This window comes from Neovison vison, chromosome 3, assembly GCF_020171115.1.
Source record: "Neovison vison isolate M4711 chromosome 3, ASM_NN_V1, whole genome shotgun sequence".
Taxonomy (NCBI): Eukaryota; Metazoa; Chordata; class Mammalia; order Carnivora; family Mustelidae; genus Neogale; species Neogale vison.
The window spans coordinates 46,277,046-46,421,224 of NC_058093.1; the positions used below are offsets into that span (position 1 = coordinate 46,277,046).

The following is a 144,179-nucleotide window of genomic DNA, read 5'->3' on the forward strand; positions in this document are numbered from 1 at the left end:
TTCCTTGATGTGTTTCCCTAAGAAATGCTCCCACAGCTCCGCAAGGAGACATGTGTCCCCCACCGAGGATGGAGTCAGTAAGTATCCTCCCAGTGGACAGGGTCCGTGGGTGTCCCCAGGGGGACGGAGTCAGTGGGTGTCCCCAGTGGACAGAGTCAGTCGGTGTCCACTAGATAGGGCAGGACCTGCACGTCTGCAGGAGTCCCCTTGGGGTCCCCAAGCCTCACAGGGCTCTGCAATAGTTCCAAAGCAGTGACAGACTGGAATCCAGTGAATTGGAGCGTGTTGTGCAGACATAGCAGGAGTTAATGTGGAAACACAGTAGAGTCCACAGTGGGGGGCCGGCCCTGCCGTGGAGGTGGTCTACGTGTCCACATGGCAGAGGGCATGAGTCACACAAGACACTGTCGGGGACCCCACGGAGCAGCTGGACACAACCCACTAGCTGCCCCGGCCTCATGAACGGCGTCAAGAAGAAAAACACAGGGAGTAGAGGGCAGCATGGGGCCCATGGAGTTCCGGTGAGAAGTCAGCCGACCTGCAGGGTGGCTGCCTGCCGTGGGCGTGAGCACGGATGGCACGCGGAACACCTCGGCTGACACACGAGCAAGGGGTAAGCACAGCCTGGCTCTGACCGCGCACCAAGACCTCGGGGCCCCGTGACCTTGCCCCACCCTCCCCGCTGTGACCTTGCCCCCTCCTGTGACCTCGTGCCTACACATAGAGACCCCCGCTCGTCCAAGCAGCAACAACGGGGGTGGGGGAGGTTTCAGGAGCGAGTTTCTCTCTTCAGAAAAACCGCAACACAAGAGAACATCACCTCAGTCTCCACCGTCCATGTAGGGATGACAGGACACTTCTGTGAGTGTTCAAGTGGGGTCAAGGCTAGGCCTTACACAGATGCTCCTTCACGCTCTGTTTAATGTCACCTAACGTCAGGACGCGCAGGGGAAGCTGGGGGTTTTCCCAGCTTGAATGATCTTGGCACAACAGTCTGTACCTTTCATCTGAAAATCCCGACATGAAACAAGAGACCAACACTGACAGATCCCGTCACATATATACATGTGCACAGACCACACGTACGCGCACACGCTTCCGCACAGGCACATCCCACCCCACCCGGAAGCACTGCCTCGACGACACCCAGCCCCTTTCTGCTGAGGTCACCTGGGGGTAGTGACTTCCCCGAGCCACCAGTCGTACAGGGATTTTCTGATAGGCTCCACCGTGTTCCCGAGCAAGCAATCAAAACCCCACGCCTGGGCTGGGCTCCCATTGGGGCTCCCGGACACCAAGGCCTCCGGGCAGCTGTCCAGGGACTCGATAGCTCCAGGAAAAGGCCTTGGGATGTCCCTGCGCTCACGTCCCCTCCTGTTACCACCTGCAGGCCCCTTGCCCAGACCCTGGCACACCTTCCCCAGCCCCTTCCCTCCATATGTGCTCGTGGAGATACCTGAGATTGCTGAGGTCCTCGGGTGCAGAGCGTTGGTCCTGGGGCCAGACTTCGGCTGGGCTTCCATGCAGCGCATGCACCCTAAACCCAGCCCAGCCTGGAGTGATTTTCTTCATTGGGTGCTCCGGCTGCTCAGACAGGTTCTGGAAGCCTCTGTCATGGAGGGAACAGCTGTGGGAGACAAGAGGTGAGCTCGGCTGTCACCCTACTGCCTCCGACCTCTCTGAACAGGCTGCCTCAGAGCTGGTGATCCTACAGCGAAGCTCCCGGGGACCCAGCCTAGCACGGGGTGGACACAGGAGCCGCCCTCCTACAGCCAGACCCTGGCTCCTACAAGAAGGTAGGACAGCGCTGCCAGGCAGAGCAGCCCCCCTGCAAGGAGTCCTGATCCCAGACAGAAAGGCCCATGCACGCCTGGAACAAGGCCCCTGCCTGGCAGTTCCCCAGGGCCCCTGAAGCACAGTCCCTAAGGACAGAGGTTCCCCGAGTACGGAGGCCCCCAAGGATGGAGGCTCTGGAGGACAGAGGCTCCCCAGACACCGCAGGCCTGGTGGCCCCTGCCTGTCATGCTTGAATATCCGGCCTCCCCAAGTGGGGCACACAGGCCTGTGCTGGCAGGGGCCCCAGGAGGCGGGCTGCCTCTCTGTGTTGTTTCTGTGGGGCCTGGACCAGCTGGCAGGTGCCATCTCCATCACACTCATTTGGGCTGTTTCAGGAGTCTCTTCGCCAGAATTGGCTGCTGGGATCAAGACCGATAATTTACAATCTAACAAAGTCCGAGGTCACCTAGCAGCCCAGGGTCAGGTCGGTCCAGGGCTGAGCTCTGTCCGACTGTCGGTCTGTCCATCTGTCTGTCTGGGGCTGCTGCGCTCCTCACAACTGCAGGCCGCTCCCCATGCCCGAGGCCACACTGACTGAGGGACGCGTCCCCAAGCTGGGGTTGGCTGCTGCTATGGGCTTAGAGCGAACAGATGGGTCACGCAGCCCCATTGCAGCATCTCAGACCTCATGCCTCCTCACCGTGTGTCCCTGGACACACTGTACAACTCTGAACCTCAGGGTTCGCAGGAGTGCAAAGGAGCCTGGACGAAGGGCCAGGTACCATGCAGGATGAAGGAGCCCGAGCCACAGCTCAGGTGGCCTCTCTGCCCCAACAAACACTGCCCAGAGGGTTTAGGGTGAGAACGGGATACAGATACTCACCGCAGCCTCCTGCTGTCCTGGCCGAGAGCAGGGGTGCTGTGTGGGGCCTCCGTGCTCATATGCAGGAATGGGTCCGCACAACCTGACCACATGAAGCAGGTAGGAGGCCCAAAGGGAAGAATCTGTCACGTGTGCGGGGTCCCGATGTCCCTGGGCGCCCTCTCCCCCTGCAGCCCGCCGACCCTTCCTGCCCCAGTCCAGGTGGCCGGCTCTGACTAGTGCTGGGGCTGTTGGGAGGAATTGGGGGGTTGCTAGTGTCAGGGGCTCTCCTCTGCGGCATGAGGGGTGCTCCGATGCTGGCTGCGCCAGGTGCAGGCAGGGCGCTGGCTTTTCCTTCATGTCCCTTCTGAGACGGAGCAGCCTGACATCACTCCCTCCCCAGCGGGGACGCACAGCACAGGCTCTGCACCTGCATGGAGAACCCCTCAGGAGCCAAGGCAGGAGAGGGCAGGGCCACCCCCGTATCTCCCTACAGTGTCTTGTGGGCCTGTAGCACATGGACAGCCCCCGACGAGGCACTGACGGCAGGACTGGGGCCTTCGTGACCTGAGGTGGCACAAGAGACCTCGCAGGTGTGAGGAAAGATCTTGGGGTGGAAACAGTCCTGCCGCTGTGCAGGGCTGATGTCACCCTGCATCCTCAGGAGATAGTCGGAGGAGGACGTGTGAGGACAGAAGCCATGCTCAGCTGGGGTCTGGGGGTCTGAGAGCCCAGGGGCTGAGGCTAGGAAGAATCCATCTGGCGGCACTGCTGTGTCAGGCTCCCAACGTCCGTGACAGCACAGGCTCTGGGCAGCGGGGCCACGCCATCTGGGAGCTCGCAGGCCTCACCACATCCCACGGGGAGGTGTGTGCAGATGGCCCCAGGGTCAGCTTGGGGAGGGCCAGAGGCTGAAGCACTCGTGGGGCTCGGGCCATCACAGCCACGTTTCGGAGCCAACACGACAGCCTGGCCGGTCTTGGAGACACCCTCCCCGAGCACCCACGGCCCCACACAAACCCCCTCCACGCTCTCTGCTTCCAGAAAGCCACGAGTGGGGCAAACCGCCTTTTGAGTGGGGCAGGGGGGTGGTGCTTAGCCACATCCACAGGCACACAGCCAGCCACCAGCTCCCACTCTGAGGAACTTCAGTCTGAGCATGCTGGGCTGTGGCGATGGACACGCAGGAGGCGGCCTGGAGAGCCATCTTCTCTGGGTCTCCCCACGTGCACCTCACTGTCTCCCGCAGGGCTCGCGGACTAGCAGCTCTCAGGCCAGAAGGCACTGGGGGCCCGAACCGATTTGCAGGAGGGCCCCAGGGACCTCACAGGTGCCCACCACATGAGCAGACACATTTGCTGGAGGAGAGAAAGGGGCTAACTTAAAAAAAGAAAAAAAGGTCTGGGATCTCTGAAGGTAATTATTCTCCTTGGGTTTCTTTTTTGTGCTCACAGCAAGCGCAGACCTGCCCTCAGGCTGCACTGGCACTGGGAGGCAGGATTACCAACCTCCAGACCACCAAGAGCCCTGCAGGGGGAGGCCCAAGCGCCTCCCGGACTGTGCCACCCCTCTGCTCCTCCTGCCAGGGACAGCAACGCAGCCGTAGACAAATGGTTTGCTCTGCCAGCTCCTTGCGGTGGGATTTCCAGCAGTTGGAGTTCTTTCTGCAGCTAACATACATCCTCTCAGCAAGGCTGGTTCCCCCTTTGCAGGACGGGCTCATTTTAATTTCAGCTTTGGCCGGTGTAGAGCGAGCATCTCTTGCTTTTCACGTCAGCAGCAAGGAGGTTATTCCGCGGATCCACCGAGAAGCCAAGCTTCACGTTAAGTCCACAAATACTAGAGACAGTATATACGCGGAAAGCCATCCTGAGAACTGAGGGTCTAAGCAAGCTGCACACCCGGGCGGCTGGACGGGCAGGACCCCAGGTTCCTTCTGCACAGCATGAAGGGCAGACAAAGACAGCAGGGTCCCGAGCATCCGGCTCAGCGGAACCAAGTGCCAGTGTAGGTGCCTGAGGCCTCAGGGTGGCGGAGAGGTCACGTCGACACGACCAGAAGTTCACTGTCCCATGGCCAGCATGAAGACGGAGCACTGTCCTGAACGCGGGGCTCTGTGGTGTTCCCCATGGTCCAGCCCCAGGTCCTCTTCCCAAGGGGCTCAGGGGAACAGTGGCTGTGACATGGAGGGTAGAGGAGGGCCTTATGGGTCTATTCAGGACCCAGGCCTCACCCTGCTTGGGGCTTCAGGGGACATCTGAGGCTGGGGGGAGCTGGGCATGGGGCCAGGGGATGGGGTTCTTAGGGAGGGGTCAGCCGCGGCTCTGAATCAAGGGCCAGATAAACAGACTCTGGCTTTGGACACCACTAACCCTCTGCCCTGTGGACAGTGTGAGTCCCTGACCCCAGTGAAGGGTGGGAGGTGAGTGGGAGGCAGAATCCGGGGGCTGACACTGCAGGGACTCTGGTGGCTGGACAGCTGTCCAGGCATGGGGACAGGAGAGACTGGATCTCCAATCAGGGTCTGCAGCTCCCTCGTGGAGGGGCACACCCTGGTCAGTGGCCCCCCACACCCAGACTGGTCCTGCGGACCAGTGCTGCGGACGCACGGCCCCCTGAGCCCCAGGGGACCCCTGACCACACTGGAGGGGGATGCTGGTTGTGCTGCCCACCTCCGGGGGGCACGGTCACAGCTACAGACACCTACACCCCCAGACTCTACAAAGCCTCGGCCAAAGGCACCACGTTTCTCCAAACATTGCAGTGTCGAGTACAGGACTTGGACCCTTCTGAAAAAAGCAGGGGGCTCCAGGATTGTTTCAGTCTTCACATTGTAGACACGAGGTGAAGCCAGGGGCCCCAGCCCTTGCACTGGGCGTACAGGGGTGTAAGGATGGGCACCTGGGGAATGCAGTGGGGCCCTAGGCTCACCCCTGGGGTGTGAATTCCCTGCTGGCCTGCACCTTTCCTGGTTTGTAGGTGCTGAGAAAGGCTCTGTGTCCCTTCCAAGTGCTTCACCTGGCCTTCTCTCCAGAGGGAGACCCGGAGGGTTTGGTGGACACCCATGTCGGATCTCCTGGCTTCAGAGTAGCTGTGACTGATATTCAAATCAGCGCTGCACGTGGCCAGGCCTCCAGCTCACGGACTCTCACTATAGAGAAGCTGCCGCCACACATGATGGACACGCCAGTGTCTCTGAGTGTTGTACCCCTCACACACAATGCTGTGGGTGAGGCATCCAGCCTCTGAGCGTGGTCAGGAGTCCCCTGGAGCTCAGAGGGCTGTGCGTCCGCAGCTGGGCCCCAGGACCAGTCTGGGTGTGGGGGGCCACTGCTTCGTCTCTGCCGCAGCCCAGCACCAGCATCACCAGAGTCTGTGGCCACACCTGTCCCGTGAGGGGTGTGACAGGTGTGAGGGGGCGGCCTCCTTACCCGAGGCTCTGGCCATGCACCTTGTGTGCAGAGAGGGGTTGGCGGAGTGAGGTGGCTACAGAGAGGGCGCCCGGCGGCCGGAGTACCCAGTGAGGCCCGCTTGTGAGGGGGATGTGAGCCACTGACTCCCTCTGAAAACACATGACCATGCCAACACCGCTCCTGGTCCTCAAAGCGCTGAACGTTCCAAAATGGAGTATTTAAATACATGTGGGGTTATTTTAGCTCCGGGGCTTTGAGGGGTTGTAGCATTTTTGTGAAACTGGATCATGGCTGCTCTCAAGTCAGGAGATCTGACACAGGCATCCACCCAACCCTCCGGGTCCCCAGCTGCAGAGAAGGCCGGATCACTGTTCATTCACTCTTCTCTGCCCGGCACTCACAGGAGAAGCACCGAGAAGTGACACAGCCTTTCTCGGCACCTACGAGCCACCACGTGAGTGGCCAGCAGGGAGTGTGCACCCCAGCGCTGACATTCGGCCTCCACCATGTCCCCTGGGTGCAGTGCACACAGGCTGGGAGGGATGAGTCTGCCTGCACAGTGAGCCGGCTCCCACCCACGTGTCCTGACCACACGGCAGACCTGCCACCCGTGGGGGATGCTGCCGCGGACAAAGAGCTCATTATGGCTGGGACATCAGGGACAGCCAGGATAATTAAAGATGTTTTTCTTTTCCTTCCTCCTCTCCTTAATGGTTTGTGAGGCACTTAGTCCAAAAGACACTCCACAGCTGGCCAGGTGCCAAGTGCACTCCCAGGTCCTGATGAAAGCAGGGTATCCAACTTAGTCGCTGCTGGGAAACTTTCAACTGTTAAACAGCCCCTCCCCAAAAAGGAAGGAGGGAAGAGGAAAGGAAGACAAGACAAGAAGGGTGGGAGGGGAGGGAGAGGAGTGGGGCAAACAGGAGCCGAAGAGGAGCGCAGGGGGAGGACAACGCATGGGAGGAGAGCAAAGGGAGGGAGGGGAAGTCAGCAGAGAGAAAAGAGGGGAGCGGGGGGTGGAGGAGGGAAGTGGAGAAGGAAGGGAAGAAAACAAGAAAAAAAGGAGGGGAGCAGGGGAGGGGATGGCAGGGAGGGGAGAGGAAGGGATGGGAAGGAGAGTAGGGAAGCTGGGAAAGGGGAGGGAGTAGAGAGCGGTCTGGGCCTCCTTCGCACTGGGCACTACTGGGATGCCATGAACCATCCCAGTGAGCCCAGAGTCTGGGAGCAGGTGCGGGAGCAGGAGCCTGAGCGGCAGCCAGTGCACCTGTGTGGCCGAGGAACTGACCTCTATGCGACACTGAACTTCAAGCAACCAAATCTCAACAGGGACAGGTGTCCAGGGGTCTGCACATGGCCAGGGGCACAGCTCTGGGGGAGAGCTCTCCCATTCAACAGGGTAGGCCACGGAAATGCTCAACGAGCAGGCAAGTTTTCTTTTTGCTTTCTATGTAAGGAAATGTGATTCTCCCTCTCCATACAGAAACCCTCTGAGTCCTGGCCTCTGTCTCAATAAACCAGACCCACCACAGCACACGGTCAGTGACGCATGAGCAAACACGTGTGCACACGTGGTGGGTGCGGGTGTGGACGGATGATGGAGGGAAACGCTGTGGAATCGGCTTTATTTCTGGAAGTCTAAAGAAACCAAGTATCAACTCAGCACGACACAGAACACAACTGGAAAGAAATTCTACTCACGTCTGGTCTTTAATAGCAGATTTTTCTTCCCCGTGATAACTATGGATCATTGCCCAACAGAGCCAGCAGGCCGCGAAACCTCCTAAAGCAAGAGGCCCATCCTGTGCCCAGACACTCCTCAGGGAAGCCTGCTCCTGGCCAGGACGTTTCTCCCCTGGTGACATTTTCAGGTCATTTACCATCCACCCCCCTCCCCCTGCCCACTCTAAAGCCACATGGAGTCCATAGGAGCGGGTCAGACTGGAAACCTCTTCGTTGTCGCAGTGTAGAGCGTGGAGGATGACCCGTCACTTCAGCCAGATCCACTTGTCGCCCACGTCTGCATTGTATCCAGGGCAGTACCTGCGGCCCGGCAGCTGTGGGAGGGAAGGCCACAGTCACAAGGGTTCACAGGCCCACGAGCCCCAGCTCGCTGCAGCTGCTCCACGGGAATAGAGCCCCGACAGCCCCTGTGTGCCCATAGCATGCAGGCACAGGGGGTGGCCTCTGGCCTGGGAAGCAGCATGTCTGTTCTCAGGCTCTGAGGGTGATCATTCAAACAACCCACCCCAGAGGGCACTGCTTTGGCCGGCACTCTGGCTGGAACAGCACAGTCTCGGGAGCACTCAGGTGAGCTTACCACGGGCCCTCCGCCCTTTACCATCTACAGGGCAGGTTAGGGAAGCGGACAAAGGGGGGTGTCAAATATCGGGCCCCACCTCAGTGGCAGCTCCCAGGAGCAGGGGGAGGAAGCAGACTGGACTAGACATGGGAGGGCTGTCTGTCGGGGCAGCAATGAGACTGAGAGGGCAGAGGTCTCCTGCCAGCCCTCATGGCATCCAGAGAGACCACACCATGTGGCCACAAGCCCACTCCCTCGGGCAAAGGAATCTGCAGCAAGAGTCAGGGGCCGTGGGTTCCAGGTGGCTATGGAAGGCAGTGCCGCACAGCGCAGGGTGGGCCTGCAACGGAGCCACACCTGGCCAGGGAAACACTGGAGCACACTAGGTTTGCCAAGTTACATATGTGGGAACAAAACATTGCATTTACTTTCTCATATTTACAAGTCAATGTGGATAAACAGATTCATACATACTACATAAAAAAACCTTCATTTTGCCCTTAAGTATTAAAGTATTTGAAAAAATTAATCAGTTTCCCTCTCCTCATCATCAGCACCAGGCATCCAACCTCAGCCACAGCAATGGGAGCCACTATGGGGGCTCCAAAGGCCACTGCCGAGCCAAACAGAGCTGACGGCAGGTGTGCTCTGAGGCCCTGCTCCCACGCTGTCGCCTGTGCGGGTCACGCGGGTTTGCAGGGGTTCTGCAGTCTGCAGAGGCGCTTGTGTTGCTGGGGACTGCCGGGAGGACGCGAGGGAGGGCTGAGCCCATGCATTTCGGAGCAGGAGACCAGCACAGGCTGGCTCTGCTTTTTAGGCCTGGGGTACCCCATTAACAGAGCCACTCATGTGCCAAGAGCGTTCGGGGAATCCAAAAGGAAAACAAAAGGCAAGACCCAGCTTCCCGGAAGTACAGAATCTAGGGAAAAAACTAGCAAGGGAGAGCGTATCACACTCCTACAGGCCACAGGAGCACCATAGGGGAGCCTGGGGGTGGGTTTGAGTGTGTAGTTGCCAGTGGAGAGGGGACACTCCGGGGAAGCTCAGCACCCAGGCAGCCGCACAGGCTATGGGACACGGTGAGCATTAGGAACACATCACGTATTCTGCTCTCTGATTCCCATGAGCGCTTCGACATAAGGTAGGTGCAGGGATTAACATCCCTGTCTGGCTTCCTCAGGGCTCGGGAAGCTCTGCATGACAGAGGAACGGGGGGAGGGCAGGGAAGGTAAGCGACTAGCCCAGCCGTGGACACTGTGTGGAGCTGAGGGGCAGTGGGAAAGTTGGGTCTAAGGCTACAGAGACAAGCTGTGCTGGGGACCTGTGGGTATGCGGCCACCGCCCAGCAGCTGGGGCAGAGGAGACACTACCTGAACTGATGAGGGTGCCTGGGGAAGAGCGCAGAGAAGACGTCTGGAAACACTGACCTGTACACAAAGGTGGTCCGGGCAGGGACGGGGAAGCTCGGGGAAGCTGGGACTGATGACGATGACGACTAACAGCACATGTCCCCATATGGCAGAGTCCCCACACCAAGGTGGGGGACGGTGTCAGGCAAACAACGCCCCCAACCCCCAGACCCTGTGCCTTCGAGACCTCACACAGCACAGGGGGTTCTGCAGCTCAGCCGGATTGTCCACGCACACCCGGGGTTGGCACAGGGGACGAGAAGGTCAGACCAGAGGAGGAGGGGAGACCATGGAAGCAGAGGCCAGGAAAAGAGGCCGCAAGCCACAGGGCGTAAGCGTCTCGAGAAGCTGGAAGCAGGCAGAAACAGAGCCTCCTCTGGAGCGCCCACAAGTAACACAGCCGACCCGCATCCTCACCTCCTCCTCCTGACCTCTGAGCCACAAGACCACACAGGTGAGTGGCTCCCCAGGACACACACAGGAATGCTCTGCCCGCAGTGAGAAAGATGCTGGGGTGTGTCTGTGCACACCAGGGGGCATGCTGATGGAGGCCCTGGCCTTAGGAGACACCAGATGACCAGCTGAGAACAGGATGAGGAGGGCAGGCCAGAGGCCCTGGGCTGGCCCCCCGCCAGGGCCCGCATCTGGGAACACCCAGTAGAGGGCCACGAAGGCACAACAGTCCCAGCAGGAAAGAGAAGTGTGACTTTGCAGTATCCCAACAGTGGGCCCACCAGAACAGGACTTCTCTTCCTGGAGGACCACCCCCAGCACTGTGTTCAGGGAAGAGAGAGCTGACCGGTCATGGAAAGAGCTCGGGAAGGCACTCAAATGTCCCCCATGCCTACGGCGAGCTGCTCTGTCAGCAGTGTCGCCAGGGCTCTGAAGGCATGGTGTCCCTGAACGCTGGTAGCCCTGTAAGGAAGGGCTGGTGTGCGGCAGCAACGCACCTCTGCTTACGTCCTCGCACACCGGATTTTAAGGCCCAGAGCAAATAACAGCTGGCAGACCATTGGCGGTGACGCATGGCTCAAAAACCTGCCCCTGGATTGCTCCGGTCCGCTATCCCTCTGATTTCTGGAACCTCGGGGTCCCTTTCCAGCACATTTAAGCCAATGGGGTCTCTGGGAAGGGTTTCCAATTGGAACATTCCACACTGAGGGGACGCAAAATAAGCTTTTTCTTTTCCATTTCTTCCTATCTGCATCTGCTCATTTAAAAAAACCTGTAGGGACGCCTGGGTGGCTCAGTTGGTTAAGCAGCTACCTTCGGCTCAGGTCATGATCCCAGCATTCTGGGATTGAGTCCCATATCGGGCTCCTGCTCCGCAGGGAGCCTGCTTCTCCCTCTGACTCTGCCTGCCACTCTGTCTGCCTGTGCTCGCTCTCACGCTCTCTCTGACAAATAAATAAATAAATAACAAAAACAAAAACCTGCAAATTACCAAAACCCAGTTCACAACTGTCCCATGAGAAAACACCTGCAGTGTTCTGAGAAGAGTGTGTATCGTGCAGGGAGCATAGCTCGGGGACCGACACTGACATGCGAGCCTGGGCCCGGCCATCCCTTACTGCACACCTGCCTGCAGGTGTGCACCTGGGGAAAGGGCCGTCAGCCCTGCCTGTGCCTCCTCTTCTTCTTCTTTCCCTCCACCTGCGTCCTGGAACATGGGTGCCAGCCCATCTACGGAGAGAGGGGCCAGCCCTTAGGGAACAGGACATCAGTAGGGAGAACTCCGTGGGACAGAGCTGCTGAGTGCCTCCCATGCACAAATCTCTGGCCTTGTGCAGGAGACACAGCCACTGAGCTTAACCAAGACACAGGTGTTCTAGATCTTCTGTTTGGTTCCCTCAGCCGAACTTACTCCCAATCTTAATGTGTTCCTTACACAAGAAAATATTTCTGAAAAATTCTGACTAGTGGATGGCCCCCTCTTCACTACCTGCATGGTTTCATTCAAAAACTCTGTGAAGATATGACGTGAACTGTTACTCATGAAATGTTTAGACACAGAGGGAAGTGGGGAAGGGGCAGGAGGGAGGACAGGGGAGGAGGGAGAGAGGGAGGAGGGAGAGGAGGAGGACGGATGCACACACTGAACTGGCCTGGCGTGGCTGTAGGGACACAGGGCAAGGGAGGAAGCAAGATGACCAAGGCTGTCTAGCCCATCAGTGCTCCCTAGCTGAAATCCCACAGTGCACAGCACCCAAGGACAATGTCACATGTGCCAGACATCTGGATTGGCGGCACGGTGCCCAGTCTAATACTTGCAGGAGCCTGTCTTCCCACCTTCCCCATTTCCACTAAAGTCAAAGAGTGAGTTTACTAAAGAGAAAAACCCTGCAAACCACAAAGACACAAACTTAAAGCCCTCCTCTTCCAGGGGTGCGCCCCAGCTGCCCTGTGCCCGAAATGCTGGAGAGCTGGCCCACCTGGGGCTCTCCATGTTGTGGGCCCCATGCCCCTGTAAGCTCTCTGGGCTGGGGGGGCCACCCAAAGAGGCCGTGGCTCTTCCCCCAAAGGGCTCGCCCTTGCAGCTCCCCTCAGGGCTGTGGGGGAGGCATGCAGCTCCACAGCTTCCTCCCCAGAGGCCCAGGTCTCCTCCCACTGGAACCATCCTGATGGGCCTGGGACAGATGTAGTCAGGGCACCACAGCCTTCGCAAAATCATTCCCAGTTTCCCCAGATCACTTAAACTGCATAAAATCTGTGTCAAAGGTCATGCCTAATTGTAACTAACATTTACAACAGTGGGAAACATAATGGTTCTGACCCTCCTGGTAAGGAGCACAGGACAGCCTCCTGTGAAACCCCCAGCCACACACACACACGCACGCACACACACACACACACACACGCACACACACTGCTGGCACACTACCCCGGGGATGGTACGTGCAGAACAAACTTCTCGCAGGGCTGCCTCTCAGGGGCCCAGGAGAAGGGGGCAAGGAAGGTTAGTCAGTGCTAACTGCACACTCTTCATACATTCTGTATTTTCTGGCACACACACTGCTATTCTGTTTTGTCTTTTTTCCTCAAAGAAAGGCTCAGGAGCTTGTCTACGGAGCTAGACTCCAAGCCCATGTCCTCTGGCTCGGTCTGCCCCCACTACAAGGCAGCCAGCCCCTCTGGCCCCTGGGCCTATCACCACCACCCCTGCCCCCAGGCGGCCAGCCCCTGCTCTGTGGAGCGTTCCTGGTGAGAAACGACCCTTCGACGTGCCCTTCCAGACTTCTGTGCTTGATGTGAAATTCTCCACGTGGAACTGCTTACTGCAGGAAAAAATAAACAGATGCTGACACAAGCAACCAGAACGGGTTCTCGCTTAATGCGCACAAGACTCTGGTCCAGATGACGACGCTCTGTTCACACCATGTGGGGGAGTCAGGGCTCCCAGGTCCCTGTGTGAATTTATGGCCTTGTGTAGGATTGGCAAACTATGGCCTGCAGGCCAAACCTGGCTGATGACTGTCCTGTAAGAAACAAGGTTCATGGGTGCTCAGTCCCATGGCAGAAATGAGTCCTGGGGACAGCAGGAGCAGGCCCTACAGAGCTCAACTGTTTACTCTCTGGCTTGTCTCAAAAAAACTGCTACCCGCTGCCCTAAAAGAAAGTGAACAAGGTGATGATGGGATCAAGGGATGAGGGAGCCGGGTAGCTCAAGGAGAGGCTCCAGAGGTGGCCGAGACAGGTACGTTTTGTTTGCAAGGTGATGCTACAGAGTGGAACTACAGGTGAGTCTGACTCCAGGGAATGTCACCCGTCATGAAACGCCACAAGCCAGGCTGGGATTTGTGCCGAGAGGTGGCTGATGAGGTCAGAGGTCGCACAGGGAGACCTTTCCCAGCTGCTTCCCTCAGAACTCAGCTGAGAGCAGTTACCTTTATTCACTCATTCTCCTGGGAAAAATCTCAATTACCTCTGCATATAAAGCACACTGTGTCCTAGTGTCCTGAGTGGCATGAATAAATCCCATTTTCTCTAACCTCATGAAATACACAGAACATGTACAGCTTGTCAGAATGGAGGTGCCTGAGGATGGAGGAACCAGGTCTGACACACGGGATCGGAGGCTTCAGGAACAGACGGGACCTGGTCGGCGGACAGGAGGAAACAACTTCGGGAGCAGGCCAGGCAGCAACCAGACAGTGCAAGGCATGGCCCACGGGAGCAGCCACAGTGGCCACAGTCCACCTGGACCCCTGCAGCCTTGGCCGCAGCTCTGCTGCTCGGGACGAACCATGTGAAGACACCAGACCAACCCATGCCTCCTGATGGCCACAGCTTCCCCCACCATCTGGACACCGGACACAGAGGTCGGGCTGGTTAGCATCTGCAGGTGGAGAGCTAGAGGGGAGGGCCATGGGCAGAAAAGAAGGCCTGACATACTGATGGGGACGGACCTGGTTTGCGGCTGCGCCATGTCCCTGCACATGTGGGGTGACGCTCCCAGGGGCTGGCAGAAGCCCCCGGGGGGAAGGGCACTCCAGTGGGCTGCCGAGTGCTTCCCTGGGGCTGAGGGACTGAGCTCCCAGCACCCGGGGCTTACCACACACCTGGCTACCAGGCTAACCCTCCCCTATGAGCCAGGCTGCTCAAGACTGACCACAAAGCTAAGACATCAAACCCCAGAAGCTTAAGCTGATTTGCAAGTGTGTCAACTGCCTGCTGGGTACACATTCAAACACTCCTCAAGGGATGAAACAAGATCAAGGACTCATAAGCAGAGATCTCACAATGGATGTTGAACGTGGAAAAGTCTCTAGCCCTGAAAAGGGAAGATGTAACCCATATCCAGGGGAGAACAGATCAAGCCAACTCTGAGGTAACAAAGATGGGAAATCAGAAAAGACGACCACTGAAACAGCTATTATAAAAATACTCAGTATGCTCAAGGAATTAAGTGAGAAGTGAAAGTAATGAGAAAACCGGAAAACATAAAAAGAAATAAATAAACTTCTAGGGTTAAAAAAAAGGATATCTGAAATAAAATTCCACTGGTGTGAGTGTGCTGCTCCAATGTGCTCACAGCATCTACCACCACAGTCACACTGGGCCATGTCCCCACAGAAGGTGCCCACTCAGCCTGGCCGGGAGCGGCAGAGGCTCTAAGCCCTCCTATTTCTTCAGGACATGGGACTCTGCTGACAGGTATCGCTGGCCCCGGGCCACCCTATCAACCTGGCCAGATACACCTCACTGTTGATACGCCTCCCTCCCTCTCCTGTCCCAGGCGTCACATGACACCAAGGACTAAGGGCTTCCCTGCACCTTACATCTTCTCTCCCCTTGACCCTTCATAGGTGTTTCCCCAAAACTCTCATCAATATCTACCTGATCCTATCTTGGCTGTTGCTCCTTGGAGAACCCAAACTAGCACAATGGAATTAATAGCATATTATATAAACATGAGAAAACCCCTGTGAACTTGAAGACAGGACAACACAAACTATCCAAGATGAGGCACTGAGAAAAAGGCCAAAAACAACTGGACAGAGCCTCAGCAACCTATGGGTCATGAACTGTCAAGAGTCCCCAGAAGAGAATAAGAAACGTCCAGAGAAATCATGACTAAACGTGTTACAAATGATATGGAAACAATGAACTGCTCATACCCGAGATGCTCCATGAACCCCAGGCAGGATAAACACAAAGAAAATCACCCGGAAGCACACGGTCACCAGGTGGCGGGAAGTAGTGATAAAGAGATGAAAAGAGGGTCTCAGAAGCAGCCAGAGAGAACAGGTCCCTCAGGTATGGGATGGCACACGGCAAGACTTCAGACTTATCCACAGAAGCCGAGTGGCCAGGGGTCCAGGGGGCAGTCTCAGGGTGTCAGAGGAAACCAGCGGCCAATGCAGAAGTCTGTGCTGAGTGCCGCCATCTATAAAAATGAAACGCAAGTGCGGGTGACTTTTTTGAGCAAGAGCTAACGACTCATTGCCAACAGACCTGGGTGGTGGGAACAGTGAAGGTAGGAGGGGACTGGGGCTATGGAGAGGTGTCACACAGAGGCCGGGGCCTGCACAGAGCGCACTGGACAGCATAGCTAGTAGCCAGGGTGAAAGGTCATGAGAACAGCTTCCTCTAAAGATAACTGACCATGGCAGAGGCCAGGGGAGGTGGACAGAAGTCAGCTTGCTGTGTGTGGGCTGGCAGGATTTGACCAGCCATGTGTGAACAGATGCTGGTGAGGGACAGATATGCACTAGAACAACCCAGAGTGTTCATGAATGTGAAACCAGACGGTGTAGTTGATGAGTCAGCAGAAGAAATAAAACAGAAGAGGAAGATGGTTGACCAAGCCAAAAGAAGCCAGGAAAATAGAAAAGTAAGATACAAACTCTGAATCTCACTTGCTAGGGGACTGAAGTGTCCCCCGCTTGAGGGGACCTCGCCTCTACCCAGCCCCTCTCCCAAGGCCAGAGGGCAGCGGTTGAGTCATTTGCTCCCACAGGGCCCCGGGGGCCGGTGCTCCGGTTCTGGCCAAGAAGGCTGCCGGCTCTCAGCCTTGCTCATCAGCCGGCGCTGTCCTCCTCAAGCACCACCTCTCCTGGAGACGTGCGGCAAAAACCGCTGCCTTGTGAGGAATCACACCTCTGGGAGGAGCGTCCGGAGGCTCCATGACAGGGTGGCAGGAGGCCCCCAGAAGGAAGCCAGCCCTAGCTCTGGCACACGCACGTCCTGATCCGGTGAGTGTTGGGTTCTCAGGCATTCCCAAGTGGCCCTCCATGAGCAAGCAGGTGACCGGCTATCCCGGCCTCTGCCTTGTCTTCGTCCTTTCCCACAACTAGCTCTTCTTGCCCAGCTCCTGCCCCTTCCTCCAGGAGCAACCTGACGCAGACAGGGTGACTGTGTCCTCTCTTCCCCTGTCTCTCCTCTTGGTGTCCAGGGCAGTCACTCACCTGCTTGATGCAAGCAGGCAGTCACTGAATTCCAAAACCAGCACTGTCTCACGCACTCTGATGCCATTAGGGGCAGGTGGGTGCCATCTCTCCTCAGAAAGCCGTCAAGTGACCTGCCCAAGCCACCTGACTGCAGGCGGCAGGCTGGACCCTCAAGTCTCAAGTCCAGGAATATCTTCCACGACCCGTGTAAGAATCCATTAAGTTAAACTGCAACTCCTAGCATGCGCTAACTTTGGGAAATGATGCAACAGCTTTGTCTGTCTCACCCGTGTGCTGCCTTCGTTTTTACTGAATTCCATTCCCTCCCTCCAGTGCTCTGTTCGCCCTCCATTCGGTATGGGTGGAGCTCTGCTGCTCCGGTTTCTAGCTGTGCCAGGCCTGGGCATGCATCAGCGCCCGGCCCCTATCTACGTTGGCCTAGGGGTGGGGTGTGTTCTCAGGGTTTCTCCACCCCCTTTCAGGTTTACTGCAAGTCCTGTTGGGGAACTTCTGGCTCTAGGCAGGCGTGTCAGGGGCGCTCACAGATGCTCACAGCTCCTCAGCTGAGTCCTCCCAGAGAGCTAAACTAGATGTGTTAATATTGGCACCAGGTCCTTCGTTGTGGGACTGTAAAAAGGATAATTTTTTAAAAAGGATCAGATGAAGCCCTGCCTGGGATGGGAAGTGGGCTGTAAGAGGTATGATGGATTCTGCTTTTTCTAGACACTCTGAGGAGCTCAAACGGCTAAGAAAGTCTGCAGTGACTTGGGGATTTCAATGTTCCAACTTCTGTTATCAATTATTACATATAAATGCTAATGAGCTCCAAGAATAAAAATGTTTTATTAATTTTAAAGAAGAACGTTATGGAAATTATTTAGTAAAGTGACTTCTTTGATATACAACGTCCCCAATTTTTCTTTATTGCTAAGCATAAATTCAGCCTAAAAACACTGAAATCAATCCCCTAAAATCTTATTTTACCAAAGACAATTTTCAGAAGCCATCTCTTTAAGAATAAGTGTCTTCTATTTTTAGCACAAACACCACAGCCTGTTACAAACACATCCGTATTTAGCTGCCAAACCCGCTGCCCTAAGTATCACAGCACCATGCACTTTGCATGACTCATGTTAGCTGTGAGTGGGAAAGCTCTGACTCAAACTCCTGTTTAAAGACCTGAAAACAATATTCTTGCTAGAAATTCTCCAACAGCAGAACAGAGGGCACACACGGCAACATCCGGGCACCTGTGGTCTGCCAGGCTGTATGCGAGGACGTCACCCTGTGACCCGGCGCCAGCAGAGCCCAGAGAGCATGTGGTCATCTGCAATCACACTCAACCTGAAGCACCGGTGAGAAGTTCATGTCTGACACGAACTGCCCTGCCCCAGGGACGCAGGTCATCTTCCACATGCGGGAACCTAAGCCCCGGGGCATGCGGATGGACAAGGCGTATCAGCCCCGCGTTAGCGTGTCCTCCAGCCTGCAAGCAAGGGGCAACTGGAGACACCATGCACTCACTCTCACTCAGCGGAACAATTTCTAAACAGAGAATCTGCAGTTTAACACAAAAACCAGGTACCAAGCTAAGTTCTGAGGCCCAAGTGTCGAGCAGAGTCTAGTAAGCTTTCTCCGTCAGCTCGCTGAGGCCAACGACTCCAAGGCTCTCCCATTACTGCGAGTGTGGCCTTACCCAAGAAAGCCCCGCGGAGGCAAGACCGCACGGTGTTGACATAGTCCAGAGACAAAGTCCCACTCTTCTAGACAATGCTAACTTGGGACTGAGACAAAAACAACTTGAGATAGTAAAGAAATAAAAATAGCAGGAGAGAAAGCAGAAGACTCTGTCGTCCTGGCAACTGTCTCGGACATGATCAGATTTGTGGAGGGAGCTCCGTATCTTAATAGCATCTGGCCTCCCTAAATTGAAAAGACACCGAACCAGTAAAGCGGAAACCAATTCACAGCTTTTCTGCCCCAAGGAAGGACTGCACAGAAATAAGAAGTAACCCAGTATAGGGTTTGAAAAATGACTTTAAAAAATCAGTAGCCTGCTATGCATACATCGGCACTCACATGAGTGTTCACAGGTTGTGCCAACAACAGAATGGGGGCTGAATGAACGGGAAATATATGGATAAATAAACTCAGACTCCAGACACTCATGTCCCTCTGCATACATCACCTCGGGAGAAAACTGAGACTGCCCAGGCAGTCACCTGGAGTATGATGGGATGGGTGCCCGAAAACCACCCTGACTCCAGCCAGAGCAATGAGAGAGCTGAACTAACACCCGCGTCAGAGGATCAACAACACAAAACCAAAATTTAAAATTCCTATTCATATGGAATCTTAGCAACTTTCTGTTCTCAACAGGTCTGTCTTCACTAGTCTGCACCCCTAGGCCACCAATACAGCCAACCAGGAAATGCTCACAACACCCCCCCCCCAACCCAGGGACCCCAAGCTCAGCTGTGCATGGCATCCTCCCCAGCATTCCCCCAGCCTGCTGTGCACAGGGACTCAGTGTGACGGGATGGAGCCCGGTCTGTGCCCTGCAGGAAACCTTCCAGCCTCCGTCTCAGACAGCCTCTCTGCGGCCCATTCACACTTGGGAAGAGTAACAACCTGCCCTCCCAGACAGCAGCTAGGGGCCGAACGCAGCTACTCAAAATTAGCTGTCCTTGTGCATGGCTTCCCAGTCAGGCCGGCCTCTCTACTCTCACCCCTGCCCCAGGTCCCCTTGACCCATACACCCCACCTTCATCCTAGCCAGCCTTCTAGAAGGCCTCTTCTTCTTACTGCCAATAAGCACGAGGGCATCAAGGCCCTACAAGAATCTGGCCCATGTTGCATACCTGCCACTTGCTACCAGAATGCATTAGCCAGCCAGGACAGCATCTTCTGAACCATCACCCTGAACTTCTGTCCTCCACATCTTCCCACATTAGGGAGCTGCCCTGAGCTAACCAACCTCCGAGCCCCACTGTCTCCCTAGCTCTGAAATTCACAGCAGAGAGCTTCTTGTAGTCAATGAGTAATCCCAAATAAAGCCCACAGACCACCTTCAATTTTGAACTGATAAAAGTCCTTTCTACCTCTTTTTATTTCACATAATACATGACCCATCACCCTGCCTCTAGCCTTCACAAAGCTGTTCCTTCTCCCCCCAAATTGGGGAGGGCCCTCGTCTACTTGGCAAACCATCATCCTTATAATCTTGAGATTCTTGACACCTGACACTTGAACCCCCACCATGAGCCCAGGAACTACACCATGTGCTATGCTCATGCGTGTGGTGCCCAGTGGTCAGCAAGCCTGTGGGGCACAGGGACCGGGTCCGTCCCCGCATCCTCTGCATGGTGTCTGGGTGGGCTGTGCAGTGAAAGGGCACCAGCTGACACTGGCAGAGGATAGCTCCAAGGAAGAGGCAGTTCTGCAGTGACAAACTCCATCCTTGGTGCAGAGCCTGAAACTGAGCCCCTGACTCCAGGTCATCAGAGCAAAAAGGAAACACAGAGCCGAACCCTTAGCCCATCGGCTCCCAAGACACAGGCCACTTCTGAGGTACAAGACTGCTGTGCCCCAGGACAAATGGTAGCTCAAATCCTACAAGGACAAGCAGAAGTAAAAATCACAACGTTGCAGGAAGCAAAATGAGCCACTTGAACCCCGTGACCTGGACGCACGCCACCCAGATTTGGGCCCCGGTGCCATGGAGCCTGCCCAGCCACGGGAGGACGTGGAATCTTCACCCCAAGGGTGTCCCTCAGCTAAGGCAGGCAGCGAGGCTCCAGCTGGGGGACCCTAGCCAGGCAGCCGGACACAGCAGCGGGGTCCCTGGCTTTGGGCCACCAAAGCCGGCTTTCCTTCAGGCTGACCCTCTGGACCCACTGAGGCAGGCCAGCTAAGGGGCAGGGGTCCAGAGTCCATGAGGGCTCACCTCCACAGCCTACATTGCCACTGTGTGTGTGGGTGAGCACTGGCCTCCCATCATCCCCACTGATTGGCTTCCAAGAGAAGCCACAAAGGCAACAGGATCTACAGAGACACACCACTACCATGCAAATGTAACACCAGGAACATTCCGTAGCTACAGAGTTTGACCTGTCCAGACCTCTTCTGGGAACCTCTACTCCTGCCCCCAGACTCGTTAGCCATCAAAGCACCTGTGGACACCATGCTACACACAAAAACCTTTCTCTTATGCAAACGTAAATGCAGGAAGTCTAACACTTACACTCTACCCTCTGAGCCTGGGCTGGAAGGGGCTCCAGCGAGGTTAACTCAGGAACATGAGGCTTTTGAGGCAGCAGCCTGCGTACAGGCTGGTGTGCATGCCCCGCACTGACCTGAGCATGCTAAGCCCCACACCTCCCCACAGGTAGCTTCTCTCGCTGGCCAACCGGCCCTCCCGCAGCCGTGTCTCTGGTGCAACAAGAGCCGGTCTGCCTGGGTGCTATGGAGCAGAGCTCCACTCTCCCTCAGGGTGGCTCCTCCCGCAGAAGCGGGGCGGGCTCTGTGGAAAGACTGTCCAAGTCCTCCGAGTCTTCCAGGAGCAGCCATACTTGCCTGCAAGCCAGGATCCCTTTCGCACCTCTGCAACCTCCGGCTGCACTGTGCCCTCTCCCTCCCTCCCTACATATTCTCGCTCCTTAGCCCAGCAATAGACTGAGCCTGTCTCAACCTTTAGAAATAAAACAACATGCCAACAAAATATGGGAAAGCCTACTTCTACCCTTCTATCCAAACTCTCCTCCTGAGGTCCAGCAGCCTGCCCTGCCCCGCTGGTAGCAGTGACAGGGGTACATGTGAGGGTGGGGTACAGGGGTTGGTTGGGGGTAGCGGGGGCAGGGAGTGGGGGCAGGGAGGAGGGGAGAGCAGCGGTGGAAGGAGGAGCAGTGGAGGTGGGGAGCAGTGCGGGGGTGGCATCCCACTTTCCCAGGCCCCAGGTCAGCACACTATCTGGGGAGGAAGAGGCAGGTCCTCTGCATGGAATGGGTCACAGCTCTGCCAATGGCACCTGTCACTGTCACTGCAGAATCTACTTAAGTGTCATGAAAACATTGAAGTCTGAGTCTGACAAGGAGGCCCAGGCTGCAATCCTCCCAGTAAGGGAGCAACTGTAAAAGGCTGGGGGGTACCCTGTGTTTCCAGCAGTCCTCATGCTCTTCAAGCTTGGGACAGCTGCTGCCACGAGTGCCCCTGACAAGGAGGATGTGGCTGACACGCGGGTTGGACCACAGCACCACTCCAGTGTGCAGACAGGGCACACAGGCATCTGGGGTGACAGGCTGTCCCCTGGAAAGAGCTCCAGTGAGCCACCCTTTCTGGGTTCATCCAGTTCATCAGCAAATTCAGTGAGCATCAGGCTAACAGGTGTCCACGACTAAGCGTGCCTGTGGCCCCATGAACAAAGTCACCGTTCTGACAAACAGCTTCTGCTCTCACAAACCCTGTGACCCATCAGCTCAACTCGCCCCTCATGATCCAGCCACTTCAGGGGACAGGTCCTAGTATGCCTGCACTTGCTCCCAGCATCGCACCCACCCCAGGGTTAGAAGGAAAGTAGGGAGACAAACAGCACACCCACCCCCGCACTGCATCCCTCCCTCAAGCACCCCCCTGTTGGAACCCTTCCACAATAGCTTATTTAGCTATAAACCTGACACATATGAACAGATCCAACTCCTGGGAAAGGGCAAGCCCATCATTGCAAACAGGGCCTCTCGGGTAACAGAATGTAGCTCACCCCGGGAGTCACAGCCATGTCCCCCTTGTCTCTCACCAAGACTCCCCAAACACCCCCCGCTTCTCTGCCCCCACCCTAGAACCCAACATGGCAAGCACATAATCTCTGCACATAATTCAGACCCGATCACTCTCAAAACAGCACACTGGCTTACAGTCTCACGAAAATGTCACCCCAGGCTTCACAGCATTGCCTACAGCCCCCATCCCCAATCATGCCCTGCTAACTTCCACGTTCACCTCCAGCCCTGCCTACACCCCCACACCCCCATTTCACCACAGCAGGCCCAGCCTGCCTCCACCTCCAAAGCCCTGCCCGGAGGTGCGGCTCGGTCACCCCTCTCTGTAGCACACCTCTGCCCAAGATCAACTTATTCCTGCCCCATCCCACTTGAATGCCCTGTTACGTGTAAGCTTATTGGCCAGACCTCCTTCCCCAACCAGGATGCAAGCTCCTTGAGAACAACACTGTTTTAGTCCCCAATGTGGCCCTGATGCTGACAACAGTGCCTGGAACAACAGACTTGCCAAGGGACAGGGGAGTAAATGCAAAATGGGGAGGTGACAGTTCTGTGGGGTGGCAGCAGTGTTAAGTTACCAGCAAGTGTTCAGGGTAGACTGTCACTCCCGGAAATAATTTAGTGCCCACACAACGTCTGAGAATATGTCTTCTAGACAGGACTCTCTGATGCTAACAGGTGACAGAAAGTCTTTCATCAGTCAGCTCTCCTTTCTTGCCTTGAGAGTCGGAGATTTAATGAATTCTCTGTCCCAGGGGCTCACCAAGCAAACACCTGTTGAGCCCAGAGAGACAGAGCTTCCAACTCAGACCCTCACTAATGCGGCTACAGGCAGACCCAGCACCCAAACCAGCTTGCAGAGCATGGAGAACATCACAGTGGCTTTCTGTTTCCAGACAAACAACAGCCCCAGAGCCCTGAAAGAGCTCTTGATATAAAACATCTAGAAATGCTTTTAAATGCATTGCTGAGCTCTGCAAGAAATCACAAAGGTTAGAAATGAAGAGCAGGGTGAAAACCAGCGTGGCAAGCTGAAGCCTCAGTGGCCCTGGGGACATGAGAAGAGCCAGAAGGCAGAGCTGCCGTCAGGGTGAGGTGGGGCCCAGGGAGGGGAGTCCTTACTGAAGCACAGCTCTGGAGGGTAGCAGCCCCCGTGGAAGGCAGAACAGGAGAGAGCCCGGGCCCTGCAGAGACCTCCGCTGCCATCTGGGGAATTTACAGCCACAATCTGTCCTCACACGGGTCTGAGGGTTCCAGCTGCACTACCTCAGGGGCCTGGAGCCCCTGCTGGTCCTGAGTCTGGGGGCTGGCAGCAGCAATCAGTCCTTACAGGATCAGGACAGCCAGAGCTAGTGAACAGCGTCAGATGCCCCAGTTCCTGAAACGTCTGGGACACACTCACCCCAAAAGAGCATCGTCATTTCTTCAAATTCAAATTTAACTGGGGATCCTGTATTTAGGAGGGACTCTCATTACGTGTCCATGGATAGAGGTCCACAAGGCATGAACTTAGTGTCACAGTTTCCAAAACACAGAAGGGAAAAAACCACCCCTATAGGTAAGATCAGAGGAAACGATAAATGATAAAGTCTGGATGATCCTCCAAACCTGGTATTACCAGACAAAGAAGAGAAAAAACTGTATTTGAGATGCTTAAAGAAAGAGAAGCTATTGAAAACAAGAAATTAATATCCCATCCACAAGAGTAAAAAAGTGCTGGTATAAGTAAAAAACAAATTTATACCCCGACCCAAAATAGCAAAGACAGAAGGAGCAGAAAGATCCTAGAAGAGAAAGGGAGACTGTGACGTTTAATTAAAAACAAAAGGTCCACGCTCTGCTCCCGCTTCCAAGATGGCACTTCAGAAGAGCCATCCAGTAACTCCTAACCGCAAGTACCAGCAAGTTCAGGATCCACCATAAAATATGCATCATAAGTAATGGATGTATTACCCCATGCAGAGCCCACCCTCCTGCTTCCCAGTGTCTCCACAAGCATGCTGCAGATACATTTTAAGTTCCTCGTGAAATCATGAGGTGCAACTGTAGTAATTTCATTACCTTTATTAAATGTGCCAGGTTTACAGAAACTTCTCATGCTGTTGGTGGAGCGTGGCTAAAACACATTTTCAACATTAAAAACACTTTTTTTCCCCTAGAAAATGAATAACAGCCTAGCAGGAAAGTCATCTTCCAAGGGTCTCTGTCAAAAGGGCACCCACCACCCCACGCGTTCCAGGAAACAAGTAGCCAGAGAATGTGCTCTGCTCCAGCATCAAACAATTCCTCCTCTTGCAGAAACAATTCTTTGAAACATCCCCACGCTGCTCACTTGTCTCCCAGCAGCAAACCCACGAGTGCATCCGGTGTCTCGGAGGCAGGCCACCTATGCCCGTTGCTCCCTCGAGCATCTCTAGATGAAAGCTCTGCAGCCTGGCCAGGGACCCCTTTCTGGGAGCAGATCTCCCCAGGTCTCCCCAACAGCTGCATGTGAGATCGACACAAAGCCTTCATCACTCATCCCTACACCTCCCACTACAGGCTCTCTGGGGGACACTTGGTAACAACGGACATCCAAACAGAATACTCTGTGAATGAGGACAATTGGTCACTACGATTTACATTCTATCTAATTCCAATTTACCTTTTTTTTTATTTTTAAATATCAAGTAACTGAGTTTCCTTTAAAAACACTGGCACTCTTCTAAAGGTTCACACAATTCTCACTCAGCGGGCACCTGCAAAGCCTATGGAGTGCATGGTCACTTCCTGCAAAGGGAACGGCACCTACATGGCTGCAGCCAGGGCGTCAAGGCCGACACAAGCAGGGACGTGGTGTGTGTGTGTGTGTGGCCCGCGATGTGGTGGGAACAGAGCTTCACCTCTTGGCAAACACAAACCTGGGCTAATCCTGAGAAAAACATCAGACAAACCCCACCTGAGGAACAGTCTATAAAATCCTGACCATCTTCCTTACAACTATCCTAAGGACCAAACACAAGGAAATGAGATAGTCATGGCCAAATGGAGTTTCTGGAGACGTGACAACTCAGTGTCATGTGGTTCCTGGATGGTCCATGGATAGCCCCTGGATGGGGTCCTGGAACAGAAACAGAGCACTAGGGAGACTCAGGACATCAAACATGGTATGGACTCAGTGAACAGTACTGCACAGACGCCGGTCTGTCCCCTGCTACAGTATATCACACCCACGTAAGACGTCAGCAAGGGAAGTGGGGTGTGGGGCACATGAGAACACTCCAGCAGCTGCACAACTTTCCTGCAAATCTAACACTGTTCTAAAAGTGCTGCAAATCTAACGCTGCAAAAAAAAGTCCTGCAAATCTAACACTGTTCTAAAACTGCCAAATTCCCCCAGCATGTCTGTGATTCAAATGGCTAACATACTCAGCTTCTGGGGGACCGGTGCAGACAACAACGTCCCTCCTGAGCCACCAGGAGCGACGGGGAAAACATCTGCGCAAAGGCAAGAAGGCAGGGAGGTTCCAGGTCCCCAGGAGGAAAGCAGAAGAGGCAAGCTGCTAGTGTGCCTGCAAAAATGCCTCCCCAGGGCCTGCCTACCCCCGCAGGGGTAGCTGCGAGCCCAAGAAGCCGCAGGGGAGGGGTCGGCAGAGACAGAAGGAAAGGTCAGAACCCATTGCACAGCAAGCCCCACTGAGCGTGCCCTCCTCAGGAAGGGCAAAGGGCAAGTAAAGCAGGCCTCACAATCCTACACTGGGCATCTGGTGCTGGGTCTGTGGATGGGCTCCGGTGACCCGCTGGAAGTTCATGCCTGCCAGAGACAGCACCTGCCTCCTCTCAAGGTAAGAAAATGCCATCCAGAGTGTCCAGCTATCTTTACGGTAACTGGCGCTTAAAGGAAAGAAAAAGAAAGCACACAGGAAAACAGGACTGAATGATCAACCATGGAAGGACTGGGAGAGAGCCGGGCAATTTAAATGGATCGAAAAGAGGTAACTTTGTGATGAGTGTGTTCAAGTAATGAGGGGACAAAATAATTTCAGCAGGTCACCTGACATAATAAAAAATGGAAATTCTAGAAACAAACAGGACTAGGATTACAATTAAACATGGAAACAAGGACCGGCAGGTCTAGGAGCCAATGAGAAAGAGCTGGGAAGATGAGCACCTTGGAAGCCCCACAAGAAGAACATGCCCGGCTGAGGGTCATGGAGAAACAGGATGGAAACAACAGAAGAGCATTGGGGCACAGAATGTGCTCGAAGGTCCCCATGGCTGACTGGGGCCCAAGAATGGGAGTACTCGGAGAGGGGTGCAGGGCACACCTAGCAAGAGGTCCTAGTAAGTCTTCCGAAACTGGGACAAATGTTAGCCAAAGAACATTAGGAACCCAAGCAGAGACAAAAGTACAGACGCATGTGCGGGACACACATGTTCACTGAGACATATGAGCGTGGTGTGAAACGGGTCACGTGTCAGCTACCCCAGGAAGCACGTACCCCAAGGCCATGGATGCCAGGCCCCTCACCATATGAGAAGCCTACGAGTCGGGGACAAGGAGGCCAGACCCTATCGTGCCACCCCGGGACTGAAGGACTGCCATGAGCTTGGAGTTGCTGGCCCACGAGAGGCAGAGGTAAATACAGGCGTGTGGGTGAAGGATAGGAGCCTGGGGGTCCATGGCCACACGGCCAAGTAAGTGAACGTGCAGGGAGGAGAGAAAGCACTGGCTTCCAGTGGGGTAAGAAACAGCACTGGGGGGGCAGTGACAGAGCTAGGAAGGCAAAGTCTGGCGACCGTTACATTAATATCCGAGCCACTGAGTGCAAGCCCACTGAGGAGATGGACAGTCCTCCCCACACCTGAAATATTGCTACATTACAAGGACTAAAAGAGCAACTGCCAGTGAAGACAGCCCCTCTGCCAAGTGATCAGAGTCAGCACAGTCTGAGCACAGGCCCACAGATGCCCTGGGCTGAGCTGACACGCTGGATTCCAGGAGATTCAGAAAGGCAGGCATCTGAAGCCTGGTCCCGGCAAACAGCAAACACCACCAAACGGAGGGCCATTTGAACACAGCCTGTCCTGTCCTCCTCCGAAGTGCCAAGGAAAGCCGGAGGGACAGGTCAGGCTCAGAGACCAGCCACACGCAGGCCGCTCTCCTACATCTGGTCTTCCTGCTCTCCAGAGCAGCTCTGGGACGGTGGGGGACCTCGAAGGGTCTATAGATTAGAGGTAGGAACATAGGAATACTTCCTGGCCTTGACAGCTGTGCTGTGGGTGGGAAGAGAATGCCTTAAAGCCACAGTTCTCTCCTTAAACCAGATTCTGGGCCCCATCCCTAGGAGGTCTGTGCCGGAGAACTGGCATGGGGCCTGAGAGCCTACGTCCCCACAGGGCCAGGTGGGGCTGCTGCAGGGGCCCACTGAGAACCACCTCTGCACTGCCTGTGGCTAAGAGGGCATCTGGAGAGCTCACAATGGCTCGGCAGATGGTATGTTCTACTCTCGTTCAGTCTGTAAATTTGAAGCATTCCAAAATAAAAAAAAACAGATAAAACAAGGATCCTAGAGACCATTTTTAAACTTAAGAATTCTTATTTTTTGTCAGCCAGGATTCTTCAGGCTGTAGAGTGAGAGCATGGAGAGCGAAGGGGACAGGGCGCAGGGGAGCCTGGGGCAAAGCTGCAGGGGCATGGACCACAGACAACGATGAACACTGTTGTCTCTAGGGCCCACAGTGCTTGGAGAAGTGATACAAATGACAAAACAGCACAAAAGACAGGAGCTGGGCAAATGAGGAGAAAGCCCCAAGACCCCTGTTCTGGAACTAGAGACCTAGCGCACCGTGGACAGCAATACATCGAGGATGGATATTTAACTACCTGACTGGCTACTACACACTACTAAGAGAATGAGAGCTAGGAAGTGAACAGAGGAAGGAAGCAGAATGAAAATAAACAAAAAACACCTTAATGCAAAAGAGGGCCAGAAAGGAAAAAAACAGAGCAGGTAAGAAACACACAAAACATGGAGTAGGAGGAGCTCCTGAGACAGGAGTGCAACAGCAGCTGCACTGAGTGTGAAGAGGGAGACAGTCTCAAAATGCAGATGGGACGAAAGGCGAGGCACAACCATCTCAGGGAGCACAGCGCCCGCCGGCAACACTGACATGTGGAAAGGCCACCGGCAGAAGACGGCATAAGACGCCACAAAGCTAGTGAAGAAAGCAAACTTTGGGGACAAGAGCCACCCACGAGGGAGGCTTCAGGGCACACACACCCAACGACACGGCCTTGGCATGTGCAAAGCACAACGGCAGAGAACCATGGGAAGGAACCAATCCACCAACAGTGGCGGACTTGCACATGTTCCACCCAGCAGACCCATGGGGACCCAGACCAGCCCGGGGGAAGGTGATGTGAGTCACGCCCCCACAGATGTCACCTCAAGACTCCAGCAGGACGCCACACACAGCATAAGCGGAAGGGGTGCTCTCCTCCAAGACCACAAAATGTCACCAAATTGACCAAATGCTGAGTCTCAATCACACGCAAGGATTGAAATTATACAAATTATGTTTCTGATTAGAGCAGAATTAAGCCAGAAACCAGTAACAAAAAGATAATTAGAAAGATCCCAACTGCTTTTAAATTATCCAGTATAATTCAAATTAGCATACTGGTCAAAACAGAAATCAGATTGAAACTAGAAAATATTCTGAGTTGACTAAGGAAAACCCAACATCAAGACTTAGGAGATCAAGACAGACCTGAAGGGCAATGTGTCTAGCCTTAAATGCGTCTATTCAAGAGCAAGATCAAAAATCAATGATGTCTCTATTCATCTTAAGAAGATGGAAAAATAGCAAATAAAAAGAAAAAATAAAGAGCAGTCACCAGTGAGCCAGAACGTGCAAGAATGTGTACCACATGACACCAGTCAGGTCCTTGAATGACAAGCTCCCTCCAGAGCAGAGGAGGACGCAGACCCCAAACTCAGCACAAGTAACCACCTGATCAAAACCTCTTCGTGGTTATCACGAACATCTCAAACATGACTGACAAATTCCGCACCCCTCTCCGAAACCTGTGTCTCTATGTCTTGCAACACCTGCTAGTTCCAACTCCAGTTCTGGTTGCCGAGGCCAAAATCCAGCAAACAGCTTACTTGCTTCTCTCTTCCAGTACGAAGTTTTAACAGACTCTGTTGTTTGTACTCATCATCTGACCATCTCTTGAACCTTGGTCCAAGTTCATACTGCCCTTTGGCTGATATTCCTATTAGGCCTCCTAACTGGCCTCCTTGCCTCTGTTCATGCCCCTATTCCACCCAGTGTCGGGTTAGAAACCAGAATGTTCCCACTACAAAGCACATCACACACATTGTCCCTCCACTCCTGTAGAGCCCTCAACTGGCCCAGGAGGCGTCCTCCCTGTGTCTATGCTGATAATGCCATGCCTCACCTCTGTCGCTGCCCATCTCCCTGCCTGGGTCTTTCTGCCCCACACTCCACCTGCTCCCTTCACCTCCCGCAGCTCTTCAGGTGGCTCTGGAAGCACGACTCCAGCTTTTCAAATCCAGCCCCTGCCTTGCCAGGCTTTGCCCTGCCCTCTTCTGGGGACTGAATTTTCTCCACAGCACCTGTCGCCATCGTCTGACACATTCTGTTTTACTGCTTCCTTGCACTCTGACATACACACCATGAGGGCAGCCACGCCTCCAGTGTCTAGGACAAGCACGGTCCCTGGCACACACTTGGAAAGCATTCAGTGGAAAGAGTGACTGAACTGATGGAACAAAGGCAGTGAGCGGGTGGGAGGACCAGATGAAAAGGCCTGAGGCCCGCTGAACCGTCAGTGAGCAGAGCTCAGCCACTCAACTCATGTGAGGCCCCCTCCCCACTTGGGGTGACAGCTGCATAAACCCCCTGCTTACATTTGGAAAAACCAAATACATTTAGAGGAAACCTCGCATGAGGGACAAGCAGAAAGCCAGAGCCGCTCATCATAAACGAGAGAGAGCCTTAGAAAAGTTACTCATCAGCCCCACACATCAGTGACTCCAAAGTCTCTGAGATGCCGCCTACTGTTTCCTTGTTTAAAAGTGAGGTGGTCAAAAGTAAGAGACGTTAAAGACCTATCATGAGTAAATCAACACACTAATATAATCAGATGAATTTTTTAAAAATTTGAAAGGGCAAAAATTTCTCACTAGGTAATAGAGTATTTATGTTTTCAAGCCCCCCACAGCACCGCGCTCCAGCCTAGCAAACTGCATCGGGGAGACGGTGGCGGATGCCCTCGTGGCTATGGTGGAGAAGAGGCTCCGTGCAAGCCAGAGCACCCATGTCCCAGGGCCCGGCCAGGGCTCAGCAGACACAGCAGCGGCAAGGCCGGAAGGGCAGGCCACGGGTTTTGCATGCTTGCACGTGGGACACAGGGGAGACAGAAGAAGCCACAGCACCATGGTGGCTGCCTGGACAGAGGTGGGAGTCCTGATGACACAGAACAAAATGAGGTCACTTGTGTACTGAGCTCAGCAGGACACTGGTGCAAATAAGGCATCGGCAGCAGGGAGGAGCCAGCCCAGCCCCTAGATAGCACCATCCCGCCGAGCACCACACATGTACATGCTAACAGTGGTCAGAAAGGAGACGCGCACATACACTATCTGTGGGTACTGCTGAGGGACGGCCTCAGAGTTCTGTGTACTTCCCCACGTTCCTACAATGAATCCAATCACTTCCAAAACAACCAGAAGAACTCCTGTTAAAGAAAATGCCGAGTTATCTCCAGTAAGATAGCATGTAGTGGGATATACTTGTGGACACCCAGTTAGTGCTTGAAGCAACTTGCAAGCATCAGAGAGTCACGGTAATGCAACAATATTTAAGGCTGAAACTTATCTAAATGCTGGCTGCTCAGCTTGGTGATCTAATCTAAGTGTGATCCTTCCACACATTTGCCAGTAACAAGCCCCACCCATGGCTGGTGTAGAAATGGATCGTGCCCTTAGCCTTCCACTGACGGCAGGACTCCCAGAGAAGTCTCTCCTTCATCTGCGGGCTTTTACTACACAACTTATATGTGCCCTCGAAGTTCATGGAATTCTGCCTGAAATGACTATCCACAAACAATTCAGAAAACAAGCAATTCACAAAAATGTATGGAAATCAGAGAAGACCAGTAACACATTCGGAGCCTGCTGAGCTCCACCTCCCCTGACCTGGCTCCACACCCCAGCCCTGTGCTTTCCCCCGCCACAGATGCACGGCTTCATTCCCTGTGGACACAGGTACCATAAGGAGTCAAGCAACACCCCAAGTACGCTCTGCAGACAAGAGCTAGACAACAGACAGTGTGTCCCCATCAAGATAATACGCTGGGGCATGCGGCCCTGCAGAGAGAGGAGCTGCACGAGCGACAGGATGGGGAGGTGAAGAAGGGAGAATTACTTAAATGAAAAGGAAGCTCTTTCACTAAAACAAATAGGCAAAAAACAACAAAAACCTTTTCAGGGATGTGACCTTGGGGCCAGATGCAGGGTTCATAGCAGATAGCTCACCTGGTTTCCAAATCTCACCTTTGTGAATTTCTGGAAGAGACGGTCACTCTGGTGAGCTCCAATCGTGACTTCCGGGAGGTAGATGGGAATGGTTGTATAATTCAGCACCTCCAGCTTATTCTGAACCCTACAAAATAAGATAAACAGAGACCACGCTAAACCACTGAAACAACAAAATAAGCTGTAAGACTGATTTTCTAAACAGTACATACATCCAAATAAATGCCATTCATTCCCAGACATCCTCTGGATGCAAACCTTTACCCCAAAGACCATGAGGTCTGTGTGCAGCTATTTTTCTGAGGTGACCTTCAGAACCAGAGGGAGAGTCTCCCGAAAGCCTGAGCAGCCACAGGTGACCACCTTTCCAGAATGGATGAGGTTTGGGAGATATGTGAGCCCTCACTAAAACATGCAAAACTAATGAATCTTTTTTTTTTTCCCCCCCCAAAAATGGGCAGAAGACATGAACAGATACTTCTTCAATGAAGACATACAAATGGCTAAGAGACACATGGAAAAAATGTTCATCATCACTAGCCATCAGGGAGATTCAAATCAAAACCACACTGAAGGGGCACCTGGGTGGTTCAGTGGGTTAAGCCTCTGCCCTCAGCTCAGGTCATGATCTCAGGGTCCTGGGATCGAGCCCCAAAAGGGCTCTCTGCTCAGCAGGGAGCCTGTTTCCCACCCCCCATTTCCCCACCTGCCTCTCTGCCTACTTGTGATCTCTCTCTGTCAAATAAATAAATAAAATCTTAAAAAAAAATACAAAAAAAGAAGTTCAAAACCACATTGAGATACCACCTTATACCAGTTAGAATGGCCAAAATTAACAAAATAGGAAATAACAAGTGTTGGAGAGGATGTGGAGAAAGGGGAGCCCTCTTACACTGTTGGTGGGAATGCAAGTTGGTGCAGCCACTTTGGAAAACAGTGTGGAGATTCCTTGAGAAGTTAAAAACAGAGCTTCCCTATGACCCTGCAATTGCACTATTGGGTATTTACTCCCAAAAAAACAGATGTAGTGAAAAGAAGGGCCACCTGTACCCCAATGTTCATAGCAGCAATGGCCACAGTTGCCAAACTGTGGAAGAACCAAGATGCCCTTCGGTGGACAAATGGATAAGGAAAATGTGGTCTGTATATACTATAGAGTATTATGTCTCTATCAGAAAGGATGAATACCCAACTTTTGTATCAACATGGACAGGACTGGAGAAGATTATGCTGAGTGAAATAAGTCAAGCAGAGAGAGTCAATTATCATATGGCTTCGCTTATTGGTGGAGCATAAGGAATAACACGGAGGACATGGGGAGATGGAGAGGAGAAGGGAGTTGGGGGAAATCGGAGGGGAAGACGAACCATGCGAGAGTATAGACTCTGAAAAACAATGAGGGTTCTGGAGGGGTAGGGGGTGGGAGGTTGGGTGAGCCTGGTGGTGGGTATTACAGAGGGCATGCATTACATAGAGCACTGGGTGTGGTGCATAAACAATGAATTCTGGAACACTGAAAAATTTAAAAAGTAAAAATTTAAAAATAAATAAATAATTAAAAAAAAAAAAAAAAACCAACTCACTAATGAATCGTGAGGGAAAGGCAGCAAGTAACTGCAGTTCCTCCAGATTTACCCCACAGTGTCCTGCTGCCCTGCCCAAAAGGTTCCAGGAGCAGAAGGGCCACTGGAAAGTCAGGAGCCTGGGGCGGAGGGGAGAGGTGGCAGGCCCACACAGGCCAGCCAGGCACACCCTCGTCTTGCTTCGCACCAACAAATACAAAGCATAGGATAATGCTCCTTGTTTCACCATTTTATTTTGGCTGAATGCTGAAATACTTACACTGTGTTATAACTGCTTATTTTAAATCAAATTGAGTCTGAATATGACTGCTATACTTGAAGATGAAAAGCATTTTTAGGGCTTTTAGAAAGAAACATTTAAATAAAGTCTCCTCTCTTAAGGGGTCAAAACAAATCAAATAATTACTTTAAATGACCACTTTTCCCATTAATGAGTTACAAAGGCAAAAGAGGTTTCTGTTTATAATGGCCCAAATGGAAGTTCTTTGAATGCATCTGGCTTTCAGCTACTTTGTGATAAAGAGTCCAGACCCATGGTGGCCAAGGCCAGACCCCTGGCAGCCGGGGCTGGCAGCCATGGTCAGAACACCCCGATCTGATCCTGGGCCGGTGCTCCCCAGACGCCTCCTGCCGAGGACCGCGGTGCCCTAAGAACATGCGGCAAGTGGGATGAGAGGAGAGCAGGAAAAGGCACATCCCGAGGGTCACCGGGACAAATGAGATGTCACTCATACACAGACTCATAATCTGGCAACAAATATCACCCCCACAGGAAATGTGGTCCAGGGATATTTCTGCGGACGTCCACAGGCACACAGCCAGCTACCAAGAGCAGGGTTTACCTGTCAGCCACCCTAATAAGCTGGGCTTACTAAGGCACACCAAGAACAGGGCTCCCTGTCAGCCCCCCAGTAAGCTGTTCACACAACAGACTTTTGCACGCAGATGCAGAGAACACATAAGTATGCATCCCTTTATTGTTAACACAGAGAATTATTTTTTTTTACAGAGATAATTTTTAAAGTGATCTCACAGTAAACCATTTCCACTAAAAGCGAAAATTAGTGTTTTTAAATGTTAACAGATGTCACGGTGGAGTATGATTTGGTTTTTTCAGTCGTTTGAAAATCCTACAAAATTCTGGAAAATCCCTTAAGAACTTGTTGGCCCCGGAGCCAGTGGGCGACACACAGAGCAATAGCGCCCTCTATGCCTCGTCTGACTGAAGTACAGTTTACATGCCCCCCCACCCCAATAGACCGTCTCTTTCAACAAATACGCTTCCAACTGTTTCCGAACATTAAAAAAATAATCTGCTGCAACTGTCTACAACTTGTTTAAACTTGGCTAAACCACTGTCGCAACGTGTCACCATGAGCTCAAGCGGTGACTGCTGGGATGAGCCTACGGCGTCTTGTCTCCTGTAAAGGCCAAGAGTGCTAATCTTCCATCAACCTGATTACTCAAGATTGAAGATAAGTAAGGAACAGAGATGAAAGGGAAGCATTCTATGACCCAGGGAGCAAAACACAGAGAAAGAAAACATTCTGTTCACAAAGCACTTAAATCCAATTGAAGAGAATTCAAAACTGGCTGAAAATAACATATCCTCTTAACATCAGAAGCCGAAGTGCCCGAAGAAGATGAACTATAGCGGGGCTTGGTTCACAACACAGGGCAGTAGGCCCCATATTCTAAAAGAGTGAGGCAGGAAAAGACAGAAAAAACACCTAGCAAATTATGTCTTATGGCTCACACTGGTTCCCAATTGACAGAATGTCTATCCTCGCTCCTAAAATATGTCCACGGACCACCTGTTAGCTTGTCCCAAACCGCAAAGTTCTGTTTGATCACCACACTCTGATACCAAACTCGTACCCCACCAACCGCAGCCCTGGGATTTCCTACTATAAGGACCTCGTCCCAGAGTCACAAGAAACAGAAGCCTCCATGATGAAGCAAACAGAGTGAGTGGGAGGGCAGCCCAGGCTCTGGGGAAGTGGGAGGAAGGGGCCTAGAGCCCTATACACATGAAGCCCTGCTTGGTGACCAGAGTCACCAACCCAGGAATGAAATGGACCAAGGTGGGCGCCAGCCAGTAAGTTAGGGAATATGCACGGGAACACAAAATGCTATCCAGGCTGACATGTACAGTTACCGTCTCTTAGCATAAGCGCACACGTAATTACACACCAGCGTATGTAACTGAGATGCAACAAAAATGCTCGAAACCAATAATTTGGTCAGGTTCTAGACGAAATGAGTATAACTGGTAAATGGCATGTTTATAGTAATTACCTTGGAAAATTGGGCATAATTTTCACTTGAGTCCCCCAAATTAAGAAATGGTACTCACATGAAAATAAACACAATTACTGCTGCACACGGTTATGAAATACCCGGGGCACAGGGGCAGGAGAGTGATGGACCATGAGAAAGAGCGGAGAGACTGTTTACAGCAAAATAAAACAGTGAATTGAATGCTGTAATCCATAATCTTCAAGGGAAGTACTGAACCCTTCTCTGTGATCCGACAACAATACAACTAAGTAACCACTAAAATCAGGATCTTAAGATTATCATTTTGGACACAGTCTGGAATCAAATGAACACACATTCCAGACTGTGTTTAGAACTCGAATCTGTTTCGGTGGAACAAGTCAGCAGGCCCCTGGCCTTGGTGGGACAGCATGGCACAAGGACAGCCACCTTCTCACACGCTCCCTCATGTCTGCATCCAGCAGTCACTGACATGAACAAGAATCACATATAAAGCCTAGTGAAGTGAAGAGAGGGTATTCGGGGGGGAAAGAGTGAATGCAGCCAGACTTAAGCTAGGATTTTTAGACAATTACTGAGCAGGTAGGGGAGGGAACAGATTCAGGAAGAGGGAGAACCAGATGATCAGGACTCTGAATTACTTTGCAAAAATGAAATTTGGATTGATAACTAAACAAGGGTAAGCCACTGAAGGATCCAGAGTGAAAGGAAAACTGCGCCACTGTGACATTTTTATGAAAATTAGCCTGGTGGGTATGTGCACATAGGATGAGCAATGGGAAGAAATAATTAATGGTAGGATAAAGATCAAGAATGAGAGGACCAAACCTCAAAGACAATAAAAGTTAGGAAAGAAGACGAGAGGGAGAGAAACCAGCAGGGACAAACACACAGGCCTCAGTGTTACTCAGAATGTGCGGGTAAGAGGGCCGGCCGGGAGAGGAGGGTCCTAGCAGCATGACAGCCAAAGTAGGTGATGAGCCCACAAGGATCCAAGCCTGAGGTGCTGGGAGGAGGGGAGACAGCAAGGTTTGCACGCTGGGCCGCAGAGGGGGTCACGGTGGCCCCTCCTCACTGAGCAGGTCGGCACTCCTGAGCCGCGGCTTCCCCAGCTGTAAGGTGAGGGGAGCCCCCACAGGGCAGGGGCACTGTGGCATCGGGAAACATTTCTGGAATGTCTTCTGGACACAGTGCTGACACTGTAGCCATGATTCATTTCAGGCTAATACTCTGAGCCTTCAGACCTAGAGGCAGACACTACATGGCTGGTGAAAGGGGCTCTAGCAAGGTTCAGAATGCACGATATATATCTCATTCAGGTCAGTTTACGAAAATATTTGCACAGAGCAGCATCTAGACAAAAAAAGTGAACCAGAGCTTTCAAAAACAGAGACTTCCAGTTTCAGGTACAATAAGGAAAGAGCTTGAAAGTCATCACTCCTCCAACAAGAACACATCCTTGCAAATCAACTTCTGGTTCCGGAAGAAAAGCAGATGGAGGGAGGAAACGGGCACTCTGCTCAGAGGTCCCAGCTCCACTTGGGAGGTGACAGAGCAGGGGGACGTGGGCTGTGACGAGCACACGGCGAGAAGTGCAACTGCTCTGCCAGGGGAGGAGAAGATGGAATCGGACGGAGGCTCAGGTCCAACCAGACAAGGTGGGAGAAAGAAAACAAACAGCAAATGCAACAAACGAAAAACCTTCCTTGAGAGACACAGTGAATGTTAATACACATACATCAACATTCCTTTTAAATGTAAACCATCCACACATGGCAATTAAGACACAGAGACGGTCAGAAAAGAAGAATACACGGGCCTTGAATCTATGTGGCTCCAAGACACCCACGGTAAGCAGACTCGGGTCCAAAGGGAAGGAATGGAGGAAGACACCCACACGAATCAAGCTGGAACAGACAGCACCCATTCGGACATGACAGACTGCAAGAACAGGAACATCGTCAGGGAGGCAGCAGGGCGCTCCGTGGCGAGGAAGGGGTCAGTTCTCCAGAAGACATACGACAGCACAGCATCAAAGTACATGAGGCAACAACACAAGTCAGTGGAGACAGGGCCACGTGCTCCTACAGTTAAGACCTTGCCACCCCCTGCTCGCGGACAGACCCCACGGGCCAAGAAGCTGGGGGGGAGGGGGGCGGGCACGAGAAGAACACCCCCCCCCCCGCGACAGAGCCTGGTTTCCTGACACTGGCAGAATGTTCCACTCAATGGCAGGAGGCGAGTTCTTCTTCCGCCCGACCAGGGCATGACTCTAGATGAAAGCATGCCTGAGCACGTCAAGCCCCCGAGCCCAGGCAAACACGCAGACGGCAAGCACAGCTGCTTCTCAGATCATTAGTGCCCTTAAGCCGGAGGGACACCAACAGCACCTACAGACGGCATGTATGAAGAAGACCTGAAATCGAGCATCTAGGCCTCTGAAAAATAGTAATGATAAAAACTAGAACAGGAAGCAGACTGAAAAAGAAAAATACAGAAATTCAAGAAAACAAAAAGCTGTTTTTTAAAAACATCAATAAATGTGAAGAAAAATTCACGAAGGACAAATAAATGGGCAATAAAAGCAAACTATTTGAAGCTCAGTGTTTATAAAATGTAAAGTAAAGCAAACACTTTTCTTTGGCATCAAAATCACAACTGCCTGTCTGCTTTTTGTTCGAACTTCATGGTCTGCATAGGACTTTGGGAAGGCGGTCCAGCTGGCAGACCAGCATGTGTTTTCCCAAGAACAGTGCTCACGCAAGGAGAGCTGTACAGTGTGTTTGCACACCCGCACCCAGTGAGCTCGGCTTCACTCCCAATGTGGAGCAAACTCAGGTGCGACGTGCTGGAACCACAGGGGGCCAGATCCGACCCCCGAGTGAGCCGGTAGGACTCTGATCGCTAGTCCGCTGACTTCCACCGCCGTTTCTATGCTCCCTGCTGCCTCACCCACATCACATCTCTCACCATCACACTCACTCACTTTTGTGCACTCTTCTCGCTGATCCTGCTGGGCTCCAGAGCTCTGCCTCTTCCCTGCGGACACTCGGGCAGCTGCAGCAGCGGGAGGCGCCCCCTTCCACCGGATGTTAGTGCCACCGCCCTACCCTGCTGTCCGTAGCACACTCCCAGCCCATTCTCCCCACTCCAACACCCAGACAACACTTTCTACCTTTCTTCCCTCCTCAGATCTTCAGCCCACCCATCCCGTCCATTGCCACCTGTGGCTGATGACCCACTTCCCATCACTACAAAGACAAAGCAACCATCAGGCAATGTCCACATACCCAAGGCACAGCCCCACTCACCCAACCCCTGCCCACACCCCTCCGTCCTGTCAGAAGCACGGACTGCCACGGAACACTAGGCCACCTCTTCGGAGGCCACTCCAAGCCTTCCCCCAACCCCACAACTGTAGGATCCTTCCCATGTGCTATTTCTTCCATCTTAACCCTAAAACAAAAAAAATTGCAAAATGACTAAAATTTTAGGTCCTACTTTTAATAACAAAATCAACAGGTTCAACATGAGAAATTCCTGAAATCTATGCACTCTGATATCTGACATTAGGGTGCATCCAAGTGCAGAGAAATGAGCATGTCAGTTATCAAAAGAAATGCCATAAGCTTGCAAACTCCCCAGCAAACAGGGAAGCTCTGGCTCTGGGCACCCGCTCAGGCAGAGGTTAGCCAATGGGCTCACAGGCAGAGTGGTTACCACGCAGGATGGATACTCTCCATAGGCTCAACACTCACACCAATGCTCCCCAAAACTGACACAGCGCAGCCAATTTGTGTCCAGTGTGGCGGAACAGAGGCTGATGCTGAGCCTCTACCACAGGCCATTGCTGGAGACAAATGGGTAAGTCAGTGACACAGGGCCCCACCCTTTGTGGAGGGGGCAGCCATTGACCCTCACAGGAAACTTCCTTTCCTGGGTTCAGATCTGCCCTCCTTCCCAAGACTTGTCTTTCAAGCGCAGCTCTCAGAAACAGAGCAGGCCTGAGACTGCGGTCTCCCTCGGCTGGCATCTGAGGCCTCCGTGTCTAATAAATGCTGCCCCGAGGCGGGGGTACCACACACGGGGCACCAGGTATAACGTGATTTACGGGGAACACCTGCCTTCTTTCTGGAGGTCAGAACTTAAGCAGCTGCTAAGACCAACATGACCAGCACCCAATCAAAACCCTGGGCACCGAGTGTCTGATGGGCTCTGTGGCAAAAAGACTGCCTAAGCGCATGTTACTGCTTTTCTTGGGCCCGAAGCAGTTCATTTGGCAACGAACTGAGATGGCAACGAGGGATGCCTCATGGGAGGGAGCCGAGAGCGCCTGTGCCTGGACTGCTCCACATTTGTGTGCCTTTCTCCTCACTGACCAGCTGGGAATCCTCGCTGATTCCCTGGGAAGACCATAGCAATGAGCACAACCACCTGCTGTGATTCCCGAGTCCTTCCAGTGAGTCTCAGTGTGGGGTTGGGCTCAGGGCCCCTCAAAACACGTGGTGTTCTGGGTTGAATAACGTCCCTGCAAAATTCATGTCTGCTCGGAACCTGTGAATAGGATCTCTTTTAGAAACAGAGTCTTTGTAGAGAGAAGTTAAAATGTGATCACAGGGGATCAGCAGGAGTTCTAATCCCATGACATGTGAATTTATAGCAAGAGAGAAATGTAGACACAGATGCAGACACTCCGGGAAGAAGGCCCCATGAGGACAGAGGCAGAGTGGGAACGATGGGGCCACCAGAGAACCACCAGCAGCCACCAGAAGCCAAAAGAGGCAGGAAAGATTCTTCCTCGATCCTGAAGAGCCGGGCGGCCCTACCAACACCCTGACTTTGGGCTTCTGGACTCCAGAACTAAGAGACTAGCGCTGTATGTGACCACTTACCACAGCAGCCCCAGGTCACTCACACATGCCGTCACCCACTCATGATGCAGCCTGTCCAAGGAACTCATGTTAGGGCCCAGGAAGTGTGACAGTGGCTCCATGCATGACACACTCACTATCTGACACAACTGGCCTCACAGAACAGTGGATGGTCCCCAGAGGGATGTCGAGGCACTAGCTGCGGAAAGCACTCTGTTGTGTTTGCAAATCAGGGCGCTGCTCAGCCAGCGAACCAGCAACAGGATTTATGCCCATCTCCCCAGCATCCTGGGCCTGGGGACAGGAGGACAAAGCGCCCAGAGGAGATGAAAGCAGGAGTTTTATTTGATGCCAAATCCTCTAAATCTGGTACAGTGCTTGGCTCTTGGTAGAAGCAAAATATCTGTTGAATTAATACTGGTGACCAATTAACCAATAGTCAGAGTGGGAAGTACAACAGCCTCTTTGAAGGGAACAGGAAGTACACCTCATTATTGCTGGGACTGTTAACACCTCACTTGAAACAGAATTCCTTCAAGCTTCTCCACGTCTCTACAGCAGGCAAGGGCCCACATTCCAACACCCAGCCCCTCGTCCTCTTGGGCTGGTTCCCCATGGCACAGAACTCACAGCATCCGCAGATGGTGAAGAGTGCGGTCGTCCTGCTCAAGCCACGGCCCTTTGTCGTACTTGAGGTACTCGATGTCCTCTACCACCTGAGACAAAAAGAGTTTCAATTTCATGTAGAGGCCCATTTTGAAAATTTAAGAGAGATAACATTTTAATACAGTATAAGCCACGAATATCTAGCAGGAACAATCAGCACAGAAATCAAAAAGAAAGGAATTCAGACAGATGGCCTTTGGGGAGAAAATGGGATTGAGCACTAACTCTCAGTGTGGGTGCCCAGCCTGGCGGACGCTGGGGTCAGGGTCAGGGGTGTGGAGCTGACCCTCGGCATGGACGCCTGACCCAGCTAACACACAGGTGGCAGAGAGATTATGTGTGAGACTGGGAGAAGCAGCATAGGACGAAAAAATCATGAAGACTCGGGGAACCAAGTGTCAGAGACAGACTACTCATTTCCTCCCTAGGGACTTCATTCCTGAACACAAGACCCAGCCTCTGAAAGCAACAAGAGAACAAGAAAATGAATCCACTTCCTAGAGAGATCCAATACACTGTTTCCAGCCCCACACCCGCAGCCTGCAGTCCGACCTCTCAGAGGGGCAGTCTTTTCAGATGCTTTCTGTCCCCAAACATGCCAAACTCAGGGTCCTCTCCTAACTTTCATGAATTTGAGCCTGAACTCAAAACACAACAGTGTTACAGAGCAAATGCATTCTCCTACTCAGACACACGGCACCTGAACAACTCTCAAGGTGTGAAAATCTCCTAAACACAACCACGTCCCCAGAAACAAAAGCACGTGGGATGTAATCCATCGGAGCAGAATGGGCCGCTGGTGTCCTCAGCGCTGTCCCAGCACCACAAAGGGACACTGTCTTGGGTGCTCAGGGACTGCGCTCCTCTCCACGGAGAAGACCTTCCGCCAGAGCTTTCTCCTGCTCCCGCACCTGAAGCCGGCCAGGCCGTCGACTTCACAGAGCTCTAGACCTCAACTCCACATGGTAACATGGGCATTTTCTTCTAAAATTTTCAAACCTTCTGTTTTGCTTTTTGCAATTTACAATTTATATATAAGATATGGGACTTTTTTGTGTGTAACTGATGATCCACTGCCTCAACACCATTTAAGAAATAATCCATTTCCTTCTACTTCATTTTTTCTCTTTAAAGCTCTACCTTTACCAAAGTCAAGTCTCTCTCTCACACACACACAGAACCGTTTCTCCACTCTCTGCTCCTGTTCCATTACACCACATATTCCTGTAGTAATACTGTAGTGCTTTCATCACCATAATTTTGCAATATGTTTTTGTATTTGGGAAGGCAAATGTTCCTGCATTATTCTTTTTCAATTTCTTCTGGCTATTACTCATTAAGCTCTCTTGAAAACAGCACAGAGACTGACTTGAATTTTACAAAGTGCACTTACTAATGTACCTTCTACAATTTTAAGATCTTAGAAACTGAATTATTTAAATGAAAATCAAAATCTTATGCCCAGGGGAGTGATGGGCTGCCTTAGTGCCTCCTTGAGCTTATGAAATGCAGACATTTCTAAGACCAGTGGGAGCTGAACTGATTATCTGATTTATAAGAACTTTACATATGAATCAAATTTAAGAATAATTATAAATTTCTCTGCCGATTTCTTACCTTCTCTGCATCTTGAGCTTCCCTTGCACTGTACAGTAACACCTCACATTTCTCACTATAAGGAAAGGCAAGAAGAAATTCACAGTAAATCTTCTGAGCTTATAAACAAATGAGTATATAACATTAAAGTCTACTGCTACAAACGTTAAAGCTACCCGTTCTGAAGAGAACAGTGTGCTGGACATGTGCTGGCTCACGGGGTCTGAGAGGCTGAGGAGGACCTGCTAACTCCTGGCAGGACAGTGACAACAGCAGGTGTATCTCCTGACTTCCCTTCTGGCTACCCCACCCCACCACACCAGCACCAGAGACCGGGGGCCGAGAGGGACAGGGTGCATGGTCACTGCTGCCACAAGTTCATTACTGAACGTGGGCCCAGAGAACAGCCAAGTGGTGGAGGAGGAAGAACAGGGTACTTGAGCTGCTCAAATCTAGGAGACAACCCAAGTCTGCAGCAGGAAGGCAACAGCCCAGTTCCATTAGTCCTTGGCCCTTCATCTAAACACTGAAAAGTCACAGCTAGGTCCTGAAAAGAAGGGGATGGCAGGATGCCCTTTCCAGCACTTCTGCGCATGCCCCCACCACGCAGACGGCTGGCTGCCCACCTAGGACATGACTGCAAGCCAACAGATGGGAAAGTCTGTACCTGACAGATGAAGGAGGCTGCCTCTGCCACCACTTCCAGACCACACCGTGGGGGACTTGAAGCCACAGCCCTGGCCGGAGAGATGGTGAGGCCACCCAGACCGGAGGCCTGCTGGAAAGCCCATCACTGCAGAAATGTCTGACCTCCTTCCCACAAAGGTACAGCAGAATGTCAAGGACAGACTACTACTTCCCCCAGATCAGTTGCATGGCACACCCAAGGAGATTACACAAGGGACACCCTCTCATTTAGGAGTCAATAACACAGCACCCCCCTACTGGTAGGGGATAAATTCACAGACAGTCCAAGACCTTACAAGCTATGCTCAACCTGAAATCCACATCTGGCCCCACACAATGGTATCCAACTTCACCAACCAGGAACCACTTTCAGTGGGCCACTGGTTTAAGGAGCTCAGTTAGTAGCTAATTATTACGGACTCCTACAAATCCCCAATTTCTTAGACGCTGTGCTTACAGAGAAGCCTGCATTCTACAGTCAAAGGAAGTCATTTGACTAGATGACAGTTTCTCGGTGCAGCCCGATCACTGCATTTTTTTGTCTCACTAAAGAGAAAATGGTCAGAAACCACAGGCACAATGGTGACAGCCCCATAAAGCCAGAAACGGAAGCTCACTGCACCTGCCCTCCTGGCCAGAGCAAGAGCCACTCCTCATTTGAGAACTCAGCATCTTTCCTCCTCAAGCACGCACAGCCTCCCACTGTCACTAGAAAGAGAAAGACACAAAGGGTAGTGATCTCCCTACACAAACCACACGAGTCAGAATTAAACCATGTGTGTAGGAGACAGAGTCGTGGACACTCGTGATGATCAAGGAAGGGCGGCTAGCACGGAAGCATTATTGTCTATCTCACAGGCGTGTAAATGCTCACCGTGGATGTGGCATCCCTAGTGTGGCTGTCAGAGGCGTGAGCAGTACAGGTCAGGAAAGCAGTGACAGGTACCTCTGGCACACAAAACAGCACACTTTTCAAAGCCCCTGGAGGTGGCAGGCACTGCGCAGCATAGGCCAGGGGACAAAGACAGGGCCCCCGCCCTCACATAATGTTGAGACTCCAGACCACCTACTGAGAACAACTCACAGAGCCAATTTCATAGCCTAACATTTCCATCTTCGTGTGACTCAGTTCAACGAACATTTGCTTCCCAGGTGCCTGTAACGAGCAGAGACCCACAGCAAGTGCCTCAGTGACAAAATGACAGAGGACACATCAAAGCCTCCTGCTGGGTCCCCACCCACTCCCCCATTCCCACCGGCTTGTTTGTGAAGGGAGACTGAAACAAAGAGGGTGGCCCACAAGGGTCTCAGAGATTCAGGGACACCATCAAGGCCTAAGGAGCGAGCTGCCTGATTCCCCCAGGCACACCTCTCCCAGGAACCCCTGGGTCTCCTGCGAACAGCAGGGCTAACAGTGACATTTATAAATGGAGTAAGTGTCTCTTCACGAATGTTTACATGGATGTTTGCTAAACCCAGCTACAGCTCCACAATATAAGGTAATGAGGATAAAAAAACATGTTCTCCAACAATTTTCAGCATAAATGTTGACAAAGCCAGAAAACACATTCCTATGGTAGTTCACTGTGCCTCATAAAATCTCACAATACGACTTTGACCAAAGCTGCACCATTCTTCATGCGTTCAGACAGGACACATAAGATGACAGTGTCCGGGTCACAAAAGAAGAGCTAACATAGGAGGGACTGGCTCAGGTGTCAGCGACACTAACTGAGCCCAGTAAATCTTCTTTGCTTCAAATACGGACATTCAAGCTAAAAAACACTTCTCTTACTCAATTTTGATTTTACTGATTAATTACTAATACTCTAACAATTTTACCTTCTAAGGTTAGTACTATAAATATGTAATATTTAACTAACTGGTTTTAAATAACCAAACCTAGGAAACCTAAAATTGTTTCTGTGGGAAATACCTCCTGAATTCTAAAACACAAAGACTTACAAACTTCAGATAACCTAGTCATGATAGTTTCTTAAAATTTCATGTACAATTTGGCAGTTCTAGTCAAATATCACAGTGAATTCCCAAGAGAAAACTTCGAGACATAAATAGGTCACCAAGCCACGGCAGGACCCTGGTCTATGATCCAACACCTACATAAATTGGGCTGCACAGAAACTTTCACACAGGTGCTCTGTTAAATATGGCAAATGACCGCCAACGTGAGTGGCTCCCAGAACAGCTTGAGCTATGACAGTGGACAGACCATGTGTGTTGGAAGACAGAGCTGAGAACAGAGCAGGACCACAAGGGGAGAGACCAGTGCCTGTGGTGTAATAAGTCTCCATGGCAGGAGAGCACGTGACCTACAACTTTTAAAAATCTTTACTATGCTATTCATTTGGAAAAATCAAATTAATTCCCACACATTCACCTGTCCGTCTATTCTCATTATACAAATTGCTGAGAGCTGGGCTCTACCGGACTCTTCTGAAAACAGGAGGGGACAGTCCCCAACACGTGTGGTGTCTTCAGGTGAGCATGCTACAGTCAGCAACGCGACCATCAGTCGTGGAGCGGCACCCTCTCCTTCATGGTGACAAGCACACAACCCCGTGCCTGTCCTGTTAGGGGCCACGTGCTACACATGTTCCATGAGAAACACACACCTACCCTAAGCGCCCCTCCTTCCCTTCACCTTGTTCACCTGATGCCCCCCGAGACAGGATCACCAGAGCAAGAGGACCCCCTGGGCGCGCAGGGATGTAGGTATCCAGGCCAGAACAGAGATGACGCAAGGGGAGCTTACGATGGCTGCTGAACATACTTCATTATCAGGAAGCCCTCTAGAAGAAGTTCTTGAAAATCACCACAAAGTAAAAGAAAACTTCACCCTCACAGAGAGCCTGACTCAGGCATTATTAGCTGAAAATTTCATTTGAGAATTTGTCAGGACGCTGTCTCTCAGCTGAGGTTTCTAGAGTCAGATCTCCAAGAGTTTTGGAACTGCAACACAAGGGTCAACTATCTCCATTTCTTCTGCTTATTCACGTATGTCTATACATTCCTGGGCACAGATTACGAAACCCGCTTTTTTCCTGCACCTCTAGTCCTGAAAACAGAGCAGTCCAACAGGAAGACAGGGACCTACAGCTCATCGTGCTCTGTCCTGCTGCTAGGAAACAGCTTAGCACAAAACAGACACGAGAACATATGCATCAATGCTTATGGTTAAAAAAAAATTAGCTTTCAATTTATAAATCAAACTTTTCTTTCAAAGTTACCATAACTTACTTTGATTTTACTCACGCCTTCATACATTGAAATCTTAAGCAAAGGCATGAGATTTTCAGGCATCAAGGAGTTTAAGTTGAACACCATTTAAGACAAGCTGCTAGAGACCTTCAGGAAGAGATCAAACATCTCCTTCCAGTGGGACTCAAGGGACAGCGGCCCAGACTTCCCTCTCAGACACTGGCAGCCAAGGACTAGGGACGATGAGCAGACCAAAGGGAGAACATTTCCTTTTGTGTTTTCAGGAAAGAAACAATGTGAGCAGGAGAAAGGAAAGAAACAGGAGGACCTGGTGGGATTTCATGTAATCCAAACGACTATTAAGAGTAACTTTTAAAAGGATCTACAGAAATTGCTTGTCCTCCATGAATTCTTGGCATGGATTCAAGGAGCACTTTCGAGTAAGCCTTTTAGGTAACCAAGAATACTTGGCTGCCACCTCAGGTTAAAACACAGGAGTTCTCTGATGCTAACTGCCTGGCATGGGATACAGCATGGCTTTACTTCTAGCCTCCAATGATTGTACAAATAAAACAAAGAAGTATGGGCAAACTAAGCAAACCAAGAAACTAAAAATCCCCACCAATCAAGTTGAAATGTGTGCTGTCACTGCTGCTTATAAACATGAGGTTAAAACACTGCCGACAACATCCGCTGTAATAAATAGGAGCGAACTCCCAGGCTGCTGGGCACAGGGAACCATGTGTGGGGATGCCGCGCCACAGGACTCAATCGCACGCTTAGCTCACCTCATCTCTGGCAGGAAGGTCGTCTTGTAGGAGTTCTCGATGTCCTGCAGATAGGCGGAGGTGATCTTCATTTCATGCGGCTAAACAAAAGAGAAAAACAAGCGGAATGTTGAGATTTTTTCTTTTACTTGCACACCTGTAAAAGCTGAAAACAAGCAACAAACACGGTTTTCTTGGAATACCTCCTGGGTGTTGCAGAGATGACAGGAGAGGGGCCTCAGTATTGGTCAGGGCCAACCTCGTTGTACCACAGCAGGGCACACACGTTTGCCCAGGGGATCCCATGGCCTAACCTTTCACACGCTAAGGTTAAGACACACACTTAGAGGGGCGCCTGGGTGGCTCAGTGGGTTAAGCCGCTGCCTTCGGCTCAGGCCATGATCTCAGGGTCCTGGATCGAGTCCCGCATCGGGCTCTCTGCTCGGCGGGGAGCCTGCTTCCCTCTCTCTCTCTCTCTGTGCCTGCCTCTCTGCCTACTTGTGATTTCTCTCTGTCAAAGAAATAAATAAAATCTTAAAAAAAAAAAAAAAAGACACACACTTAGAATGGGAGCAGGAAGAATCTGTTATAGTATACACGTTCCACCTGGCATGGGCTGTAATACACACACACAGAGCACACACACAAACACTCATGTGCACAAATACCAGAGCCTGGCAGCTAAGACCATGACAACAAGGGGACTGGCCCATCTCCCCCCGCCAGCCCACACCCTCCTCTCCACCACAGACTCCCTCCTGCCCTCTCCCTTCACTACTCGCACACCACAACCACCTCTCCCACTTCCTGCACCACTCACCTCCCTTATCGCCTGAACTGTGCTCCACCAAATTCAGAGACCGAAACCTCCACATCTGAGCAGCCAGTCTCAGTACCTAAAACCTCTTACAGTTCAGCAATGCTACAGGCAAGTCATGTTATCTTCCACCTCGTGTTTCTTTGTGGCACTGACTAACCTCCAACTAGTACCTTCCTTTGCTTCCCTGTTTGCTGCTGACCCTGCCCAAGTGCAACCCCACACTTGTATCACAGCATTGGAAAGAAGACCTGTCCCGTCCCAGGAAAAATTACTCCACGTGAGAGTGGTGTCTGCAGACAAGAACTAATCTGAGCAGCAGTGACACCTTCGTGCCCCAGATCCTGCTTTGTGCCCCGAGCCAGTGAGCAGCACCAAACCGCAGCTTCCGGCCCCCTAATGCAGGTTCAGCCAGCGCTGCCTGAGCAGGGGAACACAGCCCCAGTGCTCTTGTCTCCACAAGGGGAAAGGAGGGAGAGGGGCTCAACCTGAGTTAAAAACGAAGGGAGAACTGAAAGGATGCTAGAAATCACATTCAATCGACCAACAGAAAAATGGGCACAGAAGCCCCACGAGAGAATAGGAGAGAACACGGCAAAGGGGCCTGCCACCAGCATACTAACCCATCCCCACAGTGTGGCTTAGGGGACAAGGTGTGGTGGCGGGATGGTGCTCCGGGGTGCAGAGCACTGCCGGAGAGCAGTGACTGACAACAGCCCCTTCCAGCCACCGCATGAGGGCCCACACTCAGGTGCCCCCACCATGTGGACCACCCATCTTTGTGAAGGCCGGCGGCGCCTGACAGCAAACTGCTGTGACTGCCACTGGGAAGTGCTGATCTACGAGGACACGTCAAGATAACGAGGACAAGTAGAAAGAGCGTGGTCTGCAACTGAAAGGTGAGTTACATTTCCTTTCTTCTGAATCCGACTCTGGATCTCTGGAACGGGCACGTCGATGTAGATGACCACATGAGGGGGCAGGTACTCGCTGATGGTGACCTTCTTCACCTCGTTGTAGTGGTCCACACCTGCACACATGAGAGAGGAACATCAGTCATGGACGGGCCGCCACAGGATCCCCCAACATGCGCCTTTCCAAGTAAAAGGGCAAAGGCAGACTGCAGGGCCTAGAGCCACATGTCAATCCATGAATCACAGAAGGCACAGGTGTCTGCACCGGCAGCACACACGTGACACGGGACCCCGAGGCAGGTGCCCGGGGCAGCCCCCGCCCTGCAGCACTTCTCCTGCCCACAGACAGCAAGCCCTGGGCCCAAGGACTGCACGTCACCTCCACAGGGCGGGACGCTGGGACTTATGCACTGGTCTCCATGTCATCCAAAAGGCCAGATTCTAAGGGCATCTTAGCCACAAAGAAGGCCAGGAGAGGGCACACAAGTGTCCTCTTTGGTGGTCTGTGGCTGAGACACATCCTACACACCCACTGTCCTTGGCAGTAACAGACACGGTCCCTCTCCTCCAGTGAGGATAGACCTTTGTTATTCACTTTCTTTTTCAAGTAACTGAAAAATAGGAAGCTACGTTTACCTGGTTTCAGTAAATTTAATCAGCTACACAGAACTATGTACTGTAGCAGACTTAGTAATACAAAATAAAACAGAAAGCAAGTTAAGGCTGAGGGCTCACTCTCCCTGGGTCACCACTGTGCAGAACAGCCACATACAACCTGCGGCTCTAAAGGACACGGGTGCTGTTTCGAGGACACTCTGCACCTGGATGTCCTCTGGCATACAAGGACGTTACTAGAAAGTCAGGCAGAGCACACCATGGGTCACTGGAATGAAACCACCACCTTTACCTACCACAGGAGCAACATCAAGAAACTGCCATCTCTGCAGAGGTTCACATGGTGGAAAATTCCAGAAGAGATCAACTTTGGGGCTCACACTAGAGCCACAGAAAGGCAATGACTTTGCTCTAAAGGAAATGTTCAGGTGACCACTACAGTGAGTCTGGTTTTAGTGGCCATTCAGGGCACACCTTGGACCTAAGTCAGCAAAGGTCTGACCTGCAGGACTATCAGGGTACACAGGTGACGCCACTGCGAGTGACCGAGGTTTCCCTTGGGCACTGTTCTCCTGTCCATGGAAGAAACCCCCGGTCTCAGCTCAGCTTCCCACCTGGGCAACATGGAGCCAGGCCAGTCTCTCTTGCCCTCAGGAAAGGCATCTGTCCTTCCACCTCCTGCTGCTCGGACTCCTATGAGCGGAGTTCCCCTTCAGAGACCACCTTCTACCTCGCAGCGCCCTCTGCTCTCAAGTCCTCTGTTTCCCCAACCCAACCTGGAAACACCGCTCACTAGCCTCTGGCCTCCCGGAGGGCCCTTCTCAGCTCCTGTCCCACAAGACCCTGCACTCTACGGGTGCCGACTGTCCCCCTGCCACCCTCGCTGAGCCCACTCAGTTTCAGGTCTGCAGCAGGATGACCCAGTAGGCAGAAACTCAAAGCCCAAGGATCCCAGCCTCAGTGCTTGCTGCTCACTCTGGGCTTTCCCCACCTGCCTCTCCTGGGCCGCCCCCACCATCAACACCGCAGGAACCTCCTCCACGCTTCACCCCACTCACCGGCTGCCCTGCTGCCAGGCTCCCTCTTCAAGGCCGCTGCGGCTGACAGCACCCGGTCTCCCCCCGCCAGTTAGCACCTTCCTGTGTGCTCCTGCAGCCCCAGGAGGAACCAACATCCATGCAGCTTCTGTGCCTGCCTCACCCCAGCCAGAACCGCAAGAGCCTTCCTTGTCTTCTATCGTCATATCCCTGGCACCTAGGACTGAGTCCAGCATGCAGCCAGCAGCTCTCACAGCAGAACATGGAAGCAGACAAGAGCAGAGTGCCTCAGCCCCAAATCGTCTCCTGGCTGGCTTGGCTCTCCCCACTCACCAACCAGCCTGTAGTTATGGTTAGTGAGTGGGGAGAGCAGGCCGCCGGCTCCAGCCAGCTGAGCACTCAGATGAACAAGTTCATAAGCAGACTGAGCACAGGGCCCCACAGCCCTACCCTGGCACATGCCTCCTTAGATACCCCTTAGACACGTGTCCCTAACTCCTCAGTCAGGCCACCTTTGACCAGACCTCATCCTCGTCCATGTCCACCTGTCAGACCTCCAATGAGCCCCAGAGGGTGCCACTGTCCTGGGAGGAATCAGAACACCGCTGTATCAGACAGAAGGGAAAGACGACAATGACGCCGGCTGCAGGTGCGGACACAAAAAAACACAGACATCCTGATGACACACAAAATCACACACTAGAAACTGGTTAATTCAGCGAAATTAAACTAGATCAGAGAAAGCAGCTTAGGTGTTTGGCGGATCCTGTCTGCTTTCCCAGAGATAAGAATTTAGGAGGAAGAGAGGGTGGAAAGAACGCTTTTTTCCTGTTAATTTAACAAGTAAAGGCACTTATTCATGTGCCGAGTGCACACCAACTGTAAAGGGAGTCTTCCAGAGCCTCAGCCAGTGGCACAACACACCCAGCAAGGCCTGACCACAGCCCCAACTCACACTGCTTTCGGATGAAGCCTTGGTTGTACATCGCCTCCAAGAACACGAAGTCACTGAAGATGGAGCGTTCCAACACAACGCCTTGTCCTGTCAGAAACAGGGAAGCAAAATCAAAAGTTAGACCGATACAAACCAAAGCACTGGAAACGAGTAACTCCATTTCAGAAAGGCAAAAGTTATTTACACTCTGCATATCAAATATTTCAAAAGCACAGACGTGTTCTTCTAAGTGGGAAATCGTTTTAGAAAATGAGAACACTTCTGGTTTTGGTGCTGTCACATTGTCTCATCCTGTCGGCTATAACTTATCGAGTTAGGAGGAAGGTATTTCTGTCTGAAACCATACCTTTTCTATCCTGTCTACCCACCCCAATCCCGCCCTGGCCCGACCTCTCAGCCAGACCCCAGCAGCATCCAGACTCTCCCCCCATGCCCCGTGCCCCACTCATCAGTGAACCACCAGCTTCCTCCCAACCACATCTTGAACCCAACCACTGAAGTCCTCCTGACTGTTGGCCAGGTCCCAGTCCCAGCCCCAGGCCCCAGCTAGGCCCAGCCTCTGCCCTTGACCCCAGCTGCTCTCCCAACAACAGATGGGCACTCTCAGAGCTGAACCCCAATCCTGTTACTCCTCTGCTCACAGCTCCTGATGACTCCCTCTCCCCTCCAGAGGAAAAGCCATCTTGCCCAGGCCACTTCTCTGACCCTGTCACATCCACTCCTAGCCCACTCATGTCACAGCAGCCTCCTGTAACCTTAGCGACTCTGTGCACTTTCCCCACCAGCTCCGGCTGGCGTCCCTGCACTCAGGTCTGCTGTGTCAGCACGAAGGCCTCCCCCACCTCCTCACCAGGAAGCATGGCCCCGGGCCCACAGCAAACGCCCTCGAGCCTCTCACTACTGGACAGGACACTCAACATGCCCATGTTTAGGCTTTCCCTCCCTACCACAGTGTCAGTTCTAGGAGATAGCAGCCTTTGCTTCCTCCTCCCAGGCTCCTAGAACATACCTAGTCCACGGTAGGCACTCACACAATGTGCAACAGTTCATGGAACACAAAAAGAAGCAAGTCTTCACTTAAAGTGCTCTTTTTTCACCCTAAGATAGGGTTGAAGTATGCTTCCAAAAGAAGTTGGGGTAAGGCAAGTCTCAGTGTTAATTCCAAGGACAAAGCAGCTCCTGTAAGCCAGGTCCTGGTACAGAACATCACAAGGGAGACTGCATTTTTTTCTCAGGAGTGGCACTAACCAAAATCAGGGCTTATTTTGCCTGAGGAAAAGTATCACTAAGAAAATTCCGGAAAAGCAAGACAATAACCAGACTCCTGTGTAAACATTTAGGTGAAGAGTGAGTCCTGCAGCTTGGGGTATGCACCGTGCATGTGGAGCCTGCTGGAGTGTGAGCCAGTAGGTCCTAAACGCAGGTCTGTGAATCAGTCCCATCCATTCCTGGGGGCCCTTGTTGCAAGACCTTCTTGTTCTCCCACCCATGAAGCACATCCCCCAGGTGGCAGCTGAGCTGCTGTAAGCGAGCTCACTGCATTAACAGACAGCCAACCCGGTGTGGCCACCGCTGCCAGAGGAGGCAGACACAACACTTAGACAATCTGCACCTCCTCTCAGGCACGCATACATACTGTCTGCTGCCAGCTGCATGTTCAGCACATCCAAGGCCAGGGCTCTCTGGCACAGCACGGTAGTGTCTGCTGTCCCCAGCATGCTCTGGGGGAGGGGCCGAGTTTAACCCACACTGCTGGTCCCCATGATGCTGCCACCCCCCACACCACCCCGGACCAGACCCTGTTCGGCGCTAACTTTACACACTGACTCCTACTGCCTGTCTCCCAGACTCTAGGCAGCACCTGCCCCAAATGGCCCTTGTCTGTTTCTTGCTGGGCTCCAGAAACACACCCCCTTAAAACACTGCACAGGCCCGCAGGGCCCTGTGTGCTCTGCCTGCCCCACCTCTGTACTTTCTCCAGGGTGAGCACTACCCAATGGGTGCACGGTGAACCCAGAGCACACCTGGCCCTCAGAAACAAGCCTGTTTTATGTGTCCCATCTGTGTGTGACAATAGCACCACACATGCCTGGGACTACAAGTCATCACAGCCACTTACAGGCACTTCCTTCCCTGCGTCTGTGGATACCTTTCCCGGGAGCCTAGAGCAGCAGCATGGAAACTTCCTACAAAAACCACCAATCCTACCCCTGTCCCCAGGAATGAAGTAACAGAAAGCAAACTTTACTCTGAAGCAGGAATGACATGAATCGTGGGGGAATTTATAATCTTATTAAGAAGACAGAACTTGCCTCATCCAACACCCTCAAAGAAAAGCTCTACTTAGTGGCGATGGAACATGGCAGGACTCCAGAAGGGAGCTAGGGCACAGCACATGGCCGCCGGCCTCGGGGAGCCCACCTGTGCTCAGCAGGTGCTCCAGAGCGTCAGCGTACTGCAGCAGGCGGCTGGCATACAGCCAGGACTGCAGGCGGTAGCTGTTGCCGTCGTTACTCTTCGGGTCATCATAGAACTTCTCTATGCTGCAGCTGCCACTGAGCTCCATGTCCAGGGCCCTCCCATCTCCCGTGGTGCTATCTGCATAATGCACCCCCGCTTCTGGGAAGTGCTTTAAGCCTGAGAAGAAGAAACAAGACATGAGTGCCTCACCTGCCCTCCATGGGTAGCCGGGTCTCACAGAAACCAAGCCCCACCCAGACACATAGCAGAGGCTGGTCGCTTAGAACCTAGGCAAAGTTACCCTCACACCTGTGTTTGCACAGGACGCTGAAGATGATGTGTCCAGAACAGCTGCAGGAAGAGGTCCCCCGGAGACCCTCCCCGCCCCCGTGGGAGATCCTCCTGAAAAGGAGGGTGGCCCAGCACTGTGGGAGCCCCACATGTATGAGTGAGCACCAGCCAGTCGTACTCGACGGGAACAGGGTTCAGAGCCTGGCTCTGCACCAACCAGCCTCAGCAGCAGCTTCTTACCCTCTGGGAGTGAGAGCAGTAATCACTGCCCTACTCAGAGGACTGCTCCAAAGCTCAAGTAAGAGCAAATTATCAAGAAAGAATTCCAAGTCAAATTGACAACCAGTATGGGTTTTTAATTTTTCATTAAACTTAATACATTAAAACAGCTTTTAATGCATTTTAAAAACGTGAAACACCTGCCCAGGGCCCAATTCTGTCTAGTCAATGTTAAAGTAAAATCAAACTCAGACAAGCAGCCGTGCAGCTGGGAGGAAGGCACTCCAGAGACAGAAGTCCATACCTAATTTCTCTGCTATTTCTTTTGCGAGCTTGCCTTTTCCAGAACATATATTGCCATCTACAGTTATCACTTTGCTGTGTTCTGTGAATCTTTTGGTTGTTCTTTCACCAAGTATGTAGGCCAAAGGGCCATACCGTAGTTTGCACTGTACACTTGTATGAATTCCTACCTGAAAAACACAACAGCATCTGGTTACTGTGGGAAACAGCAGCTATTAGGTAAAAACGCCAAGAAGACCCTTGGTGATAAAAATGCCAACATCTACATTTTAATTACTTATTTGCTTGTTTAATTACCGGTCTCCCTACTCCAGCCCAGTTTAATTTCATAAGGATGGGGGGACTGTCTGTTTTGTTCACGGCTAAATCCTCAGAGCCTAGAACAGTACCTGGAACAGAATATGCATACCACGTTTGATAGAAGTTGGATGGATGGATGGATGCATGGATGGATGGAAGGAAGAAAGGCAGGGAGGAAGGACAGGGAAAATAGAGAGGAAGGGAATGGAGCCTTTTTCTAGGCCAGACTTCTGTCCTGAGCTCTGGACCAGGTTACCTGTCTTTAAACAGCTCCATCTAGTGGTCCTGAAAATACCTGAAAGTTAACAGGCTTAAAACTGAAATTTAACATACATACCCTAACCCCTCAATCTGCTCTCCCTCCCAAGCTCCCTATCTGCAATCTACCAAGCAAATCCAAGCACACATGGGAATCACGTTGGATATCCTCAACCTTCCTCCAACCCTATCATCACTCACAAAATCCTACTGATAACTCTGAAATCTGTCTGGAACCAACTGTCTCCTCCTTATCCCCACTGCAATGCTTTTGCAGACATGTTCACACCTCTCGTCTATCGTGCAATACCTGCCTCATGTCCTATCTCCAATAAATCCAGTCTATTCTCTACTCAAAGGCCAAATGATCTACCCCCACCAACATACACACAAAACACACACATCAAGGAAGAAACACAATCAAAAGGCAAGCAACACAATCCTTAGTATATATAAAGGTTGTATGGACCAGCGAGGACTATTGAAAGAATAAGGAAAAAGAGGAGTGCACAGCTTATTTTCAAAGTATTAAAAATAGTCAAAAACCATTTCACAAAATGTTCACTCACCTATTTAATCATTCAACAAGTACTTATTAAGAGCCTACACAATGCAAAGCATGTTTTCTAGACAACATAGATATGGAAATGAGCCAAAGGATTCAATGGGAAACAAAACAAAGATTAGTAACAGTTGAGTTCTGAACAATGCAGGCACTGGGGTGTTGACCTCCCCGCCCCCCTGCACTTGAAAATTCACGTACAACTTTTGACTCCCCCAAAACTTTACTAATACTCTACTGTTGACAGGAAGCCTTACGGATAACACAGTCAATTAACCCATATTTTGTATATGTATTATACACTGTTTTCTTAAAATAAAGTAAGCTAGAGAAAACATTCAGAAAATCATAAAGAGAAAATACATTTACAACACTGTACCTATCCAAAAATAAATTAGCAAAGAAGTGGACCTATGTGTTCAAATTTGTGTTGCTTAGGCATCCACCATATACAGCATATTAAATAATCACTGTGGAGGGCAGCACGGTGTATAGGACCGGCCATAGGCTATACTGGGAGGCCAAGGAGCCTTTGAAGGAAGAGTGACATTTGAACCAAGACTAGAAAGTGCCAAGGGAACTGGTCAAGTGGACATCTGGAAGAGGGTCTTTCAGGCAGAGGAAACAGTAAGCACCAAAGTCCAAGGGCAAGAGCACTGCCAGATCAGCAAGTCCAGTGAAACTTATGCCAAGTGGACTAGGGAACAGCACATGAGGGGCATACGGGGGTGTTAATCTTATCATACCCTGCATCCTAGAAATTAACCACTCTCTCCTCCAGGCTACCTATGAGCCATGTGCAAACTGCTTCCCTGTGTGGCCACAGCTTGATCACAGCACAGATGAGGCACAAAGCGGGTGCAGAGTAATGTGTGATCAAGCCATCGGCCATTTACTGACTGAAAATCTTTAGAAAGTACTTTTTTATAGAGTTATGGTACAATTCTCTACAATTTCCCATCCTTGGTCCCGTTTACTGCTCTCTAAAATCACACAGAATAGTAGATCTTTCACAACACATCTCCAATTCCTTTTATTATTTAAGTAACAAGGCGTATTCCCTTTCCATCTTCCTCCTTTTTCTTTGGACTTACTGAAGTTCATCTACATCCCCTGCAGAGGGTACCAGGAAGTGAACAAACAGTTACAAGGGGGTCTGTCCAGTACTCACATTGCAGCAGAGTAGCACCCCCTTAATTCTGGGTCCCTCACTTCCACTGACACAACTCCCACGACACTGAATATTAAAAAGGTGACCATTTGTCTATTTTTTTCTCTTTGATGGCCTGAGTCATCTCCTGAAAACACATATATAGCTTTTTAGCAAGACTATTACACTGTTCTATTCACAATCCTTTGATGAGAATCTTTAGCACGGAGATCAAGCAAGTCCCTTTATGATCAATCTGACACGGATGCAGTGGGAGGCTTTAGCAAGGAGAGAAGCGATTTTACAACCGCGGTTATAAAATAAAGTTTCCTTAGGTTTCCGGCCTCAGTTCTTTTGCTTCTTGTGTTCCCTCTGCCTTGATGTCACCCTGCCGGTGGTCTACCTTGGGAAGTCCCCTAAGCCTTTCCGATCTAACCGAAACGCCTTCTCTTCGGGTTTTGCTCCAGGTCACATCCCCGCGGGGCCTAGCAAGGGCCGAACCGTAAGTGGGCTTGACAGCGCCACTAGGATCGTCCGTGGATAAACACCACCCAGGCTCCCCCGGCTCACCCACACCTGCTCGTGCGTCCGGCGCGTAATTGCACCGAGGCACCTGCAAGCTGACCTCCCACACCAAGGCAGCCGGGAGACCGATTCACCACCGTCCCCAGCGTCCTGACTGGAGAAGCTCCCGGTCCCTATGAGCTCTGCCGCGACTCAGGACCAAAAACGCTGGGGGCAAGGGGAGCTCCCCGGAGTGACCCCGGGAGCCGCTGCCCAGAGGCCCGGGTAGAGGAAGGGTGGGCGCTGGGAGGGCAGGCCAGCACCACCCGCTGCCCGCCCGCCTGCTCCCCGCTCGCCGCCTCACCACGCGGTTGGCGGCCGCTGCCAGGCCCCGAGCCGAAGCAGACGCAGGGACCACTCTCAGCAACCTCAAGGCCATCGCTCCTCTGTCGGCACCGGCTCAAGGACCTGAGGGGACGCGGTCGCGACGGGGTCCTCTTCCGTGCCCGGCGCTCCGCTGTGACGTCACGGACGGGGTGTCCGTACGGTGCCTGTCGGGAGCTTCCGGGCAGTGCGCGCAGGCGCTGAGAGCAGCTGGGCTGGGGTCAGGGCCGCTGTCCGCTTGGTCTGGCTCTCGCTCTGCCCGGGCCTCTCAGGATCCGGCCGCCCGACCTGGGCCTGGGGCCGTGACAGAGGCGCTGGGAAGCCTCTGTGCAGGCCACGAGGTCGTGCGGGGCGCGGACTCGACACCGCCCGCGGGCGTGCAGCTACTGCACCCGCCACGCTCCCGCCCTCCCACATCCCCTGGGTGGGCAGGTGCAGACCTGAAGATCAGCGAGACGTCTCCGTAGCCCGATGCCAGTCCGAGCCCGGAGGGCAGCTCCGGACTGGGCGGGGCAGGGAGAGGAGCCGCCGCGACGGTGGACACGGCCTCTCCGTTCCAGGGCGCTAGGCAGGGGTCCCCATCCTCCCGGACGCGTGACGACGGGCCCCAGGCCTGGTAGGGCGTTAACACCTCGGAGGCGTCCGGACGCACACGCGCCGTGGGTTCTCCGTCACCGCAATCCTCCAGGACTTTAACGCGGGATTTTTTTTTCCCTACTAGTCTGCCATTGGGAAGGGTTTTAGCATCTCACCGAGTTGGGCTCACAGTTCTTAACTCCCGAAATTTTCTGTCGTTTAACTTCATTTGGTTCTCAGCTTTTTGGAATGACTGTGGAATTGTACGGTGGGGTGGGAATGCGGTTCTGGAAAGAAGGTCTTTGAGCGGATATTTCTCTCATTAGAAAATTCCTGCCGGTCCGCAATGCAGAGTCCTAGTCCGCGGAGCCAGAGCGACGTAGAAGATCTGGTATGGGTCCTGAACTGCGAGGGAAATGGTCCTCACTGAAAGAAACACTGTTCTAAACCATTCGTTCCTGGACAGCGGGTGCTCCGTTCACGTCCTGCCCCACCGTGTCCCCAAGCAAAGCTCCTGCCACGTTGCAGGTGTACCTCCAATAAGCAGGTGTGACCAGGGAGCCCTAAGTCCTCTAGCCCCCGTGGACTCACCACCTACCCAAGGCCTCCCTCCACATCCCGCGTCTTTGGGGTCAGAATTCAGGGAAGGGCTCCCTGTCCTCTTACCTTGCTTTGTTATCTGTCCCATTCACATACTGCCTCTGGCGCTCCTGTTTTCTTTCACAGCTGTACCCCGGATGAAGACCCATCCTTTATGTTCTTACCCAATACTTAAGTCCTTGTGTGAGCAACAGGTCCTGAAGACAGAGTGTGACAGGGATGGAGGCCACAGTCACAATCCCTGCCAGGTGAGGCACGGTCAGGCCTCTCAGGCCCTCTCCACCATCTGTTTTGGGAGCTGCCTCCCTGTTCCAGACCTGTGTTCCTCTCCTCCCTGGTACCTCCTCCAGGGATGGATCCTGAGACAGAACAACAGGGGACAGAGTCCATGAGGCCCAGCTCTGAACACAAACATTCATGATGAATATTGAAGAAAGGGATGTTCTGTATAATGCTTCCCAACTACTTTTTGTAAACCAACATTTATTTAAAGACATGAATCTTGTAACTAGAGTAAGTTAAGCTCTTGGTACACAGAAATAGATAATATGTTTCAACTGTTCCTCCTTGTGAGACCATTCATAAGCACTCTGTTAGGGGACCTCCATAGCCAGCTCCAACCAATACTGTCCTTCCCTGTCCAGAAACACTGGAGAAGGAAGTTGTGAGCTTGGGAAATTCACGTCCAAATGAACTTCGTTTATGAATATCCTGCAAGTTACACTTCTGTCCAGTGGCAGTTTGAATGATTGTATAATCACTATAATGGTGAAACCAAATGAGAGAAAATTCAGTATTGGTTCATAAGAAAAAGTTGATGTTTCTGGATTGATAGGAGATACTTGCTCAATCCTGAGATCACATGACTTGTGAGACTTTACTAATAAAATTCATGTTTATGTTGTGTACACCTGTAGAGCACTAGCTGCCAATTCCTAACCCGTCAAGTCTCCATCTGAGATACTGTGTAACCCCTGACAGTCAGCACCGACCCACCATGTAAGGCATGTGACGGAAACCTCACTGGACCCAGGCAGTTCTGTGCAAGCATCAGCTGCAGGTACAGCCTGATCTAGGTCTTGAGCCGTATTCTCCCCACATCATCTCTGACTTCTGCTTCCCTGAGAACTTGGGTCCCCCACAAAACCCCGTGCATAGATGTTTGTGGCAGCTGTATTATAATAGGGAGACACTGGAGTCAGGCAGGATGTCCTTCAGAGGGGAGTGGCGAGCAGACTGACAGGTGCACACCATGGAGTTCGGGCAACACTGAAGGGGGAAAGAAGAACAAACAGGACCCGCACTACATGGAGAATGACTTCTGAGATGGTGTGACTCCATTTACACAACACCTTGAAATGCCATTTTGGAGACAGAGGACACATTTGCTGCAGGGGTTAGCAATGGGGGTAGGTTTGCAGTCAGTGGGAGGAAGATGGTGTGTATAAAAGACCAGCTCAAGGAATCCACATAGTGTGAGTCCTATGGGTGGGTGGGGCAGTGTCTTGAGTGTGGTGGTGGACCCAAAACCTGCACAGATGAAAGTGTTCTCTAAAACAACACACACACCGAGGCCGACACAAAGAAGTATGGGAAATGCGGGAAGCCTGAACAAAGTGGGTGGACAGAATCAGCATCCACATCCTTGCATAACCTTAGTTACACAAGTGTGATCATTGGGAGAAATGGGGCAAACTTCACAAAGGACCTCTCTTATTTCTTACAACTGCATGTGAATATGCAATTATCTCAGGAAAGTCTTTGATTAAAGATGGTGGTATTTACATGGGGCTTCTCTCTTCTGTCCCATCATCATCTGTGTGTCTCTCAACAATACCCCAGATTGACGACTAGCTATAGAGTAGTCTCAGCATCAATAGGCTAATTCCCCCAACTTTATTCTCCTTCAAAGTTGGTTTAGCTGTTCCACTTCTTTTGCCTCTTCGTGTAAATTTTAGGATCATCTTCTCTGCATGTATGGAAACTCTTGCTGCAATTTTGGCAGTAATTGTGTTAAACCTGCGTATCAGTTTGGGGAGCATGAGCCCCTTTGCTGTGCTGACTCCTCCCACCCATGCACAGCAGACCACCCCCCCCCATTTCTTTGCTCCCTAACTCCTGCCACCAGCACCGCACATTTTCCAGCATGGAGGTTCTCAGTTTTGTTAGATCTACACCTAAGTACTTAAAAACTGTTTAGTCCTTTCAAATGGTCATGTCATCTGTAGAAAAGAGTGGCTTTATTTCCTTTTTTCCAGCCCGGATACCCTTCACTTCTTTTCCCGTCTGGAACTTCCAGTTCCATGATGGATGGTGGTGGCAAGAGCTGAACTCCTTGCCTTCTTAGAGACAAACACTCAGGTTTCAGCGAAGTGTGATGCTAACTCCAGGAAATTTATAAATGTGCCTTAGGAAGTTGGAGAAGCTCCCTCAGTTCTTTGCTTCCTGAGAATTATTACCATGAATGACATTAGACTCTGTTAAGCAATTTCCCCACATCTATTGATAGAAGCATGTGACTTTCCTGTTAATATGGTGGATCTCAGTAACTGGTTTTTGAACACTGAACCAGCCTTGTATCCCTGGACTAATCCCCCATGGTCATACTGTGTCATGATTTTTGTATATTGCTGAGTCCTCTTTGCAAATATTAAAGAATTTTTCATGTATATTCATGAGAGAGATGGGCTGTAGTTTTCACTTTGGACCATCTTTAAGGTCACGCTATCAGAATAATACTGAATTAATAACATTACCTGGGAAGTACTCCTCTTTAACTTTCTCCAACCACTTCCTGTTGGTGGACTCCAGACTACCCCCTTTGCCAGCGATTCTGGGCTCAGTCTGTGGCACTGGGGGGGCTGTCCATCCATGCACAGGAAGAAAGAGTCCCTGGGCTGGGACTCCTGCACCCAGCACAGCTGTCCTTCAGGTGTAAAGGGGGAAACAAAGACATTCTGAGGAGAAGGAACACTGAGGGATGTTTCCAGCGGAAACCACCCCTTATGCGTAGTTACAGGAGTTTCCAAAGCAGAGAAGATGTAGCGAGAGGACCGTGAGGAATTCTGAATGAAGGGAGAACTGTGTTGGGGGCGTGAACAGAATAGACCTTCCTTCGTGAGCTGCTCAGATCACATCGGATGGCTGAAGCATGTCTAATGTATGTGGAGGAGGCGGAGCAATCACATTGAGAAAGTAGGGAGGGTCCAAGGAGGTCAACGAAGGTTGACTATTAGCCCGAAGTGGCGAAGCAGCGAAGACAGGTTGTGATTGAGCTACCGTGAAGGAGACCATGCCATACAGAATGGCACTGCCCAAATACCACCTCCTACGCAAGTTGAAATTATTATTATGACTCTATAACTAAATCAAGATGGATCTCTAAAAAATGTAAAGGTTTCCAACCAGAAGGTAAGAGGAAAGAAGCAGAGGAAAGAAATACAAAGGAAAACAGATGTAAGCCCTAACAATTATTTGATAACCTGAATTACTCAAATTGAATTTGTTATTTTAAAATTTGCCCACCCCCCTCAAAAAAGAAATTTCCAGCCCAGATGATTTCACTGGGGAATTTTGCCAAACACATAAAGATTTAACTCTATACACTCTCCTCTGAAAAATAGAAGAAGAGGGAATGTCCCCAAGCCCATTTTATGGTTCCCAGACAGACAAAGATAGCATCAAAAAAATGGAAAGGACATTATGGACCAATTTATCTCTTGAACTTAGGCACAAAAATTCTCCACGAAACCTTAACAGATTGAAACCAGTAATGAATAGAAAATGAAGAACACCCTACTGCCAAATGGAATTTGTTTAAAGGATTCAAGTCTGACTTGATATTCAAGAGTCAGTCACTGCAATCCACCTTAACAGGTAAAGAAGAAGAATCAGTGATCAGAACACCTGCCAGTAGAAAAAACTATTGACAAACCACAATGCTCATTCACTTAAAAACAAAACAAAACAAACCCTGACAAGCAGGGAATAGAGGGGTAGCTGCTTCAACTTGGTAACGGATGTCTGCAAAGAGCCCACGGCTGATGTCACACTGCATAGTGAAAGTGTGATGCTTCCCTTCTAACCCTTATACGAGAGGAGACAGCAAAGATAACCACTGTCCCTGCTCTCGTTCAACAGAGCCTTGGAATCCTGAACAGTACAGTAAGGCAGGAATAAAAAGCATATGAAAGGAAGAAATCAGACTGCCTTTATTCATAGAATACATGACTATGTAGAAAATCCAAAGCAATATACCCAGAAAAGCCCCTAGAACTAATAAATGAGGTCTGTGGGCTTGCAGGTTACAAGGTCAACACACAAAAATCTGCATTTCTGTATACTACCAACAAGAAGAGGAGGCTGAAATTTAAAAATGCAATACTACTTATGATTGCTCCAAAAAAATGTAATAGTTAGGTATGATCCAGCAAAGCATGTATGGGGTCTGTATGATGGAGACCACAGACCACTGGGGAAAGAAGTCAGAGGAAAACATCAACCAGCAGAGAGACCTGCTGTGTCCCTGCATTGGAGAAGTTGGCAGAACAATAATGCCATTCTCAAAATGATCTGTAGGTTTAATGCAGTTCCTGTCAAAACTCCATCAAGATTCTTTGTACACATGAACGGGCTTATTATAAAATTTATAAGGAAACATACAGGCCCTAGAATGGCCACAATTATTTTGAAAAAGAAGAATAAAGAAGGGGAACCAGTCATTCTTGCAATGTTAAGAATTTATCAGGTAGCTACCTTTCTCAAGTCTGCACAGTCCTGGTGGGATGGACAGACACATAGACCATGGAACAGAATAGAGGACCAGAAACAAACTAACGAAAACATCCTCCACTGATGTTTTACAAAGGTGCAAACGTGATTCAGTAAAAGAAGGACAGTTTCTTGCACACTGGTATTGCAGAAACTGGACATCCAAGGGCACACACACACAAATTAACCTTGATGTGACCTTCATACCACATGCAAAACTAACTCAAAATAGATCATGGACCTAAATGTAAATGTAAAACTATACAGCTTTCAGCAAGCAGCTTCCAGCTCCTGGGATAAGGGAAAGAATTCTTGGGGACTTGACATCAAGAGCATGATACAAAGAAGGGGGAACTCAGCAAAAATTAAAGGTTTGTTCCATCAGGGAGGGACCTTACACAAATGGAAAGGCAGACATCAGATGGGAAGAAAAGGTGTACAATTTGACAAAGGACTCGCATAGGCTAGAATATGGAAATAACTCTCAAAACTAAACGTTCATTAAAAATCCACTTAGAAAACAGGAGGCACGGCTGAATGGCTCAGGCAGCTCAGCGCCCAACTCTTGGTGGTTTTGGCTCAGGTCGTGATCTCAGGGTCCTGTGATCAAGCCCTACATTGGGCTTCCCACTAGCTTGGAGTCTGCTTGAGATTCTCTCTCTCCCTCTGCCCCTCCCCCTCACTCTTGCGCTCTCTCTCCCTTTCTCTCTCTCTCTCTCTCTCTCTCAAATAAATAAATCTTAAAGAAAACAGGATAGGGATGTGAATGGACTTCGCTGCAGGGATGGGCAGGCAGCCAGTGAGCACAGGAAGGAGGCTCAACATCATTGTTAGAGGGATGCAGATTAAACTGCAATGGAGTGCCACTGCACACTTTCCAGAAAGGCTGAGGGAGATGTGGTGATGACACCGATGGGGCAAGATGCAGGAACCGTTCACTCACTCACTGCTGACAGGAGCAGAGAACAGCACAGCCTCTCTGCCCAAGGATTGGTGGTTTCCCTTATCATTGAAAGTGACCTGTATCACAACAGTGATGCCGGTGAGCACCTGGTCTCCTGGGCGCTTACCCAGAGACACGAAAACTTGGCTTCATGGAGAAACCTGGAGTGAGTGTTGCCTGCACGGTCATGCCTCACAGCTGGCAGCTGGGAGCACTCCCACCCCGCCTGTCCTTCAGGAGGTGAACGGCTCAGCCCTGGGGCAGAACTCGTGGTGACAACAAAAAAACAGATTGTTGACGCACCACAGCTGGATGGACCCCGAGAGGATGCCTTTGAATGGAAAGAACCAGTATCAAAAGATTGCGGTCAAGTGTGAGTCCTGAGGGGATGGAACATTCCACATGCCCTGAAGGTGCTAGTTCCCAAAGCTACGCAGGTGGTAAACTACAGAGCCACACGTGTGTCCACACACGCATGCGCGCGCGCGCACACACACACACACACACACACACGACTGTATGTATAATGGGTGGGACGACGGGATTCTGTTGTGTGGAGTGTCTTGAAGTCAGTTGTCTGGTCCTGATGCCAAGCTCATCATGTAGGATGGTGTCATGGGGGAAGGCTGGGCAAAGCACACAGAGAACCTTCCTCCATATTTTTCTACAATGTCCTGTAAATCTAATTATTCCAAAAAAGAAAGTTTAAAGCTTTTGTTCTATGGACCAGCAACAAAGGAACAGAGTTATTTTTTTTAAATTTAAGAATTAAAAATGTAAACAGAAAAGTTACCATTTGTCTTAGTTTTAAAAAAAAAAAACAACACCCCAAACTCAAATGTATGCCGAAAAATGTGAAAGATCAATAAGCTGGAAATCATGAAACAGAATTGAGAAGTTGAGGGAGCTGTGAATGAATATAGGCATGTGTCTCTTGCTTTTAGATTAAGAGTCTCAAAATTATAAAGATGACAGTTCTTTCCAGATAGATCTATAGGTTCATTACAATCCCAATTAAAAAAAAAATCCAGCAAATTTTTCTTGTGTTGAAATTAACAAGCTGATTCTCACATTTATATCCCCCAACACCCATTTGCGAAGGGCTAAGAATAACCAAGGCAATCTTGAAACACAAGAACAAGGATGGAGGATTTAATACCAGATGTCAGTATATAAAAAAGCCATAGTAACTACAACAGCACAGCACTGGGGCGGGAGCTGACACACAGACAAATGGAATGGAATGCAGAGTCTGGAAAGAGGAGGATGGGTGGATAGATAGAAATTTGGTTTACAGAAAGGGCGACGTTGCAGCGGGGAAGACATGTCATATCAAGACACGATAGGTGCAGGTCAATTTGCTATCCACACAGAAAAGGATAAACTTTAACCCATACCACATACCCCTAAAAAAAAAAAAAGTCAGTTTCAGATGGATTATAAATCTAAACATGAAAGATAAAACAATAAAGCTTCTAGAATTAAATAGAATGTCTTTATGGCTTGGAATAGACAAGCCCTTCTTTTTTTTTTTTAAAGATTTTATTTATTTATTTGACAGAGAGAGAGATCCCAAGAAGGCGGGGGGGGGTGCAGGCTCCCCGCTGAGCGAGAGCTTGATGTGGTGCTCAATCCCAGGACCCTGAGATCATGACTCAAGCTAAAGGCAGAGGCTTAACCCCTGAGCCACCCAGGTGGTGCCCCTAGATAAGCCCTCCTTTTAAATGGAAAATAAACCAAATATAATGGGAGAAAGTGGACAGACTAGATGTCAGCATCAAGCAGTGCTCCTCATTGGAAGACACCCTTATGGGAGAGAAAAGGCAAGCCCAGGAACTAGGATATTTTTGCAGTAAATGCAACACAGAGGCATGCAAAAATACCCACCTGGGGGCACCTGGGTGGCTCAGTGGGTTAAGCCTCTGCCTTCCACTCAGGTCATGTTCTCAGGGTCCTGGGATTGAGCCCCGCATCAGGCTCTCTGCTCAGCAGGGAGCCTGCTTCCCCCTCTCCCTCTGCCTGCCTCTCTGCCTACTTGTGCTGTCTGTCAAATAAATAAATAAATAAAACCTTTTTTTTTTAAATGCCCATTAAAAAATATTAAAAAGAAACAGCAACTAGATCTGAGACTAGGGGACGCGGTGGTGATGGGCGCTTGAGAAGGCAAACACCCAGGACAGCAGACCCTAATGTCACTGGGGCACTCAGCATTTGTCCCTGGGGAGACTACAAGGACACCAAATGTCGGAGCGGCTCTGGGCTGCTGGGACCCTCACACACTGCTTGTGGGGGAGAAAAACCGGTGTACCTGCCCTGGAAAACAGTTTGGCATTTCCTACTAAAACTGCCCAAACACATACCTCCTATGGCAGCAATTACTGGTGTTGCTTCCGTGAACCTCAGTCCACCCAAGCACACAGCTAGCAGTAGCGAATGTGCGTTAGTGAAAACAAATGAGTCTGAGTGTTTACTGCGACACTAACCGTAGTGATGATAGGGTCCGTCTCTAACACGGTCTGCACAGTCAATGCATAGCACACTGTGATACATCGACACGGTGCAATATTATACACCATATGCGTGAATCGTTGCTACATGCAGAACCATGAAGGAGTCACTCAAGCATCACACCGAATGAAAGAAACATAAATGCATCTTCACAACGGCATCCATAAAGACCTCAAAATATACCCAAAGTGACCACTGACCTTTGGGAAAACAAAAGCAGATAAAGGCTTATGATTTCTGTGTGGTTCTATAGTTTGCCAAGTTTCATTTGTAGATTTACTTTAAAAAAGCGGAATGTGCAATAAAAGATAGCATTTTATCATCCTACCAATCATATTTCCAAAAGTTTTGGTTGTCCTATTATGAAGACTGACCTAGCCCAAGAGCTTTTTTCAAGGCGGCCTTAAATTCTTTGTTCCGAAGACAGTAGATCAGTGGGTTGATGATTGGGGTGAGGACAGTGTAGACAGCAGAAATTAGCTTGTTGGAGCTCCGGGAATCAATGGCCTGGGGCCGGACGTACATGAAGATCATGGCCATATAGAAGATGGTGACCACGGTGAGGTGGGAGGCACAAGTGGAGAAGGCCTTCCAGCGGCCAGTGGCAGAAGGAATGCGCAGGACAGCCATGGAGATGTGCCCGTAGGAGAGCACGGTGGCCACGAGGGGAAATACCAGGATGATGAAGGCCAAGATGAAGTCCACCAGCTCTGCTGTAGAGAAGTCTGTGCAGGCCAGTTTGAGGATGGGGGAAATGTCACAGAAGAAGTGGTTCAGGACGTTGGAGCCACAGAATGTGGCACTGGAGATGAAGTACACCTTGATGGCAGAGATGGAGAAGCCGCTCACAAAGGAGAAGACCACCAGCTGCACGCAGAGCCCCCAGGTCATGATGACCTGGTAGCGCAGGGGGTGGCAGATGGCCACGTAGCGATCGTAGGCCATGGAGGCCAGGAGCACGCACTCAGTGCACACCAAGGAGCTGAAGAAATACAGCTGGGTCATGCAGCCAATAAACGAGATGTGTTTCTGCTGCAGGAGGAAACCACCCAGCATCTTGGGGATGATGTCAGAGACGTACCAGATTTCCAGGAAAGACATGGAGCCCAGAAAGTAGTACATGGGCCTGTGGAGGGAGGAACTGGTCTGGACGGTGAGGATGATGGCCAAGTTCTCCACCAGCACGAAGAGGTAGGTGAGCAGGAAGAGGAGGAAGAGCACGTACTGCAGCCAAGGGGCCGTGGGGAAGCCCAGTAGGATGAACGCGCTGACCTTGGTGACATTCTCTCCCCTCATCCTTGTCTGCTAGGAGCCTGCAAAACACTGTCATTCCACAGTGAGGGAATGTGGGGCCTCAGGGGAGAAGACTGAGCTCACCTTGGCCCCACAAGCAGTGTCACTTCTGTGGTTATGTCTTCAAGTAGGAAAACCCAAAGCTGTAATCCAGCCAGAGCCAGGGAGAGGGGTGTGCCCAGGGGCAGCTGCGTACGGCTGAGACAAGGGCCTGCCTGCCTGGCTCTTTGGGAGGGAGAGCCAGGAGCAAGGGTGGGTTCATTTGTTCTCTCTGGTATGGGGTCTTGTCTTACAGGCAAAAGCATGCCTTCCCTGGCCATCGCCGGCATCCACTCCCACCAGCACCTCCATCCTGATGGATTTTGTTTTCCTATGTCTCAGAGACGGCCAAGGCTACTGTTTGATCTCTGGACCTCGCTCCACGGCTTGGAACGATCTCCATGGATGGAACCAAATGCAGTCACGCCCACTTCTCCCCCAGAGGAGTGAACTGCTGCAAGTGAGGGAGGGGTCCCGGGTCTCTGGATGTGCCCTGACCTCCCTCACCCCATGCCGCACACTCACGTGCACACTCATGCAACACTACATGAAACACTAGCCACATGGGTGCACACACACCTCTATTCACACCCATGTGTGCACACAGGCCATATTGTGTGCATACACTACTAAACACACATGTGCACACACAATACACAACTATGCACACACACCAGTATACACAAACCACTATACACAGTGTGTGCACACACACCACGATGCACTCATGGACATTGCTCGTGCTCCTGCACGAACAGGAGCTGTGGCCAGCCTGTGGGAGGACACCCACTGAGAGCATGGGGATGGCGTCCAGGCAGCAGACAGAGGGCCAGGAGCCCCAGGGCAGGTGCAGGACCAGGACTCAGAGCCCTGAGCCCTGGGTGAGTCTCACATAGGGACCCTCTGGGTAGACACCTGCAGAGCAGGGCCCCTGGCGATTCCCTGAGCCATGACAGATCTGGAAGTTTCCTCCAAGTCAGTGCAGTGGATACTGAGCAGAACAGAAGGAATTCAGCGAGAAGCTGGGGCCACCAGCCAACCAGGGCAGAGTCCCAATGTGGATAGGAGCGGGGAGGTGTACGGAGAAGGCTCAAGGGGAGGAGACCAGACCCACAGGAGAGGCTGTGGTCCTGGGCCCCTGCTAACTTGGGGGACAGTCTCTGATGGGGCATCTAGGTTACCTGGCAGGTGCAGGGCGTGTCCTGGGCCGTCTGCTCAGAGCTGCGGGTGGGGGCACTTGTGCTAAGGTGGTGGGATGAGAAGAGGGCATCGGGGCAGACCCACCAGGAGGCCACAAGAGGGCTGAACAGCTCACAGCCTACAGAACTGCCAGCACAATGAAGGCCCGAAGAGGCCACAGGCCAGAGAAGGTGGGAGAGCCCTGTGGGGACATTCTGGTTTGCACAGGATGACAGCATTGGCCGGGAACCTGCATGCCCAGCAGAGGCCAGCGTTATGAGCCTTCGGAGAAGCTGCTGAGTCTCTGGGGGACGGGGTAATGCCAACACCCCCAACCCATGGGTATCACCTGGCCTCTGTCTCCAGCCACACTGTCTTGCCAGGCTCCAACGAGAGTGACTCCTCATAAGCTCCCATCCCCTTCTCACTGGCCTCTTTCTCTTTTCTTTGAGGCCCATGTTTGATCACGCACTGGGGTCCGCGTGAGAGATGAGGCTGTTGTGTTGACACTCACGTCTCTGCTGGGGAGGCGAGTAGACCCGGACATGGAGTGACAAGGCAGTAAAGCTGCGGGCAGGGTTCAGGACCCGCACCCTGAAATATGGCACCTTGGCCTGAGAGGGAGTTGGAGAAACTGGCAGAAGCAGGAAGGTCGCCGCTCTGACCCCACCTCCCCTGCAGCAGGTCACCCCCCTTGGGGAGAGGGGCCCTCCCTCCCCCCAGAGCCCCAACCTCTGAAGACAAAGGATCTGGGCACCTTGCTCAGCAGCCCAGGTCCCACACCTGCACTTACTCCCCCTGCGGCTCCCCCATCCGCCCTTCACCAAATCTCACAGGAAAACGCTCGCTCAGCAGGCTCAGCATACCTTCCGTTCCTGGGAAAGGGCCCTGAGGTCTACAGTCAGCACAGCGACAAGCTTCCTCCTATTAACCGGACTGAGGCTATATTCTTCAGGCCCAGCCAGGGCTGGGAGGGTGGAGGAGGACTGGCCTCCCTGCATCTTTAAGTGGGGGGCCAGGGGGAGCCAGGCCTCTCGGAGCAGGCCCTGCTCACCCTGAGGTCTCAGCATGGCGATGAGGAGGACCCTGGGAAACCAGGGAATGGTGTTTCTGTCAGAGGGAACAGCAGGTGCAAAAACCAGATGGTGAACGTGGCCAGTTCACAGACAGGAGGAAGGCCGCTGGGCTGGCAGCAGGTGCTGAGCCTGAGGCTCGGGTTTCTGGCCCAGGATACCCGCTCTTTGTCAGGTAGGAAGAGCAGGAGAGGGCCACACAGGGGCCACATCGTTGGGGATCTCCTGGGAATATATGGGGTGCTGGCTGGATATCCTGGTGACTACACAAATCTGAAGTTGAGTGATAAGGGCTGGGCTGACAAAGAAATTTCTGGAAAGGAATTGTTCCGGGGTGCAGCTATGCCCTGGGGGAGACATGTCTGTCCTCCCATGTCAGCATGGGGCCAGGTCTGCCCCCACGGCCAGCACAGCAGACTCAGCTTTAAAGTCCCAGCTTGAGGTTCCGAACTGAGGACCAACTTCAGAAGACTTACTGTCTGCTCTAGGATTCCACCAAACCTACCGTGTCCTTTATAGAAAGAGCAGGGAAGACAGCTGCCAGGAGAGGGCCCCCAGCATCCTGTCCTGAAGGCCTCCTCTCTGCATGCTGGCTGGGCACCCCATGCCTGTTGCCCAGCCAGGCAGCCCCAGGGCCTGCAGCCCAGAAGGAGGGCTCCTGAGCTCCTCGAAGCCAGCAGTCTCCCCAACCCCCAGGGGGGCCTGGCGGAGCTCCGAGACTCTGACCCTCATCCCTGCACAGCGAGGCGCCCGAGAGTTTTTGCTGATCACTTGGAGTTGTAACTGATCACTAGTGAGTTGGCTAATTCACACCAGATCGATCAGTTATATAAAAGACTGTGTTTATTTACAAATTCAAGACCCTTTAAAGCATGCTCTCCCTCTTCTGTACTTTGGACAACGGCTGCATTTTCTTGTTAAATAAACTTTCATCTTGGAATAATTTTAGACGTCAAGACAAGTTGTGAAGAGAGCATGGAGGTCCTGCCGACCTTCCCCCAGTGGCTGCGAGGCCGCGTCTCACACGGGGAGCACACGCTTATCAGACTGCTGAGACTGACTTGGAGCATCCCTGCCTGCTAGACCCCAGCCCCCACTTGGATTTCATCTCCTTTTCCCTCGTCCTCCTCCTGTTCCAGGCCCGTGATGCTTGGACAATGGCTGCACAGGGTCAGCAAGGCCAGGTGGGGCAGGCGAGGGGATCCTGGGTTCTCTCCTCGTGGGCCCCCTCTCTGCGGTTCTGGTGACAGAAGGCTTTCACCCTGCGGCCTCTCGGGAAGATGGCAAAGAGCACGGGGCCGATTTGCCTGTCCCAAAGGGCTCTCCTGGGGGCAAGGGTCCTCAGCTCTGCACAGTCTGTGTGATGGGGCTGTGGGCCGCTGCGTGTGACGTTAGAACGAGGCCCCACAGGATCTGCAGCCGGGCGTTCGCCGAGGTTGCCCTAGGTTTGAGGACCGTTTGCAGAGCACCCGCGAGCCACCATGCAGAGGGGTCCTGCTCAGCCCCTGCCCTGGATCAGGTGTGTGGATATCTGTGGCAGGGGGTGGTGTGTGCACACACTTGTGCATGCACACACATGTACACACACACACACAGCCATCATGCTCTAAAAATCACAGCAAAATGAGCCGGGCATCAGCATGGACAGCGTTGGGTCCTACCTGCAGGTTCCAGAAGCCTCACTGTGAATGCCTGCACCTGCGTGCTGGGGAAGGGGTGGCTTCTCCCCTCGCCCAGTGACTCACAGGCTAGCCATGGTGACCGGCCGTGGCTCGAACACACTCTGGAGAAGCAAGCTGCCTGAGCAGCTGGGGGGAATGGTCGTGGTCTTTTCTGCTGGAGCCCAGGGACTCCAGGGTCCAATTACCCCCGCCACGCCGACAATGTTATCTATACCGCCAATTAGCTGGGTCCCCATGCCTCTGGGGCTGTCTGCCCCCCCACACACACCCCAGGCTGAGGGCCCCTGGGTAAATGTGTGGACGCATGCCCCATGGCCCCTGTTCAGCTGCATCTGCAAATACTTTGCTGGTGATGTTCTGCTTTCCTGACCTGCAGAGCCACTGTCCCTGGGTCATCCCTGGGTCTCATACTCAGAGAGACTCCGGCTCATGTGTCTGCACGGAGAGGAGCCTGTGCTCTGCGAGAGGGTGGTGGGAGGGGGAGAGTAGGCTGCCACTGCAGTGGGAGGGGTGGGGGCCAGAGCCACTGGCTGGCCGTGCTGTCCCCGTCCCTGGGTGAGCCCCACCACTGTCACAGAGGCCAGCAGAACACGAGACAGGTCTCAGCCCCCAGCTCAAACCTCTGCCCACCCACACACGCCAGGGAAGGACTTGTCAGATGGGGACACCCTGTGCCTCACTTCTGACCTGCCCATCCTTTCTGCTCTAATCCCACCCAGTCCCCGCTCCTCTGACCATCCTGCCCCATGCCCCCCGCTGCCCAGGACAGGCCTGACCGCCACCCCCTACCCCCAGCTTCCCAGTTACCTGCACACTGCCTCTGTTTGCAGTGTTCTTTCAGATATGAACCCAAAATTCCTGATCCATTAACCCAAACACCCCAAATCCCAAATGCTATCACTGTCCTGAGCCCTGGGGAGGCCCCTTGCTCCCCTGGCCTGAGTGTGAGTGCTTGGGCCCTGGACCCCAGTCCTGCTCATGTTGTAGGATTTCCCTGTAATGCGGGGCTTCCAGATGGTCCCCACATCAGTGTGGCCCCAAGCAAATGTCCGCTTCTCTCCAGACGAGCTCCCCGTCCTCTGCCCTCCTTCAGAAGCTCTTTTTTCCATTTGGTCCCCTGGAATCTGGAAGCCCTCGTGGAGCCCCCCAGAAGGTTCTTGAAGAGTCTGCAGACCACACCACAGCACCCAACCATCCAAGCGGTATCACCCCTCCCAGAGAGCTCCAGGGACCTCCACCACAGCTTCCCTGCCTCACCAGCTCCACCATCCCCACCCTTGCGCGTGGTCTGTTTGCTGCTTGCCACAGCCCAGGGGCTCGTAGCATTGCCCCCACCTGCCCCGTGAGTGTCTCCCCATGAGCCCAGGGCACCAGCCTCCCCAGCTTCTTTGAGCTCTCCGTGCACTGTGCAGCCCCTACCTCTGGCCTTGGTAACCCGGGGCTGCCCAGCACACCTGGGCCCTGTCCATCCTCCACCTTTAACAGCCCTGCTCCTGTTTCCAGCTCCACTGGGCCCCCTGAAGCCCCTCCCTCTGCCCCCATCGTGGGCTGCTCACCCTCCTCCCTCTGGCTGTGGAACTCCAGTTACCCCCAGTGTGGCCACACCTGCCTTGCCTCTCTGGGCACTGAGGACTGCCACAGGTGGCGAGTCTCCATCCACTGTCCCTCCAACATGGATCTCAGGCCTGATGCAGGCAGGTGGGCAGCTGGGAACAGACTAGGCTGCTGAACCAACAAAGAAGCAAGCAAGATGGAGAGCAGCATGGCCACCTGTGAAACGGGCTCCAGGACGCAGGCTCGGCCCCCCGTTGTTATGAACACGATGACTTACAGAATTCCTAATAACGACCAGCAAATGACAAAGGACCTATGTGCATCATTACCCTCATGGGGCGTCAGGAGGGGTGGCAGCTATAGACCCTTGTGGGGAATAGCAAGGGGGCGCAGGGCTTAAGCACCCCCCCACCCCCCGTCAGAGAGAAGTATTCTGTGCCCAAGCAGCCCCCAGGCCCTGGGGTTGTCCGCTGGTCTCCACGGCCCCCTCCATTCCCCATGTGTCCCCAAACCCTGCCCTGTTGTGGGGGTGTCTGCCCTCATGTTTTCTTAATCACTCCCAGTTGTCCAACAGACTGGCTTTTGAACTCGGGAGACTATCAGAGTCATCTGGAGGGCTGTCTAATGTTTTAAGGGTCTGAGCACATGCTGAGCTGAATCCCGAGGTTCTGACCTGGGGGTCCCCAGGTTGGGCCCTGGTATGCCCGCCCCCATAGAACACTCATTCGAAGGGTGCTAGGTCCTAGTCATGACCTTTGGGCAGGGCTCCCTGAAGGAGGAGGTTGGGGTCTTGAGAGAGCTCCAGAATGTTCCCCGCAGACAAGAAGGTCTTTTTTGTACCTCGGAGCATTAACTTGACAAATGTTTGTGGACTGCCCACCAGGCACTGGGCTGAGCTGTGAGGGTTCCTAGATGCAGTCCCTGCCTACCTGGGCATCTGCGATTTTTACAGGTCACCCAAGATCATGTCTTATTCTTTGAGCAGCTGATGGGTGAGGGGTAAGTGCTTATGCACTGGTGGCCAGCCCAGGATGTGGCTTGCATGGGCCCACAGGGGGACACTTGGAGACACTTGGGGCTCATTTCACCAGGTAGTTTAAGAGTTAACTCTTTAAAATATTGCAATTATTTAGGAGTTTAATATTTCAGATGACCTAGTGTATTTTGTTCTTTCTTGAAATGTGCAGAGCAATTTTACGGATGAGAAAAAACCACGAGTTCCACTTTGCTCAGATACAAAATGAAGACACTAGAGGCCTAAGTAGACCACCACCTATGATACTGACGTCCTCCATGAGCTGGGAGAAACATAGAGGTGGGAATAATCTTTACAATGATGGAAGGAATTTTCATTATTACAAATTAAATGGCCCCATCAGAGAGGATATGTATTTTCAGATTATGTTCTAGAAGAGTAGAATGCCAAGGCATGCCCTCCTACACTGGAACTTGACCAAAGCCCAGAGCCTTTTTCAAGGCGGCCTTAAATTCTTTGTTCCGAAGACAGTAGATCAGTGGGTTGATGATTGGGGTGAGGACGGTGTACAGAACAGAAATGAGTTTGTTGGAGCTCCGGGAATCAATGGCCTGGGGCCGGACATACATGAAAAGCAAGGCCGTATAGAAGATGGTGACCACGGTGAGGTGGGAGGCACAAGTGGAGAAGGCCTTCCAGCGGCCAGTGGCAGAAGGAATGCGCAGGACAGCCATGGAGATGTGCCCGTAGGAGAGCACGGTGGCCACGAGGGGAAATACCAGGATGATGAAGGCCAAGATGAAGTCCACCAGCTCTGCTGTAGAGAAGTCTGTGCAGGCCAGTTTGAGGATGGGGGAAATGTCACAGAAGAAGTGGTTCAGGACGTTGGAGCCACAGAATGTGGCACTGGAGATGAAGTACACCTTGATGGCAGAGATGGAGAAGCCGCTCACAAAGGAGAAGACCACCAGCTGCACGCAGAGCCCCCAGGTCATGATGACCTGGTAGCGCAGGGGGTGGCAGATGGCCACGTAGCGATCGTAGGCCATGGAGGCCAGGAGCACGCACTCAGTGCACACCAAGGAGCTGAAGAAATACAGCTGGGTCATGCAGCCAATAAACGAGATGTGTTTCTGCTGCAGGAGGAAACCACCCAGCATCTTGGGGATGATGTCAGAGACGTACCAGATTTCCAGGGAAGACATAATGCCCAGAAAGTAGTACATGGGCCTATGGAGGGAGGAACTTGTCTGGACGGTGAGGATGATGGCCAAGTTCTCCACCAGCACGAAGAGGTAGGTGAGCAGGAAGAGGAGGAAGAGCACGTACTGCAGCCAAGGGGCCGTGGGGAAGCCCAGTAGGATGAACGCGCTGACCTTGGTGACATTCTCTCCCCTCATCCTTGTCTGCTAGGAGCCTGCAAAACACCGTCATTCCAGAGTGAGGGGCTGTGGGGCCTTGGGGGAGAAGGCCAAGCTCACCCTGCAGGAGAGTTTTGACCCAGAGATTGGATGCTTGACTCCATGAGCAGCAGAGGGAGCAGAAACTGTCCCAAGTGAAGCTTTTCCCATCAGGAGTTTCCTAGTGTCTGTGGCAGGTCACGCTAAGAATAGGGGCTCTGGGAATGCCTGCCACATCTTCCCCAACATATCCCATGATGATCCTATTTTCCTACAGGCTGGAGGTCTCCTAAGATTCTAAAGACAATAAGTTCTGCAGCCAGCCTTGATTGGGCCTTTTGGTGGTCATCTGGCAAGCTCTTTCTAAATCAGTGGATACAGACTTTTCTGCCTGGTTTCAGAGTTGATTTTGTAAGAGGAAGGGACAGCAGCGGGGCTCATGGGGGTGGAATATGGTGTCCTACTTTAGGCAGACCCTGGACCCAGACACACTCACAAGGCTGGGGTTTTTGGGAGCAGTAGCAATCTCCCAGGCCAAGGGGGAAGAGTGGTCAGATACCTATCTTTGTGCCATCTCAAAACCCCTGAAAATATGACAAAGGAGTAAAATGATAAAAACCCAGGGGCGCCTGGGTGGCTCAGCTGGTTAAGTGTCTGCCTTCAGTTCAGGTCGTGATCCTGGGGTCCTGGGACTGAGTCTGGAGTCTGGTATGTATGGGGTTCCCCACAGAGCCGGCTCCTTCCTCAGACCCCTCCTCTGCTTGTGCGTGCTCGACCTATCCCTCTCTCTCAAATAAATTTTAAAAAAATCTTTAAAAAAAGATAAAAAGCCATAACATCAAAATATCAAAAGAGACCAGGAAGGGGGAATATCAGCAAGGGAAGGACTTTGAACCAATTCTGGGGGAAAGAAAGCAGATGGCAGAAAGGTGGCTGGGGCAACAAGATCAGAGAGGTCTGCCATCAAAAAGGGGAATTGCAGACCAATATCCCTGATGAACGCAGATGCCAAAATATTCAACAAGATCCTAGCCAAGAGGATCCAATGGTATATTAAAAGGATTATTCACCAAGACCAGGTGCACTGAGCCGGGCACCAAGCATGATTGCCAATACACAAGACGAGCTCCATGAACCCAAAGGGCAGTGAACGGGATGTGAAGCATGGGAAAAAAAGAGTTGCAGATGATGTGACTGAGCCAAAGCTGCCAAAGGAGATATGGTACCAGCACACAGTTGCTCCCTCTTCCCTCTTCTTCTAGTCCTCAAGTCCCAGAGAACTTTCCTAGAAAATACAAAAATAGAGGGAAACCCTCATGATGAAGGAAGCTAGGGAGGACAGTGGGCCATGTACCCAGCACCCGTAGGATGTCACTAGAATTCTGGACGTGGAAGAGAAGAAATACTAATGAATCCAACCTACCCGCAATCGTGCAGGAGTGCTGTGGCTCAGGGGACACAAGGTGGGAATTTGACCCAAGTTCTCCAACTAGGAGAGCCCAGTGGAGGAAGCTGTATGACTCATGGAGAACTGTTTGTCACTGCAAATAAGTGGGACTTACAGGGGTGCTGGTGGCTGGCCCCAGGCTCAGGAGGTTGTAAAGGGGTAGGTTGCCAGCAACTCAAGGTCCCAAAGGAGACCAATATTGGAGCTTCAAGGAAAAAATGCTAAAGGCATCTAGACAGAATAAAATATATTTTATAAAATGGAATATCAGTGGAATTAGCTTTACTTTTCACAAATCTTTAGGGCCCAGAAAACAACAGAGAAACCTTTACACACTTCTGGGATGGACAGCTGGCCGATCCAGTAGAGGGAGGAAGGCTGTGGGCAAGAATACAGTGTCCAGACCCATTGCATGAGATGCTTTCCACACAACCTGTTCTGAACCTGGGGCTGATCAACGCTTCCTCCATGGGAAACTCAAACATCACAGCCATTAGTTTCAGAAGGGAAAGTCCCAGCGCAGGCTATCAGCACACAGAGAGGAATGAGGAGGGAAAGTGAACACAACCAACACAGCAATTCTCCAACTGTTGTCACTAGACTTACAGAACAAAATGGGAATGTCAGTCCTTGTGGCTCAAGAAGATAGATAATGCAAAATAATAATAATGAGAATTCAATGGGAAAAAAAGGAGACAGAAATTGGGTTTGGAGACAGAAACTGGGTTTACAGACATCAGGGAAAACCTGGGACATGCAATGATTATAATGAGGAAAATCTGTGTCTGTTGCCTCATTTCTCAGAGGAGGACATCAAAGGGTTATGTCTTGTTCTTGGAGTTTATAATGAGAGTGACATCAATTCTTAACATTTTTTAAGTAAACAATAGTACCCAAAAGGACATGGACCCTATAAAGCCTGAAAGGACAACTCTAGAATGTAGAAGTAAGGGAAACATCAAGAGAGTATGTAAATAAGGTGGGACAGTCACAGGAAAAGAAATGCTTTAGCCACAACAATAAATGTAAACAGAATAAAATTTGGCAAAAGGAGAAGACTCTCAGCGTGTGAGAGAGATCTACGACAGTATGTGTCATTACAGAATATGTGTCATTACAGAATATGTGTGGTCTGCGGGATGAAACGCTCGGGGAGGGTGATGTTACAGGCTTAGCTGGGTGTGTCAGACACACAACAAGAAAGCCTGATTTCAGAATTAATGTTGTATCAGGTAACACTCAAGGCCTCAGATGGTCAGTCTACTTTATGAACCTTCTGGTCCCTGGCACGACCACCACCCAGTCCACAGTGGCTTTGCTGTGAAGAGAAGCAGCCAGAACGAAGGAGGCCACAGATGGGCATGCATCGCTCGGGCCGTGACAAACCCCCATGGCAAGAATGGGTGAGGATGTGGAGTGTCAGAGTAACAGGACTTACAGGTTGATTCGAGGGCTATTAACTCAGTACCTTGAAAAAAGGGAAGTGCCCACAGAAAATCTGGAAAAAATTCTCTGCCACAGCATAAAAAGTCCACCAGATTTCCAAAGTGGACATCACAGATCCCCCAATTTCTTAAAAGCGATGGAACAAAAAAATCTAAACCAGTTAACATCAGACTAAACACAACAGCTAAGCATGTAGAAAAGAAGACAGCTTCTGCTAATGAGTTCCCATGTCTGCGAGGAAATCAGAACCACAGTCACAGACTGAGTAGGACGTGACACAGCAACACTTACGTGTGACTTGGCCAGACAGGTGTCGGTGTGCGGGTCTGTGCTTCTAATGGCTTTTACTGTTTAGCCAGAAAGGAGGGAAAAAAATAAATAAGTATTCCATTCAAAAAAGGTAGAAAATGGGGGCACCTGGGTGGCTCAGTGGGTTAAACCTTTGCCTTCAGCTCATGTTATGATCTAAGGGTCCTGGGATCAAGTCCCACATAGGGCTCTCTGGTCAGTGGAGAGTCTGCTTCCCCCTCTCTCTCTGCCTGCTGCTCTGCCTACTTGTGATCTCTCTTTCTGTCAAATAAATAAATAAAAATTTTATAAAATGTCAGAAAATGTATTAAGCCAATCTGAGGACAAACAGAGGAAAGAAAAGGGAAAATATATATTTTAATTAGGTAAAAGAATAGGATTTGCCTCTATTTGATCAATTTGCCTCTATGGATCAATAGAGGAAACAATGGGCTTAGAGGAAGCCTCGGAGTGGGGAGCAGTAACACAGACAAAGCCCAGCTGGTCCAACAAACGTGAAAATAGGGAGCATGCAGGCATCATTTTAATGATGAAAGAAGGTACCTGCTACAGACAGAGATTCACCAAGGGATAGAAGAAAGCTCAGCAGCATCTATAAAGTACCTACTATGTGTCATTGAGTGGCCGTCCTGCAGTGTCACTATCCATGAGCGTCCCCGTGTCCCGAAAGCAGCTGTAGAATGCAAAGCTTAGGGTCTGGGGCAAAGGGATGACTTTCTGAGAGACTGACAAGTAGAAACCCAAAGCCCAGCATCATCACGATAGAAATCTGGGGATTGCTGGAGTCTTTGCAGAGGAACCCAGATGCTTCTTCCCCCGCCCGTACCTCCCATTCCCCAGGGTTGGCTTCCCCGTTGCAGGGAAGGTGAAGTGCATCTCAGTGCAGATTCCTAACAGCACAGAAACCCGCAGGCACTGCACAAAAGGAAAGCTACATGCCGACCTCCCAGCTTGTTTTGCTAGCAAATAGGGCAATATATTAAAAAGGCACCTGTAACCCACCATCTTGATCTATTTCAGGGCTGCACAGAGAGCTCACAATTAGCAAATCCATTCGAATGATCACAGTGACAGCCTAGCTGATGCTGAAAAGCTTTGACTGAAAACTATGCCAATGTTTTATACCTTTTTCACCTGGGAGAAATGGCTTAGATAAATAAACACTGCCTCAGCCCACAGCCTACAGCATCCCCAGAGCCGAATACGAGTGTCCCTCCCATTCTTCTGAGATCAGTACAGAGACAGGTCCTTGTGAAAACATGCTGGGACCCACTACATAGGGGGTAAAGAAATAGACCAAATTCTCTCCAACATTCGTTGTTTCTTACCTTGTTAATTTTTGCCATTCTAACTGGTATAATGTGGAACCCTCTTACACTGTTGATGGGAATGCAAGCTAGAGCAGCCACTTTGGAAAACAGTATGGAGGTTCCTCAAAAAGTTAAAAATAGAGCTACCGTATGACCCTGCAATTGCACTACTGGGTATTTACCCTGAAGATACAGATGTAGAGACAAGAAGGGGCACATGCACCCCAATGTTCATAGCAACAACAACCACAACCCCCGAACTGTGGAAGGAACCAAGATGCCCTTCAACAGACAAATGGATAAAAAAGATGTGGTCCATATATACAATAGAATATTATGCCTCCATCAGAAAGGATGAATACCCAACTTTTGTATCAACATGGATGGGACTGGAGGAGATTATGTTGAGTGAAATAAGTCAAGCAGAGAAAGTCAATTATCATATGGTTTCACTTACTTGTGGAACATAAGGAATAACACGGAGGAGAAGGAGAAGGAGAGAAGGGAGTTGGGGGAAATCAGAGGGGGAGACAAACCATGAGAGACCGTGGACTCTGGGAAACAAACTAAGGGTTTTGGAGTGGAGGGATGGGGGCTTAGGTGAGACTGGTGTTGGGTATTAAGGAGGGCATGGATTGCATGGAGCACTGGGTGTTATATGTAATCAATGACTCATAGATCACTGCATCAAAAACTAATGATGTACTGTATGGTGAAAAAAAATAACATAATAATAAAAATAAATATACAGGGACGCCTGGGTGGCGCAGTTGGTTAAACGACTGCCTCCGGCTCAGGGCGTGATCCTGGAGTCCCGGGATCGAGTCCCACATCAGGCTCCCAGCTCCATGGGGAGTCTGCTTCGCTCTCTGACCTTCTCCTCGCTCATTCTCTCTCTCACTGTCTCTCTCTCTCTCAAATAAATAAAAAAAAATAAAATCTTAAAAAAAAATAAATAAATATACAAAATTGTCCTTGTTTCCACATAACCTGGCTTTTAATCTAGAAAGCCCAGAACATTATTACAATTGATTAAGGGATCTCAAAGTGAGTATTAAAAACATGCAGTCATCTCGTATACCAGCAATTATGAATAAGAATGCTCCATGATGAAAAAACATAATATTGCAAGATCAATATCGCCAAACTGATTTCAAAAATTCACTCAATTATTGTTGAAATCTCATCAAAACTTATTTTTCTTAAAAACATGAAGAAATAATTCTTAAAACCATCTGAAAATGTGAACACATAGGAAAAGCCATGAACATGCAGAAAAAAAGGGAGACTAATGAAAGGGACTTCCTATGCTGGATCGAGCCTAAAAACAAAGATGCTGCTTTAATGAAAGAAATATTAAGAGCAGTGACCCATACAGAAACACAATAGAGGAACAATAAGAAAGCACTAAAAACGCAGCTGAAGGTATCCAGGCATGTAATCAGCAAGGTAAGGGTGGATGGCTTAGTAAGTGAGGCTGAGGTGCTGGACTCCTTATCTGCCCAGAAACACAGCAGGACCTCTTCTCCCCGTTACATCAGGAGCTGAGCTACTGACGGCTGCCGCATCGGGGGCGTGACTGCCGGTCCTACAGCCCCGGGCTCCCTTCCCATGGACATAGGGGACGCGAGCACAGACTGGCCCCCGCAGGCGGTGTTCACTTACAGGGGACCCACTAGTTAGAACTCAATCCAAGATGATTACTGACATTTCAGACGTACATCAGGAGTTGGGGGAGAGTCTACTGTGGGCGCAATGAGAATCTGAGCGACATCTGTACCATCGGGTCCCAGACACCACTGTGCTACCGTGTTCCCACTCTGTCCTTCACTTTCTTTCAGAAATCTGGACGCTTTCACTGTAACGATCATTTGGAAAACCAGAACATTCTTGTTGAAGCACAGATTTCTGGCTTCTCTTGAACAGCTGGGAGGTCGGGGGCAATGTGGCCCCTCCTTGCTGCACACCTACCACGTACAAGACCCTCTGCACTGTGGGCAGCACCTGCCAGCCCCTCAGCTGCTGGCCCAGCTGCGGAGCTGCTGCTGCTCGCCCCACTTTCCAGGCACTCTTCTCTCCTTCGAGCTGGCTCTGCTGGGGCTTTGCACCTCTTAGAGGAGAAAAGAAGTCTCCTCTCTCACATAAATGCTCACCTGCAGCCATGGTCTGGTCCCTGCCTTCCTCCACCACCAGCTGGCTTCTGTCCCTACACACCCCAGCCTGGCCATCTTGCAGATGCCCGGGACCAACCTGTCGCTAGTTTCCGGGTACGTGTGTCACTCCCCACCGTTTCTGCCCTTGGCAGTGTGGCCCCAGGCTTCTGTTCATACTGTCCTCACGGAGTGCAAACACCTGCCTGGTGTCTTTCATGGTTGTGCCCGGATGACTACCCCGGGTCTTCCCTGATTTCCCTACGAACTCCACTCGGGCATCCAGCCAACGACAGGAGACCTCCCCTGGCCGCAGAGTTTACACCCTTCTTGGGCTCTTCTTCTGAGGAAATGGCATCACCTGTCCAGGCCAGAAACCCAGCTTCTGCTCCTCTCTCCCCTCTTCCCCGCTCGCACAGCTCTGCAGGCATGGAGTCCTGCCCACAGCACTTCCTAAATGTCTCCAGAACCGGTTCTTGCCTCCACACCATGCCCCCCACCCAGCTTCCACCGTCCCCACCCTGGATGACTGCCACTGCCTCAGATGGCACTCCTCCAGTCTTTCCTTCCTCCCCCTGCTCTGGGGTCTGTGTGGCAGAGAATGGCATGTGAGACACTGTCCCCACCACATCAGTCAAGTGTCCTTAGCATAAATGTAATGCCCTGTGCTCCTGTCCCTCGTGAGCCACAGTCTCCTGCCTGGGAGATCCCGGCTGGTCCTGAGAGCAGCTCGCTCAGTGCCCTATGGCCCCACCCTGGGCCAAACTCAGTCCAGACACAGCTTCTACCTGAAGGGCTCCCATGAGCCCCAGCACTGCCACTCAATGCCCCCCAGAAAGGGAGAATGCTACAGTGTCTCCCAGGCATCTGCCTCCATTAGCATTTGGGTGCAGAGGGAAAAAGCACGCATTAGGAAAGACAGGATGGTGAGGAGCATGGTTTCTGGTGTGCTAGGAGCAGAGGTTTGCGGGGGCCAGGCGTGGGGGCCTCCCACACCAGCCCAGGGTGTCTGAGCCCCCAGAGAGACAGGGCAGGCTGTCACCTGGGGCTTCCCACTTATTCACCTGCCCAGATTTGCTAAGCGCCTACTATGCGGCAGTCATGGCATCAAGGCAATGGGGATAAATCCGGAGAGAAAGCAGTCTTAGGCTTCAGCCTTCGTAGAGAGTACATTCTAGTAGAGGCAGAGAAGACGGACCACAAGTAACACTCACTGTAGAGAAGTAACTGCTTAGTATGCAGGAAAGCACGGGGCAGAGAGTGGTCCAGGTGGCACAGCTGGGGTGCTGGGGGCCCGAGCGAGGGTCACGAGAAGGCGACTCAGAGGCAGAGTCTCGAAGGAGTTGCGTGTTAGCTACGGGCCTATCGTGGGGACACGGGAGCCGTGTCAGGGGTGCATGGAGGGTAGCGTGGGACATGCGCAGAGCAAGAATCAGCATTTAAACAAGAGTCTTCCAAAAGGTGACTTGGGCAGGTCAGGGACATTTTGGAGGAAACCTGCTCAGGTCCCCAGGTATGAGCAGCAGCAGAGGGAGGAGCCCACATGGCAAAGAGACCAGACAGGAGGTCTGGGGACTTCAAGACCAAGAGTGTGATCCCATCCCTTTCCATGCCCCTCCCCGAATCCTCAGACCAGCAGAGTCTCACCCTGACCTGATGTGCAGGGGTGAGGGCTCTGTCCAGCTGCTAGTTTAGGGGGAAGCTTGGGTTTTGTCCGGGATTTGAGCTCAGCACTGGAATGCAAGCTTCATTAGAGGCTAGGGCTGGAGCTGCCCAATGTGTCTGCTCAGGGGCACCGGTCCCACCATGACCGGGTCAGGCCAGGGAGCAGGTCCCACTGAAGGGTCGACAGCTCTCTGACCCTTTGTCCGCCTGGACCATGCAGAGCATTTAAGGGACGGAAGCTTGGTGTTTCTTTGGATCTTTCTGCACTTTCCAATTTTAAGGCAAATGTGCAGTTATTTCTGGCCTTGTCAAAGACGGAGAAATGAGGGCTTAAAGGAGTGAGAGTTGGGAGTGTGGGCAGTAAAGGGAAGAGCGAGCAGGGCGGAGTGAGGGGCAGTGGGGGAGTCCTCCCCTGAAGCTGGGACGCATCGGTGCCCCGCGAAGGCAAAGGCAGGAGTGAGGTCGTACTTTGGAAGCAGGCCCTGCTGCCGCCCCTTCTTCTCCCACGGGCCAGGCCCCTGCTCTGGCTTTGCTGCAAGTTGGGGGCTAGTCTCATTGACACCAGACTGAAAGAGTGGCCCCTACTGAAACGTTCCTCCCTGCCCACTTTCAGCAGACTGCTGTCCCTTGCAAGGACAAAGGGGACAAGAGGGGACAGGCAGGTCGGGCCAAGGGACGGGGGGCAGAGAGCAGGCGTGGGCCGGGCAGACCTGGGTGGTCTCTCCAGGTCCTGGAGGGGGAGGTGGGCACCACTGCAGGGTGTGGACAAAGCGAAGCAGGTGGTGGACAAAGTGGACAATGGGAGGAGAGGCTGTTTCCCTCAGGGGAAGATTTCAGAGCTCAGAGGGAGAGGAGGACGCTGGAGATAGCGGTGAGGACTGGAGTGAAGCGTTGACATGCAGGGGTGCAGGGTGGGGAGGAAGTTCCCACACCGTCCACTCGGGACCAGAGGCCAGTGCCGGTGAGGGGTGACTCATCGCCTCACTCCTGCCATTTCCCTGAAAGACCAGGTCCAGAGGCTACCCAAACCACCACCTCGCTGAGAGGAAGGACGCCACGGAGACCTACCTGGGACCTGCAGGCGTCACTGGCCGCCCTTCTCTCTGACACCCTGAGTGGGCAGCCCCTGGCAAGGCCTGGCCAGCCCCCAGAGCAACTGCTGGTTTAAAGGAGGCACCAGAGAGAAGGGACTGTTGGCTCCCTTCCCCATCATGCACAGAGGTGCAGACCCCAGGGTCCAATTACCCCGCTATTGAGAAGTAACTACCCCACACTGCCAATTAGCCCAGAATCTCGTGTCCGCGGGCCTCTGGCCCTGGTGACAGCAGCTGGCTGGGGGCCGAGCCCTGTCTGGCTTCTCTGCTGGTCAGCTCCCATGTCCCGTCCAGGGTCCAGACCCCCTGAGCAAATAGCTTCCCTTGCCCGCTAGATCTCTGGACACACAGCACTGTCCGCACAAGGACCTCTAGTACACTTCCCTTCAGGGCTGGGGAGGGGGATGACTCCGGCTCAGGAACAGAGGACGTTTCTGGGGGCGGTGACCATGGCCTGGTCTGGGGAGATGGACTCAGGGCAATGCTTCTTTACCTCAGAGTTCATGAATATTATTATTCACAAAGGGATAGGGAAATGCAAGTTTCTGGCATAAGGTAAGAACTTTTCCCACAATTATAATCAACCTAAAAACCACTGATGTGTCTAAACCAAAAGACGTCCATCTTGTAAATGTTTCCCAAGTTGGCAGAAGACAAGAGCAGTCTAGAGCCTTCTGGCCAAGGAGTCTAGGGGCCACACTTCGACAGCCACGGAGCTCAGGCACAGGGAAGGATGCAATGGGGATGGTTGTCATTCTTATAAATGAATACTCCAGCTCCCCAGCATCTTTCCTCCTCTCCAGAGAGCAGCCAATGGAAACAGAAAAGGATGGCCCCGGTTACAGGGCAGGTGGGCGAGTGGACACTTCAAGATCAAGAAAGAGAAGAGGCTGCAAAGAAGCACTTGGAAAATGCACAACACAGCTGTGAGCGGAACGCAAATCAAAACCATGTGGACACTAGTCAGTGTTGTGGAAATAAAGCAGAGATGGCACCAAGTGCCAGGGTCATTCGGGCAGCGGGCAGCGGGCAGCGTCTGTACAGGTGCCAGAGGTCCTGCCAGTCTGGAAAGTAGCTTAACAGTTTCTTATAAAATTGAATGTTTGCTCACACAGAGACCTGGGCACAAACGTCCACAGCAGCTCTGTTCATTATTGCCAGAAGCTGGAAAGGACCAGGACGCCTGTCATCAGGTGAACAGACAAGCGGGGGTGGCCCATCCATACCCTAGTGCAATGCACAGTACAACAGACACAAACAGCCCTCCAGCAGCATGGATGGAACCCACATTCGCACTTGTCTGCTGTCCATCTGCATATCGGAGGTTTCAACGTGCATTTCCCTAATTGCTGATAAAATTAGGCCCCATCTGTATGTACATACGCTTATCGGCCAGCTGGCTGCCCACTTTCGGAAGCAAGTGCTTCCCTCATTTCTTGTTTCCATTGGGTGCTCCGTATTTCTCTCAACAATCTGTAGGAATTCTTTGCCTCATTCGTATCTTTAGATATATTTTTGGAATTTTACATGAATTACATGTTCTCCGACTCTGTGTCTTGCCTCTTGATCCCCTTTCTAATTTCTCATGATGCCCAGAAGAAACACTGGGCCACAGCCGGTCTGGGTGACCAGTCTCCCCGACCCAGCCCATGGGACGTGGGCCAAGGCTAGCAACTCCCCTCTCCTGGGAGAAGAATGAACTAACTCAAGCCTCTAAACCACGGGTGGTTATCACATCCTTTTACCCTGACAGATCTATAGGAACCCAGATTTAGAAAATCAGCTCATGGAATTGCCTTGGAAACAGTTCACAGTTTTGGGTAGACATCGGACCTACACTGGCCCTGATGGGAAGATGCTATTTCTTATTCCGTTAACAGTTTCATTAGTTCATTTGTTCCTTTAGGTTGGCACTAATTCTTAACAACCTATTTAGAAATGTCTGCTTTCTCTGGGGTCGTAAAGACACCTGCCGCGTCTTGTTCTGAAGGCTGTTTGGATCTCCTTTGTGGCAAACCACTCACTCCTTTAGCTTCAGGCTTATTGCTGTTTCTTTCCATCTGTCACTGATTTTAGCATAAAGTTTTCTACCCTGGGAAGGGACAGTACGTTGGGCCTCTGAGCTCCTCTGACTGCTGGTAGCACGACCAGTCTGACAAGTGCCTCCCCTTTATGCGGAGGGAGGCCACATAGGAGCGGAGCCAGGGGACCATTTCAACCACCAGGCGGAACAGCTGCCCTGTCTGTCAGCTCCAAGTTTTCCAGATAGGAAGTAGGCACGCTCCGCCCCATCAACCCTCAGGAAGCGTTGACATAAAGGTTTAAAGTGTAGTTAGTGCTTGCTGAGCGATTGTCCGCACCTCTGGCCACAGCCCTGCACCGAGGAGCACCAATCATAGGGAAAAGGGGAGTCGAGAACCTAGCAATTTTCTGTCGGAGGGCATACACCCTATGGCTGCGGCAAGCAGCATTCTGGTCCAAAATCCCAGTGTTGGCCACTAGGCGGCACTCGCGGGCTTCAACCCTGAACTCCAGATTGTGAAGTGTGAGCTGTAAATCCTTCCACAATCATGTGTGAATGAATCATCAGGGCCAAGAGCTGCCATAGGGCGACTGCTTTCTGCAGTTCAGACACAGCCTGCTGTTGCCCAGACCCCCATTCAAATATGATCTCCTTTGGGGTGCAGTTAGAAGTTAGCAATACACCCGGACGTGGAAAGTGCAGCCCCGCAAATCCAAACAGTGCCATCATGCACTGGCTTCCTCCTTAGTTCCAGAGACAGGCAGTGGCTGCAGCTTATTTTCAGTCATCCATGGAACGTCACGGCGGGGGGGGGGTGTGCTTCTGACTGTGTTATTCCTAAACGTCTCACCATTCGCGTGTGCCCTGCCGTCTGTGCAGGATCTGTCTTCCAGCCTCAGTGAGTGGCGCATATCAGCACCACACTCAGGCAGTCCCAGCTGGCTCCTCAGTTTCCGATACCATCACGGTATCAACTGAGTGTTTCCTTACATTCAGAGTGCACCAAGTCCATGTTCTTTCTAACAAAATTATGACAGTGAGCTGGTGAATTCAGAGAACCCATGGCTGTTTGTATTGGGATCCTTTCACATGAAGGCAGACTGCAGCTGACTCCTATCTGAAATCAAGACTGAGACTGAGAAAAGAGCATTTGCAAGAAATGGGAGAAAACATGAACAGACATTTCTCCAAAGACACGCAAATGGCCAACAGACACATGAAAAAAGATCCACATCACTGGGTATCAGGGAAATCCAAATCAAAACCACAATGACCTTGCAGAAGTCAGAATGGCTAAAATTAACAAGTCAGGAGAAATAAATGTCAGTGAGGATACAGAGAAAGGGGAACCCTCCTACACAGTTGGTGGGAATGCAAGCTGGTGTAGCCACTCTGGAAAACAGCATGGAGGTTCCTCAGAAAGTTGAAAATAGAGCTACCTTATGACCCAGTAATTGCACTACTGGGTGTTTACCCCAAAGATACAAATGTAGTCATCTGAAGGGACACCTGCACCCCAATGTTCATAGCAGCAATGCCCACAAAGCCAAACTGTGGAAAGAGCCTAAGGACAGATGTTCATTGACAGATGAATGGCTAGAGAAGATGTGGTTTATATATACAATGGAATATTATTCAGCCATCAGAAAGGACAAATACATACAATGAACATCGTTGTAGATGATATAAGAAATAGCACGGAGGATCCTAGGGGAAGGGAGGAAAAACTGAATGAAAAGCAATCAGAAAGGGAGAGAAACCACGAGAGACTCTTAACTCTAGGAAACAAACTGAGGGTTATTGGATGGGAGGTGGGCGGGGATGGGCATTAAGGAGGTAACTGGGTGATGGGCATTAAGGAGGATGGGCATTAAGGAGGATAAGTGATGTGATGAGCACTGGGTGATATATACAACTGATGAATTATTGAACTCTACATCTGAAGCTAATTATATACTCTATGTTTGTTAATTGAATTTAAATTTTTAAAAATAGACATAAAAAAAGACACATCCCAGAATACATGTCTCTTTCAGCTTGCAGTATTTTTTGCACTATTGAAACCACAATAAGAGCTGCTGGTGCTATTGGTGGTACTCCTTTATCAGGCCTGGTTGGTCTACTGTCAGCCTCCATGAGCCATCTGCCTTTCTCACACACCATATAGGTCTAGTACACACAATTTATTTACAGAAGTTCTAGCTTCTAACATGTTGTTAATGAAAGTGGCAATCTCTTTCTGTGCGCTAGGTATTCTACACTGCTTGAAATTAGCAACCTGAATGGGTTCAGACAATTCTATGGATTCACATGTAGTACTTCCAATGAGTACTGTCTGAAGGGTGAGTTTATATGCCTTCTCTTTTATTTTGTTTTATTTTTAAAGATTCATTTATTTGAGAGATAAAGAGAGAGGAGGGACAGAGAGAGAGAGGGGGGGGGAGAAGCAGATTCCCTGCTGAGCATGGAGCCCAATGCAGGGCTCAATCTCATGACCCTGAAATCATGACCTGAGTCAAAATCAAGAGTCACACACTTAACCCACTGAGCCACCCCAACACCACTGCTCTCTGTTTTATACAGAGATATATATATTTATGCCAATAATATTTTCATATAAGGGAGACACAGCTATTTACCAACAGTTTTGGAAGCATAGTGCTTTAAGCTTCATGTCCCAGAGTCCCTTCAATTTTTTTCTCTACCCTCTGGCCATTTTGCCCACAAATACATATGGCTTTGGGGCCCCAACTAATGGTTGAGCCAGAAAACCCTGACCATTTGTTAGCCCTCATACTAAAGAATGAAAAATATTGATAAAGTCAAATACCACAACACATTTCTGAAAGGAAATAACAAAGACCTAAAATTAAATGGAGAGATATACCATATTCATGGATTAAAATTTTCAATGTTGTGAAGATGTTAATTCTGCCCAACTTGACTTATTTATTCAATAACACATTCAAAATCAAAATGCCATCAGGCCTTAGAAATTGAAAATCTTACTCTATACTTTAAAAAAAATTTATGTTATTTTATTTTTTTCAGTCTTCCAAAATTCATTGTTTATGCACCACACACCCAGTGCTCCATGCAATACATGCCCTCCATGATACCCACCACCAAGCTTACCCCACCTCACCTCCCCAAAACCCTCAGTTTGTTTCTCAGGGTCCACAGTCTCTCATGGTTTGTCTCCCTCTCTGGTTTTTCCCAACTTACTTCTTCTCTTCATCTCCCAATGTCCTCCGTGTTACTCCTTTTGCTCTACAAGTAAGTGAAACCATATAATTGACTCTCTCTGCTTGTCTTATTTCACTCAACATAATCTCTTCCAGTCCCATCCATGTTGATAAAAAAGTTGGGTATTCATCCTTTCTGATGGAGGCATAATATTCCATTGTATATATGGACCTTATCTTCTTTATCCATTCATTTGTTAAAGGGCATCTTGGCTCTTTCCACAGTTTGGCAATTGTGGCCACTGCTGCTATGATCATTGGGGTACAGATGGCCCTTCTTTTCACTACATCTGTATCTTTGGGGTAAATACCCAGTAGTGCAATTGCAGGGTCATAGGAAAGTTCTATTTTTAATTTCTTAAGGAATCTCTGCACTGTTCTCCAAAGTGGCTGCACCAACTTGCATTCCCACCAACAGTATAAAAGGGTTCCCCTTTCTCCACATCCTCTCCAACACTTTACTGTCTTGTTGATTTTGGCCATTCTAACTGGTGTAAGGTGGTATCTCCATGTGGTTTTGATTTGAATCTCCCTGATGGCTAATGATGATGAACATTTTTTCATGTATCAGTTAGTCATTTGTATATGTCTTCTTTGGAGAAGTGTCTGTTCATGTCCTCTGCCCATTTTTGACATCATTATCTGTTTTGTGTAAGTTGAGTTTGAGGAGTTCTTTTACTCTATAATATTTACAGAAAAGGAAAAGTCATACAAGAGTCAAAATAAGTCAAGCAGAGAAAGATAATTATCACACGGTTTCATTCATATGTGGAACATAAGGAATAGCACAGGGGAGGGGAGGGAAAACTGAAAGAGAAGAAAGCAGAGAGGCAGACAAACCAGGAGAGACTCAGGACTCCAGGAAACAAACCGAAGGTTACAAAGCAGGGGTGGGTGGGAGGATGGGGTAACTGGGTGATGGGTATTAAGGAGAACATGTGTTGTGATGAGCCCTGGGTTTTATATGCAACTAATAAATCATTGACCATTACATCAAAAACTAATGAGGTACTGTATGTTGACTAACTAAACATAAAAATTTAAAAAAAGGGTCACAACCATTTTTGAAAAAGAAAAAACATTGTAAGATGTCTCCTAGCTGATTTTAAGATCTACTATAAACTTACAGCAATCTAATCAATATGAGATTGGTGTAAAGATAGATGTATAGTCCACTGGAACAGAATATACTATAACCCATAAATTAACTACATATAAAATGATAAACTGGTCTTTGAGAAAAGTGCCAAGGTAAGGAAAGTACAGACTTCAACAAATGATCCCAAAACGGTGGAAATAAAAAGAAATTCTTAAGGTGAATATACATTTATTTGGGGGGAAACTTTTAATATTTTATGAAATATAATGTCTGCTGTGGATTTTTCTTATTAGAATATTCCTTTTAATATAACCTAATTGAGCTTTAGTTTATTTATTAAAATACACCCATTTTAAATGTAAAGTTCTATGAAATGTATATAGTTGTGTAACATTACAAATCCCATCATTCTATAGAATTCTTTTAAGTTCATTTGCAGAAAATGACCCCACACATTGTCACAGGAAACTATTGATCTGTTTTTGGTCACTATAGATTAGATTTGCCTTTCTAGAATGTGATGTAAATGGAATCATGCAGTATGGCTCCAATTGAGTAGGATAACATTTTGAGAATCATCTGTATAGTTGGGTACATAAGCAATTCATTTTTTTTATTGCTGAAGAGTATCTCATCTTATGGATATACCATACATTTTTAACTGTTTACCTGTTAATTGGCATTCAGGTTGTTTCTGTTTTGACTATTATGAACAACGCAGTTATAAATTTGTGTATGTATTGTTTTGGGTACAGAGGTTTTTATTTCTTTTGCATAAACACTTAAGAAGTGCAAATCCTGGGTTATATAGAAAATGTATGTTCAGCTGTATAAGAAACTGGCAAATAATTTTTATAGTGGCTGTACTATTTTACATTCTCAGTGTAATAACATGATGGATTGTAAAAACATATGAACTGCCAATAAGCACATGAAAAGGTGTTCAACATTATGAATAATTAGAGAAATGTAAATTAAAACCACAAAAAATGCCCCACACAGTCACTAGAAGGGTAATATTTAAAAGAATGGCATTACTCTATCTAAGTGAGGGCAGAGAGTAATGTTTGAGGGTTTTGTTGCTCTGCATACTAATTCCTCTAATTACTGATAATGTTGAACATGTTTTATGCACTCATTGGCAACCCATATGTGTCAAGAACTGGAGGAGCTGAGATTTTACCCACTTAGAAGCTAACAGTTAGGTCTGCCATGGCTTCATGGAGGCTGGTAGAACACATAAATCTCCTAGATCAGAGATAAAGGATTTCATTACTCTTGACACAGCAGGCAGAATGATTTTCCTAATTCCATCAGTTTCCCCTTGCCCACTTTCCAGTACCACAGGGATGATGTTGAGTGGCCTGGTAGATACTGCATACAGAGTGAGTTTGCACTGCAACCAAGAAACTCCTAAGATCCCAATCTTTCATAAGGAGCTGGGGATAAACTTGCCCAGGCTGAACAATACAAACCTGCCTTTTTCATTATAAAATTTCTCTGTTTATTGAATTGCTTCTTGCTTTAAAGTACATTCATCTGATACTAATATAACTACACACAATTCCTTTTGTTTAACTTTACATGATGTACATTTTCCCCTCACTCCCACTTGCATTTTTTTCTTGGTCTTTATATTTATGGTAAGTCTCTTGTAAGAAGCATATAGGGTTTTTATTTAGCCAATCTAATAATCTTAATCCTTTCAATAGAATATTTAGTCCACTAACATTTAATGTAAATGATGATAAAATTTTGTTGACATCTATTGCTTGTTTTTTAGCTGACATTTTCTGCTTTTACTAAATGATTACCCCTTATTTTTGGTGATAGCATTACAAATGACTTAAATCTTTTCATTTTCCTGTTATTTGTTGCTAGTACATAGGAAGACAGTTAATTTTGTGTAAATTGCATCCTATGGCCTAACCAAGTTTACTCATTAGATTGAATAATTTTGGTTTGTAAATTCCTGAGTATTTTATACATAGAAACTCATGTTATTTGTGAATAAACATTTTAATTATTTTTTGTTCATTCTGTATCTTTTATTTCTTTTTCTTGTCTTCTTCACCTTGTTAAAACCTTTAGCACAGTGTTTAATGAGAATAATGACAGCAGATATCCTTGCCTCATGTCTGATCTTAGGGAAAAACATTTCATTTTTTACTGTTATGTATATTAGCTATAAGTGAGAAGATGCCCTTCTCAGCTCAAGGGAATTTTCCCATTTCTGAGTTGTTAACTTTGAACAGGTATTGATTTTTTTTTCAAAAGATTTATTTTCTGCACTTGTTAGAAGATTATATTTTTTCTCTTTTATTCTGTTAGTATAGTGAGTTACAATGATGTTTTTTTAATGTTCTGCAATCTCAAATTCATGTAATAAACCCTACTTGAGTATTACTTGATACTCTTTATGCATTTCTAGACCTTTTGGCTAATATTTTTAGAAACTTTTGTGAGTATGTTGATGAGGGATTGGTCTATAATCTTCTTTTCTTTTGATGTCTTTATGTTTTGATAGCAATTTCTGTCAAATCATATGAACCTAGGATTTTCTTTGTATGGAAGATTTTATTTACAAATTCTATTTATTTAATTGAAATATAGCTATTGAGATATTCTTTTGTGCCTTGTGTTAGGTGAATCGTTAAGGTGAATCGTTAAAGTTGTGGACTTCTCATCAACATTGTGAAATTTGTTGGCCTAGTATTCTTACAATTCCAAACATCTTCAAGAATAGCTGTTACTGGACGCTTGGGTGGCTCAGTGGGTTAAGCTGCTGCCTTCGGCTCAGGTCATGATCTCAGGGTCCTGGGATCGAGTCCCGCATCAGGCTCTCTGCTCGGCAGGGAGCCTGCTTCCATCTCTCTCTCTCTCTGCTTGCCTCTCCATCTACTTGTGATCTCTCTCTATCAAATAAATAAATAAAATCTTTAAAAAAAAGAATAGCTGTTACTGATACAGCAAAATAGATGGCTAGATAAAATATATATATATTTAGGTATAGAGAAAAAATATATATTTCTTCTACTTTCTAAAATTGCCTTAATTAAAAAAAATAGCAATTTTTGCCACATCTAGAAACTCTGCTGCAAATAAAAACAATGTCACTGATAAACTCAGAAGGTAGAAAGTTCGTATTACATCAGAAAGGCAAACTAAAGCTTGAGGACTTCAGCTCTAACTGGAATAACTGAGCTCCTTGGAGAAGAATATCCTAGCTGGAGAGAACTTGGTGGTGACTTGGAGAAGACTGCCCCATGAAGAAAAAGGAGAAGTGGAAGGAGAGATCATATCTTGAGAAGACTGAGAATTCAATGGTAGCTAAGGCATTGAAGAATGGATTTGAGGAAGAGGTGGCAGAGCACATGACCAGCTGGTCTCAGGGCTTCCCGGGCTCAGGGATGTTTTCTCTCTCTCTAGACTCTGCTTTCCTCTGCCCACGAACTTTTTTGACCAAAGAGTCTTTGTCTACATAGTAGAGACCTGCTGCCAACAGTTTCCAGCTCCACATCTCCTATTTCACCTCTTTAGGGCATTGTGAGTTACACTTTTGATCTTCTAAATCCGTTTTAAAATTTCTGGTGGAAAGACCTCTCATCGTCCCACCTTCTGTTTGGTGCCTTCTCACAACAAGAGTCACCAAGATTCTGAATATGTAAGAAGGTGACAGTATTCATTCAAAGCAAACACTCATGGAAGTTCAGCAAGGTAAGGCATGCTGAGCTGAGAAGTATGGGTGAGTGCCACAGAGGACCAGGGTAGTTTCCTTGGGAAATGTTTTTGGCCAACTTTACATGTTAGGTTTCTGGGACTTAGAAGAAGAGAGAATCCTACTGGAACAGCTCCCTTTCTAACTAATGTGATACTGATACTAATACTAACCACGTATATTTCATTAGGTTTGTCTACAAAGTCTTTGAATTTGGAAACTAATGGTAGGATGAAAATTGTTTTGGCAGTTCAACCTGTGTTGGGCTGAGAATTTCACAGTCAAGGATGTTTGGAGAAAGCTTCTACTTTACTTGGCCTACATTCCCCTTTCTTTCTTCAAAGGGGAAAATGCTAATTAAATGCTAGTCAGCCTTTGCAGTGGATATTTATTTGAGGAGAAAGATACTGGCTGCACATGCCAGAGCTCAGGAAACCACTAAGCAAAAGAGACAGGCATCTTGCAATTCTTGGACAAGCACAGAGAAACTGAGTGAACAGTGATTTCAAAACAATCTGCCTTTTTAAAGTAAGGTTATTGATTTAGAAGTCAGAACATGTGTTTTAAAAACAAAGGCAACTTTCTATCCTTTATTTTGAGCATTTACTTCATTAAACTTAATGTAAGTAAGGTCATGTTCTGTTCTAAGTGTCCCATATTAGTATCATGTTTTCTATTTACTCCCTTTGTTCTTTGTTTCTCTGTTTCCCTCTTCTTCTCTTCTTTTGGGTAAGTTGTGAATTTTTTAGAGTTTCACTTTATAGTCCATATGGATATTTTGGCTCTATTTCTTTGTTTAGTAGGCATAATAACAGTGGTAGACAGAATTACAGTGATGACCTTCACATGATGTCCCCCTATTATGCCCACATCCTAACTCCTGGGATGTGTCAATGTTACTTTACATTGCAAAGATCTGAATAAGATAGAGATCTTTTTAGATAGGGAGATTATCCTGGATTATCTGGGTGGGTCCAATGCAACCACAAGGATCCTTAAAAGATGGATGGAAAAGCAGGAAGAGTGCTGATGGATGCATAGATCAGAGTACCACCACCAGAAGCCACAAGCCATGAGACATGAATGCCAGTGGCCTCCAGAAGCAGGAAAAGGCAAAGCATTGATTCTTTCCTCGAGCCTCCAGAGGGATCACAACCTTTGTATACCCTGATTTTATCTCCATCAGACCTATTTTTTGGATGTCTGATTTCCAGAATTGCAAGATAATAGTTTCATGTTGGTTCAAGCCACAAAAGGTGTGTTAATTTGTTACAGCAGTAACAGGAAACTAATATGGTTAGTTTCAGGGATTATTCTAGAAATTGAGACATGTATCTTTAATATAGTTATCTACATCCAGTTAATATTACACCATTACAAAAGCCGTGTGAGTATTCCATCCATCTGATTCCATTCATTTCCCTTCTGAACTTCTTGCTCTTGATTCTGCTTGCTCTTATTATCTTATATTTTCTAAAACTTGATTTTATATTTCCCATATGCTCAGCCTTATTCTCTTTGCCTTCTTTATTCCTTCCTGAAGATTCAGGATCCCATCTCATATCATTTTCTTTCTACTAGGAGATATTCGTTTCACAGGTAGAACTTAACCATTCATCTGTTACATATAACACCCAGTGCTCATCCCAACAAGTGCCCTCCTTAATGCCCAGATACTCCATTCCCCCTCCCCTCCAGCAACCCTCAGTTAAGGGTCTCTTATGGTTTTGCTCCCTCTCTGTTTTCATATTATTTTACTTTTCCCTCCCTTCCCCTATTTTCATCTGTGTGTTTTTTTTGTTTGTTTGTTTGTTTTTAGATTTTACTTATTTATTTGAGAGAGAAAAAGAGAGTGAGAGAGAGAGTGAAAGCATGAGAAGGGGAGGGTCAGAGGGAGAAGTAGACAGACTCCCCCACTCAGCAGGGAGCCCAATGTGGGACTCAATTCTGGGACTCTAGGATCATGACCTGAGGTAAAGGTAGATGCTTAACCAACTGAGCCACCCAGGTGTCCATTATCTGTTTTGTTTTTTTAAATCAAATAAAAATAAAAAAAGTGAAATCGTATGGTATTTGTCTTTCTCTGACTGACTTATTTTGGTTAGCATAATACCCTCTAGTTCCATCCATGTTGTTGCAAATAGTAAGATTCCATTCTTTTTCATGGCTGATATATTTCATATATTCCACATCTTCTTTATCCATTTTTCTGTTGATGAACATCTGAACTCTTTCCATACTTTGGGTTTTGCAAACATTGCAGCTATATTCTTTTAGAATGTCTCATAGTACAGGTCTGTGGACCCCAAGTTATCTCAGCTTCTCTCTGCCTGATAATGTCTTCATTTCTGCATTCATTTTCAAGAATATCTTTGCTGGATATAGAATTCTAACTTGACAGAGTTTTCCTTTCAACAACTTGAAGAGGCTGTTCCACTGCCCTCAGACTCATTTATAAGTGAGACTCCCCTGTCCTCAGACTCATTTATAAGTCAGAAATATTTTTATTGTTATTCTAGTATATGTAATGTGTCTTTTCTCTCAGGCTGCTATGAAGATCTGCTCTTTGTTTTAGTTTTCAACACCCTGACTCGAGTGTATGAAAGTGGGACATGAGCCAGTCTGGCTATAACTGGGTGAGGTGTGGCCCCTGTAGTTTGGTTCAATTTACCACGAGCATCAATTTACCACGTAAATTACCACGTTCAATTTACCACGAGGGTGGTAGTGGAATCAAGGGTCTGTGATTAGTGAGATTTCCAGGGACCTGCAGTTGGAGCACCTCCTTAAGAAACTGTGAGAAATATCCTCACACTTTGTACCACAGTACCCAGGATTCCAGGTCACAGAGGACATTTCTCTTTGTTCTCCAGTCACATACCTGTTTTCGGTGCCAGAAGAGATTGCTTTAGTAGCATTGCCTTCCACTGGTCTCAGTGTTCCTCAGCCCTGTTAGGGTCATTGGCTGGACCTGAAAAGTGAACTGACAAAGATTAACAGGAGAAAAGCACATAAATTCTATAGAATTTTTACATGTACATGGGAAACTTCATGACAGAATGAAGACGCAAAGTAGTGCCCAGATCAGGCAGCTTTTATAGATTTACACGGTAAAGGACACAGGAAATTTGTGAAGATTTGACAAAAGGGCTTGGGCTAGGGGTGGTCAATGGTGGAAAAGTAAGTAGGAAGATCAGGATGTTTTTAACAAGGTTTGTTTGTACATATTTCTTGGTCACCAACTCCCTATCTCTGGTGAAAAGAACCTCTTCCCACCTCCTGGTACAAGGAGGGCAACTCTCACATGGATATTTGATGACCCATTTCAGGGAAGAGTTGTGAGAAGGGGTTGTCAGATTGACCTTCCTGTTTCTGCCATTAAAAAAAATTCCATTATAGATCTTGTATACCAGCCTTTTATCTGCAGTAAAGTATTTGTCATTTGCAAATATCTTCTCCCATTCCGTGGGTTGTCTTTTTGTTTTGTTGACTGTTTCCTTTGCTGTGCAGAAGATTTTTTATCTCGATGAAGTCCCAAAAGTTCATTTTCACTTTTGTTTCCCTTGCCTTTTGAGACTTGTCTTTAAAGAAGTAGCTGTGGCCAATGTCAAAGAAGTTACTGCCTCTGGGATTTTGATGGCTTCCTGTCTCACATTTAGGTCTTTCATCCATTTTGAGTTTATCTTTGTGTATGGTGTAATAGAATGGTCTAGTTTCATTTTTCTGCATGTGGTTGCCCAGTTTTCCCAGCACCATTTATTGAAGAGACTCTCTTTTTTCCATTGGATATTCTTTCCTGCATTGTCAAAGATTAGTTAGCCATAGAATTGAGGGTCCTTATCTGGCCTCTCTTTTCTGTTCCACTCTCAAAAATCAATACCCAAAAATCAAGTAATCAATTCAAAAATGGCCAGAAGACATGAACAGACGCTTCTCCAAAGAAGACATATGAATGGCTAGCAGACACATGAAAAAATGTTCAACACAATTAGCCATCAGGGAAATTCAAACATAACATAATAAAGAAAAAAAAAACACATTGAGATACCACATTATACCAGTCAGAATGGCTAAAATTAACAAGGCAGGAAACAACAAATGTTGGAAAGGATGTAGAGAAAGGGGAACCTTCTTACACTGTTGGTGGGAATGCAAGTTTGTACAGCCACTTTGGAAAACAGTGTGGAGATTCCTTAAGAAATTAAAAATAGAGCTACCCCATGACTCTGCAATTGCACTACTGGGTATTTACCACAAAGATACAGATGTAGTGAAAAGAAGGGGCACATGCACCTCAATGTTCATAGCAACAATGTCCACAATAGCCAAAATGTGGAAGGAGCTGAGATGCCCTTCAACAGATGAGTGGATAAAGAAGATGTGGTCCATACAGAACTCAGCCATCAGAAAGGATTAATACCCACCATTTGCATCGACATAAATGGAGATGGAGGGGATTATATTTAGTGAAATAAGTCAAGCAGAAAACATCAATTATCACATGTTTTCACTCACATGTGAAATATAAGGAACAGCATAGAGAACATTAGGAGAAGGAAGAGGAAAATGAAGGGGGGAATCAGAAGGACAGATGAACCATGACAGACTGTGGACTCAGAAACAAACTAAGGGTTTCAGAAGGGAGTGGGGTGGGGGATGGGTTAGCCCAGTGATGGGTATTAAGGAAGGCATAGATTGCATAGAGCACTGGGTGTTATATGCAAGCAATGAATCATAGAACACTACATCAAAAATTAATGATGTTTTTCAACATTTCCTTAGCGATTCGGGGTCTCTTCTGATTCTATACAAATTTTTGGATTATTTGCTCCAGCTCTTTGAAGAATACCGATGGAATTTTGATTGGAATGGCATTAAAAGTATAGATTGCTCTAGGCAGTATAGACATTTTAACAATGTTTATTCTTCTGATCCAAGAGCATGGAATGGTCTTCCATCTTTTTGTGTCTTCTTCAATTTCTTTCATGAATGTTTTGTGGTACCTGGAGTACAGATCCTTTACCCAAGATGCCCTTCAACAGACGAATGGATAAGGAAGATGTGGTCCATATACACTATGGAGTATTATGCCTCCATCAGAAAGGACGAATACCCAACTTTTGAGGCAACATGGACGGGACTGGAAGAGATTATGCTGAATGAAATAAGTCAAGCAGAGAGAGTCAATTATCATATGGTTTCACTTATTTGTGGAGCATAACAAATAGCATGGAGGACATGGGGAGTTAGAAAGGAGAAGGGAGTTGGGGGAAATTGGAAGGGGAGGTGAACCATGAGAGACTATGGACTCTAAAAAATAATCTGAGGGTTTTGAAGGGGCAGGGGGTGGGAGGTTGGGGTACCAGGTGGTGGGTATTATAGAGGGCACAGATTGCATGGAGCACTGGGTGTGGTGAAAAAATAATGAATACTGTTATGCTGAAAATAAATAAATTAATTTTAAAAAAAAACTAATGATGTACTGTATGGTGACTAACATAACATAATCTAAATAAATAAATAAATAAATAAATTCCTTCGGCTCAGGCTATTTTTTATAAAGATTTTATTTATTTATTTGAGAGAAAGAGAGAGAGAGAGAGCACAGGGGAGGGCCAGAGGGAAAGGGAGATGCAGACTCCCTGCTGAGCAGGTTGCCCATCACCCGGGCTGTATCCCAGGATGCTGGGATCCTGACCTGAGCCAAAGAGAGACACTTAGCCAACTGAGCCACCCAGGCACCCCTCAGTTTAGGATATTTAATGAGCCAAGGTGCTCTTTGTATGGGCAGAGTGCTGTGGACCCCATGGGTCAATTCTGGGAATGCCAGCAATGATGTCGAGGAGTTTCTCTCAGACTCCCTGCTCCACCCTTGGCCTCTCCTAGCAGGAACACAAAAGAATCTGCAGAGTTCTCAATTAAGCTGTATGCTCTGAGCTTCTGCAGCCTAAAGCCATGAGTGCCTCTGATGGGATTCTCTAACAACACTGTACCACCCCACACATGTGTATGCCTTTGCAGGACGGATGTCTCCCAACTCATTCTCTGCCCACCCCTCGCCCCTTGGCATTCTACCCCCTGTATTAGGTGAAGACATGATTGTAAGTTTCCAGATGGCTGCAATTCCACTCATGGCTGGGACTCTTTTAGGTTCCATTTCCCATGCCAGCAAGATGAGATGACTAAAATTCAGGGAAAGTTTGTCTGTATCTTCCTTCCCCCTCTACAATGGATTCCTTTTCCTTACAGAGTTATGCCAAAGATGGAAACAGCTGTGAAATTTTTTTATTCTATGAAATGTTTGGCACTTTCTAAGGCTTTGTTCACTTAGGTTTTGTTTTGTCCTCAAGCTCAGCTGAGGAGTGTTTTCAATTACATTTTTATCTTGAGATAACTGTAGGTTTTCACATTGCTGTAAGAAATAAGAAATAATACAGAGGGTTTTATAATTCTAAGTTTTCCATTTAGGCTCAGGATCCATTTGTGCTAATTTTTACATATGGTGTGAAATCTAGGTTGAGTTGTTTTGCTTATTTGTTTATATGTGGCTCTGGATATCCAATGAATCCAGCAGATATTGAAAGTCTATCTTCACTCCACTGAATTGTTTTCTTACCTTTGTCAATAATCAGAAGGTCATGCTAGCATGAGTACTGGTCTGTTTTTTTTAATGTATTATGCTCACCACCATAAAATACAACATTAGTTTTTGATGCAGTGTTCCAAGATTCATTGTTTATGTACAACACCCAGTGCTCCATACAATACTTGCCCTCCTTAATACCCACTACCTGTTCTGGGGTTTGGGAGTATTGGCATTACTTTTTCTTTAAATGTTCAATGCAATTGGCCCGTAAAAGTATATAGCCTGGGTTTTTCTTTGTGGCAAAATTTAAAGTTACTAATTTAATTTATTTACTTGTCATAGTCTTTTCCAGATTTTCTTTCTTTTTAAAAAAATTTAAATTCAATTAGTCACCTAATTAGTCAGACTAATGATAGTACATCATTAGTCTGAGATGTAGTGTTCAACAATTTATCAGTTGCATATAGCACCCAGTGTTCATCACATCACATGCCATCCTTAATGCCCATCACCCAATTACCCCATCCCCCCAGGCACTTCCCCTCCAGCAGTTCTCAGTTTGTTTCCTGCAGTTTAGAGTCTCTCATGGTTTTTCTCCCTCTCTGATGACTTCCAATTCAGTTTTCCTTCCTTTCCCTTATGATCCTCTGTGCTGTTTCTTATAGTCCCCATATGAGTGAAACCATATGATTGTCTTTCTCTGATTGACTTATTTCCCTCAGCATAATACCTTCCAGTCCCATCCAAGTCAATGCAAATGGTAGGTATTCATCCTTTCTGATGGCTCAGAAATCTATATTCCATTATATATATATATATATATATATATATACACACACACACATATATATATGTTTATATAGATATCTATATAAACATACACATATATACATATCTATACATACATATCTATACCACATCTTCTTTATCCATTCATCTGTTGATGGACATCTCAGCTCCCTCCACAGTTTGGCTATTGTGGACATTATTGCTATGAACATTGGGGTGCATATGCCTATTCTTTTCACTACATTTATGTCTGTGGGGTAAATATCCAGTAGTGCAGTTACTGGTCATAGCTAACTCTATTTTTAACTTCTGGAGGAACCTCCATACTCTTTTCCAGAGTGGCTGTACCAGCTTGCATTCCCACCAACAGTGTAAGAGTGTTCCCCTTCCCCCACATCCTTGCCAATATTTGTTGTTTCCTGTCTTGTTAATTTTAGCCATTCTGACTGGTGTAAGGTATCTCATTGTGGTTTTGTTCTGTATTTCCCTGATGCAAAGTGATGTGAAGAATTTTCTCATGTGTCTCTTGGCCATTTGTAGGTCTTCTTTGGAGAAATGTCTGTTCATGTCTTTTACCCATTTCTTGACTGGATTGTTTTTTGGGTGTTGAGTTTGATAAGTTCTTTATGGATCTTGAATATCCAGGCCTTTATCCTTAGTGTCATTTGCAAATATCTTCTCCCATTCTGTGGGTTGTCTCTTTGTTTTGTTGACTGTTTCCTTTGCTGTGCAGAAGCTTTTTATCTTGATGAAATCCCAATATTTGGTAGAATTCCCCAGGGAAGTTCTCTTGTTTGTTGGGAGATTTTTGATTACTGTTTCAATTTCCTTGTTGGTTATGGGTCTGTCCATGTTTTCCATTTCTTCTTGGTTCAGTTTTGGTAGTTTATAAGTTTCCAGGAATGCATCAATTTCTTCCAGATTGCCTGATTTACTGGCATATAGTTGCTCATAATATGTTCTAACAATTCCCTGTATTTCCTTGGTGTTGGTAGTGATCACTCCTCTTTCATTTATGATCCTATTAATTTGGGTCTTTTCTCTTTTCCTTTTTAAAGTCTGGCTAGGGGGTTATTGATCTTATTAATTCTTTCAAAGAATCAGTTTCTAGTTTCATTTATCTGTTCTACTGTTCTTCTGGTCCTATTTCATTGAGTTCTACTCTAATCTTTATTATTTCCCTTCTCCTGCTTGGTTTAGGCTTTATTTGCTGTTCTGTCTCTGGCTCCTTTAGGTGTAAGGTTAACTTGTGTACTTTCTTAATATTTTAAGAGAGTCTTGTATTGCTGTGTATTTCCATCTTAGGACCACCTTTGTTGTATCCCAAACGTTTGGAACAGTTGTGTTTTCATTTTCATTGTTTCCACGAGCTTTCTAAATTCTTTTTTATTTTCTTAATTGACCCATTCATTCTTTAGTAGGATGCTCTTTGACCTCTGAGTGTTTGAGTTCCCTCCAAATTTCCTCTTGTGCTTGAGTTCAAGTTTCAAAGCATCGTGTTCTGAAAATATGTAGGGAATAATCCTAATTTTTTAGTATTGGTATTTCATAATTTTTAATTGACAAACTGATATTTTGGATAACATAACAATGCAACTCTGGAAAAAGATAACATCCAGGATTTGTTATAGTTGCTTTTTGTTTTGTTTTGGGTTTTTTTTTTTTTTGCCTCTTTAATGCCTTTTCTGGTTTAATTCTGTAGAGTCTGTATTCCTCACATTTTGTGGATACCAAAGTCTTTGCGTATTTTCTTTAATTCTGTTTTTACTTTTAAGCCTGGCATCCTAAGAGTTACTTGCTCAGACCAACTTAATAGTCAGGCAAATGATTGCTCAGATTTTCTTAAATGCCTTCAGTGATAAATCTTCCACACTTTGCTGAGATCTGTGTGTCCTGAGGCACTCTTTCAAAGCTCAGGCAATTTACACATCTGTCTTAGCCTTGATTTCCTGTTTGTGCAGAGCCTCCATATCATTGACAAGTAAGTGACTGAAACTCTCTTATCTTTCCTGGACATACACACAGCCAGATGATGAATGCAGCCTTATAAGTCCCCAGTGGTGTGTATGAGCTGTTCAACCCCCTTCTGGACCTATTACTCCCCAGATCTTCCTTTTAAATTTTGACTGAGCTCTTCTTTATCCCAAAAATACTGGTATTGCATCATGTATCAGCTTCAATGTTAAACGCCTTCTGGTGACTCTTCAATAATTCTTTAGGGATAAAACTGGGCGCTGGGTCAGACCAAACAACTGTCACATGAATGTCGCTTTTCCCAGAGACTGAAGATCAGGTGAAACAGCGACAGTACTCCAGGGATTGAGGGACTGTAAAATCAATGTTATCCTTCCAGTATCTGTGAGGCTGTTTTTCAAGGCTAACAATCCATGGAGGTAGTAAGGGGGAAATGGAAGAAGCCCAGATAAAAAATGACATAGCCTTTGAGGTTTTTTACCAAGTTTCATTCATTTTTATTTAAAAAAAATTGTTGCTATATTACACTTATCAGTACTTGATTATATGGCCACATACATTGCAAGATGAAAAATACCATCTTTATTTTGAGTGATCGTGAGAAGAGTTAATAGTAAGAATCCTATTACAATAATAAAAGGAATTGGATGTTGAAAGATTATTATCAGTCTTTTTCACAGAGTATAACTTGGCCTCCCTCTTTTGTTCATGAGTAAAGTATTTTCCAGCTGTTTCCCCTTTATGTGTTGTTGGTCACTACTGGACCAGCTGCTAGGGTGCTAAGAAAGCTAGTGTCTGGTATTCTCAGTCTGTTATGGGAAGATAGCAATGCAAATAGGCAGATAACAGAAAAAATGGTCATTCATCTTGGCAAAAAGCAAAAAAGACCATTACTTTTATAGTAAACATTAACATCTGGCTGGGGAAAAAAATGCCTTTTCATTGTTCTTTTTTTTTTCCAATTTATTTATTTTCAGAAAAACAGTATTCATTATTTTTTCACCACACCCAGTGCTCCATGCAAGCCGTGCCCTCTATAATACCCACCACCTGGTACCCCAACCTCCCACACCCCCACCACTTCAAACCCCTCAGATTGTTTTTCAGAGTCCATAGTCTCTCATGGTTCACCTCCCCTTCCAATTTACCCAAATTCCCTTCTCCTCTCTAACACCCCTTGTCCTCCATGCTATTGGTTATGCTCCACAAATAAGTGAAACCATATGATAATTGACTCTCTCTGCTTGACTTATTTCACTCAGCATAATCTCTTCCAGTCCCGTCCATGTTGCAGTCCAATCACAGTTATTTTTAGTTATTTTAGAGTGGGGTTGTTTATTTTTATATTCATTTATTAATTATCTTTTACTCATTTGGTTTTCAATTATTTTATTTTCAATTGTTGCATTTTTTAAAAATTTTATTTATTTGACAGAGAGAGATCATAAGTAGGCAGAGAGGCAAGCAGAGAGAGAGAGAGGAGGAGGAAGCAGGCTCCCTGTTGAGCAGAGAGCCCCATGCGGGACTCAATCCTAGAACCCTGAGACCACCACCTGAGCTGAAGGCAGAGGCTTTAACCCACTGAGCCACCCAGGCGCCCCCAATTGTTGCATTTTTTTTCCCAATTTATTTATTTTCAGAAAAACAGTATTCATTATTTTTTCACCACACCCAGTGCTCCATGCAAGCTGTGCCCTCTATAATACCCACCACCTGGTACCCCAACCTCCCACCCCCCCGCCACTTCAAACCCCTCAGACTGTTTTTCAGAGTCCATAGTCTCTCATGGTTCATTGTTCTTTTTCAAGTATTCTTTGTTATTTATACACCTTCTTTGGCTAGCTCTCTGAATGCATACAGCAAGTCAAATCTCAGTTTATCTAAGCTTTGTCTCCCTCCTTCATGAAAGGGTGGGATTTGACCAAATGAAATTTGGGTAGTTCCACGATCTTACAGTCTGGTCCCATGATATATTGAACTATTTAGAACCCAGTGTTTTGACAGTTTCAACAGTGAGGAGATTTTTATTGAGGATGGGTTACTCAGCAGGACACATGAATTGTGAGACTTAACTTTGTAGGTGATTGTGATTTGGCAAAGCAAATACCTTAGAAGATGTGGCTTGTCAGACTGGTTCACTAGAGGCTGGGGTCAAAAGCCCACACTCATTATGATACACAATTTGATTAGATGTGCTTTCTGGGAGCTGGTTGGGGGCCACACCAGGCTCATTAGGATCCTGAGTCGTCAGGCTGAGCTCTCCCGGGTGTTAAATCCCAATTCTCCCTGTCTCAGAATCCACATTCTCTGGGGACCATTTCCTTGGCCAAACTCCATTCCTGTTTAATTAGCTCATTAGAAACTCTTTAATGAGGCAAGAGTTGTAAGACTGTTAGCAGCATAGTTTTTTTTAAGGCAGAGCCCAGGGGAGTATATAACTTCAGTGTTAAGAGAAAAATAAATTCTGATATTATTAGTAAACAGCCCAAGGTGATGGCTAAGTCACTTCTGATAGGGTTAGGATAGAGGACAAATGGAAAAGGCCAGCTTTTGTATAGAACTGGTGCTGGATGAATGTTCAGAAGACTGGGCTGGAGTCCTAATTCAGTCACTAGCAGTGGGCTCCCTAGAACTACATTAAATATTGCTAGGCACTATTAATATTTGACTCACAGTATTGTTAGAATGTATTTAAATAAGCACACAAGTGCATTTTAGCTGCATAGCATAGTATAAGAATAGATTGATTAACATTATTTTGTAATATATATTTGAATATAGTATCTTACATGAATGTTGGCATATCATTTGACTGTATTTGTAATAAACATACAAATAAGTATTTGTATAAATATATATATAAGTTATATATATATTCAAATGATATGCCAGTACTTATGTGTTCAGTAATTTAAAAACCCCTTTTCTGTCCTATGAATCTTTTTGAATCCTTTCTTTACTGAATATGATTAATTAACTTGAAAGTTAATGAAAATTCATAATAAAAATACAAATACTTGGTGGACATAGCATGTCTTTTATTACACTGTTATATAAATTAAAGCTGTATTGGATTGAAAAGGAGGAGGAGTTAAGATGACAGAGGAGGAGGGACACCCTAAGCTTGCCTCATCTCTTAAACACAGCTAGATAAATATCAAGTCATTCTGAACACCCAAGAAATAAATCTGAGGACTGAGAGAATGAAACTGTAAGTTTACAAGTAGAAAAAAACCAATTACCTTCTGGAAACTTCTTTTAACAAGCAGAGCAAATACAACTAGGATCTAGCTTCCTCACTCCCACTTCCCCCACCTTTGGGCAAAATGACAAGATGGGAGAATTTACTGCAAAAGAGAACAGGAAGTAGAAGTAAATGCCAGGGATTTACTCAATACAAATGAGATTTCTCAAATACAATTTAAAACAGTCATAAGGATATTAGCTGTGTTTGAAATAAAAAGTGTGAAAGACACTAGAGAATTCCTTACCACAGAGATAAAAGAATTAAAATCTAGTCAAGCCAGAATTAAAAATGCTACAACCAGATGCAAACCTGAATAGATGCCATGATAATGAGGATAGACAATAAACAAATTGGTAATGTAGAAGATAATATGGAAACTATTGAAGCTGAAAAGAGGGAAAGAAAGGTATTGGATCATAAATGTAGACTTAGGGAACTCAGTGACTCCTTAAAGTGTAGTAACATTTGTATGATAGGAGTCCCAGAAGATGAAGAGTGAAAAAAGGGCAGAAGTTTTATTTGTGCAAATTATAGCTGAAAAGTTCTCTAATCTGGGGAAGGACATAAACATAAAAATCCAATAAGCAGAGAGAACTCCCATAAAATTCAATAAAAAGCAGTCATTGCCAAGACATATCACAATCAAATTCACAAAGTACACAAACAAGAAAAGAATCCTGAAAGCATCAAGGGAAGAAAAAGTCCTTAGTATACAAGGTAAGATGGATCAAGTTTGAAACAGATCCATCTACAGAAACTTGGCAGGCCAGAAGTGAATGGCAGGATATATTCAATGTACTGAATGGGAAAATATACAGATAAGAATGTTTTATCCAGCAAGGCTGTCATTTGGGATAGGAGAGCTAAAGTTTTCCAGACAAATAAAAATCAAAGGAGTTCATAACCACTTAAACAATCTTGCAAGAAATATAAAAGGGAACTCTTTAGGTGGGGGAAAAAATACCAAAACAACAAAGACTAGAAAGGAATAGAGAACATCACCAGAAACACCAACTTTATGGGTAATACAATGGCAATAAACTCCTATCTTTTAATAATCATTCTGAATGTAAATAGATTAAATGTTCCAATCAAATTCATAGAGCATCAGAATGGATAAAAAATAAGACCCATCTATATGCTGCCTACAAAATATTTATTTTAAACCTAAAGACACCTGTGTATTGAAAGTTAGGGGATTGAGAGCCATCTATCATATTAATGGATGTCAAAAGAAAGCTAATGTAGTCATACTTATACCAGAAAAACTATATTTTAAAACAAAGACTGTAACAAGAGATGAAGAAGGGTATTATATAATAATTAAAGGGTCTATCAATCAAGAAGATCTAACAACTATAAATATTTATGCTCCCAACTTGGGAGCACCCAACTATATAAATCAATTAATAATAAGCCTAAGGAAACTCATTGATAATAATACAATAATAGAAGGGGACTTTAACATCCTACTTACAGCAATGGACTGATCATCTAAGCAGAAAATCAATAAGGAATGCCTTTGAATGACATACTGGACCAGATGGAATTAACAGATATATTCAAAACATTTCATAAATGCAGCAGAATACACTATTTTTGAGTACAAATGGAACATTCTCAAGAATAGATAACATACTGGTTCACAAATCAGCCCTCAACAAGGACAAAAATACCATGCATTTTTTCAGACCACAGTGCTATGAAACTTGAAGTCAACCACAAAAAAAATTTTTGGAAAGACCACAAAAACATGGTGGTTAAAAAACATCCTATTAAAGAATGAATGAGTGATCAGGAAATTAAAGGAGAAATAAAAAAGCACATGGAAGCAAATGAAAATAAAACACAACATTCCAAAAGCTTTGGGATGAAATAGACAGTTCTTAGAGGGACGTATACTGCAATACAGGTCTACCTCAAGAAGCAAAAAAAAAAAAAAAAAAGAAGAAGTCTCAAACACACAGCCTAATCTTATACCTAAAAGAGCTAGAAAAGAAATAGCAAATAAAACCTAAAGCCAGCAACAGAAAGGAAATGATAAAGATTAGGGCAGAAATAAATTACATAGAAACAAACAGAACAGATCAACAAAACTGGGAGTTGGTTCTTTGACAGAATTAATAAAATTGATAAACCCCTAGCCAGACTTTTCCAAAAGAAAAGAGAAAAACCCAAATAAACAAATCATGAATGAAAGAGTAGATATCACCACCGACACCACAGAAATATAAATAATCATAAGAGAATATTATGATGAATTATATGCCAACAAACCAGGCAATCTGAAAAAAATGGACAAATTTCTAGAAACATACAAACAAAGGGAGGTGGGTAGAGGGATGGAGTAACTGGGTGATGGGTATTAAGGAGGACACATGATGTGATGAGCACTGGGTGTTATATGCAATTGATGAATCTTTGAACACTACACCAAAAACTGATGATGTACTATATATTTTCTAATTGAATTTAAATTGAAAAAATAAGTAAACTATAGTTCTAAAATGCTAAATGATATTAATTTAGAGAGGTGGGTTATAGGAAAGAATATGTTAATGGTTTTGGTTTCTTGAGGAAGGAGATTCTATTGCACTCTAGGCATTAATACAAAATATAACATTAACATGTATTAAAAATCTTAGAGTAGCTACTAGAATAATAAGTGTGTAATTTTGAAATAATGAGAGTAAAAGTGAAAGAAAAATATCAATAATTTATACAGAAACAAGTTAGAAAAAAAGATAAGAAAAATGGCCAATATATAATATAGGAATAAACATGAAGTATAAGTTTAAACATATTAAAAATCAAAACAAAGATAAATGTAATACATTACCCTTTTCAGAGAAATGGCTCTCAGAATGGTCACATGCTATGTTTTTAAAATTTAAATTCAATTAGCCAAGGTACAGTACATCATTATTTTTTAAAAGATTTTATTTATTTATTTGACAGAAAGAGAGTGCACAAGCATGAGGAATGGATCATGACCTGCACTGAAGGCAAACACTTAACCAACTGAGATACCCAGGCACCCCTACTTTTCTTATTTTTTTTTCAAAACAACAAAGGATCCTTTTATTTTTATTATTTTTTCAATTTATTTATTTTCAGAAAAACAGTATTCGTTATTTTTTCACCACACCCAGTGCTCCATGCAAGCCGTGCCCTCTATAATAACCACCACCTGGTACCCCAACCTCCCACCCCCCCGCCACTTCAAACCCCTCAGATTGTTTTTCAGAGTCCATAGTCTCTCATGGTTCACCTCCCCTTCCAATTTACCCAAATTCCCTTCTCCTCTCTAACACCCCTTGTCCTCCATGATATTTGTTATGCTCCACAAATAAGTGAAACCATATGATAATTGACTCTCTCTGCTTGAATTATTTCACTCAGCATAATCTCTTCCAGTCCCGACCATATTGCTACAAAAGTTGGGTATTCATCCTTTCTGATGGAGGCATAATACTCCACAGTGTATATGGACCACATCTTCCTTATCCATTCATCCGTTGAAGGGCATCTTGGTTCTTTCCATAGTTTGGCGACTGTGGCCATTGCTGCTATAAACATTGGGGTACAGATGGCCCTTCTTTTCACGACATCTGTGTCTTTGGGGTAAATACCCAGGAGTGCAATTGCAGGGTCATAGGGAAGCTCTATTTTTAATTTCTTGAGGAATCTCCACACTGTTCTCCAAAGAGGCTGCACCAACTTGCATTCCCACCAACAGTGGAAGAGGGTTCCCCTTTCTCCACATCCTCTCCAACACATGTTTCCTGTTTTGTTAATTTTGGCCATTCTAACTGGTGTAGGTGATATCTCAATGTGGTTTTAATTTGAATCTCCCTGAGGGCTAGTGATGATGAACATTTTTTCATGTGTCTGATAGCCATTTGTATGTCTTGATTGGAGAAGTGTCTGTTCATATCTTCTGCCCATTTTTTGATATGTTCGCCTGTTTCGTGTGTGTTGAGTTTGAGGAGTTCATTATAGATCCTGGATATCAACCTTTTGTCTGTACTGTCATTTGCAAATATCTTCTCCCATTCCGTGAGTTGCCTCTTTGTTTTTTGACTGTTTCCTTTGCTGTGCAGAAGCTTTTGATTTTGATGAAGTCCCAAAAGTTTATTTTCGCTTTTGTTTCCTTTGCCTTTGGAGACATATCTTGAAAGAAGTTGCTGTGGCTGATATCGAAGAGATTACTGCCTATGTTCTCCTCTAGGAGTCTGATGGATTCCTGTCTCACGTTGAGGTCTTTTATCCATTTTGAGTTGGTCTTTGTGTATGGTGTAAGAGAATGGTCGAGTTTCATTCTTTTACATATAGCTGTCCAGTTTTCCCAGCACCATTTATTGAAGAGACTGTCTTTTTTCCACTGTATATTTTTTCCTGTTTTGTCGAAGATTATTTGACCATAGAGTTGAGGGCCCATATCTGGGCTCTCTACTCTGTTCCACTGGTCTATGTGTCTGTTTTTATGCCAGTACCATGCTGTCTTGGTGATCACAGCTTTGTAGTAAAGCTTGAAATCAGGTAACATGATGCCCCCCATTTTATTTTTGTTTTTCAACATTTCCTTAGTGATTCGGGGTCTCTTCTGATTCCATACAAATTTTAGGATTATTTGCTCCAGCTCTTTGAAGAATGCCGGTGGAATTTTGATCGGAATGGCATTAAAAGTATAGATTGCTCTAGGCACTATAGACATTTTAACAATGTTTATTCTTCCGATCCAAGAGCATGGAATGGTCTTCCATCTTTTTGTGTCTTCTTCAATTTCTTTCATGAGTGTTCTTGGAACACTCATGAAAGAAGTTTTTGGAATACAGATCCTAGTTTTTGGAATACAGATCCTTTACCTCTTTGGTTAGGTTTATTCCCAGGTATCTTATGGTTCTTGGTGCTATAGTAAATGGAATCAATTCTCTAATTTCCCTTTCTGTATTTTCATTGTTAGTGTATAAGAAAGCCACTGATTTCTGCACATTGACTTTGTATCCTGCCACGTTGCTGAATTGCTGTATGAGTTCTAGTAGTTTGGGGGTGGAGTCTTTTGGGTTTTCCATATAAAGAATCATGTCATCTGCAAAGAGAGAGAGTTTGACTTCTTCATTACCAATTTGGATACCTTTTATTTCTCTCTGTTGTCTGATTGCTGTTGCTAGGACTTCTAATACTATGTTGAACAAGAGTGGTGAAAGTGGGCATCCTTGTCTTGTTCCTGATCTCAATGGGAAGGCTGCAAGCTTTTTCCCATTGAGGATGATATTTGCTGTGGGTCTTTCATAGATAGATTTGATGAGGTTCAGGAATGTTCCCTCTATCCCTATACTTTGAAGCGTTTTAATCGGGAATGGATGCTGGATTTTGTCAAATGCTTTTTCTGCATCAATTGAGAGGACCACGTGGTTCTTCTCTCTTCTCATATTAATTTGTTGTATCACATTGATTGATTTGCGAATGTTGAACCATCCTTGTAGCCCAGGGATGAATCCCACCTGGCCATGGTGGATAATATTTTTAATGTGCTGTTGGATCCTGTTGGCTAGGTACAGTACATCATTTTTTTTTTGATATAATGTTCAATGATTCATTAGTTGAGTATATGTTGAGTATAGTTGAGTAGCTCATCATATCACATGCCCTCTTTAATGTCCATCACCCAGTTACCACTTTCCCCTCCTACCACCTTTTCTGCAACCCTGACTCTTGAGAAGCCTTGTTGGTTAGTTTTATTCCTGAGTATCTTATGGGGTTTCACGCAATTGTGAATGGGATCGATTCCTTGATTTCTTTATCTGCTGCTTTATTACTGGTGTATAGAAATGCAACAAATTTCTGTACATTGATTTCAGGTTTTGCAACTTTACTGAATTCCTGTATTAGTCCTAGCAAACTTTTGGTGGAGTCTTTCAGGTTTTCAACAAAGAGTATGATACTGTCTGCAAATACTGAGTTTGTCTTCTTCCTTATCAGTTTGGATATCTCATCTTATTTCACTCAGCATAATCCCCTCTAGTTCCATCCATGTTGATATAAATGGTAGATAGTCATCCGTTCTGATGGCTGAGTAATATTTCATTGTATATATGGATCATATCTTCTTTATCCCTTCATCTGATGAAGGGCATCTCAGCTCCTTCCGTAGTTTGTCTATTGTGGACATTGCTGCTATGAACATTGGTGTGCATGTGCTCCTTCTATTCACTACACCTGTATCTTTGGGGTAAATACCCAGTAGGCAATTGCTGGGTCATAGGTAGCTCTATTCTTAACTTCTGGAAAATCCTCCATACTGTTTTGCAGAGTGGCTGTACCAACTTGCATTCCTACCAATGGTGTAAAAGCATTCCACTCCCTTTCTCCAAATCCTTGCTAACATTTATTGTTTCCTGTCTTGTTACTTTTTGCCATTCTGATTGGTAGAAGGGAAGAAATCAGAGAGGGAGACAAACCATATGAGACTCAGGATTTCTCCTTTAAGGAAGTTGTCAACTTCTAAGGTTGATACTGAGATGCTAAGAAGTGACTGGCACATTCATGTGGCTAGGACAGCAAAAATTGGCAATGAATAGGAGGGAGTGGAAAGGGCAACATCTTAGAAGTAGCAGCAAACTTCAAGTTGACCAGCTTTCACAAGGTCTCACTATATTTCCCAGATCCAGATCTTAGATTCTGATTGAATTAATGTGGTCACGGTTTGTTTTTCTGACTTCTGAGTAGCAGCAAAAGGAAACTCTCTCAGAGAAGAGTTAACATCATCCAGCATCTCAAATTACCCCTGCACTGAAAAATATTTATTATCTGGCATGTAATCAAAAGTAACCAGCCATTCATAAAAAATGTGATAAAAACAAAAATAAAAAGTAGACATTAGAAACATCTATAAGACATCTCAGACAGGGATTTGAAATAAATATGTTCAAGAAATTCGAAGTATAAATTAAAAAATAAAATTACTGCAATCAAGAATACAATGGATAGGATTAACAAAGACTAGATATAGCTGGTGAGAGAATTAGTAAACTGAAATACAGATCAAAAGAAAATATACATACTCAAAAGCATGAAGAGTCGAAAGGATAAAAAATACTGGAAAAGTAATAAGAGACATAGGGGATAAGGTAATAAATCTTAACATATATATAATTGATATTTATCAAATTAAGAAGTGAAGGCATGACCTGGGACCATATTTGAATATATATAATAAATGAGTATTCCAAAATTGATGAAACATCAAATAGGATATATATATATAATTTTAAAAACCACACTGTAGTTAGGCATGTAACAATTGAGATAAAAACCATATTCGGACAGAAAACCTAAAGGCAGATACAGAAAAAAGTTATATCTTCATAAGACAGATAACTGTATTTTCAACAGAACAATGGGAGCCACTTCAAGAAATTGGCAGGTTAAATTTAACCTAAAGAAAGTAGAGGCAACCCATGGAATGGGAGAAGATATTCATAAATGACACTACATACAAAGGGCTGATATCCAAGATCTATAAAGAACTCCTAAAACTCAAAACCCAAAAAACAGATAATCACATCAACAAAATGGGCAGAAGACATCATAGACACTTCTCCAAAGAAGACATACAAATGGCTAACAGACACATGAAAAAATGTTCATCATCATTATCCATCGGGGGAATCAAATCAAAACCACATGGAGATATCACCTTACACCAGTTAGAAAGGCCAAAATTAACAAGACAGTAAGCAAAAAGTGTTGGAGAGGATGTGGAGAAAGGGGAACCCTCTTACACTGTTGGTGGGAATGCAAGTTGGTGCAGCCATTCAGGAAAACAGTGTAGAGATTCCTAAGGAAATTAAAAATAAAGCTACCCTATGACCCTGCAATTGCACTACTGGGTATTTACCCTAAAGATACAGATGTAGAGAAAAGAAGGGCCATCTTTACCCCAATGTTCATAGCAGCAATTGCCACAATTGCCAAATTGTGGAAAGAGCCAAAATGCCCTTCTTGGACATCTTGACGAATGGATAAAGAAGATATGGTCTATATATACAATGGAATATTATGTCTCCATCAGAAAAGATGAATACCCAACTTTTGTATCAACATGGATGGGACTGGAGATTATGCTGAGTGAAATAAGTCAAGAAGAGTCAATTATCATATGGTTTCACTTATTTGTGGAGCATAAGGAATAACACAGAAGACATTAGGAGAAGGAAAGGAAACGTGAATTGGGGGGAAACAGAGGGGAAGATGAACCATGAGAGACTGTGGACTCTGAGAAACAAACTGAGGGTTTTGGAGGGGTGAGGGTGAAGGGTAAATGAGCCTGGTGGTGGGTACTAAGAAGGGCACATATTGCATGGAGCACTGGGTGTGGCACATAAACAATGAATCTTGGAACACTGAAAAAATAAAATAAAATTTTTAAAAATGTAATTAAATAGATATTAATAAATAATAAAACTGAAAAAAACTTAAATATCTGGAAATTAAAGACACATCCTCATAACTCACAGGTCAAAGAAGAAATAATACTGAAAACTTAAGCATATAAAACTAAATGATACTGAAAACTCTGAATACCAAAACTTCAATGAAAGAGTTAAACCAGTATTTACATGAAACTTTCTAGCAACTTCTCACTTGGTAAAATACATCTACTCACATCCTATAATGAAAAAATTAATAATGAGATATTAACACGGTTTTTGCTAAAGATTTAATGCTGTTAAAATGTCCATACTACCTAAAGCAATCTACAGATTCAATCCAATACCTATCAAAATCTCAGTGGCAAGACGTTATTCTCTTTTAAAGCTGAGTAATATGCCTTTGTATACCTTTATCTTTATCCATCTTTACCCACATCTTTATCCATTCATCTATGGATAGACAATTGGGTTGTTTCCAGATCTTATCTATTGTAAATAATGCTGCAATAAATATATGGGTTCATATAACTTTTCAAATTAGTGTTTTATTTCGGGGGGTTAAACACTCAGTACTGGAATTACTGGATCATATAGTAGTTCTATATTTAACTTTTTGAGGAACCTCGATATTGTTTTCCACAGTGGATGCACCAGTTTGCATTCCCACCAACAGTGCATGAGGGATCCTTTTACTCCACATCCTCACCAACACTTGCTGTTTCTTGTGTTGTTGATGTTAGCCATTCTGACAGGTGTGAAGCGGTATCTCATTGTAGTTTTAATTTTTATTTCTCTGATGAGTGATGCTGAACATCTTTCCAAATGTCTGTTGGCTATCTGTCTGTCTTCACTGGAGAAATGTCTGTTCATGTCCTCTGCCCATTTAAAAACTGGATTCTTTCTTTTCTTTTCTTTTCTTTTCTTTCTTTCTTTCTTTCTTTCTTTTTTTGATATGGAGTTGTGTAAATTCTTTATATATTTTGGTTATTAACCCCTTATTGGATACATCATTTGCAAATACTTTCTACCATTCAGAGGGTTGTCTTTCTGCTTTGTTCATGGTTTACTTTGCTGTGAAAAGCTTTTGTGTAGTCCCAATAGTTTCCCTTTGTTTCCCTTGTGAAAGGAGACATATCTAGATGAAAAAGGTTAAAGATGACACAAAGAAATGAAAAGATGGAGTGGAAGAACCAATATTGTTAAAATGTCCTAACTCCCCCCAAGCAATCTACAGATTTAATGCAATCCCTACCAAAATATCAACAGTATTTTTTTTGCAGAACTAAGACAAATAATCCTAATATATATGGAACCCCAAAAGGTGTTAAATAGGCAAAGCAAACCTGAAAAAGAAGAACACAACTGGAGGTATCACAATCTCAGATTTCAAAATACATTGCAAAGCTGTTCATTTGCTTTGGTTCTTACATTCCACACATAAGTGAATCCCACGGTATCTGTCTTTCTCTGTCTGACTTATTTCACTTAGCATTATACTTTGTAGGTCCATCCATGGTTGTTGAATTTGTGAGCCACTTTGGAAAACACTACAGAGATTACTCAAAAAGTTAAAAATAGAATTGCCTGATGATCCAATAATTCCACTACCAGGTATTTACCCCCCAAAAATGAAAATACAAATTCAAAGAGATATGTGCACCCCTATGTTTATTGCAGCATTATTTACAATAGTCAAAATATGTAAGTGTCCATCTATAGATGAGTGGTTAAAGAAGATGTGGTATAGGGGCACCTAGGTGGCTCAGTTTGGTTAAGCATCTGCCTTCAGCTCAGGTCATGTGGATCAAGCCCTGCACTGGACTCCCTGCTCAGTGGGAAGCCTGCTTCTCCCTCTCCCACTCCCCCTGCTTGTGTTTCCTCTCTCACTGTGTGTCTTTCTGCCAAATAAATAAATAAAATCTTTTTTAAAAAGAAGAAGAAGAAAATGTGGTATAGATACATATGGCTGAATACTGCTCAGTCATAAACAAAGATTGAAATCTTGACATTTGTAACAACATGGACAGATCTAGAGGGTATAATGCCAAGCAAAATAAGTCAGAGAAAGAAAAATACTATATGATTTCACTCATATGTAGAATTTAAGAAACAAAGCAAAGAAAAAAAATAGAAAAAGAAAAAAAAACCCAGACTCTTAAATATAGAGAAGAAACTGAAGTTTACAGAGGGAAGGAGGTTGGGTGATGGGTGAAATAGGTGATGGGGATTAAGAGCACACTTATTGTGAGGAGTCCTGAGTGATGTATACAATTGTTGAGTCATTATCTCATACACCTGAAAATAACATAACACTGTATGTTCATTATACTTCAAGAAAAACCTCAATGGCATTTTTTACAAAAATAGAAAAAAAAATCTTATAATTCATGTGGAACTACAAATGACCACGAATAGCCAAATCAATCTTAAAAGAAAAGCAAAGAAAGAAAAACAAATCTGTAAGTATCACACTTTCTTATTTCAAAATATATCATAAATAATCAAATAATCAAATAAACAAATAATCAAAACTGTATGATATCAGCATACAGGCAGATACATAGATCAAGGAACAGGATAGAGAGCCCAGATATAAATCTATGTATGTATGTTTAATTAGTCCTTGACACCTTGTACAAGAATATATACTAAGGAATGAACAGTTTCTCCAACAAATGAAGCTGGGAAAATTAGATATTCACAGGCAAAAGATTGAAATTAGGCCCTTATTTTATACCATACATAAAAATAAACACAAAATGGATTAAAGTCATAAACATAGGACCTCAGTTTGTAAAACTCCTAAAAGAAAACACATGGCATTTGTCTTGGCACATGAACAGAACAAAAAACAAACAAGTGGGATTCTAGCAAACTAAAAAGCTTCTGCCCAGCAAAGGAAACATTTAAGAGTATGAAAAAGCAACCTACGGAAAAAGAGAAAATATTTGCAAATCATATATCTGAAGAGGGATTAATCTCCACATGTAAGTAATTCCTACAACTTCAAATTTAAAGAATAAAACCTAAGGACCCAATTAAAAGAGATTATGCTGAGTGAAATAAGTCAAGAAGAGAGAGTCAATTATCATATGGTTTCACTTACTTGTGGAGCACAAGGAATAACATGGAGGACATTAGGAGAAGGAAAGGAAAAGTGATTTGTGGGAAATTGGAGGGGGAGCAAACTGTGAGGGACTGTGGACTCAGAAACAAACTGGGGGTTTTGGAGGAGAGAGGGTGGGGGGGTTAGGTGAGCCTGGTGAAGGGTATTAAGGAAGGCATGTATTGCATGGAGCACTTGGTGTGGTGCATAAACAATGAATCTTGGAACACTGAAAAAATAAATTTAAAAAGTGGAGTAGGTACGTGAACAGACATTTTTTTGAAGAAGATATACAAATGACCAACAGGCATATAACAGAAATGTTCAGCATCACTCAGCATCAGGCACATGTGAATCAAAACCACAAAGGGGGACCACTTCAGGATGGCTGCTATAAAAAGAAAACAGGGATGCCTGGGTGGTTCAGTCAGTTACACATCTGACTTCAGCTCAGGTCATGATCAACCCTGGGATTGACCCCATGTCAGGCTCCTCATTCAGCAAGGAGTCTGCTTGTCTCTCTCCTCCTGCCTGCCCCTCCCCTTGCTCATGTGCTGTCTCTGTCTCTGACAAATAAATAAATAAAATATTAAAAAAAAAAGAAAACACACATGGAAAAAAAAGAAAAAGAAAATAAACACGGGCAAGGATGTGGGGAAAGTGGAACACATGTAGTTGGTGGGACTGCAGCTGGTGCGGAAAAAAGTATAGGAGTTTTCAACAAATTAAAAATGGAACTGCTGTAGGAACCAGGAATCCCATTTCTGGGTAAGTATGGAAAGAACGCGAACCAGGATCTGGAAGAGGAGTCTGCTCTCCCAAGCTCCATGTAGCACTGCTCACAATAGCCAAGATGTGGAAGAGACACTGTTGGCCATGGACTCATGAGAGGATAAACACACTGGTTTATACACACAGTGAAATACTTATGTTCGGCCTTTAAGAAGAAGTAAATTTTGAATAAGTAAAAAAATTTAAAAATAAATAAAATAAAAATAAAATTTAAAAAAGGAAATTTTGTAACGCATGAAGACATGGAGGGACCTTGAGAACATTATGCTAAGCGAAATAAGCCAATCACAAAAAGAAAAAATTGTACCCTTCCATGTGGATGAGTTATCTGAAATAGTCAAGGCCACAGAATCAAACTGTGGCATGGCGGTTGCCAGGGGTGTGGTGGGTGGTGGAGTTGCTAACTAGCAGGCATGAATCTTAGTCCAACAAGAGGAATAAGTTTGGAGATGTGCTGTACTCTTCACTTACAAACAACAATAAGATATTGTGCCCTTAAAATTGGTTAATCAGAAAATCTTATGTTGAGTGTTCTTTTCAAAATAAAATTTTTTTAAAATGTCCAATCCTAAATAGCCATTCATATAGTTAAATGAGTAACTCCTGGTCCCCCACACAACAGAACACTGGAGATACTGAGATAGAATGTCACTGACGTAGAAAGGTGATGATTACACAGTATTTGGTGAAAAGATAAAAAATGCAGACATGGTGTGGGGTGCAATTATATTTTTGCAAAAGAAAAAGAACAAATTAAATAAAATACACAGCACCCCTGAGCCACCTCCTCCCCCGACAGGTGTGGATGTAGAAACACCAGACCTCCAACAGAGTTGGGACAGCGATTGGGATAAATAGAGGGGCATCCTTGCTGTGCACCAAACACTTTCTAATTGCTGAAATTTTTAAACACATTTTGTTTCATAATTTTGAAAAGCCATCTCCACTTGATCCCCCTCCAAGAAGTGTATTCAGGTGGTCTTCTCCCATTCATGGGTCAGGCTCTGCTCCAGGAATGAACAACAGTAAGCACAGAGGGACCCAGAGAGGATTGTTTTTCCTGATAGATCATTTCAACTCACAGCTAAGTTGGTGGTGGGAAGGGGTTGACAGAATAGCTCTGGGCCCAGGAGCTCACACCTGCCACCCCTGGGAGGATGGTCCACTGAGGGTCACAGGGTCTGCTCTTAGATTCTATGCTCCTCTTCTGCTCACCCCTCTGGGGCCCCAAGGGACTCCTGGGCTTTGGTTCCTGGCCCTGTAGATGGGAGGTTGGTGACAGGGGACCCAGGAGAACCAAGAGTCCCAGTGCACTGCAGAGGCCAGAACACAAACAAGCTCACCTAATTGGCCATTCAAGATGCCAAGCCCCAGCTGTGCTGGTGGAGAGATCTTCCCAAACAGAGTGACCCCACCATGCAGGTGACTCTTTCTGCCCAGCTAATGCATCAAGATATGGAAGCCAAGGTGAGCTGAGACCATTCTGTTCCCTGCTTCCACCAAGACCCAGGAGCTACCTGTAGCCTGAACATGGGGCACCCAGGCATACTCTCTTCCTTGTCCCCTCCCACTTTTTCTTCATTGCATGGGAAGCCAGAGCAGAATGAGGGGAGCTGAGAGTCCTCAGTGCCTACCTCATTAACCTCAGCACAGACATAGGTCAGGAGCTCAGGAGACCATGGGAGAGCAGGTGCTGGCTGTGTGATCTTGAATGAGTCATGGCCCTCACCTGGAAGAGGTGAGGTCAAGATGGCCACTGCTTCAGGCTGGGAGGGGTTGAAGGACACCATGTGTGTAAGGGAGACATGGGGCTATGGCATGCCGTACGCACTCAGGGCTTGCCTCAGCAGCTGGTGACCACACTCCTGCCCTGGCCAGCCCTGTCTTGAGCTTCAGGGTTATTTCAACTAAAGGGACAGGTTTTCATTAGACTCAGAGAATCGCAGCACCAGGCTCCTTCATGACCTTAAATGCATTTCTCAGGCTCAGATCAGTACCAAGAGACTACTGAGCACATGCTTCTAAGGGACATGCCCACTGCGTGGGGGATGCAGAAATAGATGCAGAAATAGGCCAAGTCCAGTTCTAGGGATCTCGTGGCTCTCCATGAATGCAGACATGAAAACAAACACCTGCTATGTAATGGGACACAGATAGTGAGAGAGGGCATAACCAGGTTGCTGATGGCACAAAGCAGGAAACAGTCACATCAGAGAGGTGATGGAGAGCCCATGGGGAGATAAGAGAGATGGTCACACCCACATGGGGGATGGGGGGAACACAGCCATTCTGGGAAGAATGAGAGAACCAGAAAATCACCAAGCACAATACTCCCGGCTGAAGCCAAGTTCACCTGGCAGGCCTGAAGAAAGACCCTTCTGGGGGTCCACTCCGGGCCCACTCAGCTGATGGGGAATCCATCACTCATTTGCAGTAGGGAGAAAAATGACTTGAACGGAGGCTTTGGTGCCTCCACACAGGGAGCTCTGTGTGGGAAACCAAGCAGGGAACAGACAGGCTGGAGATCATTAGCAAACCATGGCAGCCATTCAGTCAAGAGGTGAAAAGGGCCAGGAGTTGACAGGAGGGGCCAAAGAAGGAACAGTGAATGGAGATAGGCAGGATAGAGCTCAGCATGGGCAGGGGAGAGGATGGGCAGGCTCTGAGGTGGGTTGTGCTGCTGACATCCTCCACCTGGACGTGAACGAGCAGTTTTGAACAGGATGACTTGGGTTCTGATGGGATCATCCACTGCCATTTGGAAACCCTGAGAGGTTTCCAAACTCTGAGAAGAGACTGAGTCGGTTGTGGAATTAGCAGCTGTTCTCAAAGTGTGGTCCACAGACCACCATCATCATGCTCAGTGTTGCTCCACGAACTGGTATTCTGTCCCTATCTACCTCTTGTCTACTGCTCCACCAGACAGATATACTACAATCCACTTGTGTGGTTTCCCCTTTGCAGCTATGGTGACACTGTGGAAAACAGTCTCATCTTGGTCTCCTTGTGCATGTGTGTGTACTTCTGCTGGGTGAATACCTTCCAGAGGGAAAGTGAAATCACAGGTAAGGCCATGTGTTTTCAACGTCAGTAGAAAATGCCAAACTTCTTGTCCTAATTTACACTCCCTTCAAGTTGCTCCTGTCCTCAACACGCTGGTTACTGCCAGTCAGCTTCACTGTAGACGTAATAGGTGTGCACGAGTACCTCACTAACGTGTGAACTTTTTCCTGATGCAGGGTTGTGCACATTTGGCTCCTCTCCTTTGTGTGTCACTTCTATCAGTCTCTTGCCTGTATTTACTGAGTTCTTTTTCTTGTGTGTCTAAGGATTATTTCTGTATTGTGCAGACAAGCCATTTTTCCCTTCGTATTCCACAAGTATGTCTTCCCAAGCTGTGGTTTGCCTTTACACACTCTGAAGACTGTCTCGATTTTCATGTAGTTCTATCCACAGGGTATTTCCTTTATGCTTAGTACTTTTTGTTCCTTGCTTAGGCAACTGGGGAGACACTTTCCTGCACTAGGGCCATGAAGGTCTTCTGTATTGTCTTTGCTATTTTACTTTCAAATTTATTTTTTATTCAAATTCAATTATCCAACATAGAGTACCTCATTATTTTCAGATGTAGTGTTCAATAATTCATCAGTTGTGTCTAACACCCAGTGCTCACCACATCACATGCCCTCCTTAACGACCATCACCCTTTCTGCATTCAGCCTGTGATTGCTTTTTGTGGATAGTATGAAGTAAGAGTTAAATCTCACTATTTACCAGATGACTATCAACTGTCCCAGATTTTCCCACTTTCCTACTGTTTGGTGAATTGGATGTCGAGATAAGCACAGGATTGATTTCCAGGCTCTCTGTTCTGTTCCATCAGCATGCAGTCTATCCTCTGCCACCGAAACTGTTTCATTACTGCTACTTATAAGTCGCTATCTGGTAGCACAAATCCCCCCACGCTGTTTCTCTTCTCCAGAATGTCTTGGACACATTTGATTTTGCACATTTCAATACACATTTTAGGATCAGCTTTTAAGATTCCACAAATAAAAATCACTGGGATCTCACTGACTCAGCTCAGTGTGGGGGGAATTGACATTTATGCAATATTGAGTGTGCCAGTTTGGGAATCTGGCACGGCCTGCCATGTTACTTAAGTCTACTTTGGTTTCTCTCAAGTTTTTTGCAAAAAAATTTTATACATATTTGGTAATGGATAGTTGCAGGTTACTGACATGATATCACTTTTGAATGGCCATTTTCTAGCTGTTTTCTGCTGGCCCATGGAAATATTAATCCTACATATGATGCTATACTTAGCAAGTCTTCTAAATTCACATATTGATGTTCATAATTTATTGATAACAGAAATCCATTAACATGGATCTTTTATGTACACAATCACACCATCTGTTATCAATGACAGTTTTTTATTCTTTCTTCCTTTTTTTTTTTTTTTTTGTTATGTGAGTCACCATACAGTACCTTAGTTTTTGATGTGGTGTTCCATGATCCATTGTTTGCATACACCCAGTGCTCCATGCAATCTATACACTCCTTAATATCCATCACCAGGCTCACCCATTCCCCACTGCCCTCCCCTCTAAAATCCTTAGTTTGTTTCCTGGAGTCTATAGTCTCTCATGGTTCATCTCCCACTTCAATTACTCCCCCTTCATTTTTCATTTCCTTCTCCTAATGTCCTCCATGCAATTCCTTATGTTCCACAATAAGTGAAACCATATGATAATTGACTTTCTCTGATTTATTTCACTTAGCATAATCCCTTCTGGCTCCATCCATGTTGATACAAATGGTGGGTATTCATCCTTTCTGATGGCTGTATGGACCACATCTTCTTTATCCATTTGTCTATTGAAGGGTATCCTAGCTCTTTCCACAGTTTGGCTATTGTGGACATTGCTGCTATAAACACTGGGGTGCATATGGTCCTTCTTTTTTTTTTTTAATTTAATTTTCCCAGTGTTCCAAGAGTCATTGTTTATGCACCACACCCAGTGCTCCATGCAATACATGCCCTCCTTAATACCTCCTTAATACCCACCACGAGGCTCACCTAACCTCCTATCCGTACCCCTCCTGTCCAAAACCTCAGTTTGTTTCTCAGAGTCCACAGGCTCTCATGGTTCATCTCCCCCTCTGATTTCCCCCAATTCACTTTTCCTTTCCTTCTCTTAATGTCCTCCATGTTATTTCTTATGCTCCACAAGTAAGTGAGACCATATAATAATTGACTCTCTTCTTGACTTATTTCACTCAGCATAATCTCCTCCAGTTCCATCCATATTGATACAAAAACTGGGCATTCATCCTTTCTGATGGAGGCATAATACCCCATTATATATATGGACCATATCTTCTTTATCCATTCATCAAGATGTCCAAGAAGGGCATTTTGGCTCTTTCCACAGTTTGGCAATTGAGGCAATTGCTGCTATGAACATTGGAGTACAGATGACCCTGCTTTTCACTACATCTGTATCTTTGGGGTAAATACTCAGTAGTGCAATTGCAGGGTCATAGGGTGACACAACATGTGCCACTTTTTCTTTATATTAGCTTGGAAATTTTACACTTGTTTACTCTTTTTTTTTCTTTTTCTTTTAGTGGTTGTGAACAAATTACAACTTGTATTTTTGCTTTGTTTTAATTTAATTTTTTCAGTGTTCTAAGAGTCATTGTTTATGCACCATACCCAGTGCTCCATGCAATATGTGTCCTCCATAATACTCACCACCAGGCTCACCCATCCCCCGACCACTCCAAAACCCTCAGTTTGTTTCTCAGAGTCTACAGTCTCTCATGCTTTATCTCCCCTGCCCCCTGATTTCCCCCAATCCACTTTTCCTTTCCTTCTCCTAATGTCCTCCATGTTATTCCTTATGCTCCACAAGTAAGTGAAACCATATGATAATTGACTTTCTCTGCTTGACTTATTTCACTCAGCATAATCTCCTCCAGTCCCGTCCATGTTGATAAAAAGTTGGGTATTCATCGTTTCTGATGGAGGCATAATATTCCATTGTATATATGGACCATACCTTCTTTATCCATTTGTCTGTTGAAGGGCATCTTGGCTCTTTCCACAGTTTGGCGATTGTGGCCATTGCTGCTATGAATATTGACTTAACACAACTCATTAGTATTTCTATTGATTTTCTGAACAGTGGGGAAATGCTTTTAAGTCTACTTCCTCCCAAGTTACCTATCTTTGTTGTGGTGTATTTTACTCTCTGCATTTTTAACCTACCATGGGTCAGTCTCCTGCTAACTGAAGGCCACCCTCTACTTTTCTCCTGTGTGTGTCTACAAATTCTCTCTGCTTAGCTTTACCTTATTTTTAGATGTATGTCTCTTTTTATTATGGATGTTCTCAAACACACATATATAAAGCTGGAGTAGTAATGGATTACTTATTTGCACCAACCAACTTCAACAATTATCAACTTAGAGCCAATCATATCTAATCCCTCTAAATGGTGAGGACTTTACAGAAAGATAACTTCAATGTTACTATTATTCATAAAACAATTAACAACTTCTTCTTATTATATAAAATTTCCATTTAGTGTTTTAATTGTCCTGATTGACTCATTTTTCTTTTACAATTTTTTTGAAATAGGACTCAGTGAGGTCCATACACTGTGTTTTGTTGATGTCCCCTAAGTCTCTAATTCACTGGCTGTCTGTCCCTCTATTTTCTTTTTTTATATGAAAATTTTTTAAATTTAATTTCTTTTCAGTGTAACAGAATTCATTGTTTATGCACCACACCCAGTGCTCCATGCAATATGTGCCCTCCATAATACCCAGCACCTGGCTCCCCAACCTCCCACCCCCATCCCTTCAAAAACCCTCAGATTGTTTTTCAGAGTCCATAGTCTCTCATGGTTCGTCTCCCCTTCCAATCTCCCTCAACTCCCTTCTCCTCTTCCTGCAGCAACTTGTATTCCCACCAACAGTGTAAGAGGGTTCCCCTTTCTCCATATCCTCTCCAGCACACGTTATTTCCTGTCTTGCTAATTTTGGCCATTCTAACTGGTGTAAGGTGGTATTTCAATGTGGTGTCCCTTTATTTTCATTTCAAAATTATTATTTCAGGGGCACCTGGGTGACTCAGTGGGTTAAAGCCTCTGCCTTCGGCTCAGATCATGATCCCAGGGTCCTGGCATCAAGTCCTGCATCAGGCTCTCTGCTCAGCAGGGAGCCTGCTTCCTCCCCTTCTCTCCCTGCCTCTCTGCCTACTTGTGATCTCTGTCTGTGAAATAAGTAAATAAAATCTTTTTAAAAAATTATTACTTCAACTTATTTATTGAAAAAAACAGGTCATTTTATCACACAAAGCTTCTCCCGTCACTAATCACATCCCTGTAGTGTTAATTAGCATATTCTTTTGCTCCTTATATTTCCTGTAAACCATTAGGTCTAGAGTCTCAGTCTGACTCATGATTGATTTTTTGACAGGAATATTTCATAAGTGTTGTGTGTATTTCCATTGAGAAGCCCACCTGGCTGAATCTCTTGTTTTGTAATATTAGTGGCCATTAGTAATCTTACCTAAACTTGTTATTTCATCATTTATAACATGATAATATTCAAATTCTGCAATTAATTCTTCATTTATTAGTTGCAATATTCTATAAAGGGAAAATCTCTCTAAACAATTATTTCATTATTGTGAGGGTCACTGTGTGGATTCCCTCAACATCATCTTCTAAAGATAGCCAATGAAGGGTTTTTTTTTTTTGTTTGTTTGTTTTTTTACTATCATGAATGTGTGGACTTTTAACATATTCGATGTCCTTCAATTAAATTCTCTCATTTTAAAATGCTGGTGAAAGCCCTTATTTCACTCTCATTATTTTTTATTATTTTTACATTTTAAATTGAGGGACAATTCTTACATAACATAAAAGTCACAATTTTACCAGTTCAAACTGTACAAACAAGTGTGGTGTTTCATTTTATATTATATCCACAGTGTTGTTCAACCATAACCCCTCTCTGGTTCCAGAATAGTTTCAACACAGAGAGAAACCCTGTACCCATCAGCACTCTCCTTCCCTCTCCCCCAACCATATTTTGGCAAATAAAAATATACTTCTGTCCCTGCTCTGCACACTTTATATAACTGGAATTATAGAATATGCAGTCTTTTGTGTCAAGCTTCATTTACTCAGCATATTGTTTTCAAGGCTCATCCATGTAGTATCTTATTTTAGAATTTTGTTTCTTTCAGGTTGCCTGGATGGCTCAGTCAGTTAAGCATCTGACTCTTGATTTTGGCTCAGGTCATGATCTCAGGGTTGTGAGATCAAGCCCCATGTTGGACTCCATGCTGGAGTCCCTTTCTCTCCCTCTGCCCTTCCCCTTGCTTTCTTGTGTGCTCGCTCTCTTGCTTTTTCTCTTCCTCTCTCTCTCAAAAAACAATACAAAACAAAACTTCATTTCATGGCTGAATATTGTTCCACTGTATGAATATTTCACATTTTATTTCTCTATTCATCATGTGACGGACATTTGGCTTGCATTCACCTTTTGATTATCATGAATATTGCTATTATGAACACTGTGTACAGGCTTATATGTGAACATATATTGTCATTTGTCTTGGGCACATAACTTTATGTAGCTTATGGTGGGTCATACGGGAATTCTACACTTAACTTTTTGAGGAATGGCAAGACTACTTTCTACAGAGGCTACACCACTTGTTTATTTGTACCAGCAATGTATGTGAGTTATAATTTTCCAAAATTCTCACCAACATTTATTATTCTCTATCTTTAAAAAAATGTAGCCATTCTAAAGAGTAAAGTGGCATCTCATAGTGGTTTTGATCCATATTTTCCTAATGGCTAATGACATTGAGCATCTTCCCTTATACTTATTGGACAGTTGTATATTTTCTTTAGAGAAAAATGTGTCCATGCAAGTCCTTTGCCCATTTGAAAATTTGACTGTTTGTCTTTTTCTTGCTGAGTTGAAAGTGTTCTGTATATTTCATGGATACTAGATCCTTATTAGATATAAAATTTGTCAATATTTTCTCCCATAATATGGGGCTTGTTTTCATCTTTATGATAGTGTCCTTTGATGCAGAAGATTTTAATTAGAATAAAGTTCAATTTGTCTATTTATTTTAATTTTAATTTTTCTACTTTGTTGTTTGTTCTTTGATATCATATAAGAAAAGGCTGACTAATCCCAAGTCACAATAATTTACACTGATAGCTCTTTCTACTCTAATACTTCTATAATTTTTGCACTTGCATTTAGGTCTTTGTCCATTTTGTGTTAATTTTGTTTGTGGTGTAAAAGTTCTTAATATAATCTTTTGCATGCATATGGATATTCAGTTTTCTGACCACTGAAGACTATTTTTTCACTATTGAATGGTGTCCTTGGTCCCCTTGTTGAAAACTGCAGATGTGTGATTTTATTCTAGATTCTTGGTTCTATTCCATTGGTCTATGTCTGTTCTTGCACTAGCACAACACTGTTCTGCTTCTTAATAAGTTTTGAAGTCAGGAAGTGTTAGTCCTCCTAATTTTTTTTTCATTTTTTAAAATTTATTTTCAGCGTAACAGTATTCATTGTTTTTGCATCACACCCGGTGCTCCATGCAATTCATACCCTCTCTAATACCCACCATCTGGTTCCCCCTACCTCCCAACCCCCGCCCCTTCAAACCCTTCAGATTGTTTTTCCATAGTCTCTCATGGTTCATCTCCCCTTCCAATTTCCCTCAACTCCCTTCTCCTCTCTAACTCCCCTTGTCCTCCATGCTATTTGTTATGCTCCACAAATAATTGAAACCATATGATAATTGACTCTTTCTGCTTGACTTATTTCACTCAGCATAATCTCTTCCAGCCCCATCCATGTTGATACAAAAGTTGGGTATTCATCTTTTCTGATGGAGGCATAATACTCCACAGTGTATATGGACCACATCTTCCTTATCCATTCGCCCGTTGAAGGGCATCTTGGTTCTTTCCACAGTTTGGCGACCGTGGCCATTGCTGCTATAAACATTGGGGTACAGATGGCCCTTCTTTTCACTACATCTGTATCTTTGGGGTAAATACCCAGTAGTGAAATTGCAGGGTCATAGGGAAGCTCTATTTTTAATTTCTTGAGGAATCTCCACACTGTTCTCCAAAGTGGCTGCACCAACTTGCATTCCCACCAACAGTGTAAGAGGGTTCCCCTTTCTCCACATCCCCTCCAACACATGTTGTTTCCTGTTTTGCTAATTTTGGCCACTCTAACTGGTATAAGGTGATATCTCAATGTGGTTTTAATTTGAATCTCCCTGATGGCTAGTGATGATGAGCATTTTTTCATGTGTCTGATAGCCATTTGTATGTCTTCATTGGAGAAGTGTCTGTTCATATCTTCTGCCCATTTTTAAATATAATTATCTGTTTTGTGTGTATTGAGTTTGAGGAGTTCTTTATAGATCCTGGATATCAACTTTTTGTCTGTACTGTCATTTGCAAATATCTTCTCCCATTCCGTGGGTTGCCTCTTTGTTTTGTTGACTGTTTCCTTTGCTGTGCAAAGCTTTTGATTTTGATGAAGTCCTAAAAGTTCATTTTCGCTTTTGTTTCCTTTGCCTTTGGAGACATATCTTGAAAGAAGTTGCTGTGGCTGATACCGAAGAGATTACTGCCTATGTTCTCCTTTAGGATTCTGATGGATTCTTGTCTCATGTTGAGGTCTTTTATCCATTTTGAGTTTATCTTTGTGTACAGTGTAAGAGATTGGTCGAGTTTCATTCTTCTGCATATAGCTGTCCAGTTTTCCCAGCACCATTTATTGAAGAGACTGTCTTTTTTCCACTGTATATTTTTTCCTGTTTTGTCAAAGATTATTTGCCCATAGAGTTGAGGGTCCATATCTGGGCTCTCTATTCTGTTCCACTGGTCTATGTGTCTGTTTTTATGCCAGTACCATGCTGCTTAATTTCTTAACAAAAAAATTTTTTTTTGCTATTTAGGGTCAATTTTTGCCAAAAAGAAAGGCAATTAGAAATTTTATAGGATTGCATTGAATCTGTATATAAATTTGGGGAGTACTGCATCTTGACAATATTAAGTCTTCCAGTCCATAAAAATGGGATAACTTTACATTTATGTGGGTCTTCTTTCATTTCCTTCAGCAGCATTTCATAGTTTTTCTGTATTACTGAGATTATTGTGTGTTTTTGTCCCCTTAATTCCATTTGTATGGTGTATTATATTGAATGATTTTTGTATATTGAACCACTCTTGCATTCATGGGATAATTCTCACTTGGTTATGCTTTATAATCCATTTAAAGGTCTTCTAGATTTAGCTTGCTAATATTTTGTTAAGGATTTATGTATCTATATTTATAAGAGATACTGATCAGTAGCTTCATTTTCTTTAAATATCTTTATCTCAATTTAGTGTTAAAACAGTACAGACATTAAGAAATCAATTAGGAAGAGTTTTCTCCTATTCTATTTTTTTAGTTTGAGATGTACTGGTGTTAATTTTTATATTTTATTTTATATTTTCAGTGTTCCAAGACTCATTGTTTATGTACCACACCCAGTGTTTATTTTTGAAAAATTTGTTAAAAGCCACGAGTGAAACCATCTGGTCCTGAGCTTTTCTTTGTTGGAAAAGTTTTTTGACTACTGACTCAATCTGTTTGTTATACATCTGCTCAGATTTTCTATTTCTCCTTGAGTCATTTATATTAGTTTGTATGTTTCCAGGAATTTGTTCATTTCTTCTAGATTAGCTGATGTGTTGGCATACAATTGTTCTAATATGTTCTTATAATACTTTTTATTTCTGTAAGGTCAGAAGTCAGTCTCTGCTTTCTTTCCTGATTTTAGAAATTCAAGTCTTCTGACTTTTTTGTTTTTTTTGTCAATTTAGCTAAAGGTTTGTCAAGTTTGTTAAACTCTTCAAAGAACCCACTTTTAGTGCCATTGATTTTCTGCATTATTTTACTGTTCTCTAATCTTTATTATTTCATTCCTACTATTTGCTTTGACATTAGTTTTGTGTTCTTTTCCAAGATGGAAAGTTAAATTATTGATTTGAAATCTTCTCAATGTTGGTGTTTATAGCTATAAATTTCTGTGTCCTTCTTTCATTGCATCCCCTAAGTTTTGGTATGTTGTATCCCATTTTCATTAATCTCAAAATACTTTATAATTTCCATTGTGATTCCTTCTTTTACCCACTGGTGATTTAAAAATGTGTTGTTTAGCTTCCATATATTTGTAAGTTTTCCAAATTGTTTTATGCTATTGATTTGTGATTTCATTTCATTTTGTTTGGAGAGCATAGTATAATTTAAATCTTTTAAAATTTATTGAGACTTGCTTTGTGAACTAACATATGGTCTATCCAGGGTAATGTGCCATGTGCACCAGAGAAGAATGTATTCTGCTCTTGTTGGATATAGTGTGTTCTACATATGCTTGTGAGGTCTATTTGGCTTTTAATGTTGTCCAAATTCATTATTTCCTTGCTGATATTTAGTTTTGCTGTTCTATTCATTATTGAAAGTGGAGTATTGAAGTTATAAACCATTATTGCTAAATTCATTTTGCGTCTTGAAGGATATTTTGGGTAGATATAGAATTCCAGTGGTAAATGTTTTCTTTGAACAAAGGAAAATATAATCCTTTTACTTTGGCTTCCATTATTTTTTTATGTTGATTTTTCCCCCCAATGGAATTTTTTTTGTTGTTGTTCGGCATAACAGTCTTCTTTTTTTTTTTCTTTATTTTTTCACCACACCCAGTGCTCCATGCAATCCGTGCCCTCTATAATACCCACCACCTGGTACCCCAACCTCCCACTCACCCGTCAATTCATTATTTTTAATCTGTAAGCCAACTGTCAGTCTTACTTCTAAAGTTAATACTTTGAAGTGACTATGTCTCCTTTAAAAAAAAAAAAAGATTTATTTATTTATTTTAGGGGAAGGGGCAGTGGGAGATGGAGAGGGAGAAAGAGTCTCAAGCATACTCCACACTGAGTGCATATTCCCATGGGGCCCAATCTCACAACTCTGAAATAATAACCTGAGCCAAAACCAAGAGTCAGAGGCCTGACCAACTGTGCCACCCAGGTGCCCCTGGAGTTTCTATGTCTTCCTTCTCAGGCTGCTTTTAACATTTTTTTCTTTATTTTGGTTCTAAATACTTTTTTTTCAATTTATTTATTTTCAGAAAAACAGTATTCATTATTTTTTCACCACACTTTTTTAGTATGATTTGTCTAAGTGTGGTGTTCTTTGTATAAATCCTGCTTTGATTTTGTAGGGTTAATGAATCATTGCTTTGAGATAATACTTGGCCATTATCTCTTCAAGTTCTGATTCAGCCTATTTCTCTCTTTCCCTCCTTTTTAGGAACTCATACTATGTATGTCTCCATATCTTTAGTCTCTAACCTTTGTTTCTGATTTTTAAATCCTTTTTCTATTTTTATTATTATTTGTAATGTTAGCCACCATACAGTACATCATTAGTTTTTTATGTAGTGTTCCAAGATTCATTGTTTACATATAACACCCAGTGCTCCATACAATACATGCCCTCCTTAATACTCATCACTGGGCTAGCCCATCCCTCAAACCCCATCCCCTCTAAAACCTTCAGTTTGTTTCATGGAGTCCATGGTCTCTCATGGTTCATCTCCCCCTCTGATTTCCACCCCTTCATTTTTCCCTTCCTTCTCCTATTCCTTATGTTCCACTTTTGAGTGAAACCATATGATAATTGGCTTTCTTTGCTTGACTTATTTCACTCAGCATAATCTCCTCCAGTCCCATCCATGTTGATGCAAATGTTGGGTATTCATCATTTCTGATAGCTGAGTAATAGTCCATTGTATATATGGACCACATCTTCTTTATCCATTCATCTGTTGAAAGACATCTCTGCTCTTTCCACAGTCTGGCTATGGTGGACATTGCTGCTATGAATACTGGGGTGCATATGGCCTTTCTTTTTGCTACATCTGTATCTTTGGGGTAAATATCCAGTAGTGCAATTGCCAGGTTATAGGGTAGCTCTCAACCCCTTTTCTCTTAATGCTTCATTCTGAATATTTTCTACTGATCTGTATTCTAGTTTACAAATTTTCTCCTTAGCAATTTCTAATCTGAAAATTCCATTCATTGAGTTCCTAATTTTAGTCATTGTACTTTTAAAAAAGTTACCTACTATTCTCTTTATTACTTCCACAATCCTGTTAAAATTCTTAGACTTTAAACATAATAACTTTCATTTTTTAATTTAAAATCAAATAGTCAACATATACCACATTACTAGTTTTTGATATAATGTTCAATGATTCATTGGTTGTGTGTATGTTAACTTCAAAATCTGAACCCTCTTTGGGTTTTTCTATTGTTTCTGGTATTTCATTTTATTTTTTTTTCTTCAATTTATTTATTTTCAGAAAAACATTATTCATTATTTTTTCACCACACCCAGTGCTCCATGCAAGCTTCATATTGTAGGAACTCCTCAATTTTTGAATTGTGTGTTTGACAGTATATACACAAAACTTCTATGGATAACACTGAGGGCTAGAATAATGTGTCTTCTTGAGATGTGTTTATTTTTGCAAGGTGTCAGAGACACTAGCATTCAGATCACCTCTTTTTTTTTTCCATTTTATTTTATTTCTTTTCAGTGTTCCAGCATTCATTGTTTATGCATCACACCAAGTGCTCCATGCAATATGTGCCCTCCTTAATACCCACCACCAGGCTCACCCAACCCCCCACTCCCCTCCCCTCCAAAACCCTCAGTTTGTTTCTCAGAGTCAACAGTCTCTCACGGTTTGTCTCCCCCTCCAGTTTCCCCCAACTCACTTCTCCTCTCCATCTCCCAATGTCCTCCGTGTTATTCCTTATGCTCCTCAAGTAAGTGAAACCATATAATACTTGATAAAATTTCAGTGATTGAAACAGTCAGAAGCTGAGCTGCCTACCTACTTCTTATTTAACTCACTCCTATGGTGCAACCTGAGTGGTCTCTAGTAATCAACCACTGTCAGCATTAACTCTTCAAGACAGGAAAAACCTCCCTGCTTAGATACCTGGCCTCTCAGACTTCATTTTCAAAACTGCCTTATGTCTCAAGAGAAAAAGAAGTTTCAGTAATGAAATCCCTAAACCTCTGTGTTTATCTTGGATTTTGTTTCATAATTCTTTACTAAACCATTAACTCTCTTATAACTTCAATCAGATTTTTTGTTGTCAGTTATCTTTTTTTAAGAGTCTTCAGCAGGAAGTTTAGCTTGACCTACTTCGTCTGCCAATACTGGAACTGTAATTCCCCTGGTGAGGTTCATGCTACTCCCCAGAAATGGAAACCTCTCCACGGTTTACTTTCAAGATTTTGTTCTGGAGGGATTCAACGGAGGCCTGGAGACCCAGGCCCTGCTCTTTGCTGTGTTCCTGGCCCTGTACATGGTGACTATGCTGGGGAACCTCACCATGATCATGGTTATCACCCTGGATGCCCACCTGCACTCCCCAATGTACTTCTTCCTCAAGAACCTCTCCTTCCTGGATTTGTGCTACTCATCTGTTATTGCCCCCAATGCCCTGGTCAACTTCTTCTCCCCATCCAAGGTCATCACCTTTGCAGGCTGTGCCACCCAGTTATTCTTTTTCTCCCTACTGGTCACCACTGAAGGTTTCCTCCTGGGTGTCATGGCCTATGACCGCTTCATGGCCATCTGCAGCCCCTTGCGCTACCCTATCACCATGTGCCACTCTGCCTGCACTCGCCTGGTTCTGGGCACCTACTGTGGAGGCTGTCTCAACTCTGTTGTGCAGACCAGCTTCACATTCCGCCTCCCATTCTGCAGCTCCAACCGCATCAACCACTTCTTCTGTGATGTTCCCCCACTGCTCCAGCTCGCCTGTGGCAACACAGCCATTAATGAACTTATCTTGTTTGGCATCTGTGGGCTCATCATTGTGGGTGTGACATCTGTGGTCCTCGTCTCTTATGGCTACATCACAGTGACCATCCTGCGGATGCGCTCAGGAGCTGGGAGACGCAAGGTCTTCTCCACCTGTGGCTCCCACATGGCTGCAGTGACACTCTTTGTTGGGACTGTCTTTGTCATGTATGCCCAGCCAGGAGCAATTGAGTCCATGGAGCAGGGCAAGGTGGTCTCTGTCTTCTACACACTGGTCATCCCAATGCTCAATCCCCTCATCTACAGTCTGCGAAATAAGGATGTGAAGGAGGCCCTGTGGAGGCTGCGCCAGAAACACACAGCCATGTGAAGAATGTACTGGAGGGAAAGACTGTGCCCTGCAGGCTGGATGGAGGTCTCAGAGAGACACTGAACTATGAGGACCCCCTAAAACCACTTCCACTTCCAGATATAATTGGATATGTTAAAAAACTCATTCATTTACTCTTTCAATCAACATTGCTTAAAAGCATTTAATGGAAAAGATGTTTATTAAGTGGGAAATGCATAGAAAAATAAGGATGTTCTTCACCCAATAAGTGTTCAGAGAAGGAAGAATGACTTGAATCACATGAAGACTGGGCAGAGCAATCACTGGGCATTAAAGCAGGGGTGGGCTTTCTGGCTATTATTTATCATGGTTCCCTGGGACATCCAGATTTAGTGGGAAAGAGGTCAGATATTTGTGCATCTTGATCTAACTTGTAAGAAAATAATGTTTTAAACACTGTATCTCTACCCTCCTGTACTCTAGGTGCAGGGTCTTGCTGTCTCCTGTTGGCCAGACATGAGCATTTGCCTCTCATAAATGGGCTGTCATCCTTAAAATACCACTTCCAGAGAGATCTGTTTAAAATAATAATTTAATGCATGGCCAAGGCATTCCCCACGGTGGAATAGGCTTGGCTGGAGTGGTTCAGGTCTGACAATAGGGCCTCTCTCACAGAAGAGCCAGGTTGGTGGTTTGAGGCAAATGCATTGGTTTCATTCAGGGGAAGGAGCTCCCTTGGGCTCTGCTTCATGACACCAAGGGCATGGAAGACACTTTAGAAAAGATGACCCAGAGCTCCAGCTGTGACATCCACCTTCCTAGTCACAGAATGGTACACATGAAGTATAAACAGATACAGTTTTTATGCATCTACAGAAAAAAATATCAAACCATATCCACTGAGAGAGATCACCACTAGCCAGGTAGAAAGAAACCTACTCAGTTTCCACAATAACCCTGCCTCCTTATAGTCATCGCCCTGCAAGGTTAACACCTCTCCTCCCTCTAAAACACAGATTAGTTTTGTCTGCTGTGAACTTCCTATGAATAGAAGAACACAATTTTTCTTCTTTTGTACTTTTTTGGGGTAATATTCTCTTTGTGAAATTAATCCTTGTGATTATGTATAGTAGTAGTTCTTTAATTTTCATTGCTATATAAATTTCCTTAAATGAAGATACCATAATTTGTCCATCTTACTGTTGATGAACACTTGGGTTGTTTCCAGTCTTTTTTTTTTTTTTAATTCTTTTCAGCGTAACAGAATTCATTGTTTTTGCACCACACCCAGGGCTCCATGCAATGCATGCCCTCCATAATACCCACCACCTGACTCCCCCAACCTCCCACCCACTGCCCCTTCAAAACCCTCAGGTTGTTTTTCAGAGTCCATAGGCTTTTTTTTTTTAAAGATTATTTATTTATTTGACAGAGATCACAAGTAAGCAGAGATGCAGACAGAGAGAAAAATAGAGGAGGAAGCAGACTCCCTGCTGAGCAGAGAGCCCGATGTGGGGCTTGATCCCAGGATCCTGAGATCATGACCTGAGCTGAAGGCAGAGGCTTTAACCCATTGAGCCACCCAGGCACCCTGTTTCCAATCTTTTTAAAATAATGCTGTTATGAAATACTTTTACAGGTTTTTTTAATTTTTAATTTTTAATTTTTTGCTGTGAAATGATTCCTTTGGGCATTCTTAGGAGTGGAATTGCTCATCTTTTTGGATAATTTAAGTTTTCCAAAAATATTATTACAGCAATCTTTGTTCCCAAAAATAGTGTCCAAGAGTTCCTGCTGCTACACATCATCACAAACAAGCCATATTGTCTGTCTCATCAATTTTAGTCTTTCTGGTGGGCATATAGCCACATATCATTGTGGTTTTTATCTTTATTTCTCCAATGGCCAATGGGACCATATTTTCAGATATTTGGCAGCAATTTGGATGTCCTCTTGGGTATGTATATATGCTTTTCTCAGTTTTTCTATTGTATTGTTTTAATTTTTCATACTGACTGTAGAAATTTTGTCTATATTCTGGATATCAGTCCTTCACCAGTTATATGATTTGCAAATATCTTCTCCCTCTTTCTGGATTCACATTTGCACTTGTATTGATTTTTTTAAAAGATTTTATTTATTTGACGGCGGCGGGGGAGAAGATCACAAATAGGCAGGTCAGGGTCGGGTGGGGAACAGGATCCCTGCTGAGCAGAAAGCCCAATGCAGGGCTCAATCCCCGGACCCTGAGATAATGACCTGAGCTGAAGGCAGAGGCTTACCCACAGAGCCCTCATCTACCACTTGTATTGATTTTTTTGCCAATTTATTTATTTTCAGAAAAACATTATTCATTATTTTTTCACCACACCCAGTGCTCCATGCAAGCCGTGCCCTCTATAATACCCACCACCTGGTACCCCAACCTCCCACCCCCCCCCCGCCACTTCAAACCCCTCAGATTGTTTTTCAGAGTCCATAGTCTCTCATGGTTCACCTCCCCTTCCAATTTACCCAAATTCCCTTCTCCTCTCTAATGCCCCTTGTCCTCCATGCTATTTGTTATGCTCCACAAATAAGTGAAACCATATGATAACTGACTCTCTCTGCTTGACTTATTTCACTCAGCATAATCTCTTCCAGTCCCTTCCATGTTGCTACAAAAGTTGGGTATTCATCCTTTCTGATGGAGGCATAATACTCCACAGTGTATATGGACCACATCTTCCTTATCCATTCATCCACTGAAGGGCATCTTGGTTATTTCCATGGTTTGGCGACCGTGGCCATTGCTGCTATAAACATTGGGGTACAGATGGCCCTTCTTTTCACGACATCTGTGTCTTTGGGGTAAATACCCAGGAGTGCAATTGCAGGGTCATAGGGAAGCTCTATTTTTAATTTCTTGAGGAATCTCCACACTGTTCTCCAAAGAGGCTGCACCAACCTGCATTCCCACCAACAGTGTAAGAGGGTTCCCCTTTCTCCACATCCTCTCCAACACATGTTGTTTCCTGTTTTGTTAATTTTGGCCATTCTAACTGGTGTAAGGTGATATCTCAATGTGGTTTTAATTTGAATCTCCCTGAGGGCTAATGATGATGAGCATTTTTTCATGTGTCTGATAGCCATTTGTATGTCTTGATTGGAGAAGTGTCTGTTCATATCTTCTGCCCATTTTTTGATGTGTTTGCCTGTTTCATGTGTGTTGAGTTTGAGGAGTTTATTATAGATCCTGGATATCAACCTTTTGTCTGTACTGTCATTTGCAAATATCTTCTCCCATTCCGTGGGTTGCCTCTTTGTTTTTTTGACTGTTTCCTTTGCTGTGCAGAAGCTTTTGATTTTGATGAAGTCCCAAAAGTTTATTTTCGCTTTTGTTTCCTTTGCCTTTGGAGACGTATCTTGAAAGAAGTTGCTGTGGCTGATATCGAAGAGATTACTGCCTATGTTCTCCTCTAGGAGTCTGATGGATTCCTGTCTCATGTTGAGGTCTTTTGTCCATTTTGAGTTTATCTTTGTGTACGGTGTAAGAGAATGGTCGAGTTTCATTCTTCTACATATAGCTGTCCAGTTTTCCCAGCACCATTTATTGAAGAGACTGTCTTTTTTCCACTGTATCTTTTTTCCTGTTTTGTCAAAGATTATTTGCCCATAGAGTAGAGGGTCCATATCTGGGCTCTCTACTCTGTTCCACTGGTCTATGTGTCTGTTTTTATGCCAGTACCATGCTGTCTTGGTGATCACAGCTTTGTAATAAAGCTTGAAATCAGGTAAGGTGATGCCGCCAGCTTTATTTTTGTTTTTCAACATTTCCTTAGCGATTCGGGGTCTCTTCTGATTCCATACAAATTTTAGGATTATTTGCTCCAGCTCTTTGAAGAATGCCGGTGGAATTTTGATCGGAATGGCATTAAAAGTATAGATTGCTCTAGGCAGTATAGACATTTTAACAATGTTTATTCTTCTGATCCAAGAGCATGGAATGGTCTTCCATCTATTTGTGTCTTCTTCAATTTCTTTCATGAGTGTTCTGTAGTTCCTCAAGTACAGATCCTTTACCTCTTTGGTTAGGTTTATTCCCAGGTATCTTATGGTTCTTGGTGCTATAGTAAATGGAATCGATTCTCTAATTTCCCTTGCTGTATTTTCATTGTTAGTGTATAAGAAAGCCACTGATTTCTGCACATTGACTTTGTGCAGAATTGCTGAATTGCTGTATGAGTTCTAGTAGTTTGGGGGTGGAGTCTTTTGGGTTTTCCATATAAAGAATCATGTCATCTGCGAAGAGAGAGAGTTTGACTTCTTCATTACCAATTTGGATACCTTTTATTTCTCTCTGTTGTCTGATTGCTGTTGCTAGGACTTCTAATACTATTTTGAACAAGAGTGGTGAAAGTGGGCATCCTTGTCTTGTTCCTGATCTCAATGGGAAGGCTGCAAGCTTTTTCCCATTGAGGATGATATTTGCTGTGGGTCTTTCATAGATAGATTTGATGAGGTTCAGGAATGTTCCCTCTATCCCTATACTTTGAAGCGTTTTAATCAGGAATGGATGTTGGATTTTGTCAAATGCTTTTTCTGCATCAATTGAGAGGACCACGTGGTTCTTCTCTCTTCTCATATTAATTTGTTGTATCACATTGATTGATTTGCGAATGTTGAACCATCCTTGTAGCCCAGCGATGAATCCCACCTGATCATGGTGGATAATCTTTTTAATGTGCTGTTGGATCCTGTTTGCTAGGATCTTGTTGAGAATATTAGCATCCATATTCATCAGTGATATTGGTCTAAAATTCTCCTTTTTGTTAGGGTCCTTGCCTGGTTTGGGGATCAGGGTAATGCTGGCTTCATAGAAAGTCTGGAAGTTTTCCTTCTGCTTCAATTTTTTGAAACAGCTTCAGGAGAATAGGTGTTATTTCTTCTTTGAAGGTTTGGTAGAATTCCCCAGGGAATCCGTCAAGTCCTGGGCTCTTGTTTTTTGGGAGGTTTTTGATCACTGATTCAATCTCGTTATTAGATATTGGTCTATTCAGGTTGTCGATTTCTTCCTGGTTCAATTTTGGGAGTTTATATTTTTCCAGGAATGCATCTATTTCATCTAGGTTGCTAAACTTATTGGCATATAACTGTTGATAATAACTTCTGATGATTGTTTCTACTTCCTTGGTGTTAGTTGTGATCTCTCCCTTTTCATTCATAATTTTATGAATTTGGGCTTTCTCTCTTTTCTTTTAGATTAGTGTGGCCAGTGGCTTATCGATCTTATTGATTCTTTCAAAAAACCAGCTTCTAGTTTCATTGATATGTTCTACTTATCTCTGGTTTCTACCTCATTGATCTCAGCTCTAATCTTGATGATTTCCCTTCTTATGTGTGGAGTTGGTTTGATTTGTTGTTGATCCTCCAGTTCTTTAAGGTGTAGAGACAGCTGGTGTGTTCTAGATTTTTCAATTTTTTTGAGGGAGGCTTGGATGGCTATGTATTTTCCCCTTAGGACCGCCTTTGCTGTATTCCATAGGTTCTGGACCGAAGTGTCTTCATTCTCATTGGTTTCCATGAATTGTTTCAGTTCTTCTTTGATCTCCTGGTTGATCCAAGCATTCTTAAGCAAGGTGGTCTTTAGCTTCCAGCTGTTTGAGTTCCTTCGGAACTTTTCCTTGTGATTGAGCTCCAGTTTCAAAGCATTGTGATCTGAGAATATGCAGGGAATAATCTCAGTCTTTTGGTATTGGTTGAGTCCTGATTTGTGACCCAGTTTGTGGTCTGTTCTGGAGAAGGTTCCATGTGCACTTGAGAAGAATGAGTATTCTGTTGTTTTAGGGTGGAATGTTCTGTATATATCTATGAGGTCTATCTGGTCCAATGTGTTATTCAATGCTCTTGTTTCTTTATTGATTTTCTACTTCGATGATCTAATTCTGAAAGAGGCGTGTTAAGATCTCCTACAATTAGTGTATTCATATCAATATGACTCTTTACCTTGATTAACAGTTTTCTTAAGTAATTGGCTGCTCCCATATTGGGAGCATAGATATTTACAATTGTTAGATCATCTTGGTGGAATGTCCCTTTAAGGATTATGTAGTGTCCTTCTGTATCTCTGACTACAGTCTTTAGTTTGAAGTCTAATTTATCTAATATGAGAATCGCTACCCCAGCCTTCTTTTGAGGCCCATTGGCTTGAAAGATGCTGCTCCATCCCTTCACTTTCAGACTGCGTGTATCTTTAGGTTCAAAATGGGTCTCTTGTAGACAACATATGGTTGGGTCCTGTCGTTTTATCCAATCTGCAACCCTGTGCCATTTTATGGGTGCATTTAGGCCATTCACATTGAGAGTGATTATTGATAGATACGTTTTTATTGACATCAAGTTACCTTTGAAGTCTTTCTTTCTGTAGACTGTCTCTATATTTCTGTTCAATGCTACTCTTGG

The 144,179-nt window shown here is 46.6% G+C and overlaps 4 protein-coding genes across 4 annotated transcripts; 1 reads left to right on the forward strand and 3 right to left on the reverse strand.

Annotated features, from left to right (window-relative positions):
* Positions 1-7,739: 7,739 nt before the first annotated feature.
* On the reverse strand, positions 7,740-58,544 carry NDUFA10 (NADH:ubiquinone oxidoreductase subunit A10). Its single transcript, XM_044241970.1, has 10 exons — positions 58,390-58,544; positions 55,253-55,421; positions 54,400-54,615; positions 51,979-52,065; positions 49,366-49,487; positions 47,662-47,741; positions 42,989-43,043; positions 41,336-41,421; positions 31,990-32,098; positions 7,740-8,105 (listed from the first exon to the last, which is right to left on the reverse strand). Exons 1-10 carry the CDS (start codon positions 58,462-58,464, stop codon positions 8,037-8,039), a joined length of 1,068 nt encoding a protein of 355 aa, XP_044097905.1. The 5' UTR covers positions 58,465-58,544; the 3' UTR covers positions 7,740-8,036.
* Positions 58,545-68,166: 9,622 nt separating this feature from the next.
* On the reverse strand, positions 68,167-69,102 carry LOC122901793 (olfactory receptor 6B2). The gene has a single exon (XM_044240902.1). It carries the CDS (start codon positions 69,100-69,102, stop codon positions 68,167-68,169), a length of 936 nt encoding a protein of 311 aa, XP_044096837.1.
* Positions 69,103-76,063: 6,961 nt separating this feature from the next.
* LOC122901794 (olfactory receptor 6B2-like) lies at positions 76,064-77,002 on the reverse strand. Its single transcript, XM_044240903.1, has one exon. It carries the CDS (start codon positions 77,000-77,002, stop codon positions 76,064-76,066), a length of 939 nt encoding a protein of 312 aa, XP_044096838.1.
* Positions 77,003-136,826: 59,824 nt separating this feature from the next.
* Positions 136,827-137,777, forward strand: LOC122901795 (olfactory receptor 12-like). Its single transcript, XM_044240905.1, has one exon. The coding sequence runs from the start codon at positions 136,827-136,829 to the stop codon at positions 137,775-137,777; it is 951 nt and encodes a 316-aa protein (XP_044096840.1).
* Positions 137,778-144,179: the final 6,402 nt, after the last annotated feature.

What these genes read in the sequence shown, in the direction of transcription:
- NDUFA10 (XM_044241970.1), bottom strand. Translation starts at nt 58,464, where the DNA reads ATGGCCTTGAGGTTGCTGAGAGTGGTCCCTGCGTCTGCTTCGGCTCGG. An exon ending in GGAGCACCTGCTGAGCACAG is followed by an intron (nt 52,066 to 54,399) that starts GTGGGCTCCCCG and finishes TGTTTCTGACAG; the next exon opens with GACAAGGCGTTGTGTTGGAA. An exon ending in CTTCACCATCTGCGGATGCT is followed by an intron (nt 32,099 to 41,335) that starts GTGAGTTCTGTG and finishes CTTATTTTGTAG; the next exon opens with GGTTCAGAATAAGCTGGAGG.
- LOC122901793 (XM_044240902.1), bottom strand. Translation starts at nt 69,102, where the DNA reads ATGAGGGGAGAGAATGTCACCAAGGTCAGCGCGTTCATCCTACTGGGC.
- LOC122901794 (XM_044240903.1), bottom strand. Translation starts at nt 77,002, where the DNA reads ATGAGGGGAGAGAATGTCACCAAGGTCAGCGCGTTCATCCTACTGGGC.
- LOC122901795 (XM_044240905.1), top strand. Translation starts at nt 136,827, where the DNA reads ATGCTACTCCCCAGAAATGGAAACCTCTCCACGGTTTACTTTCAAGAT.